Consider the following 144,179-nt stretch of genomic DNA (forward strand, 5'->3'; position numbering starts at 1 on the left):
GTTCAACTAACGGAGTTGAAGCTTTGTTTAGATTCAGAGAGTTTGAATCATGTTTCTCCTTGGAGGTGCTTTCGGATATTCCCGTGTGAATGGCAGTAAACGCTGTATTGAGAAATATCTGCCTCTGAAAGAAAAACGGAGCTATCTAACAGAGTGGTCTTCAACGTGTGCATTCGACTTACGGAGTTGAACTAATGTGTGTTTGCAGTAGTTTCTAGACGCTTTCTGTGAAGAAGCAGAAAACGCGTTTTTACAGCCAAATCCAAGTATTTCAGAAATAGCGGTAAATCTCCCTCTAAAACACCAAACAAACGTATCTTCCAAACTGCTTTGCTGTGTGTTGGTTCAACTAACGGAGTTGAGCTTTGTTTAGATTCAGAGAGTTTGAAACACGTTTCTCCTTAGAGCTGCTTTTGGACATTCCCGAGTGAATGTCAGTAAACGCTGTATTGAGAAATATCTGCTTCTGAAACGAAAACGGAGCTACCTAACAGAGTGGTCTTCAACGTGTGCATTCAACTTATGGAGTTAAACTAATGTGTGTTTGCAGTAGTTTCTAGACGCTTTCTGTGAAGAAGCAGAAAACGCGTTTTTACAGCCAAATCCAAGTATTTCAGCAATAGCGGTAAGTCTCCGTATAAAACACCAAACAGACGTATCTTCCAAACTGCTCTGCTGTGTGTTGGTTCAACTAACGGAGTTGAAGCTTTGTTTAGATTCAGAGAGTTTGAAGCACGTTTCTCCTTGGAGCTGCTTTTGGATATTCCCGAGAGAATGGCAGTAAACGCTGTATTGAGAAATATCTGCTTCTGAAACGAAAACGGAGCTACCTAACAGAGTGGTCTTCAACGTGTGCATTCAACTTACGTAGTTGAACTAATGTGTGTTTGCAGTAGTTTCTAGACGCTTTCTGTGAAGAAGCAGAAAACGCGTTTTTACAGCCAAATCCAAGTATTTCAGCAATAGCGGTAAATCTCCGGCTAAAACACCAAACAAACGTATCTTCCAAACTGCTCTGCTGTGTGTTGGTTCAACTAACGGAGTTGAAGTTTTGTTTAGATTCAGAGAGTTTGAAGCACGTTTCTCCTTGTAGCTGCTTTTGGATATTCCCGAGCGAATGGCAGTAAACGCTGTATTGAGAAATATCTGCTTCTGAAACGAAAACGGAGCTACCTAACAGAGTGGTCTTCAACGTGTGCATTCAAATTACAGAGTTAAACTAATGTGTGTTTGCAGTAGTTTCTAGACGCTTTCTGTGAAGAAGCAGAAAACGCGTTTTTACAGCCAAATCCAAGTATTTCAGCAATAACGGTAAATCTCCGTCTAAAACACCAAACAAACGTATCTTCCAAACTGCTCTACTGTGTGTTGGTTATACTAACGGAGTTGAAGCTTCGTTTAGATTCCGAGAGTTTGAAGCACGTTTCTTCTTTGAGCTGCTTCTGGACATTTCCGAGTGAATATCAGTAAACGCTGTACTGAGAAATATCTGCTTCTGAAACGAAACGGAGCTACCTAACAGAGTGGTCTTCAACATGTGCATTCAACTTACGGAGTTAAACTAATGTGTGTTTGCAGTACTTTCTAGACGCTTTCTGTGAAGAAGCAGAAAACGCGTTTACAGCCAAATCCAAGTATTTCAGCAATAGCGGTAAATCTCCGTCTAAAACACCAATCAAAAGTATCTTCCAAACTGCTCTGCTGTGTGTTGGTTCAACTAACGTAGTTGAAGCTTTGTTTAGATTCAGAGAGGTTGAAACACGTTTCTCCTTGGAGCTGCTTTTGGACATTACCGAGTGAATGGCAGTAAACGCTGTATTGAGAAATATCTGCTTCTGAAACCAAAACGGAGCTACCTAACAGAGTGGTCTTCAACGTGTGCATTCAACTTATGGAGTTAAACTAATGTGTGTTTGCAGTAGTTTCTAAACGCTTTCTGTGAAGAAGCAGAAAACGCGTTTTTACAGCCAAATCCAAGTATTTCAGCAATAGCGGTAAATCTTTGTCTAACACACCAAACGAACGTATCTTCCAAACTTCTCTGCTGTGTGTTGGTTCAACTAACGGAGTTGAAGCTTTGTTAAGATTCAGAGAGTTTGAAACATGTTTCTCCTTGGAGCTGCTTTTGGACATTACCGAGTGAATGGCAGTAAACGCTGTATTGAGAAATATCTGCTTCTGAAACCAAAACGGAGCTACCTTACAGAGTGGTCTTCAACGTGTGCATTCAACTTACGGAGTTAAACTAATGTGTGTTTCCAGTAGTTTCTAGACGCTTTCTGTGAAGAAGCAGAAAACGCGTTTGTACAGCCAAATCCAAGTGTTTCAGCAATAGCGGTAAATCTCCGTCTAAAACACAAAACAAACGTATCTTCCAAACTGTTGTGCTGTGTGTTGGTTCAACTAACGGAGTTGAAGCTTTGTTTAGATTCAGAGAGTTTTCAGCACGTTTCTCCTCGGAGCTGCTTTTGGATATTCCCGAGTGAATGGCATTAAACGCTGTATGGAGAAATATCTGCTTTTGAAACGAAAACGGAGCTACCTAACAGAGTGGTCTTCAACGTGTGCATTAAACTTACAGAGTTAAACTAATGTGTGTTTGCAGTAGTTTCTAGACGCTTTCTGTGAAGAAGCAGAAAACGCGTTTTTACAGCCAAATCCAAGTATTTCAGCAATAGCGGTAAATCTCCGTCTAAAACACCAAACAAACGTATCTTCCAAACTGCTCTGCTGTGTGTTGGTTAAACTAACGGAGTTGAAGCTTTGTTTAGATTCAGAGAGTTTGAAGCACGTTTCTCCTTGGAGGTGCTTTTGGATATTCCCGAGCGAATGGCAGTAAACGCTGTATTGAGAAATATCTGCTTCTGAAACGAAAACGGAGCTACCTAACAGAGTGGTCTTCAATGTGTCCATTCAACTTACAGAGTTAAACTAATGTGTGTTTGCAGTAGTTTCTAGACGCTTTCTGTGAAGAAGCAGAAAACGCGTTTTTACAGCCAAATCCAAGTATTTCAGCAATAGCGGTAAATCTCCGTCTAAAACACCAAACAAACGTATCTTCAAAACTGCTCTGCTGTGTGTTGGTTCAACTAACGGAGTTGAAGCTTTGTTTAGATTCCGAGAGTTTGAAGCACGTTTCTCCTTGGAGCTGCTTTCAAATATTCCCGAGTGAATGGCAGTAAACGCTGTATTGAGAAATATCTGCCTCTGAAACCAAAACGGAGCTACCTAACAGAGTGGTCTTCAACGTGTGCATTCAACTTACGGAGTTAAACTAATGTGTGTTTGCAGTAGTTTCTAGACGCTTTCTGTGAAGAAGCAGAAAACGCGTTTTTACAGCCAAATCCAAGTATTTCAGAAATAGCGGTAAATCTCCGTATAAAACACCAAACAAACTTATCTTCCAAACTGGTCTGCTGTGTGTAGGTTCAACTAACGGAGTTGAAGCTTTGTTTAGATTCAGAGAGTTTGAAACACGTTTCTCCTTAGAGCTGCTTTTGGACATTCCCGAGTGAATGGCAGTAAACGCTGTATTGAGAAATATCTGCTTCTGAAACCAAAACCGAGCTACCTAACAGAGTCGTCTTCAACGGGTGCATTCAACTTATGGAGTTAAACTAATGTGTGTTTGCAGTAGTTTCTAGACGCTTTCTGTGAAGAAGCAGAAAACGCGATTTTACAGCCAAATCCAAGTATTTCAGCAATAGCGGTAAATCTCCGTCTAAAACACCAAACAAACGTATCTTCCAAACTGGTCTGCTGTGTGTTGGTTCAGCTAACAAAGTTGAAGTTTTGTTTAGATTCAGAGAGTTTGAAGCACCTTTCTTCTTGGAGCTGCTTTTGGATATTCCCGAGCGAATGGCAGTAAACGCTGTATTGAGAAATATCTGCTTCTGAAACGAAAACGGAGCTACCTAACAGAGTGGTGTTCAACGTGTGCATTAAACTTACAGAGTTAAACTAATGTGTGTTTGCAGTAGTTTCTAGACGCTTTCTGTGATAAGCAGAAAACGCGTTTTTACAGCCAAATCCAAGTATTTCAGCAATAGCGGTAAATCTCCGTCTAAAACACCAAACAAACGTATCTTCCAAACTGCTCTGCTGTGTGTTGGTTCAACTAACGGAGTTGAAGCTTTGTTTAGATTCAGAGAGTTTGAAGCACGTTTCTCCTTGGAGCTGCTTTTGGATATTCCCGAGTGAATGACAGTAAACGCTGTATTGAGAAATATCTGCTTCTGAAACGAAAACGGAACTACCTAACAGAGTGGTCTTCAACGTGTGCATTCAACTTACAGAGTTAAACTAATGTGTGTTTGCAGTAGTTTCTAGACGCTTTCTGTGAAGAAGCAGAAAACGCGTTTTTACAGCCAAATCCAAGTATGTCAGCAATAGCGGTAAATCTCCGTATAAAACACCAAACAGACGTATCTTCCAAACTGCTCTGCTGTGTGTTGGTTCAACTTACGGAGTTGAAGCTTTGTTTAGATTCAGAGAGTTTGAAGCACGTTTCTCCTTGGAGCTGCTTTTGGATATTCCCGAGCGAATGGCAGTAAACGCTGTATTGAGAAATATCTGCTTCTGAAACGAAAACGGAGCTACCTAACAGAGTGGTCTTCAACGTGTGCATTCAACTTACGTAGTTAAACTAATGTGTGTTTGCAGTAGTTTCTAGACGCTTTCTGTGAAGAAGCAGAATACGCGTTTGTACAGCCAAATCCAAGTATTTCAGCAATAGCGGTAAATCTCCGTATAAAACACCAAACAAACGTATCTTCCAAACTGCTTTGCTGTGTGTTCGTTCAACTAACGGAGCTGAAGCTTTGTTTAGATTCAGAGAGTTTGAAGCACGTTTCTCCTTAAAGCTGCTTTTGGATATTCCCGAGTGAATGGCAGTAAACGCTGTATTGAGAAATATCTGCTTCTGAAACGAAAACGGAGCTACCTAACAGAGTGGTCTTCAACGTGTGCATTCAAATTACAGAGTTAAACTAATGTGTGTTTGCAGTAGTTTCTAGACGCTTTCTGTGAAGAAGCAGAAAACGCGTTTTTACAGCCAAATACAAGTATTTCAGAAATAGCGGTAAATCTCCGTATAAAACACCAAACAAACGTATCTTCCAAACTGGACTGCTGTGTGTTGGTTCAACTAACGGAGTTGAAGCTTTGTTTAGATTCAGAGAGTTTGAAGCACCTTTCTCCTTGGAGCTGCTTTTGGATATTCCCGAGCGAATGGCAGTAAACGCTGTATTGAGAAATATCTGCTTCTGAAACGAAAACAAAGCTACCTAACGAAGTGGTGTTCAACGTGTGCATTAAACTTACAGAGTTAAACTAATGTGTGTTTGCAATAGTTTCTAGACGCTTTTCGTGAAGAAGCAGAAAACGCGTTTTTACAGCCAAATCCAAGTATTTCAGCAATAGCGGTAAATCTCCGTCTAAAACACCAAACAAACGTATCTTCCAAACTGTTGTGCTGTGTGTTGGTTCAACTAACGGAGTTGAAGCTTTGTTTAGATTCAGAGAGTTTGAAGCACGTTTCTCCTTGGAGCTGCTTTTGGATATATCCGAGTGAATGGCAGTAAACGCTGTATTGAGAAATATCTGCTTCTGAAACGAAAACGGAGCTACCTAACAGAGTGGTCTTCAACGTGTGCATTCAACTTACGGAGTTAAACTAATGTGTGTTTGCAGTAGTTTCTAGACGCTTTCTGTGAAGAAGCAGAAAACGCGTTTTTACAGCCAAATCCAAGTATTTCAGCAATAGCGGTAAATCTCCGTCTAAAACACCAAACAAACGTATCTTCCAAACTGCTCTGCTGTGTGTTGGTTCAACTAACGGAGTTGAAGCTTTGTTTAGATTCAGAGAGTTTGAAGCACGTTTCTCCTTGTAGCTGCTTTTGGATATTACCGAGAGAATGGCAGTAAACGCTGTATTGAGAAATATCTGCTTCTGAAACGAAAACGGAGCTACCTAACAGAGTGGTCTTCAACGTGTGCATTCCAATTACAGAGTTAAACTAATGTGTGTTTGCAGTAGTTTCTAGACGCTTTCTGTGAAGAAGCAGAAAACGCGTTTTTACAGCAAAATCCAAGTATTTCAGCAATAGCGGTAAATCTCCGTCTAAAACACAAAACAAACGTATCTTCTAAACTGGTCTGCTGTGTGTTGGTTCAACTAACGGAGTTGAAGCTTTGTTTAGATTCAGAGAGTTTGAAGCACCTTTCTCCTTGGAGCTGCTTTTGGATATTCCCGAGCGAATGGCAGTAAACGCTGTATTGAGAAATATCTGCTTCTGAAACGAAAACGGAGCTACCTAACAGAGTGGTGTTCAACGTGTGCATTAAACTTACAGAGTTAAACTAATGTGTGTTTGCAGTAGTTTCTAGACGCTTTCTGTGAAGAAGCAGAAAACGCGTTTTTACAGCCAAATCCAAGTATTTCAGCAGTAGCGGTAAATCTCCGTCTAAAACACCAAACAAACGTATCTTCCAAACTGCTCTGCTGTGTGTTGGTTCAACTAACGGAGTTGAAGCTTTGTTTAGATTCAGAGAGTTTGAAGCACGTTTCTCCTTGGAGGTGCTTTTGGATATTCCCGAGCGAATGGCAGTAAACGCTGTATTGAGAAATATCAGCTTCTTAAACGAAAACGGAGCTACCTAACAGAGTGGTCTTCAACGTGTCCATTCAACTTACAGAGTTAAACTAAGGTGTGTTTGCAGTAGTTTCTAGACGCTTTCTGTGAAGAAGCAGAAAACGCGTTTTTACAGCCAAATCCAAGTATTTCAGCAATAGCGGCAAATCTCCGTCTAAAACACCAAAAAAACGTATCTTCCAAACTGCTCTGCTGTTTGTTGGTTCAACTAACGGAGTTGAAGCTTTGCTTAGATTCAGAGAGTTTGAAACACCTTTCTTCTTGGAGCTGATTTTGGACATTCCCGAGTTAATGACAGTAAACGCTGTATTGAGAAATATCTGCTTCTGAAACCAAAACGGAGCTACCTAACAGAGTGGTCTTCAACGTGTGCATTCAACTTACGGAGTTAAACTAATGTGTGTTTGCAGTAGTTTCTAGACGCTTTCTGTGAAGAAGCAGAAAACGCGTTTTTACAGCTAAATCCAAGTATTTCAGCAATAGCAGTAAATTTCCGTCTAAAACACCAAACAAACGTATCTTCCAAACTGTTGTGCTGTGTATCTGTTCAACTAACGGAGTTGAAGTTTGTTTAGATTCCGAGAGTTTGAAGCACGTTTCTCCTTGGAGCTGCTTTTGGATATTCCCGAGTGAATGGCTGTAAACGCTGTATTGAGAAATATCTGCCTCTGAAACGAAAACGGAGCTACCTAACAGAGTGGTCTTCAACGTGTGCATTCAACTTACGGAGTTAAACTAATGTGTGTTTGCAGTAGTTTCTAGACGCTTTCTGTGAAGAAGCAGAAAACGCGTTTGTACAGCCAAATTCAAGTATTTCAGCAATAGCGGTAAATCTCCGTCTAAAACACCAAACAAACGTATCTTCCAAACTGTTGTGCTGTGTGTTGGTTCAACTAACGGAGTTGAAACTTTGTTTAGATACAGAGAGTTTGACGCACGTTTCTCCTTGGAGCTGCTTTTGGATATTCCCGAGTGAATGGCATTAAACGCTGTATGGAGAAATATCTGCTTCTGAAACGAAAACGGAGCTACCTAACAGAGTGGTCTCCAACGTGTGCATTCAACTTACAGAGTTAAACTAATGTGTGTTTGCAGTAGTTTCTAGACGCTTTCTGTGAAGAAGCAGAAAACGCGTTCTTACAGCCAAATCCAAGTATTTCAGCAATAGCAGTAAATCTCCGTCTAAAACACCAAACAAACGTATCTTCCAAACTGTTGTGCTGTGTGTTTGTTCAACTAACGGAGTTGAAGTTTTTTTAGATTCCGAGAGTTGAAGCACGTTTCTCCTTGGAGCTGCTTTTGGATATTCCCGAGTGAATGGCAGTAAACGGTGTATTGAGAAATATCTGCCTCTGAAACGAAAACGGAGCTACCTAACAGAGTGGTCTTCAACGTGTGAATTCAACTTACGGAGTTAAACTAATGTGTGTTTGCAGTAGTTTCTAGACGCTTTCTGTGAATAAGCAGAAAACGCGTTTGTACAGCCAAACCCAAGTATTTCAGCAATAGCGGAAAATCTCCGTCTAACACACCAAACAAACGTATCTTCCAAACTGCTCTGCTGTGTGTTGGTTCAACTAACGGAGTAGAAGCTTTGTTTAGATTCAGAGAGTTTGAAACACGTTTCTTCTTGGAGCTGCTTTTTGACATTACCGAGTGAATGGCAGTAAACGCTGTATTGAGAAATATCTGCTTCTGAAATAAAAACGGAGCTACCTTACAGAGTGGTCTTCAACGTGTGCATTCAACTTACGGAGTTAAACTAATGTGTGTTTGCAGTAGTTTCTAGACACTTTCTGTGAAGAAGCAGAAAACGCGTTTGTACACCCAAATCCAAGTATTTCAGCAATAGCGGTAAATCTCCGTCTAAAACACCAAACAAACGTATCTTCCAAACTGTTGTGCTGTGTGTTGGTTCAACTAACGGAGTTGAAGCTTTGTTTAGATTCAGAGAGTTTGACGCACGATTCTCCTTTGAGCTGCTTTTGGATATTCCCGAGTGAATGGCATTAAACGCTGTATGGAGAAATATCTGCTTCTGAAACGAAAACGGAGCTACCTAACAGAGTGGTCTTCATCGTGTGCATTCAACTTACAGAGTTAAACTAATGTGTGTTTGCAGTAGTTTCTAGACGCTTTCTGTGAAGAAGCAGAAAACGCGTTTTTACAGCCAAATCCAAGTATTTCAGCAATAGCGGTAAATCTCCGTCTAAAACACCAAACAAACGTATCATCCAAACTGCTCTGCTGTGTGTTGGTTCAACTAACGGAGTTGAAGCTTTGTTTAGATTCAGAGAGTTTGAAGCACGTTTCTCCTTGGAGGTGCTTTTGGATATTCCCGAGGAAATGGCAGTAAACGCTGTATTGAGAAATATCTGCTTCTGAAACGAAAACGGAGCTACCTAACAGAGTGGTCTTCAACGTGTGCATTCAACTTACAGAGTTAAACTAATGTGTGTTTGCAGTAGCTTCTAGACGCTTTCTGTGAAGAAGCAGAAAACGCGTTTTTACAGCCAAATCCAAGTATTTCAGCAATAGCGGTAAATCTCCGTCTAAAACACCAAACAAACGTATCTTCCAAACTGCTCTGCTGTGTGTTGGTTCAGCTAACGGAGTTGAAGCTTTGTTTAGATTCCGAGAGTTTGAAGCACGTTTCTCCTTGGAGCTGCTTTTGGATATTCCCGAGCGAATGGCAGTAAACGCTGTATTGAGAAATATCTGCTTCTGAAACGAAAACGGAGCTACCTAACAGAGTGGTCTTCAACGTGTGCATTCAACTTACAGAGTTAAACTAATGTGTGTTTGCAGTAGTTTCTAGACGCTTTCTGTGAAGAAGCAGAAAACGCGTTCTTACAGCCAAATCCAAGTATTTCAGCAATAGCAGTAAATCTCCGTCTAAAACACCAAACAAACGTATCTTCCAAACTGTTGTGCTGTGTGTTTGTTCAACTAACGGAGTTGAAGTTTTTTTAGATTCCGAGAGTTGAAGCACGTTTCTCCTTGGAGCTGCTTTTGGATATTCCCGAGTGAATGGCAGTAAACGGTGTATTGAGAAATATCTGCCTCTGAAACGAAAACGGAGCTACCTAACAGAGTGGTCTTCAACGTGTGAATTCAACTTACGGAGTTAAACTAATGTGTGTTTGCAGTAGTTTCTAGACGCTTTCTGTGAATAAGCAGAAAACGCGTTTGTACAGCCAAACCCAAGTATTTCAGCAATAGCGGAAAATCTCCGTCTAACACACCAAACAAACGTATCTTCCAAACTGCTCTGCTGTGTGTTGGTTCAACTAACGGAGTAGAAGCTTTGTTTAGATTCAGAGAGTTTGAAACACGTTTCTTCTTGGAGCTGCTTTTTGACATTACCGAGTGAATGGCAGTAAACGCTGTATTGAGAAATATCTGCTTCTGAAATAAAAACGGAGCTACCTTACAGAGTGGTCTTCAACGTGTGCATTCAACTTACGGAGTTAAACTAATGTGTGTTTGCAGTAGTTTCTAGACGCTTTCTGTGAAGAAGCAGAAAACGCGTTTGTACACCCAAATCCAAGTATTTCAGCAATAGCGGTAAATCTCCGTCTAAAACACCAAACAAACGTATCTTCCAAACTGTTGTGCTGTGTGTTGGTTCAACTAACGGAGTTGAAGCTTTGTTTAGATTCAGAGAGTTTGACGCACGATTCTCCTTGGAGCTGCTTTTGGATATTCCCGAGTGAATGGCATTAAACGCTGTATGGAGAAATATCTGCTTCTGAAACGAAAACGGAGCTACCTAACAGAGTGGTCTTCATCGTGTGCATTCAACTTACAAAGTTAAACTAATGTGTGTTTGCAGTAGTTTCTAGACGCTTTCTGTGAAGAAGCAGAAAACGCGTTTTTACAGCCAAATCCAAGTATTTCAGCAATAGCGGTAAATCTCCGTCTAAAACACCAAACAAACGTATCATCCAAACTGCTCTGCTGTGTGTTGGTTCAACTAACGGAGTTGAAGCTTTGTTTAGATTCAGAGAGTTTGAAGCACGTTTCTCCTTGGAGGTGCTTTTGGATATTCCCGAGGAAATGGCAGTAAACGCTGTATTGAGAAATATCTGCTTCTGAAACGAAAACGGAGCTACCTAACAGAGTGGTCTTCAACGTGTGCATTCAACTTACAGAGTTAAACTAATGTGTGTTTGCAGTAGCTTCTAGACGCTTTCTGTGAAGAAGCAGAAAACGCGTTTTTACAGCCAAATCCAAGTATTTCAGCAATAGCGGTAAATCTCCGTCTAAAACACCAAACAAACGTATCTTCCAAACTGCTCTGCTGTGTGTTGGTTCAGCGAACGGAGTTGAAGCTTTGTTTAGATTCCGAGAGTTTGAAGCACGTTTCTCCTTGGAGCTGCTTTTGGATATTCCCGAGCGAATGGCAGTAAACGCTGTATTGAGAAATATCTGCTTCTGAAACGAAAACGGAGCTACCTAACAGAGTGGTCTTCAACGTGTGCATTCAACTTACAGAGTTAAACTAATGTGTGTTTGCAGTAGTTTCTAGACGCTTTCTGTGAAGAAGCAGAAAACGCGTTTTTACAGCCAAATCCAAGTATTTCAGCAATAGCGGTAAATCTCCGTCTAAAAAACCAAACAAACGTATCTTCCAAACTGGTCTGCTGTGTGTTGGTTCAACTAACGGAGTTGAAGCTTTGTTTATATTCAGAGAATTTGAAGCACCTTTCTCCTTGGAGCTGCTTTTGGATATTCCCGAGCGAATGGCAGTAAACGCTGTATTGAGAAATATCTGCTTCTGAAACGAAAACGGAGCTACCTAACAGAGTGGTCTTCAACGTGTCCATTAAACTTACAGAGTTAAACTAATGTGGGTTTGCAGTAGTTTCTAGACGCTTTCTGTGAAGAAGCAGAAAACGCGTTTTTACAGCCAAATCCAAGTATTTCAGCAATAGCGGTAAATCTTTGTCTAAAACACTAAACAAACGTATCTTCCAAACTGGTCTGCTGTGTGTTGGTTCAACTAACGGAGTTGAAGCTTTGTTTAGATTCAGAGAGTTTGAAGCACGTTTCTCCTTGGAGCTGCTTTTGCATATTCCCGAGTGAATGGCAGTAAACGCTGTATTGAGAAATATCTGCTTCTGAAATGAAAACGGAGCTACCTAACAGAGTGGTCTTCAACGTGTGCATTCAACTTACAGAGTTAAACTAATGTGTGTTTGCTGTAGTTTCTAGACGCTTTCTGTGAAGAAGCAGAAAACGCGTTTTTAAAGCCAAATCCAAGTATTTCAGAAATAGCGGTAAATCTCCGTCTAAAACACCAAACAAACATATCTTCCAAACTGCTCTGCTGTGTGTTGGTTCAACTAACGGAGTTGAAGCTTTGTTTAGATTCAGAGAGTTTGAAGCACCTTTCTCCTTGGAGCTGCTTTTGGATATTCCCGAGCGAATGGCAGTAAACGCTGTATTGAGAAATATCTGCTTCTGAAACGAAAACGAAGCTACCTAACAGAGTGGTCTTCAACGTGTGCATTCAACTTACAGAGTTAAACTAATGTGTGTTTGCAGTAGTTTCTAGACGCTTTCTGTGAAGAAGCAGAAAACGCGTTTTTACAGGCAAATCCAAGTATTTCAGCAATAGCGATAAATCTCCGTCGAAAACACCAAACAAACGTATTTTCCAAACTGCTCTGCTGTGTGTTGGTTCAACTAACGGAGTTGAAGCTTTGTTTAAATTCAGAGAGTTTGAAGCACGTTTCTCCTTGGACCTGCTTTTGGATATTCCCGAGTGAATGGCAGTAAACGCTGTATGGAGAAATATCTGCTTCTGAAACACAAACGGAGCTACCGAACAGAGTGGTTTTCAACGTGTGCATTCAACTTACAGAGTTAAACTAATGTGTGTTTGCAGTAGTTTCTAGACGCTTTCTGTGAAGAAGCAGAAAACGCGTTTTTACAGCCAAATCCAAGTATTTCAGCAATAACGGTAAATCTCCGTCTAAAACACCAAACAAACATATCTTTTAAACTGCTCTGCTGTGTGTTGGTTCAACTAACGAAGTTGAAGCTTCGTTTAGATTCCGAGAGTTCGAAGCACGTTTCTCCTTGGAGCTGCTTCTGGACATTCCCGAGCGAATGGCAGTAAACGCTGTATTGAGAAATATCTGCTTCTGAAACGAAAACGGAGCTACCTAACAGAGTGGTCTTCAACGTGTGCATTCAACTTACAAAGTTAAACTAATGTGTGTTTGCAGTACTTTCTAGAGGCTTTCTGTGACGAAGCAGAAAACGCGTTTTACAGCCAAATCCAAGTATTTCAGCAATAGCGGTACATCTCCGTCTAAAACACCAAACAAACGTATATTCCAAACTGCTCTGCTGTGTGTTGGTTCAACTAACGTAGTTGAAGCTTTGTTTAGATTCAGAGAGTTTGAAACACGTTTCTCCTTGGAGCTGCTTTTGGACATTACCGAGTGAATGGCAGTAAACGCTGTATTGAGAAATATCTGCTTCTGAAATCAAAACGGAGCTACCTTACAGAGTGGTCTTCAACGTGTGCATTCAACTTACGGAGTTAAACTAATGTGTGTTTGCAGTAGTTTCTAGACGCTTTCTGTGAAGAAGCAGAAAACGCGTTTGTACAGCCAAATTCAAGTATTTCAGCAATAGCGGTAAATCTCCGTCTAAAACACCAAACAAACGTATCTTCCAAACTGTTGTGCTGTGTGTTGGTTCAACTAACGGAGTTGAAGCTTTGTTTAGATACAGAGAGTTTGACGCACGTTTCTCCTTGGAGCTGCTTTTGGATATTCCCGAGTGAATGGCATTAAACGCTGTATGGAGAAATATCTGCTTCTGAAACAAAAACGGAGCTACCTAACAAAGTGGTCTCCAACGTGTGCATTCAACTTACAGAGTTAAACTAATGTGTGTTTGCAGTAGTTTCTAGACGCTTTCTGTGAAGAAGCAGAAAACGGGTTCTTACAGCCAAATCCAAGTATTTCAGCAATAGCGGTAAATCTCCGTCTAAAACACCAAACAAACCTATCTTCCAAACTGCTCTGCTGTGTGTTGGTTCAACTAACGGAGTTGAAGCTTTGTTTAGATTCAGAGAGTTTGAAGCACCTTTCTCCTTGGAGCTGCTTTTGGATATTCCGGAGCGAATGGCAGAAAACGCTGTATTGAGAAATATCTGCTTCTGAAACGAAAACGGAGCTACCTAACAGAGTGGTCTTCAACGTGTGCATTAAACTTATAGAGTTAAACTAATGTGTGTTTGCAGTAGTTTCTAGACGCTTTCTGTGAAGAAGCAGAAAACGCGTTTTTACAGTCAAATCCAAGTATTTCAGCAATAGCGGTAAATCTCCGTCTAAAACACTAAACAAACGTATCTTCCAAACTGGTCTGCTGTGTGTTGGTTCAACTAACGGAGTTGAAGCTTTGTTTAGATTCAGAGAGTTTGAAGCACGTTTCTCCTTGGAGCTGCTTTTGGATATTCCCGAGTCAATGGCAGTAAACGCTGTATTGAGAAATATCTGCTTCTGAAACGAAAACGGAGCTACCTAACAGAGTGGTCTTCAACGTGTGCATTCAACTTACAGAGTTAAACTAATGTGTGTTTGCAGTAGTTTCTAGACGCTTTCTGTGAAGAAGCAGAAAACGCGTTTTTACAGCCAAATCCAAGTATTTCAGCAATAGCGGTAAATCTCCGTCTAAAACACCAAACAAACGAATCTTCCAAACTGCTCTGCTGTGTGTTGGTTCAACTAACGGAGTTGAAGCTTTGTTTAGATTCAGAGAGTTTGAAGCACGTTTCTTCTTGGAGCTGCTTTTGGATATTCCCGAGCGAATGGCAGTAAATGCTGTATTGGGAAATATCTGCTTCTGAAACGAAAAAGGAGCTACCTAACAGAGTGGTCTTCAACGTGTGCATTCAACTTACAGAGTTAAACTAATGTGTGTTTGCAGTAGTTTCTAGACGCTTTCTGTGAAGAAGCAGAAAACGCGTTTTTACAGCCAAATCCAAGTATTTAAGCAATAGCGGTAAATCTCCCTCTAAAACACCAAAAAAACGTATATTCCAAACTGCTCTGCTGTGGGTTGGTTCAACTAACGGAGTTGAAGCTTTGCTTATATTCAGAGAGTTTGAAACACCTTTCTTTTTGGAGCTGATTTTGGACATTCCCGAGTGAATGACAGTAAACGCTGTATTGAGAAATATCTGCTCCTGAAACCAAAACGGAGCTACCTAACAGAGTGGTCTTCAACGTGTGCATTCAACTTACGGAGTTAAACTAATGTGTGTTTGCAGTAGTTTCTAGACGCTTTCTGTGAAGAAGCAGAAAACGCGTGTTTACAGCCAAATCCAAGTATTTCAGCAATAGCAGTAAATCTCCGTCTAAAACACCAAACAAACTTACCTTCCAAACTGTTGTGCTGTGTGTTTCTTCAACTAACGGAGTTGAAGTTTGTTTAGATTCCGAGAGTTTGAAGTACGTTTCTCCTTGGAGCTGCTTTTGGATATTCCCGAGTGAATGGCAGTAAACGCTGTATTGAGAAATATCTGCCTCTGAAACGAAAACGGAGCTACCTAACAGAGTGGTCTTCAACGTGTGCATTCAACTTACGGAGTTAAACTAATGTGTGTTTGCAGTAGTTTCTAGACGCTTTCTGTGAAGAAGCAGAAAACGCGTTTTTACAGCCAAATTCAAGTATTTCAGCAACAGCGGTAAATCTCCGTCTAAAACACCAAACAAACGTATCTTCCAAACTGGTCTGCTGTTTGTTGGTTCAACTAACGGAGTTGAAGCTTTGTTTAGATTCAGAGAGTTTGAAGCACCTTTCTCCTTGGAGCTGCTTTTGGATATTCCCGAGCGAATGGCAGTAAACGCTGTATTGAGAAATATCTGCTTCTGAAACAAAAACGGAGCTAACTAACAGAGTGGTCTTCAACGTGTGCATTTAACTTACAGAGTTAAACTAATGTGTGTTTGCAGTAGTTTCTAGACGCTTTCTGTGAAGAAGCAGAAAACGCGTTTTTACAGCCAAATCCAAGTATTTCAGCAATAGCGGTAAATCTCCGTATAAAACACCAAACAAACGTATGTTGCAAACTGGTCTGCTGTGTGTTGGTTCAACTAACGGAGTTGAAGCTTTGTTTAGATTCAGAGAGTTTAAAGCACCTTTCTCCTTGGAGCTGCTTTTGGATATTCCCGAGCGAATGGCAGTAAACGCTGTATTGAGAAATATCTGCTTCTGAAACGAAAACAAAGCTACCTAACAGAGTGGTGTTCAACGTGTGCATTAAACTTACAGAGTTAAACTAATGTGTGTTTGCAGTAGTTTCTAGACGCTTTTCGTGAAGAAGCAGAAAACGCGTTTTTACAGCCAAATTTAAGTATTTCAGCAATAGCGGTAAATCTCCGTCTAAAACACCAAACAAACGTATCTTCCAAACTGCTCTGCTGTGTGTTGGTTCAACTAACGGAGTTGAAGCTTTGTTTAGATTCAGAGAGTTTGAAGCACGTTTCTACTTGGAGCTGCTTTTGGATATTCCCAAGTGAATGGCAGTAAACGCTGTATTGAGAAATATCTGCTTCTGCAACGAAAACGGAGCTACCTAACAGAGTAGTCTTCAACGTTTGCATTCAACGTACAGAGTTAAACTAATGTGTGTTTGCAGTAGTTTCTAGACGCTTTCTGTGAAGAAGCAGAAAACGCGTTTTTACAGCCAAATCCAAGTATTTCAGCAATAGCGGTAAATCTCCGTCTAAAACACCAAACAAACGTATCTTCCAAACTGCTCTGCTGTGTGTTGGTTCAACTAACGGAGTTGAAGCTTTGTTTAGATTCAGAGAGTTTGAAGCACGTTTCTCCTTGGAGCTGCTTTTGGATATTCCCGAGTGAATGGCAGTAAACGCTGTATTGAGAAATATCTGCTTCTTAATCGAAAACGGAGCTACCTAACAGAGTGGTCTTCAACGTGTGCATTCAACTTACAGAGTTAAACTAATGTGTGTTTGCAGTAGTTGCTAGACGCTTTCTGTGAAGGAGCAGAAAACGCGTTTTTACAGCCAAATCCAAGTATTTCAGCAATAGCGGTAAATCTCCGTCTAAAACACCAAACAAACGTATATTCCAAACTGCTCTGCTGTGTGTTCTTTCAACTAACGGAGTTGAAGTTTTGTTTAGATTCAGAGAGTTTGAAGCACGTTTCTCCTTGGAGCTGCTTTTGGATATTCCCGAGTGAATGGCAGTAAACGCTGTATTGAGAAATATCTGCTTCTGCAACGAAAACGGAGCTACCTAACAGAGTAGTCTTCAACGTGTGCATTCAACGTACAGAGTTAAACTAATGTGTGTTTGCAGTAGTTTCTAGACGCTTTCTGTGAAGAAGCAGAAAACGCGTTTTTACAGCCAAATCCAAGTATTTCAGCAATAGCGGTAAATCTCCGTCTAAAACACCAAACAAACGTATCTTCCAAACTGCTCTGCTGTGTGTTGTTTCAACTAACGGAGTTGAAGCTTTGTTTAGATTCAGAGAGTTTGAAGCACGTTTCTCCTTGGAGCTGCTTTTGGATATTCCCGAGTGAATGGCAGTAAACGCTGTATTGAGAAATATCTGCTTCTTAATCGAAAACGGAGCTACCTAACAGAGTGGTCTTCAACGTGTGCATTCAACTTACAGAGTTAAACTAATGTGTGTTTGCAGTAGTTTCTAGACGCTTTCTGTGAAGAAGCAGAAAACGCGTTTTTACAGCCAAATCCAAGTATTTCAGAAATAGCGGTAAATCTCCCTCTAAAACACCAAACAAAGGTATCTTCCAAACTGCTCTGCTGTGTGTTGGTTCAACTAACGGAGTTGAAGCTTTGTTTAGATTCAGAGAGTTTGAAACACGTTTCTCCTTAGAGCTGCTTTCGGACATTCCCGAGTGAATGGCAGTAAACGCTGTATTGAGAAATATCTGCTTCTGAAACCAAAACGGAGCTACCTAACAGAGTGGTCTTCAACGTGTGCATTCAACTTACGGAGTTAAACTAATGTGTGTTTGCAGTAGTTTCTAGACGCTTTCTGTGAAGAAGCAGAAAACGCGTTTTTACAGCCAAATCCAAGTATTTCAGCAATAGCGGTAAATCTCCGTCTAAAACACCAAACAAACGTATCTTCCAAACTGCTCTGCTGTGTGTTGGTTCAACTAACGGAGTTGAAGCTTCGTTTAGATTCCGAGAGTTTGAAGCACGTTTATCCTTGGAGCTGCTTTTGGATATTCCCGAGTGAATGGCAGTAAACGCTGTATGAAGAAATATCTGCTTCTGAAACACAAACGGAGCTACCGAACAGAGTGGTTTTCAACGTGTGCATTCAACTTTCAGAGTTAAACTAATGTGTGTTTGCAGTAGTTTCTAGACGCTTTCTGTGAAGAAGCAGAAAACGCGTTTTTACAGCCAAATCCAAGTATTTCAGCAATAACGGTAAATCTCCGTCTAAAACACCAAACAAACATATCTTTTAAACTGCTCTGCTCTGGGTTGGTTCAACTAACGAAGTTGAAGCTTCGTTTAGATTCCGAGAGTTTGAAGCACGTTTCTCCTTGGAGCTGCTTCTGGACATTCCCGAGTGAATGGCAGTAAACGCTGTATTGAGAAATATCTGCTTCTGAAACCAAAACGGAGCTACCTTACAGAGTGGTCTTCAACGTGTGCATTCAACTTACGGAGTTAAACTAATGTGTGTTTGCAGTAGTTTCTAGACGCTTTCTGTGAAGAAGCAGAAAACGCGTTTGTACAGCCAAAATCAAGTATTTCAGCAATAGCGGTAAATCTCCGTCTAAAACACCAAACAAACGTATCTTCCAAACTGTTGTGCTGTGTGTTGGTTCAACTAACGGAGTTGAAGCTTTGTTTAGATACAGAGAGTTTGACGCACGTTTCTCCTTGGAGCTGCTTTTGGATATTCCCGAGTGAATGGCATTAAACGCTGTATGGAGAAATATCTGCTTCTGAAACGAAAACGGAGCTACCTAAAAGAGTGGTCTCCAACGTGTGCATTCAACTTACAGAGTTAAACTAATGTGTGTTTGCAGTAGTTTCTAGACGCTTTCTGTGAAGAAGCAGAAAACGCGTTTTTACAGCCAAATCCAAGTATTTCAGCAATAGCAGTAAATCTCCGTCTAAAACACCAAACAAACGTATCTTCCAAACTGTTGTGCTGTGTGTTTGTTCAACTAACGGAGTTGAAGTTTGTTTAGATTCCGAGAGTTGAAGCAAGTTTCTCCTTGGAGCTGCTTTTGGATATTTTCGAGTGAATGGCAGTAAACGCTGTATTGAGAAATATCTGCCTCTGAAACGAAAACGGAGCTACCTAACAGAGTGGTCTTCAACGTGTGCATTCAACTTACGGAGTTAAACTAATGTGTGTTTGCAGTAGTTTCTAGACGCTTTCTGTGAGTAAGCAGAAAACGCGTTTGTACAGCCAAACCCAAGTATTTCAGCAATAGCGGAAAATCTCCGTCTAACACACCAAACAAACGTATCTTCCAAACTGCTCTGCTGTGTGTTGGTTCAACTAACGGAGTAGAAGCTTTGTTTAGATTCAGAGAGTTTGAAACACGTTTCTTCTTGGAGCTGCTTTTTGACATTACCGAGTGAATGGCAGTAAACGCTGTATTGAGAAATATCTGCTTCTGAAATCAAAACGGAGCTACCTTACAGAGTGGTCTTCAACGTGTGCATTCAACTTACGGAGTTAAACTAATGTGTGTTTGCAGTAGTTTCTAGACGCTTTCTGTGAAGAAGCAGAAAACGCGTTTGTACACCCAAATCCAAGTATTTCAGCAATAGCGGTAAATCTCCGTCTAAAACACCAAACAAACGTATCTTCCAAACTGTTGTGCTGTGTGTTGGTTCAACTAACGGAGTTGAAGCTTTGTTTAAATTCAGAGAGTTTGACGCACGATTCTCATTGGAGCTGCTTTTGGATATTCCCGAGTGAATGGCACTAAACGCTGTATGGAGAAATATCTGCTTCTGAAACGAAAACGGAGCTACCTAACAGAGTGGTCTTCAACGTGTGCATTCAACTTACAGAGTTAAACTAATGTGTGTTTGCAGTAGTTTCTAGACGCTTTCTGTGAAGAAGCAGAAAACGCGTTTTTACAGCCAAATCCAAGTATTTCAGCAATAGCGGTAAATCTCCGTCTAAAACACCAAACAAACGTATCATCCAAACTGCTCTGGTGTGTGTTGGTTCAACTAACGGAGTTGAAGCTTTGTTTAGATTCAGAGAGTTTGAAGCACGTTTCTCCTTGGAGGTGCTTTTGGATATTCCCGAGGAAATGGCAGTAAACGCTGTATTGAGAAATATCTGCTTCTGAAACGAAAACGGAGCTACCTAACAGAGTGGTCTTCAACGTGTGCATTCAACTTACAGAGTTAAACTAATGTGTGTTTGCAGTAGCTTCTAGACGCTTTCTGTGAAGAAGCAGAAAACGCGTTTTTACAGCCAAATCCTAGTATTTCAGCAATAGCGGTAAATCTCCGTCTAAAACACCAAACAAACGTATCTTCCAAACTGCTCTGCTGTGTGTTGGTTCAGCTAACGGAGTTGAAGCTTTGTTTAGATTCCGAGAGTTTGAAGCACGTTTCTCCTTGGAGCTGCTTTTGGATATTCCCGAGCGAATGGCAGTAAACGCTGTATTGAGAAATATCTGCTTCTGAAACGAAAACGGAGCTACCTAACAGAGTGGTCTTCAACGTGTGCATTCAACTTACAGAGTTAAACTAATGTGTGTTTGCAGTAGTTTCTAGACGCTTTCTGTGAAGAAGCAGAAAACGCGTTTTTACAGCCAAATCCAAGTATTTCAGCAATAGCGGTAAATCTCCGTCTAAAACACCAAACAAACGTATCTTCCTAACTGGTCTGCTGTGTGTTGGTTCAACTAACGGAGTTGAAGCTTTGTTTAGATTCAGAGAGTTTGAAGCACCTTTCTCCTTGGAGCTGCTTTTGGATATTCCCGAGCGAATGGCAGTAAACGCTGTATTGAGAAATATCTGCTTCTGAAACGAAAACGGAGCTACCTAACAGAGTGGTCTTCAACGTGTCCATTAAACTTACAGAGTAAAACTAATGTGGGTTTGCAGTAGTTTCAAGACGCTTTCTGTGAAGAAGCAGAAAACGCGTTTTTACAGCCAAATCCAAGTATTTCAGCAATAGCGGTAAATCTTTGTCTAAAACACTAAACAAACGTATCTTCCAAACTGGTCTGCTGTGTGTTGGTTCAACTAACGGAGTTGAAGCTTTGTTTAGATTCAGAGAGTTTGAAGCACGTTTCTCCTTGGAGCTGCTTTTGCATATTCCCGAGTGAATGGCAGTAAACGCTGTATTGAGAAATATCTGCTTCTGAAACGAAAACGGAGCTACCTAACAGAGTGGTCTTCAACGTGTGCATTCAACTTACAGAGTTAAACTAATGTGTGTTTGCTGTAGTTTCTAGACGCTTTCTGTGAAGAAGCAGAAAACGCGTTTTTAAAGCCAAATCCAAGTATTTCAGCAATAGCGGTAAATCTCCGTCTAAAACACCAAACAAACATATCTTCCAAACTGCTCTGCTGTGTGTTGGTTCAACTAACGGAGTTGAAGCTTTGTTTAGATTCCGAGAGTTCGAAGCACGTTTCTCCTTGGAGCTGCTTCTGGACATTCCCGAGCGAATGGCAGTAAACGCTGTATTGAGAAATATCTGCTTCTGAAACGAAAACGGAGCTACCTAACAGAGTGGTCTTCAACGTGTGCATTCAACTTACAAAGTTAAACTAATGTGTGTTTGCAGTACTTTCTAGAGGCTTTCTGTGACGAAGCAGAAAACGCGTTTTACAGCCAAATCCAAGTATTTCAGCAATAGCGGTAAATCTCCGTCTAAAACACCAAACAAACGTATCTTCCAAACTGCTCTGCTGTGGGTTGGTTCAACTAACGGAGTTGAAGCTTTGCTTATATTCAGAGAGTTTGAAACACCTTTCTTTTTGGAGCTGATTTTGGACATTCCCGAGTGAATGACAGTAAACGCTGTATTGAGAAATATATGCTCCTGAAACCAAAACGGAGCTACCTAACAGAGTGGTCTTCAACGTGTGCATTCAACTTACGGAGTTAAACTAATGTGTGTTTGCAGTAGTTTCTAGACGCTTTCTGTGAAGAAGCAGAAAACGCGTGTTTACAGCCAAATCCAAGTATTTCAGCAATAGCAGTAAATCTCCGTCTAAAACACCAAACAAACTTACCTTCCAAACTGTTGTGCTGTGTGTTTCTTCAACTAACGGAGTTGAAGTTTGTTTAGATTCCGAGAGTTTGAAGTACGTTTCTCCTTGGAGCTGCTTTTGGATATTCCCGAGTGAATGGCAGTAAACGCTGTATTGAGAAATATCTGCCTCTGAAACGAAAACGGAGCTACCTAACAGAGTGGTCTTCAACGTGTGCATTCAACTTACGGAGTTAAACTAATGTGTGTTTGCAGTAGTTTCTAGACGCTTTCTGTGAAGAAGCAGAAAACGCGTTTTTACAGCCAAATTCAAGTATTTCAGCAATAGCGGTAAATCTCCGTCTAAAACACCAAACAAACGTATCTTCCAAACTGGTCTGCTGTTTGTTGGTTCAACTAACGGAGTTGAAGCTTTGTTTAGATTCAGAGAGTTTGAAGCACCTTTCTCCTTGGAGCTGCTTTTGGATATTCCCGAGCGAATGGCAGTAAACGCTGTATTGAGAAATATCTGCTTCTGAAACAAAAACGGAGCTAACACACAGAGTGGTCTTCAACGTGTGCATTTAACTTACAGAGTTAAACTAATGTGTGTTTGCAGTAGTTTCTAGACGCTTTCTGTGAAGAAGCAGAAAACGCGTTTTTACAGCCAAATCCAAGTATTTCAGCAATAGCGGTAAATCTCCGTATAAAACACCAAACAAACGTATGTTCCAAACTGGTCTGCTGTGTGTTGGTTCAACTAACGGAGTTGAAGCTTTGTTTAGATTCAGAGAGTTTGAAGCACCTTTCTCCTTGGAGCTGCTTTTGGATATTCCCGAGCGAATGGCAGTAAACGCTGTATTGAGAAATACCTGCTTCTGAAACAAAAACAAAGCTACCTAACAGAGTGGTGTTCAACGTGTGCATTAAACTTACAGAGTTAAACTAATGTGTGTTTGCAGTAGTTTCTAGACGCTTTTCGTGAAGAAGCAGAAAACGCGTTTTTACAGCCAAATTTAAGTATTTCAGCAATAGCGGTAAATCTCCGTCTAAAACACCAAACAAACGTATCTTCCAAACTGCTCTGCTGTGTGTTGATTCAACTAACGGAGTTGAAGCTTTGTTTAGATTCAGAGAGTTTGAAGCACGTTTCTACTTGGAGCTGCTTTTGGATATTCCCGAGTGAATGGCAGTAAACGCTGTATTGAGAAATATCTACTTCTGCAACGAAAACGGAGCTACCTAACAGAGTAGTCTTCAACGTTTGCATTCAACGTACAGAGTTAAACTAATGTGTGTTTGCAGTAGTTTCTAGACGCTTTCTGTGAAGAAGCAGAAAACGCGTTTTTACAGCCAAATCCAAGTATTTCAGCAATAGCGGTAAATCTCCGTCTAAAACACCAAACAAACGTATATTCCAAACTGCTCTGCTGTGTGTTCTTTCAACTAACGGAGTTGAAGTTTTGTTTAGATTCAGAGAGTTTGAAGCACGTTTCTCCTTGGAGCTGCTTTTGGATATTCCCGAGTGAATGGCAGTAAACGCTGTATTGAGAATTATCTGCTTCTGCAACGAAAACGGAGCTACCTAACAGAGTAGTCTTCAACGTGTGCATTCAACGTACAGAGTTAAACTAATGTGTGTTTGCAGTAGTTTCTAGACGCTTTCTGTGAAGAAGCAGAAAACGCGTTTTTACAGCCAAATCCAAGTATTTCAGCAATAGCGGTAAATCTCCGTCTAAAACACCAAACAAACGTATCTTCCAAACTGCTCTGCTGTGTGTTGTTTCAACTAACGGAGTTGAAGCTTTGTTTAGATTCAGAGAGTTTGAAGCACGTTTCTCCTTGGAGCTGCTTTTGGATATTCCCGAGTGAATGGCAGTAAACGCTGTATTGAGAAATATCTGCTTCTTAATCGAAAACGGAGCTACCTAACAGAGTGGTCTTCAACGTGTGCATTCAACTTACAGAGTTAAACTAATGTGTGTTTGCAGTAGTTTCTAGACGCTTTCTGTGAAGAAGCAGAAAACGCGTTTTTACAGCCAAATCCAAGTATTTCAGAAATAGCGGTAAATCTCCCTCTAAAACACCAAACAAACGTATCTTCCAAACTGCTCTGCTGTGTGTTGGTTCAACTAACGGAGTTGAAGCTTTGTTTAGATTCAGAGAGTTTGAAACACGTTTCTCCTTAGAGCTGCTTTCGGACATTCCCGAGTGAATGGCAGTAAACGCTCTATTGAGAAATATCTGCTTCTGAAACCAAAACGGAGCTACCTAACAGAGTGGTCTTCAACGTGTGCATTTAACTTATGGAGTTAAACTAATGTGTGTTTGCAGTAGTTTCTAGACGCTTTCTGTGAAGAAGCAGAAAACGCGTTTTTACAGCCAAATCCAAGTATTTCAGCAATAGCGGTAAATCTCCGTCTAAAACACCAAACAAACGTATCTTCCAAACTGCTCTGCTGTGTGTTGGTTCAACTAACGGAGTTGAAGCTTCGTTTAGATTCCGAGAGTTTGAAGCACGTTTATCCTTGGAGCTGCTTTTGGATATTCCCGAGTGAATGGCAGTACACGCTGTATTGAGAAATATCTGCTTCTGAAACGAAAACGGAGCTACCTAACAGAGTGGTCTTCAACGTGTCCATTCAACTTACGGAGGTAAACTAATGTGTGTTTGCAGTAGTTTCTAGACGCTTTCTGTGAAGAAGCAGAAAACGCGTTTTTACAGCCAAATCCAAGTATTTCAGCAATAGCGGTAAATCTCCGTCTAAAACACCAAACAAACCTATCTTCCAAACTGCTCTGCTGTGTGTTGGTTCAACTAACAAAGTTGAAGTTTTATTCAGATTCAGAGAGTTTGAAGCACGTTTCTCCTAGGAGCTGCTTTTGGATATTCCCGAGTGAATGGCAGTAAACGCTGTATGGAGAAATATCTGCTTCTGAAACGAAAACGGAGCTACCTAACAGAGTGGTCTTCAACGTGTGCATTCAACTTACAGAGTTAAACTAACGTGTGTTTGCAGTAGTTTCTAGACGCTTTCTGTGAAGAAGCAGAAAACGCGTTTTTACAGCCAAATCCAAGTACTTCAGCAATAACGGTAAATCTCCGTCTAAAACACCAAACAAACGTATCTTCCAAACTGCTGTGCTGTGTGTTGGTTCAACTAACGGAGTTGAAGCTTCGTTTAGATTCCGAGAGTTTGAAGCACGTTACTTCTTGGAGCTGCTTCTGGACATTCCCGAGTGAATATCAGTAAACGCTGTACTGAGAAATATCTGCTTCTGAAACGAAACGGAGCTACCTAACAGAGTGGTCTTCAACATGTGCATTCAACTTACGGAGTTAAACTAATGTGTGTTTGCAGTACTTTCTAGACGCTTTCTGTGAAGAAGCAGAAAACGGTTTACAGCCAAATCCAAGTATTTCAGCAATAGCGGTAAATCTCCGTCTAAAACACCAATCAAACGTATCTTCCAAACTGCTCTGCTGTGTGTTGGTTCAACTAACGTAGTTGAAGCTTTGTTTAGATTCAGAGAGGTTGAAACACGTTTCTCCTTGGAGCTGCTTTTGGACATTACCGAGTGAATGGCAGTAAACGCTGTATTGAGAAATATCTGCTTCTGAAACCAAAACGGAGCTACCTAACAGAGTGGTCTTCAACGTGTGCATTAAACTTATGGAGTTAAACTAATGTGTGTTTGCAGTAGTTTCTAAACGCTTTCTGTGAAGAAGCAGAAAACGCGTTTTTACAGCCAAATCCAAGTATTTCAGCAATAGCGGTAAATCTCCGTCTAACACACCAAACGAACGTATCTTCCGAACTTCTCTGCTGTGTGTTGGTTCAACTAACGGAGTTGAAGCTTTGTTAAGATTCAGAGAGTTTGAAACACGTTTCTCCTTGGAGCTGCTTTTGGACATTACCGAGTGAATGGCAGTAAACGCTGTATTGAGAAATATCTGCTTCTGAAACCAAAACGGAGCTACCTTACAGAGTGGTCTTCAACGTGTGCATTCAACTTACGGAGTTAAACTAATGTGTGTTTGCAGTAGTTTCTAGACGCTTTCTGTGAAGAAGCAGAAAACGCGTTTGTACAGCCAAATCCAAGTATTTCAGCAATAGCGGTAAATCTCCATCTAAAACACAAAACAATCGTATCTTCCAAACTGTTGTGCTGTGTGTTGGTTCAACTAAAGGAGTTGAAGCTTTGTTTAGATTCAGAGAGTTTGAAGCACGTTTATCCTTGGAGCTGCTTTTGGATATTCCCGAGTGAATGGCATTAAACGCTGTATGGAGAAATATCTGCTTCTGAAACGAAAACGGAGCTACCTAACAGAGTGGTCTTCAACGTGTGCATTCAACTTACAGAGTTAAACAAATGTATGTTTGCAGTAGTTTCTAGACGCTTTCTGTGAAGAAGCAGAAAACGCGTTTTTACAGCAAATCCAAGTATTTCAGCAATAGCGGTAAATCTCCGTCTAAAACACCAAACAAACGTATCTTCCAAACTGCTCTGCTGTGTGTTGGTTCAACTAACGGAGTTGAAGCTTTGTTTAGATTCAGAGAGTTTGAAGCACGTTTCTCCTTGGAGGTGCTTTTGGATATTCCCGAGCGAATGGCAGTAAACGCTGTATTGAGAAATATCTGCTTCTGAAACGAAAACAAAGCTACCTAACAGAGTGGTCTTCAACGTGTCCATTCAACTTACAGAGTTAAACTAATGTGTGTTTGCAGTAGTTTCTAGACGCTTTCTGTGAAGAAGCAGAAAACGCGTTTTTACAGCCAAATCCAAGTATTTCAGCAATAGCGGTAAATCTCCCTCTAAAACACCAAACAAACGTATCTTCCAAACTGCTCTGCTGTGTGTTGGTTCAACTAACGGAGTTGAAGCTTTGTTTAGATTCCGAGAGTTTGAAGCACGTTTCTCCTTGGAGCTGCTTTCGGATATTCCCGAGTGAATGGCAGTAAACGCTGTATTGAGAAATATCTGCCTCTGAAACAAAAACGGAGCTACCTAACAGAGTGGTCTTCAACGTGTGCATTCAACTTAGGGAGTTAAACTAATGTGTGTTCGCAGTAGTTTCTAGACGCTTTCTGTGAAGAAGCAGAAAACGCGTTTTTACAGCCAAATCCAAGTATTTCAGAAATAGCGGTAAATCTCCGTCTAAAACACCAAACAAACGTATCTTCCAAACTGCTCTGCTGTGTGTTGGTTCAACTAACGGAGTTGAAGCTTTGTTTAGATTCAGAGAGTTTGAAACACGTTTCTCCTTAGAGCTGCTTTTGGACATTCCCGAGTGAATGGCAGTAAACGCTTTATTGAGAAATATCTGCTTCTGAAACCAAAACGGAGCTACTTAACAGAGTGGTCTTCAACGTGTGCATTCAACTTATGGAGTTAAACTAATGTGTGTTTGCAGTAGTTTCTAGACGCTTTCTGTGAAGAAGCAGAAAACGCGTATTTACAGCCAAATCCAAGTATTTCAGCAATAGCGGTAAATCTCCGTCTAAAACACCAAACAAACGTATCTTCCAAACTGCTCTGTTGTGTGTTGGTTCAACTAACGGAGTTGAAGCTTTGTTTAGATTCAGAGAGTTTGAAGCACGTTTCTCCTTGGAGCTGCTTTTGGATATTCCCGAGTGAATGACAGTAAACGCTGTATTGAGAAATATCTGCATCTGAAACGAAAACGGAACTACCTAACAGAGTGGTCTTCAACGTGTGCATTCAACTTACAGAGTTAAACTAATGTGTGTTTGCAGTAGTTTCTAGACGCTTTCTGTGAAGAGGCAGAAAACGCGTTTTTACAGCCAAATCCAAGTATTTCAGCAATAGCGGTAAATCTCCGTATAAAACAGCAAACAGACGTATCTTCCAAACTGCTCTGCTGTGTGTTGGTTCAACTAACGGAGTTGAAGCTTTGTTTAGATTCAGAGAGTTTGAAGAACGTTTCTCCTTGGAGCTGCTTTTGGATATTCCCGAGAGAATGGCAGTAAACGCTGTATTGAGAAATATCTGCTTCTGAAACGAAAACGGAGCTACCTAACAGAGTGGTCTTCAACGTGTGCATTCAACTTACGTAGTTAAACTAATGTGTGTTTGCAGTAGTTTCTAGACGCTTTCTGTGAAGAAGCAGAAAACGCGTTTTTACAGCCAAATCCAAGTATTTCAGCAATAGCGATATATCTCCGTATAAAACACCAAACAAACGTATCTTCCAAACTGCTCTGCTGTGTGTTCGTTCAACTAACGGAGCTGAAGCTTTGTTTAGATTCAGAGAGTTTGAAGCACGTTTCTCCTTAAAGCTGCTTTTGGATATTCCCGAGTGAATGGCAGTAAACGCTGTATTGAGAAATATCTGCTTCTGAAACGAAAACGGAGCTACCTAACAGAGTGGTCTTCAACGTGTGCATTCAACTTACAGAGTTAAACTAATGTGTGTTTGCAGTAGTTTCTAGACGCTTTCTGTGAAGAAGCAGAAAAGGCGTTTTTACAGCCAAATCCAAGTATTTCAGCAATAGGGGTAAATCTCCGTCTAAAACACCAAACAAACGTATCTTCCAAACTGCTCTGCTGTGTGTTGGTTCAACTAACGGAGTTGAAGCTTTGTTTAGATTCAGAGAGTTTGAAACACCTTTTTTCTAGGACCTGCTTTTGGACATTCCCGAGTGAATGGAAGTAAACGCTGTATTGAGAAATATCTGCTTCTGAAACCAAAACGGAGCTACCTAAAAGAGTGGTCTTCAACGTGTGCATTCATCTTACGGAGTTAAACAAATGTGTGTTTCCAGTAGTTTCTAGACGCTTTCTGTGAAGAAGCAGAAAACGCGTTTTTACAGCCAAATCCAAGTATTTCAGCAATAGCGGTAAATCTCCGTCTAAAACACCAAACAAACGTATCTTCCAAACTGCTCTGCTGTGTGTTGGTTCAACTAACGGAGTTGAAGATTTGTTTAGATTCAGAGAGTTTGAAACACGTTTCTCCTTGGAGCTGCTTTTGGACATTACCGAGTGAATAACAGTAAACACTGTATTGAGAAATATCTGCTTCTGAAACCAAAACGGAGCTACCTAACAGAGTTGTCTTCAACGTGTGCATTCAACTTACGGAGTTAAACTAATGTGTGTTTGTAGTAGTTTCAAGACGCTTTCTGTGAAGAAGCACAAAACGCGTTTCTACAGCCAAATCCAAGTATTTCAGCAATAGCGGTAAATCTCCTTCTAAAACACCATACAAACGTATCTTCCAAACTGCTCTGCTGTGGGTTGGTTCAACTGACGGAGTTGAAGCTTTGTTTAGATTCAGAGAGTTTGAAACACCTTTTTTTTAGGAGCTGCTTTTGGACATTCCCGAGTGAATGGCAGTAAACACTGTATTGAGAAATATCTGCTTCTGAAACCAACACGGAGCTACCTAACAGAGTGGTCTTCAACGTGTGCATTCAACTTACGTAGTTAAACTAATGTGTGTTTGTAGTAGTTTCTAGACGCTTTCTGTGAAGAAGCAGAAAACGCGTTTGTACAGCCAAATCCAAGTATTTCAGCAATAGCGGTAAATCTCCGTCTAAAACACCAAACAAACGTATCTTCCAAACTGCTCTGCTGTGTGTTGGTTCAACTAACGGAGTTGAAGCTTTGTTTAGGTTCAGAGAGTTTAAAACACGTTTCTCCCTGGAGCTGCTTTTAAATATTCCCGAGTGAATGGCAGTAAACGCTGTACTGAGAAATATCTGCTTCTGAAACCAAAACGGAGCTACCTAACAGAGTGGTCTTAAACGTGTGCATTCAACTTACGGAGGTAAATTAATGTGCGTTTGCAGTAGTTTCTAGCCGCTTTCTGTGAAGAAGCAGAAAACGCGTTTTTACAGCCAAATCAAATTATTTCAGCAATAGCGGTAAATCTCCGTCTAAAACACCAAACAAACGTATCTTCCAAACTGCTCTGCTGTGTGTTGGTTCAACTAACGGAGTTGAAGCTTCGTTTAGATTCCGAGAGTTTGAAGCACGTTTATCCTTGGAGCTGCTTTTGGATATTCCCGAGTGAATGGCAGTACACGCTGTATTGAGAAATATCTGCTTCTGAAACGAAAACGGAGCTACCTAACAGAGTGGTCTTCAACGTGTCCATTCAACTTACGGAGGTAAACTAATGTGTGTTTGCAGTAGTTTCTAGACGCTTTCTGTGAAGAAGCAGAAAACGCGTTTTTACAGCCAAATCCAAGTATTTCAGCAATAGCGGTAAATCTCCGTCTAAAACACCAAACAAACCTATCTTCCAAACTGCTCTGCTGTGTGTTGTTTCAACAAACGGAGTTGAAGCTTAGTTTAGATTCAGAGAGTTTGAAACACGTTTCTACTTAGAGCTGCTTTTGGACATTCCCGAGTGAATGGCAGTAAACGCTGTATTGAGAAATATCTGCTTCTGAAACCAAAACGGAGCTACCTAACAGAGTGGTCTTCAACGTGTGCATTCAACATATGGAGTTAAACTATTGTGTGTTTGCAGTAGTTTCTAGACGCTTTCTGTGAAGAAGCAGAAAACGCGTTTCTACAGCCAAATCCAAGTATTTCAGCAATAGCAGTAAATCTCCGTCTAAAACACCAAACAAACGTATCTTCCAAACTGCTCTGCTGTGTGTTGGTTCAACTAACAAAGTTGAAGTTTTGTTGAGATTCAGAGAGTTTGAAGCACGTTTCTCCTTGGAGCTGCTTTTGGATATTCCCGAGTGAATGGCAGTAAACGCTGTATGGAGAAATATCTGCTTCTGAAACGAAAACGGAGCTACCTAACAGAGTGGTCTTCAACGTGTGCATTCAACTTACAGAGTTAAACTAACGTGTGTTTGCAGTAGTTTCTAGACGCTTTCTGTGAAGAAGCAGAAAACGCGTTTTTAAAGCCAAATCCAAGTATTTCAGCAATAACGGTAAATCTTTGTCTAAAACACCAAACAAACGTATCTTCCAAACTGCTCTGCTGTGTGTTGGTTCAACTAACGGAGTTGAAGCTTCGATTAGATTCCGAGAGTTTGAAGCACGTTTCTTCTTGGAGCTGCTTCTGGACATTCCCGAGTGAATATCAGTAAACGCTGTACTGAGAAATATCTGCTTCTGAAACGAAACGGAGCTACCTAACAGAGTGGTCTTCAACATGTGCATTCAACTTACGGAGTTAAACTAATGTGTGTTTGCAGTACTTTCTAGACGCTTTCTGTGAAGAAGCAGAAAACGGTTTACAGCCAAATCCAAGTATTTGAGCAATAGCGGTAAATCTCCGTCTAAAACACCAATCAAACGTATCTTCCAAACTGCTCTGCTGTGTGTTGGTTCAACTAACGTAGTTGAAGCTTTGTTTAGATTCAGAGAGGTTGAAACACGTTTCTCCTTGGAGCTGCTTTTGGACATTACCGAGTGAATGGCAGTAAACGCTGTATTGAGAAATATCTGCTTCTGAAACCAAAACGGAGCTACCTAACAGAGTGGTCTTCAACGTGTGCATTAAACTTATGGAGTTAAACTAATGTGTGTTTGCAGTAGTTTCTAAACGCTTTCTGTGAAGAAGCAGAAAACGCGTTTTTACAGCCAAATCAAAGTATTTCAGCAATAGCGGTAAATCTCCGTCTAACACACCAAACGAACGTATCTTCCAAACTTCTCTGCTGTGTGTTGGTTCAACTAACGGAGTTGAAGCTTTGTTAAGATTCAGAGAGTTTGAAACACGTTTCTCCTTGGAGCTGCTTTTGGAGATTACCGAGTGAATGGCAGTAAACGCTGTATTGAGAAATATCTGCTTCTGAAACCAAAACGGAGCTACCTTACAGAGTAGTCTTCAACGTGTGCATTCAACTTACGGAGTTAAACTAATGTGTGTTTGCAGTAGTTTCTAGACGCTTTCTGTGAAGAAGCAGAAAACGCGTTTGTACAGCCAAATCCAAGTATTTCAGCAATAGCGGTAAATCTCCGTCTAAAACACCAAACAAACGTATCTTCCAAACTGCTCTGCTGTGTGTTGGTTCAACTAACGGAGTTGAAGCTTTGTTTAGATTCCGAGAGTTTGAAGCACGTTTCTCCTTGGAGCTGCTTTCGGATATTCCCGAGTGAATGGCAGTAAACGCTGTATTGAGAAATATCTGCCTCTGAAACAAAAACAAAGCTACCTAACAGAGTGGTCTTCAACGTGTGCATTCAACTTAGGGAGTTAAACTAATGTGTGTTCGCAGTAGTTTCTAGACGCTTTCGGTGAAGAAGCAGAAAACCCGTTTTTACAGCCAAATCCAAGTATTTCAGAAATAGCGGTAAATCTCCGTCTAAAACACCAAACAAACGTATCTTCCAAACTGCTCTGCTGTGTGTTGGTTCAACTAAGGGAGTTGAAGCTTTGTTTAGATTCAGAGAGTTTGAAACACGTTTCTCCTTAGAGCTGCTTTTGGACATTCCCGAGTGAATGGCAGTAAACGCTGTATTGAGAAATATCTGCTTCTGAAACCAAAACGGAGCTACCTAACAGAGTGGTCTTCAACGTGTGCATTCAACTTATGGAGTTAAACTAATGTGTGTTTGCAGTAGTTTCTAGACGCTTTCTGTGAAGAAGCAGAAAACGCGTATTTACAGCCAAATCCAAGTATTTCAGCAATAGCGGTAAATCTCCGTCTAAAACACCAAACAAACGTATCTTCCAAACTGCTCTGTTGTGTGTTGGTTCAACTAACGGGGTTGAAGCTTTGTTTAGATTCAGAGAGTTTGAAGCACGTTTCTCCTTGGAGCTGCTTTTGGATATTCCCGAGTGAATGACAGTAAACGCTGTATTGAGAAATATCTGCATCTGAAACGAAAACGGAACTACCTAACAGAGTGGTCTTCAACGTGTGCATTCAACTTACAGAGTTAAACTAATGTGTGTTTGCAGTAGTTTCTAGACGCTTTCTGTGAAGAGGCAGAAAACGCGTTTTTACAGCCAAATCCAAGTATTTCAGCAATAGCGGTAAATCTCCGTATAAAACAGCAAACAGACGTATCTTCCAAACTGCTCTCCTGTGTGTTGGTTCAACTAACGGAGTTGAAGCTTTGTTTAGATTCAGAGAGTTTGAAGAACGTTTCTCCTTGGAGCTGCTTTTGGATATTCCCGAGAGAATGGCAGTAAACGCTGTATTGAGAAATATCTGCTTCTGAAACGAAAACGGAGCTACCTAACAGAGTGGTCTTCAACGTGTGCATTCAACTTACGTAGTTAAACTAATGTGTGTTTGCAGTAGTTTCTAGACGCTTTCTGTGAAGAAGCAGAAAACGCGTTTTTACAGCGAAATCCAAGTATTTCAGCAATAGCAATAAATCTCTGTATAAAACACCAAACAAACGTATCTTCCAAACTGCTCTGCTGTGTGTTCGTTCAACTAACGGAGCTGAAGCTTTGTTTAGATTCAGAGAGTTTAAAGCACGTTTCTCCTTAAAGCTGCTTTTGGATATTCCCGAGTGAATGGCAGTAAACGCTGTATTGAGAAATATCTGCTTCTGAAACGAAAACGGAGCTACCTAACAGAGTGGTCTTCAACGTGTGCATTCAACTTACAGAGTTAAACTAATGTGTGTTTGCAGTAGTTTCTAGACGCTTTCTGTGAAGAAGCAGAAAACGCGTTTTTACAGCCAAATCCAAGTATTTCAGCAATAGCGGTAAATCTCCGTCTAAAACACCAAACAAACGTATCTTCCAAACTGCTCTGCTGTGTGTTGGTTCAACTAACGGAGTTGAAGCTTTGTTTAGATTCAGAGAGTTTGAAGCACGTTTCTCCTTGTAGCTGCATTTGGATATTCCCGAGCGAATGGCAGTAAACGCTGTATTGAGAAATATCTGCTTCTGAAACGAAAACGGAGCTACCTAACAGAGTGGTCTTCAACGTGTGCATTCAAATTACAGAGTTAAACTAATCTGTGTTTGCAGTAGTTTCTAGACGCTTTCTGTGAAGAAGCAGAAAACGCGTTTTTACAGCCAAATCCAAGTATTTCAGCAATAGCGGTAAATCTCCGTCTAAAACACCAAACAAACGTATCTTCCAAACTGCTCTGCTGTGTGTTGGTTCAACTAACGGAGTTGAAGCTTCGTTTAGATTCCGAGAGTTTGAAGCACGTTTCTTTTTGGAGCTGCTTCTGGACATTCTCGAGTGAATGGCAGTAAACGCTGTATAGAGAAATATCTGCTTCTGAAATGAAAACGGAGCTACCTAACAGAGTTGTCTTCAACGTGTGCATTCAACTTACGGAGTTAAACTAATATGTGTTTGTAGTAGTTTCAAGACGCTTTCTGTGAAGAAGCAGAAAACGCGTTTCTACAGCCAAATCCAAGTATTTCAGCAATAGCGGTAAATCTCCGTCTAAAACACCAAACAAACGTATCTTCCAAACTGCTCTGCTGTGTGTTGGTTCAACTAACGGAGTTGAAGCTTTGTTTAGATTCAGAGAGTTTGAAGCACGTTTCTCCTTAAAGCTGCTTTTGGATATTCCCGAGCGAATGGCAGTAAACGCTGTATGGAGAAATATCTGCTTCTGAAACGAAAACGGAGCTACCTAACAGAGTGGTCTTCAACGTGTGCATTTAACTTAAAGAGTTAAACTAATGTGTGTTTGCAGTAGTTTCTAGACGCTTTCTGTGAAGAAGCAGAAAAGGCGTTTTTACAGCCAAATCCAAATATTTCAGCAATAGCGGTAAATCTCCGTCTAAAACACCATACAAACGTATCTTCCAAACTGCTCTGCTGTGGGTTGGTTCAACTGACGGAGTTGAAGCTTTGTTTAGATTCAGAGAGTTTGAAACACTTTTTTTTAGGAGCTGATTTTGGACATTCCCGAGTGAATGGCAGTAAACACTGTATTGAGAAATATCTGCTTCTGAAACCAACACGGAGCTACCTAACAGAGTGGTCTTCAACGTGTGCATTCAACTTACGGAGTTAAACTAATGTGTGTTTGTAGTAGTTTCTAGACGCTTTCTGTGAAGAAGCAGAAAACGCGTTTGTACAGCCAAATCCAAGTTTTTCAGCAATAGCGGTAAATCTCCGTCTAAAACACCAAACAAACGTATCTTCCAAACTGCTCTCCTGTGTGTTGGTTCAACTAACGGAGTTGAAGATTTGTTTCGATTCCGAGAGTTTGAAGCACGTTTCTCCTTGGAGCTGCTTTTGGATATTCCCGAGTGAATGGCAGTAAACGCTGTATTGAGAAATATCTGCTTCTGAAACAAAAACGGAGTTACCTAAAAGAGTGGTCTTCAACGTGTGCATTCAACTTACAGAGTTAAACAAATGTGTGTTTGCAGTAGTTTTCAGACGCTTTCTGTGAAGAAGCAGAAAACGCGTTTTTACAGCCAAATCCAAGTATTTCAGATATACCGGTAAATCCCCGTCTAAAACACCAAGCAAACGTATCTTCCAAACTGCTCTGTTGTGTGTTGGTTCAACTAACAAAGTTGAAGCTTTGTTTTACATTCAGAGAGTTTGAAGCAGGTTTCTCCTTGGAGCTGGTTTTGGATATTCCGGAGTGAATGGCAATAAACGCTGTATTGAGAAATATCTGTTTCTGAAACGAAAACGTAGCTACCTAACAGAGTGGTTTTCAACGTGTGCATTCAACTTACAGAGTTAAACTAATGTGTGTTTGCAGTAGTTTCTGGACGCTTTCTGTGAAGAAGCAGAAAACGCGTTTTTACAGTTAAATCCAAGTATTTCAGCAATAGCGGTAAATCTCCGTCTAAAACACCAAACAAACGTATCTTCCAAACTGCTCTGCTGTGTGTTGGTTCAACTAACGGAGTTGAAGCTTTGTTAACATTCAGAGAGTTTGAACCACGTTTCTCCTTGGAGCTGCTTTTGGATATTCCCGAGTGAATGGGAGTAAGCGCTGTATTGAGAAATATCTGCTTCTGAAACGAAAACGGAGCTACCTAACAGAGTGGTCTTCAACGTGTGCATTCAACTTACGGAGTTAAACTAATGTGTGTTTGCAGTAGTTTCTAGACGCTTTCTGTGAAGAAGCAGAAAACGCGTTTTTACAGCCAAATCCAAGTATTTCAGCAATAGCGGTAAATCTCCGTCTAAAACACCAAACAAACGTATCTTTTAAACTTCTCTGCTGTGTGTTGGTTCAACTAACGGAGTTCAAGCTTTATTTAGATTCAGAGAGTTTGAAACACGTTTCTCCTTGGAGCTGCTTTTCGACATTCCTGAGTGAATGGCAGTAAACGCTTTATTGAGAAATATCTGCTTCTGTAACGAAAACGGAGCTACCTAACAGAGTGGTCTTCAACGTGTGCATTAAACTTACAGAGTTAAACTAATGTGTGTTTGCAGTAGTTTCTAGACGCTTTCTGTGAAGAAGCAGAAAACGTGTTTTTACAGCCAAATCCAATTATTTCAGCAATAGCGTTAAATCTCCGTCTAAAACACCAAACAAACGTATCTTCCAAACTGCTCTGCTGTGTGTTGGTTCAACTAACGGAGTTGAAGCTTTGTTTAGATTCAGAGAGTTTGAAGCACGTGTCTTGTTGGAGCTGCTTTTGGATATTCCCGAGTGAATGGCAGTAAACGCTGTATTGAGAAATATCTGCTTCTGAAACGAAAACGGAGCTACCTAACAGAGTGGTCTTCAACGTGTGCATTCAACTTACGGAGTTAAACTAATGTGTGTTTGCAGTAGTTTCTAGACGCTTTCTGTGAAGAAGCAGAAAACCCGTTTTTACAGCCAAATCCAAATATTTCAGCAATAGCGGTAAATCTCCGTCTAAAACACCAAACAAACGTATCTTCCAAACTGCTCTGCTGTGTGTTGGTTCAACTAACGGAGTTGAAGCTTTGTTTAGGTTCAGAGAGTTTAAAACACGTTTCTCCCTGGAGCTGCTTTTGGATATTCCCGAGTGAATGGCAGTAAACGCTGTACTGAGAAATATCTGCTTCTGAAACGAAAACGGAGCTACCTAACAGAGTGGTTTTCAACGTGTGCATTCAACTTACAGAGTTAAACTAATGTGTGTTTGCAGTAGTTTCTGGACGCTTTCTGTGAAGAAGTAGAAAACGCGTTTTTACAGCCAAATCCAAGTATTTCAGCAATAGCGGTAAATCTCCGTCTAAAACACCAAACAAACGTATCTTCCAAACTGCTCTGCTGTGTGTTGGTTCAACTAACGGAGTTGAAGCTTTGTTTAGATTCAGAGAGTTTGAAGCACTTTTCTCCTTGGAGCTGCTTTTAGATATTCCCGAATGAATGCCTGTAAACGCTGTATTGAGAAATATCTGCTTCTGAAACGAAAACGGAGCTACCTAACAGAGTGGTCTTCAACGTGTGCATTCAACTTAGGGAGTTAAACTAATGAGTTTGCAGTAGTTTCTAGACGCTTTCTGTGAAGAAGCAGAAAACGCGTTGTTACAGGCAAATGCAAGTACTTCAGCAATAGCGGTAAATCTCCGGCTAAAACACCAAACAAACGTATCTTCCAAACTGCTTTGCAGTGTGTTGGTTTAACTAACGGAGTTGAAGCTTTGTTTAGATTCAGAGAGTTTGAAACACCTTTCTCCTTGGAGCTGCTTTTGGACATTCCCGAGTGAATGGCAGTAAACGCTGTATTGAGAAATATCTGCTTCTGAAACCAAAACGGAGCTACCTAACAGAGTGGTCTTATACGTGTGCATTCAACTTACGGAGGTAAATTAATGTGCGTTTGCAGTAGTTTCTAGCCGCTTTCTGTGAAGAAGCAGAAAACGCGTTCTTACATCCAAATCAAATTATTTCAGCAATAGCGGTAAATCTCCGTCTAAAACACCAAACAAACGTATCTTCCAAACTGCTCTGCTGTGTGTTGGTTCAACTAACGGACTTGAAGCTTTGTTTAGATTCAGAGAGTTTGAAGCACGTTTCTCCTTGGAGCTGCTTTTGGATATTCACGAGTGAATGGCAGTAAACGCTGTATTGAGAAATATCTGCTTCTGAAACGAAAACGGAGCTACCTAACAGAGTGGTCTTCAACGTGTGCATTCAACTTACGGAGTTAAACTGATGTGCGTTTGCAGTAGTTTCTAGACGCTTTCTGTGAAGAAGCAGAAAACGCGTTTTTACAGCCAAATCCAAGTATTTCAGCAATAGCGGTAAATCTCCGTCTAAAACACCAAACAAACGTATCCTCCAAACTGCTCTGCTGTGGGTTGGTTCAACAAACGGAGTTGAAGCTTTGTTTAGATTCATAGAGTGTAAAACACGTTTCTTCCTGGAGCTTCTTTTGGATATACCCGAGTGAATGGCAGTAAACGCTGTATTGAGAAATATCTGCTTCTGAAATGAAAATGGTGCTACCTAACAGAGTGGTCTTCAACGTGTGCATTCAACTTACAGAGTTAAACTGATGTGTGTTTGCAGCAGTTTCTAGACGCTTTCTGTGAAGAAGCAGAAAACGAGTTTTTACAGCCAAATCCAAGTATTTCAGCAATAGCTGTAAATCTCCGTCTAAAACACCAAACAAACGTATCTTTCAAACTGCTCTGCTGTGTGTTGGTTCAACTAACGGAGTTGAAGTTTTGTTTAGATTCAGAGAGTTTGAAACACGTTTCTCCTTGGAGCTGCTTTTGGATATTCCCGAGTGAAGGGCAGTAAACGCTGTATTGAGAAATATCTGCTTCTGAAACGAAAACGGAGCTAACTAAAAGAGTGGTCTTCAACGTGTGCATTCAACTTACAGAGTTAAACTAATGTGTGTTTGCAGTAGTTTCTAGACGCTTACTGTGAAGAAGCAGAAAACGCGTTTTTACAGCCAAATCCAATTATTTCAGCAATAGCGGTAAATCTCCGTCTAAAACACCAAACAAACGTATCTTCCAAACTGCTCTGCTGTGTGTTGGTTCAACTAAGAAAGTTGAAGCTTTGTTTAGATTCAGAGAGTTTAAAACACGTTTCTCCCTGGAGCTGCTTTTGTATATTCCCGAGTGAATGGCAGTAAACGCTGTATTGAGAAATATCTGCTTCTGAAATGAAAACGGAGCTACCTAACAGAGTGGTTTTCAACGTGTTCATTCAACTTACAGAGTTAAACTAATGTGTGTTTGCAGTAGTTTCCAGACGCTTTCTGTGAAGAAGCAGAAAACGCGTTTTTACAGCCAAATCCAAGTATTTCAGCAATAGCGGTAAATCTCCGTCTAAAACACTAAACAAACGTATCTTCCAAACTGCTCTGCTGTGTGTTGGTTCAACTAACGGAGTTGAAGCTTTGTTTAGATTCAGAGAGTTTGGAGCACGTTTCTCCTTGGAGCTGCTTTTGGATATTCCCGAGTGAATGGCAGTAAACGCTGTATTAAGAAATATCTGATTCTGAAACGAAAACGGAGCTACCTTACAGAGTGGTCTTCAACGTGTGCATTCAACTTACGGAGTTAAACTAATGTGTGCTTGCAGTAGTTTCTAGACGCTTTCTGTGAAGAAGCAGAAAACGCGTATTTACAGCCAAATCCAAGTATTTCAGCAATAGCGGGAAATCTCCGTCTAAAACACCAAACAAACGTATCTTCCAAACTGCTCTGCTGTGTGTTGGTTCAACTAACGGAGTTGAAGCTTTCTTTAAATTCAGAGAGTGTAAAACACTTTTCTCCCTGATGCTGCTTTTGGATATTCCCGAGTGAATGGCAGTAAACGATGTATTGATAAATATCTGCTTTTGAAACGAAAACGGAGCTACCTAACAGAGTGGTCTTCAACGTGCGCATTCAACTTACAGAGTTAAACTAATGTGTGTTTGCAGTAGTTTCTAGACGCTTTCTGTGAAAAAGCAGAAAACGCGATTTTACAGCCAGATCCAAGTATTTCAGCAATACCGGTAAATCTCCGTCTAAAACACCAAACAAAGGTATCTTCCAAACTGGTCTGCTGTGTGTTGGTTCAACTAACCGAGTTGAAGATTTGTTTAGATTCAGAGAGTTTGAAGCACGTTTCTCCTTGGAGCTGCTTTTGGATATTCTCGAGGGAATGGCAGTAAACGCTGTACTGAGAAATATCTGCTTCTGAAACGAAAACGGAGCTACCTAACAGAGTGGTCTTCAACGTGTGCATTCAACTTACGGAGTTAAACTGATGTGCGTTTGCAGTAGTTTCTAGACGCTTTCTGTGAAGAAGCAGAAAACGCGTTTTTACAGCCATATCCAAGTATTTAAACAATAGCGGTAAATCTCCGTCTAAAACACCAAACAAACGTATCTTCCAAACTGCTCTGCTGTGTGTTGGTTCAACTAACAAAGTTGAAGCTTTGTTTAGATTCAGAGAATTTGAAGCAGGTTTCTCCTTGGAGCTGGTCTTGGATATTCCGGAGTGAATGGCAGTAAACGCTGTATTGAGAAATATCTGCTTCTGAAACGAAAACGGAGCTACCTAACAGAGTGGTCTTCAAAGTTTGAATTTAACTTACAGAGTTAAACTAAAGTGTGTTTGCAGTAGTTTCTAGACGCTTTCTGTGAAGAAGCAGAAAACGCGTTTTTACAGCCAAATCCAAGTATTTCAGCAATACCGGTAAATCCCCGTCTAAAACACCAATGAAACGTATCTTCCAAACTGCTCTGCTGTGTGTTGGTTCAACTAACAAAGTTGAAGCTTTGTTTAGATTCAGAGAGTTTGAAGCAGGTGTCTAATTGGAGCTGGTCTTGGATATTCCGGAGTGAATGGCAGTAAACGCTGTATTGAGAAATATCTGTTTCTCAAACGAAAACGGAGCTACCAAACAGAGAGGTCTTCAAAGTGTGCATTCAACTTACAGACTTAAACTAATGTGTGTTTGCAGTAGTTACTTGACGCTTTCTGTGAAGAAGCAGAAAACGCGATTTTACAGCCAAATCCAAGTATTTCAGCAATAGCGGTAAATCTACGTCTAAAACACCAAACAAACGTATCTTCCAAATTGCTCTGCTGTGTGTTGGTTCAACTAACGGAGTTGAAGCTTTGTTTAGATTCAGAGAGTGTAAATCACATTTCTCCCTGGAGCTGCTTTCGGATATTCCCGAGTGAATGGCTGTAAAGGCTGTATTGAGAAATATCTGCTTTTGAAACGAAAACGGAGCTACCTAACAGAGTGGTCTTCAACGTGTGCATTCAACTTATGGAGTTAAACTAATGTGTGTTTGCAGTAGTTTCTAGACGCTTTCTGTGAAGAAGCAGAAAACGCGGTTTTACAGCCAAATCCAAGTATTTCAGCAATAGCGGTAAATCTTCGTGAAAAACACCAAACAAACGTATCTTCCAAACTTCTCTGCTGTGTGTTGGTTCACCTAACGGAGTTGAAGCTTTGTTTAGATTCAGATAGTTTGAAGCACGTTTCTCCTTGGAGCTGCTTTTGGATATTCCCGAGCGAATGGCAGTAAACGCTGTATGGAGAAATATCTGCTTCTGAAACGAAAACGGAGCTACCTAACAGAGTGGTCTTCAACGTGTGCATTCAACTTACAGAGTTAAACTAATGTGTGTTTGCAGTAGTTTCTAGACGCTTTCTGTGAAGAAGCAGAAAACGCGTTTTTACAGCCAAATCCAAGTATTTCAGCAATAGCGGTAAATCTCCGTCTAAAACACCAAACAAACTTATCTTCCAAACTGCTCTGCTGTGGGCTGGTTCAACTAACGGAGTTGAAGCTTTGTTTAGATTCAGAGAGTTTGAAACACCTTTTTTCTTGGAGCTGCTTTTGGACATTCCCGAGTAAATGGCAGTAAACGCTGTATTGAGAAATATCTGCTTCTGAAACGAAAACGGAGCTACCTAACAGAGTGGTCTTCAACGTGTGCATTCAACTTACAGAGTTAAACTAACGTGTGTTTGCAGTAGTTTCTAGACGCTTTCTGTGAAGAAGCAGAAAACGAGTTTTTACAGCCAAATCCAAGTATTTCAGCAATAGCGGTAAATCTCCGTCTAAAACACCAAACAAACGTATCTTCCAAACTGCTCTGCTGTGTGTTGGTTCAACTAACGGAGTTGAAGCTTTGTTTAGATTCAGAGAGTTTGAAACACCTTTCTCCTTGGAGCTGCTTTTGGATATTCCCGAGTGAATGGCAGTAAACGCTGTATTGAGAAATATCTGCTTCTGAAACGAAAACGGAGCTACCTAACAGAGTGGTCTTCAACGTGTGCATTCAACTTACAGAGTTACACTGATGTGCGTTTGCAGTAGTTTCTAGACGCTTTCTGTGGAAAAGCAGAAAACGCGTTTTTACAGCCAAATCCAAGTATTTCAACAATAGCGGTAAATCTCCGTCTAAAACACCAAACAAACGTATCCTCCAAACTGCTCTGCTGTGTATTGGTTCAACTAACGGAGTTGAAGCTTTGTTTAGATTCAGAGAGTGTAAAACACGTTTCTCCCTGGAGCTTCTTTTGGATATTCCCGAGTGAATGGCAGTAAACGCTGTATTGAGAAATATCTGCTTCTGAAACGAAAACGGAGCTACCTAACAGAGTGGTCTTTAACGTGTGCATTCAACTTACGGAGTTAAACTAATGTGTGTTTGCAGTAGTTTCTAGACGCTTACTGTGAAGAAGCAGAAAACGCCTTTTTACAGCCAAATCCAATTATTTCAGCAATAGCGGTAAATCTCCGTCTAAAACACCAAACAAACGTATCTTCCAAACTGCTCTGCTGTGTGTTGGTTCAACTAACGGAGTTGAAGCTTTGTTTAGATTCAGAGAGTTTAAAACACGTTTCTACCTGGATCTGCTTTTGTATATTCCCGAGTGAATGGCATTAAACGCTGTATTGAGAAATATCTGCTTCTGAAACGAAAACGGAGCTACCTAACAGAGTGGTTTTCAACGTGTGCATTCAACTTACAGAGTTAAACTAATGTGTGTTTGCAGTACTTTCTGGACGCTTTCTGTGAAGAAGCAGAAAACGCGTTTTTACAGCCAAATCAAATTATTTCAGCAATAGCGGTAAATCTCCGTCTAAAACACCAAACAAACGTATCTTCCAAACTGCTCTGCTGTGTGTTGGTTCAACTAACGGACTTGAAGCTTTGTTTAGATTCAGAGAGTTTGAAGCACGTTTCTCCTTGGAGCTGCTTTTGGATATTCCCGAGTGAATGGCAGTAAACGGTGTATTGAGAAATATCTGCTTCTGAAACGAAAACGGAGCTACCTAACAGAGTGGTCTTCAACGTGTGCATTCAACTTACGGAGTTAAACTGATGTGCGTTTGCAGTAGTTTCTAGACGCTTTCTGTGAAGAAGCAGAAAACGCGTTTTTACAGCCAAATCCAAGTATTTCAGCAATAGCGGTAAATCTCCGTCTAAAACACCAAACGAACGTATCCTCCAAACTGCTCTGCTGTGTGTTGGTTCAACTAACGGAGTTGAAGCTTTGTTTAGATTCAGAGAGTGTAAAACACGTTTCTTCCTGGAGCTTCTTTTGGATATTCCCGAGTGAATGGCAGTAAACGCTGTATTGAGAAATATCTGCTTCTGAAACGAAAACGGAGCTACCTAACAGAGTGGTCTTCAACGTGTGCATTCAACTTACAGAGTTAAACTAATGTGTGTTTGCAGTAGTTTCTAGACGCTTTCTGTGAAGAAGCAGAAAACGAGATTTTACAGCCAAATCCAAGTATTTCAGCAATAGCGGTAAATCTCCGTCTAAAACAACAAACAAACGTATCTTCCAAACTGCTGTGCTGTGTGTTGGTTCAACTAACGGAGTTGAAGTTTTGTTTAGATTCAGAGAGTCTGAAGCACGTTTCTCCTTGGAGCTGCTTTTGGATATTCCCGAGTGAAAGGCAGTAAACGCTGTATTGAGAAATATCTGCTTCTGAAACGAAAACGGAGCTAACTAAAAGAGTGGTCTTCAACGTGTGCATTCAACTTACGGAGTTAAACTAATGTGTGTTTGCCGTAGTTTCTAGACGCTTTCTGTGAAGAATCAGAAAACGCGTTTTTACAGCCAAATCCAAGTATTTCAGCAATAGCGGGAAATCTCCGTCTAAAACACCAAACAAACGTATCTTCCAAACTGCTCTGCTGTGTGATGGTTCAATTAACGGAGTTGAAGCTTTGTTTAGATTCAGAGAGTTTGAAACACCTTTCTCCTTGGAGCTTCTTTTGGACATTCCCGAGTGAATGCAGTAATCGCTGTATTGAGACATATCTGCTTCTGAAACGAAAACGGAGCTACCTAACAGAGTGGTCTTCAACGTGTGCATTCAACTTACAAAGTTAAACTAATGTGTGTTTGCAGTAGTTTCTAGACGCTTTCTGTGAAGAAGCAGAAAACACGTATTTACAGCCAAATCCAAGTATTTCAGCAATAGCGGGAAATCTCCGTCTAAAACACGAAACAAACTTATTTTCCAAACTGCTCTGCAGTGTGTTGGTTCAACTAACGGAGTTGAAGCTTTGTTTAGATTCAGAGAGTTTGAAACACGTTTCTTCTTGGAGCTTCTTTTGGACATTCCCGAGTGAATGGCAGTAAACGCTGTATTGAGAAATATCTGCTTCTGAAACCAAAACGGAGCTACCTAACAGAGTGGTGTTCAACGTGTGCATTCAACTTACGGAGGTAAATTAATGTGCGTTTGCAGTAGTTTCTAGACGCTTTCTGTGAAGAAGCAGAAAAGCCGTTTTTACAGCCAAATCCAAGTATTTCAGCAATAGCGGTAAATCTCCGTCTAAAACACCAAACAAACGTATCTTCCAAACTGCTCTGCTGTGTGTTGGTTCAACTAACGAAGTTGAATCTTTGTTTAGATTCAGAGAGTTTGAAGCACGTTTCTCCTTGGACCTGCTTTTGGATATTCCCGAGTGAATGGCAGTAAACGCTGTATTGAGAAATATCTGCTTCTGAAACGAAAACGGAGCTACCTAACAGAGTGGTCTTCAACGTGTGCATTCAGCTTACACAGTTAAACTAATGTGTGTTTGCAGTAGTTTCTAGACGCTTTCTGTGAACAAGCAGAAAACGCGTTTTTACAGCCAAATCAAAGTATTTCAGCAATAGCGGTAAATCTCCGTCTAAAACACAAAACAAACGTATCTTCCAAACTGCTCTGCTGTGTGTTGGTTAAACTAACGCAGTTTAAGCTTTGTTTAGATTCAGAGAGTTTGAAACACGTTTCTCCTTGGAGCTGCTTTTGGACATTCCTGAGTGAATGGCAGTAAACGCTGTATTGAGAAATATCTGCTTCTGAAACGAAAACGGAGCTACCTAACAGAGTGGTCTTCAACGTCTGCATTCATCTTACAGAGGTAAACTAATGTGTGTTTCCAGTAGTTTCTAGACGCTTTCTGTGAAGAAGCAGAATACGCGTTTTTACAGCCAAATCCAAGTATTTCAGCAATAGCGGTAAATCTCCGTCTGAAACACGAAACAAACGTATCTTCCAAACTGCTCTGCTGTGTGTTGGTTCAACTAACGGAATTTAAGCTTTGTTTAGATTCAGAGAGTTTGAAACACGTTTCTCCTTGGAGCTGCTTATGGACATTCCTGAGTGAATGGCAGTAAACGCTCTATTGAAAAATATCTGCTTCTGAAACAAAAACGGAGCTACCTAACAGAGTGGTCTTCAACGTGTGCATTCAACTTACAGAGTTAAACTAATGTGTGTTTGCAGTAGTTTCTAGACGCTTTCTGTGAAGAAGCAGAAAAGGCGTTTTTACAGCCAAATCCAAGTATTTCAGCAATAGCGGTAAATCTCCGTCTAAAACGCCAAACAAACGTATCTTCCAAACTGCTCTGCTGTGTGTTGGTTCAACTAACGGAGTTGAAGCTTTGTTTAGATTCAGCGAGTTTGAAACACCTTTCTCCTTGGAGCTGCTTTTGGAGATTTTCGAGTGAATGGCAGTAGACGCTGTATTGAGAAATATCTGCTTCTGAAACCAAAACGGAGCTACCTAGCAGAGTGGTTTTCAACGTGTGCATTCAACTTACGGAGGTAGATTAATGTGCGTTTGCAGTAGTTTCTAGACGCTTTCTGTGAAAAAGCAGAAAACGCGTTTTTACAGCCAAATCCAAGTATTTCAGCAATAGCGGTAAATCTCCATCTGAAACACCAAACAGACGTATCTTTCAAACTGCTCTGCTGTGTGTTGGTTCAATTAACGGAGTTGAAGCTTTGTTTAGATTCAGAGAGTTTGAAACACCTTTCTCCTTGTAGCTGCTTTTGGACATTCCCGAGTGAATGGCAGTAAACGCTGTATTGAGAAATATCTGCTTCTGAAACGAAAACGGAGCTACCTAACAGAGTGGTCTTCAACGTGTGCATTCAACTTACGGAGTTAAACTAATGTGTGTTTGCAGTACTTTCTAGACGCTTTCTGTGAAGAGTCAGAAAACGCGATTTTACAGCCAAATCCAAGTATTTCAGCAATAGCGGTAAATCTCCGTCTAAAACACCAAACAAATGTATCTTCCAAACTGCTCTGCTGTGGGTTGGTTCAACTAACGGAGTTGCAGCTTTGTTTAGATTGAGAGAGTTTGAAGCACGTTTCTCCTTGGAGCTGCTTTTGGATATTCCCGTGTGAATGGCAGTAAAAACTAAATTGAGAAATATCTGCTTCTTAAACGAAAACGGAGCTACCTAACAGAGTGGTCTACAACGTGTGCATTCAACTTACAGAGTTAAACTAATGTGTGTTTGCAGTAGTTTCTAGACGCTTTCTGTGAAGAATCAGAAAACGCGTTTTTACAGCCAAATCCAAGTATTTAAGCAATAGCGGTAAATCTCCGTCTAAAACACGAAACAAACGTATCTTCCAAACTGCTCTGCTGTGTGTTGGTTCAAGTAACGGAGTTGAAGCTTTGTTTAGATCCAGAGTTTGAAGCACGTTTCTCCTTGAAGCTGCTTCTGGATATTACCGAGTGAATGGCAGTAAACGCTGTATGGAGAAATATCTGCTTCTGAAACGAAAACGGAGCTACCTAACAGAGTGGTCTTCAACGTGTGCATTCAACTTACAGAGTTAAACTAATGTGTGTTTCCAGTAGTTTCTAGACGCTTTCTGTGAAGAAGCAGAAAACGCGTTTTTACAGCCAAATCCAAGTATTTAAGCAATACCGGTAAATCTCCGTCTAAAACACCAAACAAACGTATCTTCCAAACTGCTCTGCTGTGGGTTGGTTCAACTAACGGAGTTGAAGCTTTGTTTAGATTCAGAGAGTTTGAAGCACGTTTCTCCTTGGAGCTGCTTTTGGATATTCCCGAGTGAAGGGCAGTAAACGCTGTATTGAGAAATATCTGCTTCTGAAACCAAAACGGAGCTACCTAACAGAGTGGTCTTCAACGTGTGCATTCAACTTACAGAGTTAAACTAATGTGTGTTTGCAGTAGTTTCTAAACGCTTTCTGTGAAGAAGCAGAAAACGCGTTTTTACAGCCAAATCCAAGTATTTCAGCAATAGCGGTAAATCTCCGTCTAAAACACCAAACAAACGTAACTTCCAAACTGCTCTGCTGTGTGTTGGTTCAACTAACGGAGTTGAAGCTTTGTTTAGATTCAGAGAATTTGAAGCACGTTTGTCCTTGGAGCTCCTTTTTGATATTTCCGAGTGAATGGCAGTAAACACTGTATTGAGAAATATCTGCTTCTGGAAGCAAAACGGAACTACCTAACAGAGTGGTCTTCAACGTGTGCATTCAACTTACAGAGTTAAACTAATGCGTGTTTGCAGTAGTTTCTAAACGCTTTCTGTGAAGAAGTAGAACACGCGTTGTTACAGCCAAATCCAAGTATTTCAGAAATAGCGGTAAATCTCCGTCTGAAACACCAAACAAACGTATCTTCCAAACTGCTCTGCTGTGTGTTGGTTCAACTAACGGAGTTGAAGCTTTGTTTGGATTCAGAGAGTTTGAAGCACGTTTCTCCTTGGAGCTGCTTTTGGATATTCCCGAGTGAATGGCAGTAAACGCTGTATTGAGAAATATCTGCTTCTGAAACGAAAACGGAGCTACCTGACAGAGTGGTCTTCAACGTGTGCATTCAACTTACGGAGATATACTAATGTGTGTTTGCAGTAGTTTCGAGACGCTCTCTGTGAAGAAGCAGAAAACGCGTTTTTACAGCCAAATCCAAGTATTTCAGCAATAGCGGTAAATCTCCGTCTAAAACACCAAACAAACGTATCTTCCAAACTGCTCTGCTGTGTGTTGGTTTAACTAACGGAGTTGAAGCTTTGTTTAGAGTCAGAGAGTTTGAAACACCTTTCTCCTTGGAGCTGCTTTTGGACATTCCCGAGTGAATGGCAGTAAACGCTGTATTGAGAAATATCTGCTTCTGAAACGAAAACGGAGCTACCTAACAGGGTGGTCTTCAACGTGTGCATTCAACTTACGGAGTTAAACTAATGTGTGTTTGCAGTAGTTTCTAGACGCTTTCTGTGAAGAAGCAGAAAACGCGTATTTACAGCCAAATCCAAGTATTTCAGCAATAGCGGTAAATCTCCGTCTAAAACACCAAACAAACGTATCTTCCAAACTGCTCTGCTGTGTGTTGGTTCAACTAACGGAGTTGAAGGTTTGTTTAGATTCAGAGAGTGTAAAACACGTTTCTCCCTGATGCTGCTATTGGATATTCCCGAGTGAATGGCAGTAAACGATGTATTGAGAAATATATGCTTCTGAAACGAAAACGGAGCTACCTAACAGAGTGGTCTTCAACGTGCGCATTCAACTTACAGAGTTAAACTAATGTGTGTTTGCAGTAGTTTCTAGACGCTTTCTGTGAAGAAGCAGAAAACGCGTTTTTAAAGCCAAATCCAAGTATTTCAGCAATAGCGGTAAATCTCCGTCTAAAACACAAAACAAACGTATCTTCCAAACTGGTCTGCTGTGTGTTGGTTCAACTAACCGAGTTGAAGATTTGTTTAGATTCAGAGAGTTTGAAGCACGTTTCTCCTTGGAGCTGCTTTTTGATATTCCCAAGTGAATGGCAGTAAACGCTGTATTGAGAAATATCTGCTTCTGAAACGAAAACGGAGCTACCTAACAGAGTGGTCTTCAACGTGTGCATTCAACTTACGGAGTTAAACTGATGTGTGTTTGCAGTAGTTTCTAGACGCTTTCTTTGAAAAAGCATAAAACGCGTTATTACAGCCAAATCAAAGTATTTCAGCAATAGCGGTAAATCTCCGTCTAAAACACCAAACAAACGTATCTTCCAAACTGCTCTGCTGTGTGTTGGTTCAACTAACGGAGTTGAAGCTTTGTTTATATTCAGAGAGTTTGAAGCACGTTTCTCCTTGGAGTTGCTTTTGGATATTCCCGAGTTAATGGCAGTACACGCTGTATTGAGAAATATCTGCTTCTGAAACCAAAACGGAGCTACCTAACAGATTGGTCTTCAACGTGTGCATTCAGCTTACGGAGTTAAACTAATGTGTGTTTGCAGTGGTTTCTAGACGCTTTCTGTGAAGAAGCAGAAAACGCGTTGTTACAGCCAAATCCAAGTATTTCAGTAATAGCGGTAAATCTTTGTCTAAAACACCAAACAAACGTATCTTCCAAACTGCTCTGCTGTGTGTTGGTTCAACTAACGGAGTTGAAGCTTTGTTTAGATTCAGAGAGTTTGAAGCACGTTTCTCTTTGGAGCTGCTTTTGGATATTCCCGAGTGAATGGCAGTAAACGCTGTATGTAGAAATATCTGCTTCTGAAACGAAAACGGAGCTACCTAACAGAGTGGTCTTCAACGTGTGCATTCAACTTACAGAGTTAAACTAATGTGTGTTTGCAGTAGTTTCTAGACGCTTTCTGTGAAGAAGCAGAAAACGCGTTTTTACAGCCAAATCCAAGTATTTCAGCAATAGCGGTAAATCTCCGTCTAAAACACCAAACAAACGTATCTTCCAAACTGCTCTGCTGTGTGTTCGTTCAACTAACGGAGTTGAAGCTTTGTTTAGATTCAGAGAGTTTGAAGCACGTTTCTCCTTGGAGCTGCTTTTGGATATTCCCGAGTGAATGGCAGTAAACGCTGTATTGAGAAATATCTGCCTCTGAAATGAAAACGGAGCTACCTAACAGAGTGGTCTTCAACGTGTTCATTCAACTTACAAAGTTAAAATAATGTGTTTTTGCAGTAGTTTCTAGACGCTTTCTGTGAAGAAGCAGAAAACGCGTTTTTACAGCCAAATCCAAGTATTTCAGCAATAGCGGTAAATCTCCGTCTAAAACAAACAAACGTATCCTCCAAACTGCTCTGCTGTGTGTTGGTTCAACTAACGGAGCTGAAGCTTTGTTTAGATTCATAGAGTTTGAAGCACGTTCCTCCTTCGAGCTGCTTTTGGATATTCCCGAGTGAATGGCAGTAAACGCTGTATTGAGAAATATCTGCTTCTGAAACGAAAACGGAGCTACCTAACAGAGTGGTCTTCAACGTGTGCATTCAACTTACGGAGTTATACTAATGTGTGTTTGCAGTAGTTTCTAGGCGCTTTCTGTGAAGAAGCAGAAAACGCGTTTTTACAGCCAAATCCAATTATTTCAGCAATAGCGGTAAATCTCCGTCTAAAACACCAAACAAACGTATCTTCCAAACTGCTCTGCTGTGTGTTGGTTCAACTAACGGAGTTGAAGCTTTGTTTAGATTCAGAGAGTTTAAAACACGTTTCTCCCTGGAGCTGCTTTTGTATATTCCCGAGTGAATGGCTGTAAACGCTGAATGGAGAAATATCTGCTTCTGAAACGAAAACGGAGCTACCTAACAGAGTGGTCTTCAACGTGTGCATTGAACTTACGGAGTTAAACTAATGTGTGTTTGCAGTAGTTTCTAGACGCTTTCTGTGAAGAAGCAGAAAACGCGTTTTTACATCCAAATCCAAGTATTTCTGCAATAGCGGTAAATCTCCGTCTAAAACACCAAACAAACGTATCTTCCAAACTGCTCTTCTGTGTGTTGGTTCAACTAACGGAGTTGAAGCTTTGTTTAGATTAAGGGTGTTTGAAACACCTTTCTCCTTTGAGCTCCCTTTGGACATTCCCGAGTGAATGGCAGTAAACGCTGTATGGAGAAATATCTGCTTCTGAAACCAAAACGGAGCTACCTAACAGAGTGGTCTTCAACGTGTGCATTTAACTTACGGAGGTAAACTGATGTGCGTTTGCAGTAGTTTCTAGACGCTTTCTGTGAAGAAGCAGAAAACGCGTTTTCACAACCAAATCCAAGTATTTCAACAATAGCGGTAAATCTCCGTTTAAAACACCAAACAAACGTATCTTCCAAACTGCTCTGCTGTGTGTTGGTTCAACTAACGGAGTTGAAGCTTTGTTTAGATTCAGAGCGTTTGAAGCACGTTTCTCCTTGGAGCTGCTTTTGGATATTCCCGAGTGAATTGCAGTAAACGCTGTATTGAGAAATATCTGCTTCTGAAACGAAAGCGGAGCTGCCTAACAGAGTGGTCTTCAATGTGTGCATTCAACTTACAGAGTTAAACTAATGTGTGTTTGCAGTAGTTTCTAGACGCTTTCTGTGAAGAAGCAGAAAACGCGTTTTTACATCCAAATCCAAGTATTTCAGCAATAGCGGTAATTCTCCGTCTAAAACACCAAACAAACGTATCTTCCAAACTGCTCTGCTGTGTGTGGGTTCAACTAACGGAGTTGAAGCTTTGTTTAGATTCAGCGAGTTTGAAACACCTTTCTCCTTGGAGCTGCTTTTGGACATTCCCGAGTGAATGGCAGTAGGCACTGTATTGAAAAATATCTGCTTCTGAAACCAAAACGGAGCTACCTACCAGAGTGGTCTTCAACGTGTTCATTCAACTTACGGAGTTAAACTGATGTGCGTTTGCAGTAGTTTCTAGACGCTTTCTGTGAAGAAGCAGAAAACGCGTTTTTACAACCAAATCCAAGTATTTCAGCAAGAGCGGTAAATCTCCGTCTAAAACACCAAACAAACGTATCTTCCAAACTGCTCTGCTGTGTGTTGGTTCAACTAACGGAGTTGAAGCTTTGTTTAGATTCAGAGAGTTTGAAGCACGTTTCTCCTTGGAGCTGCTTTTGGATATTCCCGAGTGAATGGCAGTAAACGCTGTATTGAGAAATATTTGCTTCTGAATCGAAAACGAAGCTGCCTAACAGAGTGGTCTTCAACGTGTGCATTCAACTTACAGAGTTAAACTAATGTGTGTTTGCAGTAGTTTCTAGACGCTTTCTGTGAAGAAGCAGAAAACGCGTTTTTACAGCCAAATCCAAGTATTTCAGCAATAGCGGTAAATCTCCGTCTAAAACGCCAAACAAACGTATCTTCCAAACTGCTCTGCTGTGTGTTGGTTCAACTAACGGAGTTGAAGCTTTGTTTAGATTCAGCGAGTTTGAAACACCTTTCTCCTTGGAGCTGCTTTTGGACATTTTCGAGTGAATGGCAATAGACGCTGTATTGAGAAATATCTGCTTCTGAAACCAAAACGGAGCTACCTAACAGAGTGGTTTTCAACTTGTGCATTCAACTTACGGAGGTAGATTAATGTGCGTTTGCAGTAGTTTCTAGACGCTTTCTGTGAAAAAGCAGAAAACGCGTTTTTACAGCCAAATCCAAGTATTTCAGCAATAGCGGTAAATCTCCGTCTGAAACACCAAACAGACGTATCTTTCAAACTGCTCTGCTGTGTGTTGGTTCAATTAACTGAGTTGAAGCTTTGTTTAGATTCAGAGAGTTTGAAACACCTTTCTCCTTGGAGCTGCTTTTGGACATTCCCGAGTGAATGGCAGTAAACGCTGTATTGAGAAATATCTGCTTCTGAAACGAAAACGGAGCTACCTAACAGAGTGGTCTTCAACGTGTGCATTCAACTTACGGAGTTAAACTAATGTGTGTTTGCAGTACTTTCTAGACGCTTTCTGTGAAGAGTCAGAAAACGCGATTTTACAGCCAAATCCAAGTATTTCAGCAATAGCGGTAAATCTCCGTCTAAAACACCAAACAAACGTATCTTCCAAACTGCTCTGCTGTGGGTTGGTTCAACTAACGGAGTTGCAGCTTTGTTTAGATTCAGAGAGTTTGAAGCACGTTTCTCCTTGGAGCTGCTTTTGGATATTCCCGTGTGAATGGCAGTAAAAACTAAATTGAGAAATATCTGCTTCTTAAACGAAAACGGAGCTACCTAACAGAGTGGTCTACAACGTGTGCATTCAACTTACAGAGTTAAACTAATGTGTGTTTGCAGTAGTTTCTAGACGCTTTCTGTGAAGAATCAGAAAACGCGTTTTTACAGCCAAATCCAAGTATTTAAGCAATAGCGGTAAATCTCCGTCTAAAACACGAAACAAACGTATCTTCCAAAGTGCTCTGCTGTGTGTTGGTTCAAGTAACGGAGTTGAAGCTTTGTTTAGATCCAGAGTTTGAAGCACGTTTCTCCTTGAAGCTGCTTCTGGATATTACCGAGTGAATGGCAGTAAACGCTGTATGGAGAAATATCTGCTTCTGAAACGAAAACGGAGCTACCTAACAGAGTGGTCTTCAACGTGTGCATTCAACTTACAGAGTTAAACTAATGTGTGTTTCCAGTAGTTTCTAGACGCTTTCTGTGAAGAAGCAGAAAACGCGTTTTTACAGCCAAATCCAAGTATTTCAGCAATACCGGTAAATCTCCGTCTAAAACACCAAACAAACGTATCTTCCAAACTGCTCTGCTGTGGGTTGGTTCAACTAACGGAGTTGAAGCTTTGTTTAGATTCAGAGAGTTTGAAGCACGTTTCTCCTTGGAGCTGCTTTTGGATATTCCCGAGTGAAGGGCAGTAAACGCTGTATTGAGAAATATCTGCTTCTGAAACCAAAACGGAGCTACCTAACAGAGTGGTCTTCAACGTGTGCATTCAACTTACAGAGTTAAACTAATGTGTGTTTGCAGTAGTTTCTAAACGCTTTCTGTGAAGAAGCAGAAAACGCGTTTTTACAGCCAAATCCAAGTATTTCAGCAATAGCGGTAAATCTCCGTCTAAAACACCAAACAAACGTAACTTCCAAACTGCTCTGCTGTGTGTTGGTTCAACTAACGGAGTTGAAGCTTTGTTTAGATTCAGAGAATTTGAAGCACGTTTGTCCTTGGAGCTCCTTTTTGATATTCCCGAGTGAATGGCAGTAAACGCTGTATTGAGAAATATCTGCTTCTGGAAGCAAAACGGAACTACCTAACAGAGTGGTCTTCAACGTGTGCATTCAACTTACAGAGTTAAACTAATGCGTGTTTGCAGTAGTTTCTAAACGCTTTCTGTGAAGAAGTAGAACACGCGTTGTTACAGCCAAATCCAAGTATTTCAGAAATAGCGGTAAATCTCCGTCTGAAACACCAAACAAACGTATCTTCCAAACTGCTCTGCTGTGTGTTGGTTCAACTAACGTAGTTGAATATTTGTTTAGATTCAGAGAGTTTGAAGCACGTTTCTCCTTGGAGCTGCTGTTGGATATTCCCGACTGAAAGGCAGTAAACGCTGTATTGAGAAATATCTGCTCCTGAAACCAAAACGGCGCTACCTAACACAGTGGTCTTCAACGTGAGCATTCAACGTAGAGTGTTAAACTAATGTGTGTTTGCAGTAGTTTCTAGACGCTTTCTGTGAGGAAGCAGAAAACGCGATTTTACAGTTAAATCCAAGTATTTCAGAAATAGCGGTAAATCTTTGTCTAAAACACCAAACAAACGTATCATCCATACTGCTCTGCTGTGCGTTGGTTCAACTAACGGAGTTGAATCTTTCTTTAGATTCAGAGAATTTGAAGCACATTCCTCCTTGGAGCTGGTTTTGGATATTCTCGAATGAATGGTAGAAAACGCTGTATTGAGAAACATCTGCTTCTGGAATTAAAACGGACCTATCTAATACAGTGGTCTTCAACGTGAGCATTCAACTTACAGAGTTCAACTAATGTGTGTTTGCAGTAGTTTCTAGACGCTTTCTGTGAAGAAGTAGAAAACGCGTTTTTACAGCCAAATCCAAGTATTTCAGCAATGGCGGTAAATCTCCATCTAAAACACCAAACAAACGTATCTTCCAAACTGCTCTGCTGTGTGTTGGTTCAACTAACGGAGTTGAAGCTTTGTTTAGATTCAGAGAGTTTGAAGCACGTTTCTCCTTGGAGCTGCTTTTGGATATTCCCGAGTGAATGCAGTAAACGCTGTATTGAGAAATATCGGCTTCTGAAATGAAAACGGAGCTACCTAACAGAGTGGTCTTCAACGTGTGCATTCAACTTACAGAGTTAATCTAATATTTGTTTGCAGTAGTTTCTAGACGCCTTCTGTGAAATAGCAGAAATCGCGTTTTTACCGCGAAATCCAAGTATTTCAGAAATAGCGGGAAATCTCCGTCTGAAACACAAAACAAACGTAACTTCCAAACTGCTCTGCTGTGTGTTGGTTCAACTAACGGAGTTGAAGCTTTGTTTAGATTTAGAGAGTTTGAAGCACGTTTGTCCTTGGAGCTCCTCTTTGATATTCCCGAGTGAATGGCAGTAAACGCTGTATTGAGAAATATCTGCTTCTGGAAGCAAAACGGAACTACCTAACAGAGTGGTCTTCAACGTGTGCATTCAACTTACACAGTTAAACTAATGCGTGTTTGCAGTAGTTTCTAAAGGCTTTCTGTGAAGAAGCAGAACACGCGTTGTTACAGCCAAATCCAAGTATTTCAGAAATAGCGGTAAATCTTGGTCCGAAACACCAAACAAACGTGTCTTCCATACTGCTCTGCTGTGTGTTGATTCAACTAACGGAGTTGAATCTTTGTTTAGATTCAGAGAATTTGAAGCACGTTTCTCCTTGGATCTCCTTTTGGATATTCCCGAGTGAATGGCAGTGAACACTGTATTGAGATATATCTGCTTCTGAATCCAAAACGGACCTACCTAACAGAGTGATCTTCGACGTGTGCATTCCACTTACAGAGTTAAACTAATGTGTGGTTGCAGTAGTTTCTAGACGCTTTCTGAGAAAAAGTCGAAAACGCGTATTTACAGACAAATCCACGTATTTCAGAAATAGCTGTAAATCTCCGTCTACAACAGCAAACAAACGTATGTTCCAAACTGCTCTGCTTTGTGTTGGTTCAACTAACAAAGTTGAATCTTTGTTTAGATTCAGAGATTTTGAAGCAAGTTTCTTTTTGCAGCTGCTTTTGGATATTCCGGAGTGAATGGAAGTAAACGCTGTATTGAGAAATATCTGCTTCTGAACCAAAATGGAGCTACCTAACAGAGTGGTCTTCAACGGGTGCATTCCACTTACAGAGTTAAACTAATGTGTGTTTGCAGTAGTTTCTAGACCCCTTCTCTGAAGAAACAAGAAACGCGTGGTTACAGCAAAATACCAATATTTCAGAAATAGTGGTAAATTTCCGTCTAAAACACCAAACAAACGTATCTTCGAAACTGCTCTGCTGTGTGTTGGTTCACCTAACGGAGTTGAATCTTTATGTATCTTAAGAGAGTTTGAAGCACGTTTCTCCTCGGAGCTGCCTTTAGATATTCCCGAGTGAATTGCATTAAGCGCTGTATTGAGAAATATCTGCTTCTGAAACCAAAACGGAGCTACCTCACAGAGTGGTCTTCAACATGTGCATTCAACTTACAGAGTTAAACAAATGTGTGTTTGCGGTAGTTTTTACACACTTTCTGTAGAGAAGCAGAAAACGCGTTTTTACCGCACAATCTCAGTATTTCAGAAATAGTGGTAACTCTTTATATAAAACACCAAATAAACTTAACTTATAACCTGCTGTGCTGTGTGTTCGTTCAACTAAAGGAGTTGTATCTTTGTTTAGATTCAGAGAGTTTGAACCACGTTTCTCCTAGGAGCTGTTTTTCGATATTTCTGAGTGAATGTCTGTAAACGCTGTGTAGAGAAATATCTGCTTCTGAGTCCAAAACGGAGCTACCAAACAGAGTGTTGTTCAACGTGTGCACTCAACGTATTGAGTTAAACTAATGTGTGTTTGCAGGAGTTTCTACACGCTTTCTGTGAAGAAGTAGAGAATGCGTTTTTACAGCCAAATCCAAGTATTTCAGAAATAGCGGTAAATCTTCTTCTAAAACCCCAAACAAACGTATCTTCCAAGCTGCTCTGCTCTGTGTTCGTTCAACGAAAGGAGTTGAATCTTTGTTTTGATTCAGAGAGTTTGAAACACGTTTCTCCTTGGAGCTGCTTTTGGATATTCCCGAGTGAATGGCATTTACCGCTGTATTGATAAATATCTGCTACTTAAAACAAAACGGAGCTACCTAACAGAGTGGTCTTCAACGTGTGCATTCAACTTACAGTGGTAAACTAATGTGTGTTTGCAGTTGATTCTACATTCTGTCGGTGAAGGAGCAGATAACGCGTTTTTACAGCCAAATCCAAGTATTTCAGAAATAGCGGACAATCTCTCTGTAAAACAGAAAAGAAACGTATCTTCCAAGCTGCTCTGCTGTGTGTTCGTTTACCTAAAGGAGTTGAATCTGTTTTCAGATTCAGGGAGTTTGAAGCACGTTTCTCCTAGGAGCTGCTTTTGTATATTCAAGAGTGAATGGCAGTAAATGCTGTATTGAGAAATATCTGCTTCTGAAACCAAATCGGACCTACCTAACAGAGATGTGTTCAACGTGTGCATTCAACTTATAGAGTTAAACTAATGTGTGTCTGCAGTAGTTTCTACACCCTTTCTGTGTAGAAGCAGAAAACGCATTTTTAGAGCCAAATCCAAGTATTTCAGAAATAGCGGTAAATCTCCGTCTAAAAGAGAAAACATAAGTTTTTTTCAAACTGCTGTTCTGTGTGTTCGTTAAACTAAAGCAGTTGAATCTTGGTTTAGATTCAGAGTTAGAAGTACTTTTTTTAAAATGCTGCTTTTGGATATTCCCGAGTGCATGGCAGTAAACGCAGTATTGAGAAATATCTGCTTCTGAAACCAAAACGGAGCTACCTAACAGTGTGGTCTTCAAGGTGTGCATTAAACTTATAAACTAATGTGTGTTTGAAGTCGTTTCTACACGTTTACTGTGAAGAAGCAGAAATCGCATTTTTCAGCCAAATCCAAGTGTTTCAGAAGTAGCGGTAAATCTCCGTCCAAAACACAAAACAAAGGTATCTTTTAAACTGGTCTGCTGTGTATTCGTTCAACTAAATGAGTTGAATCTGTTTTTAGATTCAGAGAGTTTCAAGCACGTTTCTCCTAGAAGCTTGTTTTGGATATTCTTGAGTGAATGGTAGTAAATGCTGTATTGAGAAATATCTGCTTCTGAAACCAAAATGGAGCTACTTAACAATGTGGTCTTCCACGTGTGCATTCAACTTACAGAGTTAAACTAATTTGTGTTTGCAGTAGTTTCTACAGGCTTTTGTGAAGAAGCAGAAAACGCATTTTTATAGCCAAATCGAAGTATTTCAGAAATAGCTGTAAATCTCCGTCTAAAACACCAAACAAACGTATCTTCCAAACTGGTCTGCTGTGTGTTCGTTCAACAAAAGGAATTGAATCTTTGTTTAGATTCAGAGAGTTTGAAGCACGTTTGTCTTAGTAGTTGCTTTTGGATATTCCTGTGCGTATGGCAGTAAACGCTGTATTGAGAAATACTTGTTTCTGAAACCAAAACGGAGCTACCTAACAGTTCATATCCAGATAATTACAGGCAATGCAATCCCAGGTATGAAATTTTCAGGATATTCCAATCAAGGCAATTCCAGGCAATTTCAGGAAATGCAATTGCAGTCAAGGAAATTCCCGGCAATATCAGGGAAGGCAATTCTAGAGGAGGCAACTCGAGGAAATTTCTGGAAATAGATCTAGAATCAAGAACATTTCATAAAATAACAAGCAAGAATAGATTAGGCAGGGAAATTTCAGGCAACTTCAGCCATGGCAATTCGATTCGATTCGACTGCAGGCAATTCCACGCGAGGAAATTTAAGGCAAACCTTTTTACCGCCATTTTAATCAAGGCAATATTAAACAAGGAATCGTTAGGAAATACAAGGAAATGCGATTCCAGTCAATTCCAGGAAAGGCAATTCTATGCAACGAATCTGCAGAAAATTATAGGCATGGCAATTCCATATACGGCAACTCGAGGAAATTTTTGGAAATGGAACTAGAATCAAGAACATTTCATAAGATAACAAGCAAGAATATATTAGGCAGGGCAAATCAAGGCAAAACCAGCCAAGGCATTTCGAGCCAACAAAACTTCAATTAATTCCAAGCGAGGAAATTTCAGGCAAGGCTTTTCAAGGCCATTTTAATCAAGGCAATTTTATAAAAGAAGACTCTAGGGATTACAACGCAAGGCGACTCAAGGCAAGGCTATTTCAGGCAATTAGAGGAAAGGCAATTCCAAGCAAGGCAATTCCTGAATGTTACAGGCAAGGCAATAACACGCAAGGCAATTTCCAACAATTACAAGAAAGACAATTTTTGGCAGGGCAAATCCAGGAAGCTTCAGGCAAGGTAATTCCAGCAATCCTGGCAAAAATGTTACGAGCAATTTCAGAGGACACCATTCCTGGCTAGGTCATTCCACACATGTCCAAATATAAAAATTAGTGGAAAGTCCACAGCAGGCAATTCCAGGCAAAGCAAATCCAGGAAACACAATGTGAGGGAAAGCAATTTCAGGCAATTACAGTAAATGAAATTCCAAAAAAAATTTTTACGCAATTTCAGGAAAGGCAATTACAGGCAACGCAACTACAGGCAATTTCAGGCAGGGAAATTCGAGTCGAAAAACGTCTAAAAAATTCCAGGTAAGGAAACTCCAGGCAGGGCGATTCCAGGCAACTCCATCCAAGGCAACTTCAGGCAATTCCAATCAAGGCGATTTCAGGCAAGGCTTTTACAGGCAATTTCAATCAAGGCATTATAAACAAGGAAACCAGATATTCCCAGGCAGGGCGATCCCAGGAAAGGCAATTCAAGGCAATTTGAGACAAGGCAATTCCAGAAGAGGCTATTTCATGGAATGTCAGGCAGGCACATCCAGGCAATGCAACTTTAGACATTTCCAGGCAAGGCAATCCCAGGCAAGGCATACCCAGGCAAAACAATTCTAGACAAGGTAACTTAAGGATATTCCAGGCAAAACAATTCAAGTCAAAGCAACTCCACACAATTACAGGCAATGCAATCACAGGTAAGAAATTCTCAGGCAATTCAAACAAGGCAGTTCCAGGCAATTACAGGACAAGCCATTGCAGTCAAGGAAATTCCAGGCAATATCAGGCAATGCAATTCCAGATAAGGCAACTCGGGTAAATTTCTGGAAATGGAACTAGAATCATGAACATTTCATAAAATAACAAGCAGAAAAAGATTAGGCAGGGAAATTTCAGGCAACTCCAGCCATGGCAATTCGACCCGAGACGACTTCAGGCAATTGCAAACAAGGAAAATTCAGGCAAGGCTTTTCAAGGCCGTTTTAATCAAGGCAATTTTAACCAAAAAACTTTAGGAAGTACAAGGCAAGGCTATTCCAGTCAAGGCAATTTCAGGCAACTCCAGGAAAGGCAAGTTAAAACATTTCCAGGCAAGGCATTACCGGGCAAATCATATCCAGGCAAAACAAATCAAGGCAATGCGAATCCAGGATACTCCAGGCAAGGCAATTCAAGTTAAAGGAACTTTACATAATTACAGGCAATGCAATCACAGGTAAGAAATTTTCAGGCAATTCCAAACAAGGCAATTCTAGGCAATTTAAGGAAAGGCAATTCTATGCAAGGCAATTCCAGAAAATTATAGGCAAGGCAATTACAGGCAAGAAATTTTCAAACATTTCCAGGCAAGCCAATTCCTGGCAAGGCGAATCCAGGCAAGTTCAGCCATAGCAGTTTCAGGCAAGGTAATTCCAGCAATCCTGGCAAGGAAGATACGAGCTATTCCAGAGGACACCATTCCTGGCTAGGTCATTCCACACATGTCCAAATATAAAAATTTCTGGAAAGTCAACAGCAGGCAACTCCAGGCAAAGCAAACCCAGGAAACACAATGTGAGGGAAAACAATTCCAGGCAATTACAGAAAATGAAATCCCGAAAAAAAATTATTACGCAATTTCAGGAAAGGCAATTACAGACAATACAACTACAGGCAATTCCAGGCAGGGATATTCGAGGCGAAAATCGTCTAGAAAATTCCAGGTAAGGAAACTCCAGGCAGGGCAATTTTAGGCAATTCCAGCCAAGGCAACTTCAGGCAATTCTGATCAAAGTGATTTCAGGCAAGGCTTTTCCAGGCAATTTCAATCAAGGCATTTTAAAAAAGGAATCAAGATAATGCCAGGCAGGGCGATCCCACGAAAGGAAATTCAAGGCAATTTCAGACAAGGCAATTCCAGAAGAGGCTATTTCATGGAATATCAGGCAGGCATATCCCGGCAATGCAACTTTAGGCATTTCCAGGCAAGGCAATTCCAGGCAAGGCATATCCAGGCAATACAATTCCAGGCAAGGCAACTCCAGGATACTCCAGGCAAGGCAATTCAAGTCAAAGCATCTCCAAATGATTACAGGTAATGCAATCCCAGGTAAGAAATTTTCAGGCAATTCCAGGCAATTCCAGTAAAAGCCATTGCAGTCAAGGAAATTCCACGCAATATCATGCAAGGCAATTCCAGATAAGGACCCTCGAGGAATTTTCTGGAAATGGAACTAGAATCAAGAACATTTCATAAAATAACAAGCAAGGAAATATTAGGCACGAAAATTTCATGCAACTCCAGCCATGGCAATTCCAGCCAATATGACTTCAGGCAATTCCAAGTGAGGAAATTTCAGGCAAGGCTTTTCAATGCTATTTTAATCAAGGAAATTTTATTCAAGGAAACTTTAGGAAATAAAAGGCAAGGCGATTTCAGGTAAGGCCATTTCAGGCAATTCCAGGAAAGGCACTTTTATGCAAGGCAACTCCAGAAAATTATAGGCAAGGTAATTCCAGGCAAGGCAATTTCAAATATTTCCAGGCAAGGCAATTCCTGGCAAGGCGAATCCAGGCAACTTCAGCCATGGCATTTTCAGGCAAATTCCAGGCATTTCTAAGCAAGGCAGTTCCAGGAATGGTAATTCCAGGCAATTCCAGGAAAGGCAATTTCAGGCAAGGGAATTTCACGCGATTACATGCAATGCAATTACAAAAACAGGTATTTTAGGCGATCAAAGGCAAAGCAATTCCAGACATGGCAATTGCAGGCAATTTCAGCCAAGGCAATTCCAGAATATTTCATGCAATTCAGGGAAAGAGATTTGGTATGAGAAAATTCCAGCCAATCGCAGGCAAAAAATTTTAGGCAAGGCATTTCCAAGCAACTTCAGCAAAGGCAATTCCAGCCAATTCGCGGCATGAATAATCCAGGCAAGAACGTTACGGGCAATTCCATGAAACACAATTCCTGGCTAGGTCATTCCACATATGTCCAAATTAAAAAATTTCTTGAAAGTCAACAGCAGGAAATTCCAGGCTAGGCAAATCCAGGAAACACAATGTTAGGCAAAACAATTTCGGGCAATTACAGGATATGAAATTCCAAGAAAAAAAATCATTAGACAGTTTGAGGAATGGCAATTACAGACAACGAAACTACAGGCAACACCAGGCAAGGAAATGCGAGTCAAAAACCTTCGCGGAAATTCCAGGTAAGAAAACTCCAGGCAGGGCTATTTTAGGCAACTCCAGCCATGGCAACTTCAGGCAATTCCAATCAAGGCAATTTTAAACAAAGAAACCAGATAATTCCAGGCAGGGCAATCCCAGACAAGGCAATTCAAGGCAATCTCAAACAAGGCAATTCCAGAAGAGGCTATTTCATGGAATGTCAGGCAGTAAAATTCAGGCAATGCAACCTTAGGCATTTCCAGGCGAGGGATTTCATGGCAAAGCAACTCCACACAATTACAGGCAATGCAATCCCAAATAAGGAAATTTCAGGCAATTCCAAACACGGCAATTCCAGAAAAGGCCATTGTAGTCAAGGAAATTCCACGCAACATCAGGCAAGGCAATTCCAAATAAGGCAACCGCAGGAAATTCCTGGAAACGGTACTAGAATCAAGAACATTTCAGGGAATAACAGGCAAGAAAAGCTTAGGCAGGGCAAATCCAGGCAAAACCAACCAAGGCAATTCGAGCCAACAGAACTTCAGGCAATTCCAAGCGAGGAAATTTCAGACAAGGCTTTTCAAGGCCATTTTAATCAAGGCAATCTTAACAAGAAGACTCTAGAAAATTAAAGGAAAGGCGAATTCAAGCAAGGCTATTTCAGGCAATTGGAAAAAAGGCAATTCCAAGCACGGAACTCCTGAAAATAATAGCCAAAACAATACCACGCAAAGCAATTTCAAACTATTCCAGGAAAGACAATTCCTGGCAAGGCAAATCCAGGCAACTTCTGGAAAGGCAGTTTGAGGCAAGGTAATAAGTTACAAGCTATTCCAGAGGACACCATTCCTGGCTAGTCATACCACACATGTAAAAATATAAAAATTTCTGGAAAGTCATCAGCAGGCAATTCCAGGCGAAGCAAACCCAGGAAATACAATGTGAGGGAAAACAATTCCAGGTAATTACAGAAGATAAAATTCAAAAAAATAATTATTACGCAATTTCAGGAAAGGCAATTACAGACAATGCAACTACAGGCAATTCCAGGCAGGGAAATTCGAGTCGAAAAACTTCTAGGAAATTCCAGGTAAGGAAACTCCAGGCAGGGCAATTTTAGGCAATTCCAGCCAAGGCAACTTCAGGCAATTCCGATCACGGCGATTTCAGGCAAGGCTTTTACAGGCAATTTCAATCAAGTCATTTTAAACAAGAAAACAAGATAATGCCAGGCAGGGCGATCCCAGGAAAGGCAACTCAAGGCAATTTCAGACAAGGCAATTCCAGAAGAGGCTATTTCATGTAATGTCAGGCAGGCATATCCAGGCAATGCAACTTTAGACATTTCCAGGCAAGGCAATTCCAGGCAAGGCATATCCAGGCAATACAATTCCTGGCAAGACAACTCCAGGATACTCCAGGCAAGGCAATTCAAGTCAAGCAACTCCACATGATTACAGGCAATGCAATCCCAGGTAAGAAATCTTCAGGCAATTCCAATCAAGGCAATTCCAGTAAAAGCCATTGCAGTCAAGGAAATTCCAGGCAATATCAGGCAAGGCAATTCCAGATAAGGCAACTCGAGGAATTTTCTGGAAATGGAACTAGAATCAAGAACATTTCATAAAATAACAAGCAAGAAAAGATTAATCACGGAAATTTCATGCAACTTCAGCCATGGCAATTCGAGCCGATATGACTTCAGGCAATAACAAACGAGGAAATTTCAGGCAAGGCTTTTCAAGGCGATTTATATCAAGGCAATTTTAAACGAGGAAACTTTAGGAAATAAAAGGCAAGGCGATTCCAGGCAAGGCCATTCCAGGCAATTCCAGGAAAGCCACTTCTATGCAAGGCAACCCCAGAAAATGAGAGGCAAGGTAATTCCAGGCAAGGCAATTCCAAATATTTCCAGGCAAGACAATTCCTGGCAAGGCAAATCCAGGCAACTTCAGCCATGGAAGTTTAAGGCAAATTCCAGGCATTTCTAAACAAGGCAGTTCCAGGTATGGCAATTCCAGGCAATTCCAGGAAAGGCAATTTCAGGCAAGGGAATTTCAGGCAATTACATGTAATGGAATTACAAAAACGGGTATTTTAGGAAATCAAAGGCAAAGCAATTCCAGACATGGCAATTGCAGGCAATTTCAGCCAAGGCATTTCCAGAATATTCCAGGCAATTCAGGCAAAGAGATTCGATATAAAATAATTCTAGCCAATGGCAGGCAAAAAATTTTAGGCAAGGCATTTCCAAGCAACTTCAGCCAAGGCAATTCCAGCCATTTCGCAGCATGAATAATCCAGGCAGGAACGTTACGGGCAATTCCAGGAAACACAATTCCAGGCTGGGTCATTCCACACATGTCCAAATTAAAAAATTTCTTGAAAGTCAAGAGCAGAAAATTCCAGGCTAGGCAAATCCAGGAAACATAATGTTAGGTAAAACAATTTCTGGCAATTACAGGAAATGAAATTCCAAAAAAAATCATTAGGCTATTTCAGGAAAGGCAATTACAGACAACGAAACTAAAGGCAATGCCACGCAAGGAAATTCGAGTCGAAAGACGTCTAAAATATTCCAGGTAAGGAAGCTCCAGGCACGGCGATTCCAGGCAACTCCATCCAAGGCAACTTCAGGCAATTCCAATCAAGGAGATTTCAGGCAAGGCTTTTCCAGGAAATTTAAATCAAGGCAATTTTAAACAAGGAAACCAGATAACTCCAGGCAGGGCAATCCCAGGCAAGGCAATTTAAGGCAATCTCAGACAAGGCAATTTCAGAAGAGGGTATTTCATGGAATGTAAGGCAGGAAAATCCAGGCAATGCAACCTTAGGCATTTCCAGGCAAGGCAATGCAAGGCAAAGCAACTCCACCCAATTACAGGCAATGCAATCCCAAATAAGGAAATTTCAGGCAATTCCAAACACGGCAATTCCAGGCAATTCCAGGAAAGGCCATTGTCGTCAAGGAAATTCCAGGCAAGATCAGGCAAGACAATTTCAAACAAGGCAACTCCAGGAAATTCCTGGACACGGAACTAGGATCAAGAATATTTCAGGGAATAACAGGCAAGAAAAATTTAGGCAGCGAAAATCTAGGCAACTCCAGCAAAGGCAATTCGAGCCAACAAAATTTCAGGCAATGCCAAGAGAGAAAATTTCAGGCAAGGCTTTTCAAGGCCATTTCAATCAAGGCAATCTTAGGAACAAGGCTCTAGTAAATACATGGCAAGGCGACTCCAGGCAAGGCTATTTCAGGCAACTGGAGAAAAGGCAATTCTAAGGAAGGCAACTTCTGAAAATTATAGACAAGGCAATACCACGCAAGGCAATTTCAAACAATTCCAGGCAAGACAATTCCTGGCAAGGCAAATCCGGGCAACTTCAGGCAAGGCAGTTTCAGGCAAGGTAATTCCAGCAATACTGGCAAGGCAGTTACCAGCAATTCCAGAGGACACCATTCCTGGCTAGGTCATTCCACACATGTCCAAATACAAAAATTTCTGTAAAGTCAACAGCAGGCAATTCCAGGAGGAGCAAACCCAGGAAACACAATGTGAGGGAAAACAATTCCAGGCAATTACAGAAAATGAAATTCCAAAAAAAATTGTTACACAATTTCAGGAAAGGCAATTACAGACAATGCAACTACAGGCAATTCCAGGCAGGGAAATTCGAGTCGAAAAACTTCTAGTTAATTCCAGGAAAGGAAACTCCAGGCAGGGCAATTTTAGGCAATTCCAGCCAAGGCATCTTCAGCCAATTCCAATCAAGGCGATTTCAGGCAAGGCTTTTCCAGGCAATTTCAATCAAGGCATTTTAAACAAGGAAACAAGGTAATGCCAGGCAGGGCGATCCTAGAAAAGGCAATTCAAGGCAATTTCAGAAAAGGCAATTCCAGAAGAGGCTATTTCATGGAATGTCAGGCAGGCATATCCAGGCAATGCAACTTTAGACATTTCCAGGCAAGCCAATTCCAGGCAAGGCATGTCGAGGCAAAACAATTCCAGTGAAGGCAACTCCAGGATACTCCAGGCAAGGCAATTCAAGTCAAAGCAACTCCACATGATTACAGCCAATGCAATCCCAGGTAAGAAATTTTCAGGCAATTCCAAACATGGCAATTCCAGGAAAAGCCATTGCAGTCAAGGAAATTCCAGGCAATATCAGGCAAGGCAATTCCAGATAAGGCAACTCGAGAAATTTTCTGGAAATGGAACTAGAATAAAGAACATTTCATAAAATAACCAGCAAGAAAAGATTAGGCATGGAAATTTCATGCAACTCCAGCCATGGCAATTCGAGCCTATACGACTTCAGGCAATTCCAAGGGAGGAAATTTCAGGCAAGGCGTTTCAATGCCATTTAAATCAAGGCAATTTTAAACAAGGAAACTTTAAAAAATACAAGGCAAGGCGATTCCAGGCAAGGCGATTCCAGGCAAGGCAATTTCAGGCAATTCCAGGAAAGGCAATTTCAAACATTTCCATGCAAGACAATTCCTGGCAAGGCGAATCCAGGCATCTTTAGCCATGGCAGTTTCAGGCAAATTCCAGGCATTTCTAAGCAAGGCAGTACCAGGTATGGCAATTCCAGAAAAGGCAATTTCAGGCAACAAATTTCAGGCAATTACGTGCAATGCAATTACAAAAACGGTTATTTTAGGCAATCAAAGGCAAAGCAATTCCAGACATGGCAATTGCAGGCAATTTCAGCCAAGGCAATTCCAGAATTTTCCAGGAAATTCAGGCAAAGAGATTAGATATAAGAAAATTCCAGCCAATGGCAGGCAAAAATTTTAGGCAAGGCATTTCCAAGCAACTTGAGCCAAGGCAATTCCAGCCAATTCCCAGCATGAATAATCCAGGCAAGAACGTTACGGGCAATTCCAGGAAAAACAATTCCTGGCTAGGTCATTCCACACATGTCCAAATTAAAAAATTTCTTGAAAGTCAACAGCAGGAAATTCCAGGCTAGGCAAATCCAGGAAACACAATGTTAGGCAAAACAATTTCGGGCAATTACAGGATATGAAATTCCAAGAAAAAAATCATTAGGCAATTTCAGGAAAGGCAATTACATACAACGAATCTCCAGGCAACTCCAGGCAAGGAAATTCGAGTCGAAAACCTTCACGGAAATTCCATGTAAGAAAACTCCAGGCAGGGCTATTTTAGGCAACTCCAGCCATGGCAACTTCAGGCAATTCCAATCAAGGCGATTTCAGGCAAGGCTTTTACAGGCAATTTCAATCAAGGCATTTTAAACAAGGAAACAAGATAATGCCAGGCAGGGTGATTCCAGGAAAGGCGATTCAAGGCAATATCAGACAAGGCAATTCCAGAAGAGGCTATTTCATGGAATGTCATGCAGGCATATCCAGGCAATGCAACTCTAGGCATTTCCAGGCAAGGCAATTCCAGGCAAGGCATATCCAGGCAGAACAATTCCAGGCAAGGCAACTCCAGGATACTCCAGGCAAGGCAAATCAAGTCAAAGCAACTCCACATGATTACAGGCAATGCAATCCCAGGTAAGATATATTCAGGCAATTTCAAACAAGGCAATTCCAGGAAAAGCCATTGCAGTCAAGGAAATTCCAGGCGATATCAGGCAAGGCAGTTTCAGATAAGGCAACTCGAGGAATTTTCTGAAAGTGGAACTGGAATCAAGAATATTCCATAAGATAACCAGCAAGAAAAGATTAGGCACGGAAATTTCATGCAACTCCAGCCATGGCAATTCGAGCCGATATGACTTCAGGCAATTCCAAGTGAGGAAATTTCAGGCAAGGCGTTTAAATGCCATTTTAAGCAAGGCAATTTTAAACAAGAAAACTTTAGGAAATATAAGGCAAGGCGATTCCAGGCAAGGCAATTTCAGGCAATTCCAGGAAAGGCAATTCTATTCAAGGCAACTCCAGAAAAGTATAGGCAAGGCAATTCCAGGCAAGGCAATTTCAACTATTTCCAGGCAAGACAATTCCTGGCAGGACGAATCCAACAACTTCAGCCATGGCAGTTTCAGGCAAATACCAGGCATTCCTAAGCAAGGCAGTTCCAGGTATGGCAATTCCAGGCAATTCCAGGAAAGGCAATTTCAGGCAAGGGAATTTCAGGCCATTACATGCAATGCAATTACAAAAACGGGTATTTTAGGCAATCAAAGGCAAAGCAATTCGAGACATGGCAATTGCAGGCAATTTCAGCCAAGGCAATTCCAGAATATTCCAGGCAATTCAGGCAAAGAGATTCGATGTAAGAAAATTCCAGCCAATTGCAGGCAAAATATTTTAGGCAAGGCATTTCCAAGCAACTTCAGCCAAGGCAATTCCAGCCAATTCGCGGCATGAATAATCAAGGCAAGAACGTTATGGGCAATTCCAGGAAACACAATTCCTGGCCAGGTCATTCCACACATGTGCAAATTAAAAACTTTCTTGAAAGTCAACAGCAGGATATTCCAGACTAGGCAAATCCAGGAAACACAATGTTAGGCAAAACAATTTCGGGCAATTACAGGAAATAAAATTCCAAGAAAAAAATTATTAGGCAATTTCAGGAAAGGCAATTACAGACAACGAAACTCCAGGCAACTCCAGGCAAGGAAATTCGAGTCGAAAACCTTCACGGAAATTCCATGTAAGAAAACTCCAGGCAGGGCTATTTTAGGCAACTCCAGCCATGGCAACTTCAGGCAGTTCCAATCAAGGCAATTTCAGGCAAGGCTTTTCCAGGCAATTTAAATCAAGGCAATTTTAAACAAGGAAACCAGATAACTCCAGGCAGGGCAAACCCAGGCAAGGCAATTCAAGGCAATCTCAGACAAGACAATTCCAGAAGAGGCTATTTCATGGAATGTCAGGCAGGAAAATCCAGGCAATGCAACTTTAGGCATTTCCAGGCAAGGCAATTCAAGGCAAAGCAACTCCACACAATTACAGGCAATGCATTCCCAATTAAGGTAATTCCAGGCAATTCCAGGAAAGGCCTCTGTAGTCCAGGAAATTCCAGGCACTATGAGGCAAGGCGATTTCAAATAATGCAACTCCAGGAAATTCCTGGAAACGGAACTAGCATCAAGAACATTTCAGGGAATAACAGGCAAGAAAAGTTTAGGCAGGGCAAATCCAGGTAACTCCAGCCAACGCAATTCGAGCCAACAAAACTTCAGGCAATCCCAACGAGGAAATTACAGGCAAGGCTTCTCAAGGCCATTTTAGTCAAGGCAATCTTAACAAGAAGACTCTAGGAAATACAAGGCAAGGCGACTCCAGGCAAGGCTATTTCAGGCAATTGGAGAAAAGGCAATTCTAAGGAAGGCAACTCCTGAAAATTATAGGCAAGGCAATACCACTCAAGGCAATTTCAAACAATTCCAGGCAAGACAATTCCTGGCAAGGCAAATCCGGGCAACTTCAGGCAAGGCAGTTTCAGGCAAGGTAATTCCAGCAATTTTGGAAAAAATGTTACGAACATTTCCAGAGGATACCATTCCTGGCTAGGTCATTCCACACATGTCCAAATATAAAAATTTCTGGAAAGTCAATAGAAGGCAATTCCAGGCGAAGCAAACCCAGGAAACACAATGTGAGGGAAAACAATTCCAGGCAATTACAGAAAATGAAATTCCAAAAAAAAATTATTACGCAATTTCGGGAAAGGCAATTAGAGACAATGCAACTACAGGCAATTCCAGGCAGGGAAATTCGAGTCAAAAAACTTCTAAAAAATTCCAGGTAAGGAAATTCCAGGCAGGGCAATTTTAGGGAATTCCAGCCAAGTCAACTTCAGGCAATTCCGATCAAGGGGATTTCAGGCAAGGCTTTTCCAGGCAATTTCAATCAAGGCATTTTAAACAAAAAACAAGATAATGCCAGGCAGGGCGATCCCAGGAAAGGCAACTTAAGGCAATTTCAGACAAGGCAATTCCAGAAGTGGCTATTTTATGGAATGTCAGGCAGGCATATCCAGGCAATGCAACCTTAGGCATTTCCAGGCAAGGCAATTCCAGGCAAGGCAATTCCAGGCAAGGCATATCCAGGCAAAACAATTCCAGGAAAGGCAACTCCAGGATGCTCCAGGCGAGGCAATCCAGTCAAAGCAACTCCACATAATTACAGGCAATGCAATCCCAGGTAAGAAATTTTCAGGCAATTCCAAATAAAACAATTCCAGGCAATTTCAGGAAAAGCCATTGCAGTCAAGAAAATTCCAGGCAATATCAGGGAAGGCAATTCCACATAAGGCAACTCGAGGAATTTTCTGGAAATGGAACTAGAATCAAGAACATTTCATAAAATAACAAGCAAGAAAAGATTAGGCACGGAAATTTCATGCAACACCAGCCATGGCAATTCGAGCCGATATGACTTCAGGCAATTCCAAGCGAGGAAATTTCAGGCAAGGCTTTTCAAGGCCATTTTAATCAAGGCAATTTTAAAGAAGGAAACTTTAGGAAATACAAGGCACGGCGATTCTAGGCAAGGCAATTTCAGGCAATTCCAGGAAAAGCAATTCTATGCAAGGCAACTCCAGAAAATTATAGGCAAGGCAATTCCAGGCAAGGCGATTTCAAACATTTCCAGGCAAGACAATTCCTGGGAAGGCGAATCCAGGCAACGTCAGCCATGGCAGTTTCAGGCAAATTCCAGGCATTTCTAAGCAAGGCAGTTCCAGTTATGGCAATTCCAGGCAATTCCAGGAAAGGCAATTTCAGGCAAGGGAATTTCAGGCAATTACTTGCAATGCAATTACAAAAACGGGTATTTCAGGCAATCGAAGGCAAAGCAATTCCAGACATGGCAATTGCAGGCAATTTCAGCCAAGGCAACTCCAGAGTATTCCAGGCAATTCAGACAAAGAGATTCAATATAAAAATTCCAGCCAATTGCAGGCAAAAAAATTTTAGGCAAGGCATTTCCAAGCAACTTCAGCCAAGGCAATTCCAGCCAATTCCCGGCATGAATAATTTAGGCAAGAACGTTACGGGCAATTCCAGGAAACACAATTCCTGGCTAGGTCATTCCACACATATCCAAATTAAAATTTCTTGAAATTCCACAGCAGGAAAATCCAGGCTAGGCAAATCCAGGAAACACAATGTTAGGCAAAACAATTTCGGGCAATGACAGCAAATGAAATTCCAAGTAAAATATCATTAGGTAATTTCAGAAAAGGCAATTACAGACAACGAAAATACAGGCAACTCCAGGCAAGGAAATTCGAGTCGAAAACCTTCACGGAAATTCCAGATAAGAAATCTCCAGGCAGGGCTATTTTAGGCAATTCCAGCCAAGGCAACTTCAGGCAATTATAATCAAGGCAATTTCAGGCAAGGCTTTTCCAGGCAATTTCAATCAAGGCAATTTTAAACAAGGAAACCAGATAACTCCAGGCAGGGCAATCCCAGGCCAGGCAATTCAAGGCAATTTCAGACAAGGCAATTCCAGAAGAGGCTATTTCATGGAATGTCAGGCAGGCATATCCAGGCAATGCTACTTTAGGCATTTTCAGGTAAGGTAATTCCAGGCATGGCATATCCAGGCAAAACAATACCAGGCAAGGCAACTCCAGGATACTCCAGGCCAGGAAATTCAAGTCAAAGCAACTCCACATGATTACAGGCAATGCAATCCCAAGTAAGAAATTTTCAGGCAATTCCTAACAAGGCAATTCCAGGAAAAGCCATTGCAGTCAAGGAAATTCCAGGCAATATCAGGCAAGGCAATTCCTGATAAGGCAACTCGAGGAAAATTCTGGAAATGGAACTAGAATCAAGAACATTTCATAAAATAACAAGCAAGAAATAATTATGCACAGAAAATTCAGGCAACTCCAGCCATGGCAATTCGAACTGATACGACTTAAGGCAATTCCAAACGAGAAATTTTAGGAAAGGCTTTTCAAGGCCATTTTAATCAAGGCAATTTTAAGCAAGGAAACTTTAGGAAGTACAAGAAACGGCGATTCCAGGAAAGGCAATTTCAGGCAATTCCAGGAAAGGTAATTCTATGCAAGGCAACTCCACAAAAATATAGGCAAGGCAATTCCAGGCTAGGCAATTTCAAACGTTTTCAGGGAAGACAATTTCTTGCAAGACGAATCCAGGCAACTTCAGGCATGTCAGTTTCAGGCAAATTCCAGGCATTTCTAAGCAAGGCAGTTCCAGGTATGGCCATTCCAGGCAATTCCAGGAAAGGCAATTTCAGGCAAAAAACTTTCAGGCAATTACATGCAATGAAATTACAAAAACGGGTATTTTAGGCAATCAAAGGCAAAGCAATTCGAGACATGGCAATTGCAGGCAATTTCAGCCAAGGCAATTCCAGAATATTCCAGGCAATTCAGGCAAAGAGATTCGATATAAGAAAATTCCAGCCAATCGCAGGCAAAAAATTTTAGGCAAGGCATTTCCAAGCAACTTCAGCCAAGGCAATTCCAGCCAATTCGCAGCATGAATAAGACAGGCAAGAAAGTTACGGGCAATTCCAGGAAACACAATTGCTGGCTAGGTCATTCCACACATGTCCAAATTAAAAAATTTCTTGAAAGTCAACATCAGGAAATTCCAGGCTAGGCAAATCCAGGAAACACAATGTTAGGCAAAACAATTTTGGGCAATTACATGAAATGTAATTCCAAGAAAAAAAATTATTAGGCAATTTCAGGAAAGGTAGTTACAGACAACGAAACTACAGGCAATTCCAGGCATGGAAATTCGAGTCGAAAACCTTCAAGAAAATTCCAGGTAAGAAAACTCCAGGCAGGTCAATTCCAGGCAACTCCATCCAAGGCAATTTGAGGCAATACAACTTCACCGAATTCCAAGCGAGGAAATTTCTGGCAAGGCTTTTCAAGACCACCATAATCAAGGCAATTTTCAACAAGAAAACTTGAGGAAATACAAGGCAAGGTGATTCCAAAAAAGGCAATTTCAGGCAATTCCAGGAAAGGCAATTCCAGGCAAGGCAACTCCAGAAATTTATAGGCAAGGCATTTACAGGCAAGGCAATTTCAAACAATTTTAGGGAAGACAATTTCTGGCAAGGTAAATCTAGGCAACTTCAGGCAAGGCAGTTTCAGGCAAGAAATTTCAGCAATTTCTAGAAAAGGCACTTTCAGGTAGTGGAATTCCAGGCAATTTCAGGAAAGGCCATTCAAGCAAGGTAATTATATAGAAGGCAATTCCAGGAGAGGCAATTCCAGGCAATACCAGGCAAAACAATATCAGGTAGGAAATTTCCAGGCATCTTGAGGCAAGTTAATTTTAAGCAAGGCAATTTCATACCTTTGAAGTCAAAATAATTTTAGGAAAGGCAATTCCAGTCAACTCCATGACAGGCAATTTTATGTAAGGCAAATTCTGGCAAGGCAAATCCAAGGAATTCCAGGAAAAGTAGATTTAGACAAGGCATTTTCAGGCATTTCTATGCAAAACACTTCCACGTATGGCAATTTCAGGCAATTCCAAAGAAGGCAATTTTAGCAAGGCTATTATAAAAAAGCAATTCCGGGAAAGGCAATTTCAGGCAATTACATGCAATGCAATTCCAAATATAGGTATTTTAGGCAATCCAAGGCAAACAATTCCAGGCATGGAAATTGCAAACAATTCCAGACAAGGCAATTTCAAGACATTCCAGGCAAGGAAATTTCAGGCTATTCCAGGCAAAGAGATTCAATATAAGGAAATTCCAGACAATTCCATGCAAAAAATTTTAGGCAAGGCATTTCCATGCAACTCCAGCCAAGGCAATTCCAGCCAGTTTGAGGCAAGACAATCCAGGCAAGGAAGTTACACGCAATTCCAGGAAACACAATTTCTGGCTAGGTCATTCCACACATGTCCAAATTAAAAAATTTCTGGAAAGTCTACAGAAGGAAATTCCAGGCAAGGCACATCCAGAAAACACAATGTTAGGCAAAACAATTCCAGGCAATTACAGAAAATGAAATTCCAAGAATAAATTATTAGGCAATTTCAGGGAAGGCAATTACACACAATGCAACTACAGTTAATTCCAGGCAAGAAAATTCGAGTCGAATAACTTGCAGTAAATTCCAGGTAAAAAACCTTCAGGTAGAACAATTTCAGGCAACTTCAGCCAAGGCAACTTCAGGCAATTCCAAACAAGGCAATTTCAGGCAATTCCAGGAAAGGCCATTGCAGTCCAGGAAATTCCAGGCAATATCAGGCAAGGCAATTCCAAATAAGGCAACTCCTGGAAACTCCTGGAAATGGAACTAGAATCAAGAATATTTCAAGGAATAACATTCAAGAAAAGTTTACTCATACCAGTTCCAGAAAACTCAAGCCAAGGCAATTTGAGTTAATACAACTTCAGGCAATTCCAAGAAAGAATATTTCAGGCAAGGCTTTTCAAGGCCATTTTAATCAAGGCAACGTTAAATAAGGAAACTTTCGAAAATAGAAGGCAAGGAAATTCCAGGCAAGGCAATTTCAGGCAATTCCAGGCAAGGCAACTCCAGAGAATTATAGGCAAGGCAATTCCAGGCAAGGCAATTTCAAACAAATCCAGGCAAGACAATTTCTGGCAAAAAAAAAATCCAGACAACTTCACGCAAGGCAGTTTCAGGCAAGGCAATTCCAGCAATTTCTAGGCACGGTACTTTCAGGTAGAGCAATTCCACGCAATTCCAGGAAAGGCCATTCCAGCAAGGCAATTATATATAAGGCAATTCCAGGCAAGGCAATTCCAGGCAGTACCAAACAAAACAATTTCAGGTAAGAAAATTCCAGGTAACTCGAGGCAAGGTAATATTAGGCAAGGCAATTCCATGCAATTCAAGTTAAAATAATTTTAGGTAAGGCAATTCCAGTCAACTCCAGGACGGGTAATTTCATGCAACGCAAATCCTGTCAAGGCAACTCCAGAAAATTATAGGCAAGGCAATTCCAGGCAAGGCAATTTCAAAGAACTGCAGGCAAGAAATATCATGGCAAGGCAAATTCAGGCATCTTCAGGCAAGGCAGTTTAAAACAAGGGAATTCCAGCAATTTCTAAGCAAGGCACTTTCAGGTAGAGCAATTCCAGGCAATTCCAGCAAGGTAATTATATAGAAGGCAATTTCAGGCAAGGCAATTCCGGGCAATAGCAGGCAAAACAATTTCAGGTAACAAAATTCCAGGCAACACGAGGCAAGGTAATTTTAGGCAAGGCAATTCCATGCAATTCAAGTCAAGATAATTTTAGATAAGGCAATGCCACTAAACTCCAGGACAGGCAAATTTATGCAAGGCAATTTTTGGCAAGGCAAATCCAGGGAATTCAGGGAAAAGCAGATTTAGTCAAGGCATTTCCAGGCATTTCTAAGCAAGGCAGTACCAGGTATGGCAATTCCAGGAAAGGAAATTTCAGCAAGGCAATTATAAAGAAGGCAATTCCACCCAAGGCAATTTCAGGCAATTACATACAATGCAATCCAGGACCTGATATTTTAGGCAATCTAAGGCAAAGCAATTCCAGCCAAGGCAATTTCAAGATATTCCAGGCAATTTCAGGAAAAGTGATTTGATATAAGGAAATTCCAGACAATTCCAGGCAAGAAATTTTAGGCAAGGCATTTCCAAGCAAATCCAGTGAAGGCAATTCCAGCCAGTTCGAGGCAAGACAATTCCCGGCAAGGAAGTTCCAGGCAATTCCAGAGAACACAATTTCTGGCTAAATCATTCCACGCATGTACAAATAGAAAAATTTCTGGAACGTCAACCGCAGGGAATTCCAGGCAAGAAAAATCCAGCAAACACAATGTGAGGCAAAACAATTCCAGACAATTACAGAGAATAAAATCCCAAAAAAAATTATTAGGCAATTTAAGGAAAGGCAATTACAGACAACAAAACTAAAAGCCATTCCGGGCAAGAAAATTTGAGTCAAAATACTTCCAGGAAATTCCAGGTAAAAAAATTCCAGGCCGGGCAATTCCAGGCAACTCCCGCCAAGGTAACATCAGGCAATTTCCATCAAGACAATTCCAGGCAACGCTTTTCCAGGCAATTTCAATCAAGGCAATTTGAAACAAGGAAACCAGATGACTCTAGGCAGGGCAACCCCAGGCAAGGCAATTCAAGGCAATTTCAGACAATGCAATTCCAAAAGAGGCTATTTCATGGAATGTCAGGCAGGCAAATTTTGGCAATGCAACTTTAGGCATTTCCAGGCAAGGCAATTCCAGACAATGCATATCCAGGCAAAACAATTCCAGGCAAGGCAATTCCAGGATACTCCAGGCAACTCAATTCAAGGCCAAGCAACTCAACACAATTACAGGCAATGCAATCCCAGGTAAGAAAATTTCAGGCAATTCCAAACAAGGCAATTCCAGGCAATTCCAGAAAAGGCCATTGCAGTCAAGGAAATTCAAGGCAACATCAGGAAAGGCAATTCCAGATAAGGCAACTACAGGAAATTTCTAGAAATGGAACTAGAATCAAGAACATTTCAGGGAATAACAGGCAGGAAAAGTTTCGGCAGGGTAATTCCAGGCAACTCCAGCCAAAACAATTCGAGCCAATACTACTTCAGGCAATTCCAAGCGAGAAAATTTCAGGCCAGGCTATTCAAGGTCATTTTAATCGAGGCAATGTTAAACAAGGAAACTTTAGGAAATACAAGGCAAGGCGATTGTAGGCAAGGAAATTCCAGGCAATGCATCTTTAGGCAATTCCAGGGAAGGCCATTTCAAGCATGAAATTATAAACAATTCTAGTCAAGAAATTCCAAAAAATGCATCTCCACTTTATTCCAGGAAATGCAATTTCGTGAACAAATTTCCAGGCAAGTCTATTATAGGCAAGGTAATTCCAGTTATCTCTGTACAACTCATGGAAAAACAGTTACATTCAAGACAATTCCAGGAAATTTCCAGCAATTAAAATTCAGGCAACGCTTTTGAACTGAAAACAAGGCAGGCAAGGCAATATTAGGCGAGTCAATTTCAGGGAAGGCAATTCCATGAAAGGCAATTTCAGTCAATTGCATTAAAAAAATTCCTGGAAAGGCAACTGCAGGCAAGGCAATTCTTGACAAAACAAGTTTTAGCTAGGAAATTCCAGGCAATTTCAGGAAAGGCAACCTTTGGCAAGGCAATTCCAGGATAGGACATACCAGGCAAATCCAAGATGAGTAATTTTATTCCAGGCAATTTCCGGCAATGGAATTACAGCAAGGCAAATCTAGGCAAGGCAATTCCAGGCCACACACTTCCAAGCTAACCAATTTCAGAGAAGGCAAAAATAGGTAAGGCCATTCAAGGCAAGAAAATTTCAGGCAATTCTAGGCAAGGCAACATCAGAAAATTAAGGCAAGGCAATTTCAAAAAATTCCAGGAAAGACAATTTCTGACAAGGCAAATCCAGGCAACTTCAGGCAAGGCAGATTCAGGCAAGGCAATTCCAGCAATTTCTAGGCAAGGCACGTTCAGGTAGAGCAACTCCACGCAATATCACGCAAGGCAATTCCAGATAAGTCAGCTCCAGGAAATTCCTGGAAATGAGACTAGAATCAAGAACATTTCAGGGAATAACAGGCAGGAAAGTTTAGGCAGGGCAATTCCAAGCAACACCAGCCAAACCAATTCGAGCCAATACAACTTCAGGCAATTCCAAGCGAGGAAATTTCAGGCAAGGCATTTAAAGGCCATTTTAATCAAGGAAACTCTAGGAAATACAAGGCAAGGCGATTCTAGGCAAGGCAATTTCAGGCAATTCCAGGCAAAGCACCTCCAGAAAATTATACATAAGGCAATTCCAGGCAAGGCGATTTCAATCAATTTCAGGCAAGAGAATTCCTGGGAAAGCAAATCCAGGCAAATTCAGGCAAGGCAATTCCACCAATTTCTAGGCAAAGCATTTTCAGGTAGAGCAATTCCATGCAATTCCAGGAAACACCATTCCAGCAAGGCAATCATATAGAAAGCATTTCCAGGCAAGGCAATTCCGGGCAATACCAGGCAAAACAATTTCAGGTATAATAATTCCAGGCAATTCGAGGCAAGGTAATTTTAGGCAAGGCAATTCCATGCAATTCAAGTCAAAATAATTTTACGAAAGGCAATGCCAGTCAACTCCAGGACAGGAAATTTCATACAACGCAATCCCTGGCAAGGAAAATTCAGGAAATTCCACGAAAAGCAGATTTAGACAATGCATTCCAGGAAACACAATGTTAACCAAAACAATTTCAGGCAAATACAAAAAATGAAATTCCAAAAGAAAATGTTTTAGGCAATTTCAGAAAAGGCAATTACAGACAACACAACTACAGGCAATTCCAGGCAACAAAATTCGAGTCGAAAAACTTCCAGGAAATTCCAGGTAAGAAAACTCCAGGCAGGGCAATTCCAGGCAACTCCAGCCAAGCGAACTTCAAGGCAATTCCAATCAAGCAATTTCAAGCAAGGCTTTTCCAGGCAATTTCATTGAAGGCAATTTTAAACAAGAAAACAACAAAATTCCAGGCAGGGCGATTCCAGGCAAGGCAATTCAAGGCAATTTCAGACAATGTAATTCCAGAGAAGGCTATTTTAAGGAATGTCAGGCAGGCAAATCCAGGCAATGCAAGTTTAGGCATTTCCAGGCAAGGCAATTCCAGGCAACACATATCCAGTTAAAACAATTCCAGACAAGGCAATTCCAAAACACTCCAGGCAAGGCAATTCAAGGCAAAGCAACCACCACAATTACAGGCAATGCAATCCCAGGTAAGGAAACTTCAGGCAATTCCATACACGAAAATTTCAGGCAATTCCAGGAAAGGCCATGGCAGTAGAGAAAATTTCAGGCAATATCAGGCAAGGCAATTTTAATCAACGCAATCTTAAACAAAAAAAGTTTAGGAAATAAAAGGCAAGGCGATTCCAAGCAAAAAAGTTTCAGGCAATTCCAGGCAAGGCAATTTTAGGCAAGGCAACTCCAGAAAATTATAGGCAAGGCAATTCCAGGCAAGGCAATTTCAAACAATTTCAGGCAAGACAATTCCTGGCAAGACAAATCCAGGCAACTTCAGGCAAAACAGTTTCAGGCAAGGCAATTCCAGCAACTTCTAGGCAAAGCACTTTAAGTTAGAGCAATTCCAGGCAATCCCAGGAAACGCCATTCTTGCAAGGCAATTATATAGAAGGCAATTCCAGGCAAGGCAATTCCGGGCAATGCCAGGCAAAACCATTTCAGGTAAAAAAAATTCCAGGAAACTCGAGGCAAGTTTATTTTAGGCAAGGCAATTCCATGCAATTCAAGTCAAAATAATTTTAAGTAAGGCAATTACAGTGAACTCCAGGAGAGGCAATTTCATTCAAGGCAATTTCAGGCAAGGCAAAGCCAGGAAATTCCAGGAAAAGCAGATGTAGACAAGGCATTTCCAGGCATTTCTAAGCAAGGCATTTCCAGGTATGGCCATTCCAGGCAATTCCATAGAAGGCAATTTCAGCAAGGCAATTATAAAGAAGGTAATTCCTGGCACGGCAATTTCAGGCAATTACATGCAATGCAATTCCAGAAATGCGTATTTTATGCAATCATAGGCAAAGCAATTCCAGAAATGGCAATTGCAGCCGAGGCAATTCCAGGATATTCCAGGCAAGGCAATTCAAGGCAAAGCAACCCCACACAATTACAGGCAATGCAATTGCAGGTAAGCAAATTTCAGGCAATTCCAGGAAAGACCCTTGCAGTCAAAGAAATTCAAGGCAATATCAGGCAAGGCAATCCCAGATAAGGCAACTCCAAAAAATTCCTGGAAATGGAACTAGAATCAAGAACATTCAGGAAATAACAGGCAAAAAATGCTTAGGCAGCGCAATTCCAGGCAACTCCAGCCAAGGCAATTCGAGCATATGAAACTTCAGGCAATTCCTAGCGAAAAAATTTCAGGCAAGGCTTTTCAAGGCCATTTTAATCAAGGCAATTTTAAACAAGAAAACTTTAGGAAATACAAGGCACGACGATTCTAGGCAAGGCAATTTTAGGCAATTCCAGGCAAGGCAATTCCAGGCAAGGCAACTCCAGAAAATTATAGGCAAGGCAATTTCAGACAAGGCAATTTCAAACAATTCCAGGCAAGACAATTCCTGGCAAGGTAAATCCAGGCCACTTCAGGCAGGGCAGTTTCAAGCAAGGCAATTTCAGCAATTTCTAGGCAAGGCACTTTCAGGTAAAGCAATTTCAGGCAATTCCAGGAAAGACCATTCCAGCAAGGCAATTATATAGAAGTCAATTCCAAGCAAGGCATTTCCGGGCAATACCAGGCAAAACAATTTCACATATGAAAATCCCAGGCAAGTCGAAACAAGGTAATTATAGGCAAGGCAATTCAATGTAACTCAAGTTAAAATAATTTTAGTTAAGGCAATTCCAGTCAAGTCCAGGACAGGCAATTTCATGAAAGGTAGTTCCTTGCAAGGCAAATCTTCAAAATTCCAAAAAAATAAGATGTAGACAAGGCGATTCCAGGCATTTCTAAGCAAGGCACTTCAAGGTGTGGCAATTCCTGGCAACTCCAGGATGGCAATTTCAGCAAGAAAATTATAAAGAAGCCAATTCCAGGCAAGGTAATTTTAGACAATTACATGCAATGCAATTCCAGGAACAGGTATTTTAGGGAATCCAAGGCAAAGCAATTTTAGACATGGCAATTGCAGGCGATTCCACACAACGCAATTACAGGTTATTTCAGGCAAGGCAATTTCAGGCAATTCCAGGCAAAGTGGATCAATATAAAAAATTCCAGACAATTCCAGACAAGAAATTTTAGTCAAGGCATTTCCAAGCAACTCCAGCCAAGGCAATTCCAGCCAGTTCGAGGCAAGACAATTCCAGGCAAGAAAGTTACGGGCAATTTCAGAGAACATAATTCCTGGCTAGGTCATTCCACGCATGTCCAAATATAAAAATTTCTGTAAAGTCAACAGAAGGCAATTCCAGGGGAGCAAATCCAGGAAACACAATGTGAGGCATAACAATTCCAGGCAAATGCAGGAAATAAAAATCCAAAAAAAAAATTATTAGGCAATTTTAGGAAAGGCAGTTACAGACAATGCAACTACAGGTAATTCAAGGCTAGGAAATTCAAGTCGAAAAACTTCCAGGAAATTCCAGGTAAAAAAACTTTACACAGGGCAATTCCAGGCAACTCCAGCCAAGGCAACTTCAGGCAATTCCAATCAAGGCAATTTCAGACAAGGCTTTCCCAGGCAATTTCAATCAAGGCAATTTTAAACAAGGAAACAAGAAAATTCCAGGCAGGGCGATCCCATGCAAGGCAATTCAAGGCAATTTCAGACAAGGCAATTCAAGAAGAGGCTATTTCATGGAATGTCAGGAAGGCAAATCCAGGCAATGCAACTTTAGGCATTTACAGGCAAGGCAATTCCAGGCAAAACATATCCAGGCAAAACCATTCCAGGCAAGGCAATTCCAGAATACTCCGGGCAAGGCAATTCAAGGCAAAGCAACTCCACACAATTACAGAAAATGTAATTCCAGGTAAGGAAATTACAGGCAATTCCAAACAAGGCAATTCCAGACAATCCCAGGAAAGGCCATTGCAGTAAAGGAAATTCCAGGCAATATCAGGCAAGGCAATTCCAGGTGAGGCAACTTCAGGAAATTTTTGGAAATGGAACTATAATCAAGAACATTTCAGTGAATAACAGGCAAGAAAAGTTTAGGCAGCGCAACTCCAGGCAACTCCAGCCAAGGCAATTCGAGCCAATAAAACTTCAGGCAATTTCAAGGGAGGAAATTTCAGGCAAGGCGTTTCAAGGATATTTTAATCAAGGCAATTTTAAACAAGGAAACTTTCGGAAATACAAGGCATGGCGATTGTAGGCAAGGCAATTCCATGTAAGGCAACTGCAGGCAATGGATCTATAGGCAATTCCAGGGAAGGCCATTTCAAGCAATGAAATTGAAAACATTTCTAGGCAACGAAATTCCAAAAAAGGCGTCTCCACCTTATTTCAGAAAATGCATTTTCATGAACAAATTTCCAGGTAAGGCTATTATAGGCAAGGTAATTCCAGGCATCTCTGTGCAACTCCTGGCAAGGCAATTACATGCAAGACAATTCCAGGCGATTTCCAGAATTTCAAATCCAGGCAACGCATTTTAACAGAAAAGAAGCCAGGCAAGGCAATTTCAGGCGAGTCAATTTCAGGGAAGGCAATTCTATGAAAGGCAATTTCAGTCAATTGCAGAAAAAGAAAATTCCTGAAAAGACAACTGCAGGCAAGGCAATTCTTGACAAAACAAGTTTCAGCTAGGCAATTCCAGGCAATTTCAAGAAAGGCAACCTTGGCAAGGCAATTCCAGGAAAGGACATAGAAGGCAAATCCTAGATGAGTAATTCTAGTCCATGCAATTTCCGGAAATGAAATTTCAGCATGGCAAGTCTAGGCAAGGCAATTCCAGGCCATACACTTTCAAGCTACACAATTTCAGAAAAGGCAAAAATAGTTAAGGCCATTCCAGGCCAGGCAATTTCAGGTAATTCCAGGCAAGGCAATTCCAGGCCAGGCAACTCCAGAAAATTAAGGCAAGGCGATTTCAAACAATTCCAGGCAATAGAATTCCTGGCAAGGTAAACACAGGCATCTTCAGGCAAGGCAGTTTCAGCCAAGGCAATTCCAGCAACTTCTAGGCAAGGCACTTTCAGGAAGAGAAATTCCAGGATATTCAAGGAAAGGCCATTCCAGCAAGACCATTATATAGAAGGCAATTCCAGGCAAGGCAATTCCGGGCAATACCAGGAAAAACAATTTCAGGAAAAAAAATTCCAGGCAACTCGAGGAAAGGTAATTTTAGGCAAGAAAATTTCATGCAATTCAAGTGAAAATAATTTTAGGTAAGGCATTTCCAGTCAACTCCAGGACAGGCAATTTCATGCAAGGCAATACCTGGCAAGGCAAATCCAGGCAATTCCAGGAAAAGCAGATTTAAACTAGGCATTTCCACGCATTTCTAAACAAGGCACTTCCAGGTATGGCAATACCAGGCAATTCCAGGAAAGGCAATTTCAGCTAGGCATTAATAAAGAAGGCAATTTCAGGCAAGGCAATTTTAGGAAATTACATGCAACGCAATTCCAAAAACGGGTATTTTCGGCAATCCAAAACAAAGCAATTCCAGACATGGCAATTGCAAAAAATTCCGGTGAACGCAATTAAAGGATATTCCAGGCATGGCAATTTCAGGCAATTCCAGGCAACGAGATTCGATATAAGGAAATTCCAGAAAATTCCAGGCAAGAATTTTAGGCAAGGCATTTCCAAGCATCTTCACCCAAGGCAATTCCAGCCAGTTCGAGGCAAGACAATTCCAGGCTAAAAAGTTACGGGCAATTTCAAAGAAAACAATTGTTGGCTAGGTCATTCCACGCATGTCCAAGTTAAAAAATTTCTGGAAAGTCATCAGTAGGCAATTCCAGGAAAAAAAAATCCAGAAAACACAATGTTAGGCAAAACAATTCCAGGCAATTACAGGAAATGAAATTCAAAAAAAATAATTATTAGGCAATTTCAGGAAAGACAATTACAGACAATGCAACTACTGGCAATTCCAGGCCAAAAAATTCGAGTCGAAAAACTTCCAGGAAATTTCAGGTAAAAAAACTACAGACAGGGATATTTCAGGCAACTTTAGCCAAGGCAACTTCAGGCAATTCCAATCAAGGCAATTTCAGGCAAGGCTTTTCCAGGCAATTTCAATCAAGGCAATTTTAAACAAGGAAACAAGAAACTGTCAGGCAGGGCGATCCCAGGCAAGGCAATTCAAGCAATTTCAGAGAAGGCAATTTCAGAAGAGGCTATTTCATGGAACGTCAGACAGGTAAATCCAGGCAATGCAACTTTAGGCATTTACAGGCAAGGCAGATCCAGACAAGGCATATCCAGGCAAATAATTCCAGGAAAGGCAATTCCAGGATACTCCAGGCTAGGCAATTCAAGGCAAAGCAACCCCACACAATTACAGGCAATGCAATCCCAGGTAAGAAAATTTTAGAGAATTCCAAACACGGCAATTCGAGGCAATTCCAGGAAAGGCAATTGTAGTCAAGGAAATTCCAGGCAATATCAGGCAAGGCAATTTCAGATAAGGCAACTCCAGGAAATTCCTGGAAATGGAACTAGAATCAAGAACATTTCAGGGAATAACAGGCAAGAAAAGTTTAGGCAGGGCAATTCCAGGCAACTCCAGCCAAGGCAATTCGAACCAATACAACATCAGGCAATTTCAAGCGAGGAAATTTCAGGCAAGGCTTTTCAAGGCCATTTTAATGAAGGCAATTTTAAACAAGGAAACTCTAGGAAATACAAGGCAAGGTGACTCCAGGCAAGGTTATTTCAGGCAATTGGAGGAAAGGCAATTCCAGGCTAGGCAACTCCTGAAAATTATAGGAAATGCAATACCACGCAAGGCAATTTCAGACAGTTCCTGGCAAGGCAAATCCAGGCAACTTCAGGCAAGACAGTTTCAGGCAAGGCAATTCCAGCAATTTCTATGCAAGGCACTTTCAGGTAGAGCAATTCCAGGCAATTCCAGGAAAGGCCATTCCAGCAAAGCAATTATATAGAAGGCAATTCCAGGCAAGGGAATTCCGGACAATACCAGGCTAAACAATTGCAAGTAGAAAATTCCAGGCAACTCGAGGCAAGGTGATTTTAGGCAAAGCAATTCCATGCAATTCAAGTCAAAATAATTTTAGGTAACGCAATTCCTGTCCACTCCAGGACAGGCAATTTCATGCAAGGCAATTCCTCGCAAGGGAAATCCAGAGAATTCCAGGAAAAGTAGATTTAGACAAGGTATTTTCAGACATTTCTAATAAAGGCACTTCCACGTTTGGCAATTGCAGGCAATTCCAGGAAAGGCAATTTTAGCAAGGCAATTATCAAGAAGGCAAATCCAGGAAAGGCAACTTCAGTCAACTACATGCAATGCAATTCCAGGAACAGGTATTTTAGGCAATCCAAGGCAAAGCAATTACAGACATGAGAATTGCAAACAATTCCAGACAAGGCAATTGTAGGATATTTCAGGCAAGGCAATTTCAGGAAATTCCAGACAAAGATATTCGATATAAGGAAATTCCAGACAATTTCAGGCAAGAAATGTTAGGCGAGGCATTTCCAAGCAACTCCAGCCAAAAAAATTCCAGCCAGTTCGAGGCAAGACAATTCCAGGCAAGGAAGCTATGGGCAATTCCAGAGAACACAATTCGTGGCTAAGTCATTCCATGCATGTCCAAATTAAATAATTTCTGGAAAGTCAACTGCAGGCAATTCCAAAAAAGGCAAATCCACGCAACACAATTTTAGGCAATACAATTCTAGGTAATTATAAGAAATGAAATTCCAACACAAAATTATTAGGCAATTTCAGGAAAGGCAATTACAAACAATGTAACTACAGGCAATTCCAGGCAAAAAAATTCGAGTCGAAAAGCTTCCAGAAAATTTTAGGTAAAGAATGTCCAGGGAGGGCAATTCCAGGCAACTCCAGCCTAGGCAAATTTTGGCAATTCTAATCAAGGCAATTTAATGCAATTCCAGGAAAGGCCATTTCAGTCAAGGAAATTCCGAGCAACTCTAGTCAAGACAACTTCAGGCAATTCCAATCAAGGCAATTTCAGGCAAGGCTTTTCCATGCAATTTCAATCAAGGCAATTTGAAACAAGGAAACAAGAAAATTCCAGGCAGGGCGATCCCAGGCAGGCAATTCAAGGCAATTTCTGACAAGGCAATTTCAGAAGAGGCTATTTCATGGAATTTCAGGCAATGCAACTTTAGGCATTTCCAGGCAAGGCAATTCCAGGCAAGGCATATCCAATCGAAACAATTCCAGGCAAGGCAATTCCAGGATACTCCAAGGAAATCAATTCAAGACAAAGCAACTCCACACAATTGCAGGCAATGCAATCCCAGGTAAGGAAATTTCAGGCAATTCCAGGAAAGGCCATTGTAGTCAAGAAAATTCCAGGCAATATCAGGCAAGGAAATTCCAGATGAGGCAACTCCAGGAAATTCCTGGAAATGGAACTGAAATCAAGAACATTTCAGGGAATAACAGGCAAGAAAAGTTTAGGCAGGGCAATTCCAGGCAACTAGATCCAAGGCATTTCGAGCCCACACATCTTCAGGCAATTCCAAGTGAACAAACTTCAGGCAAGGCTTTTCAAGGCCATTTTAATCAAGGCAATTTTGAAGAAGGAAACTATAGGAAATACAAGGCAAAGCGATTCCAGGAAAGGCAATTTCAGGGAATTCCACAGAAGCCATTCCAGGCAAAACAACTCCAGAAAATTATAGGCAAGGCAATTCCAGGCTATGCAACTTCAAACAATTTCAGGCGAGACAATTCCTGGCAAGGCATATCCAGGCAACTTCAGGCAAGGCAGTTTCAGGCAAGGCAATTCCAGCAATTTCTAGGCAAGACACCTTCACGTAAAGCAATTCCAGGCAATCCCAAAAAAGGCAATTCCAGCAAGGCAGTTGTATAGAAGGCAATTCCAGGCAAGGCAATGCCGGGCAATACCAGGCAAAACAATTTCAGGTAAAAAAATTTCTGGAAACTCAAGTCAACTTAATTTTAGGCAAGGCAATTTCATGCAATTTAAGTCAAAATAATTTTAGGTAAGGCAATTCCAGTCAACTCCAGGACAGGCAATTTCATGCAAGGCAATTCATGCAAGGCAAATCCAGGGAATTCCAGGAAAAACAGATTTGGACAAGGCATTTCCAGGCATTTCTAAGCAAGGCACTTCAAAGTATGGCAGTTCCAGGCAATTCCAGGGAAGGCAATTTCTGCAAGGCAATTATAAAGAATGCAATTCCAGGCAAGGCAATTTCAGGCAACTACATGCAATGCAATTACAGGATCGGGTATTTTAGGCAATCCAAGGCAAAGCAATTCCATACATGGCAATTGCAGGCAATTCACACCAAGACAATTCCAAGATATTCCAGGCAAGGCAATTTCAGGAAATTCCAGGCAAAAAGATTCGATATAAGATAATTCCAGACAATTCCAGGCAAGAAATTTTTGGCAATCAATTTCCAAGCAACTCCAGTTAAGGCGATTCCAGCCAGTTCAAGGCATAAAAGAATCAGGCAAGGAAGGTACGGGCAATTCCAGGAAACAAAATTTCTCACTAAATCATTCCACGCATGTCCAAATAAAAAATTTCTGGAAATTCAACCGCAGGCATTTCCAGGAAAAGCAAATCCAGGAAACACAATGTTAGGATAAACACTTCCAGGCAATTACAGGAAATGAAATTCAAAAAAAATTATTAGGCAATTTGAGGAAAGACAATTACAGACAAAGCAACGACATGCAATTCCAGGCAAGGAAACTCGAGTCAAAAAACTTCCAGGAAATTCCAGGTAACAAAACACCAGGCAGGGCAATTCGAGGCAACTCCTGCCAATGCAATTTCAGGCAATTCCAATAAAGGCAATTTCAGGCAAGGCTTTTCCAGGCAATTTCAATCAAGGCAATTTTAAACAAAAAAAAAACAAGAAAATTCCAGGCAGGGAGATCCCAGGCAAGGCAATTCAAGGCAATTTCAGACAAGAAAATTCCAGAAGAGGCCATTTCATGGAATGTCAGGCAGGCAAATCCAGGCAATGCAACTTTAGGCATTGCCAGGCAAGGCAATTCCAGGCCAGGCATATCCAGGCAAAACAATTCCAGGCAAGGCAACTCCAGGATAGTCCAGGCAAGGCAATTCAAGTCAGAGCAACTCCACACAATTCCAGGCAATGCAATCCCAGGTAAGAAAATTTCAGGCAATTTCAAACAAGGCAATTGCAGGCAATTGCAGGAAAGGCCATTGCAGTCAAGAAAATTCCAGGCAACATCAGGCAAGGCAATTCCAGAAAAGGCAACTCAAGAAAATTCCTGGAAATGGAACTAGAATCAAGAACTTTTAAGAGAATAACAGCCTTCAAAAGTTTAGGCAGGGCAATTCCAGGCAACTCCAGCCAAGACAATTTGAGCCAATACAACTTCAGGCAATTCCAAGCAAGGAAATTTCAGGCAAGGCTCTTCAAGGCCTTTTTAATCAAGGCAATTTTAAACAAGAAAACTTTAGGAAATACAAGGCAAGGCGATTCCAGGCAAGGCAATTCCAGGCAATGCATCTTTAGGCATTTTCAGGGAAGGCCAATTCAAGCAATGAAATTAAAAACAATTCCAGGCTAGGAAATTTCAAATAAGACATCTCCACATTATTCCAGGAAATGCAATTTCCTGAACAAATGTCCAGGCAAGGCTCTTATAGGCAAGTTAATTCCAGGTATCTCTGTGCAACTCTTGGCAAGGCAATTACATGCAAGACAATTCCAGGTGATTTCCAGAAATTCAAATCCTAGCAACGCATTATAAAAAAAAGGAAGGCAGGCAAGACAATTTCAGGCAAGTCAATTTCAAGAAAGGCAGTTCAATGAAAGGCAGTTTCAGTCACTTGCAGAAAAAAGTATTTCTGGTAAGGCAACTGCAGGCAAGGCAATTCTTGAGAAAAAAAGTTTTAGCTAGGCAATTCCAAGCAATTTCAGGAAAGGCAATCGTTGGTAAGGCAATTTCAGGAAAGGACATATCAGGCAAATCCAAGACGAATAATTTTAGTCCAGGCAATTCCAGGCAATGGAATATCAGCAAGGCAAGTCTAGGCAAAACAATTCCAGGCCACACACTTCCAAACAAAGCAATTTCAGAAAAGGAAAGGATAGATAAGGCCATTCCAGGCAAGGCAATTTCAGGCAGTTCCAGGCAAGGCAATTCCAAACAAGGCAATTCCAGAATACTCCAGGCAAAACAATTCAAGACAAAGCAACTCCACACAGTTACAGGCAATGCAATCCCAGGTGAAATAATTTCAGGCAATTCCAAACAAGGCAATTTCAGGCAATTCTAGGAAAAATAATTGAAGTAAACAAAATTCCAGGCAATATCAGGCAAGGCAATTCCAGATAAGGCAACTCCAGGAAATTCCTGGAAATAGAATGAGAATGAAGAACATTTCAGGAAATCACAGGCAAAGAAAGTCTAGCCAGGGCCATTCCAGGCAACTCCAGCCAAAGCAATTTGAGCCAATACAACTTCAGGCAAATCCAAGCGAGGAAATTTCAGGAAAGGCAATTCGAGGCTATTTTAATCAAGGAAATATTAATAAAGGAAACTCTAGAAGATACTAGGCAATTCGACTCCAGGCCAGGCAATTTCAGGCAAGGCAATTTCAGGCGAGGCGACTCCAGAAAATTATAGGCAAGGCAATTCCAGGCAAGGCAATTTCAAACAATTCCAGTCAAGACAATTTTTGGTAAGGCAAGTGCAGGCAATTTAGGCAAGGTTGTTTCAGGCAAAACAATTCCAGCAATTTCTAGGCAAGGCACTTTCAAGTAGAGCAATTTCAGTGCATTCAAGAAAGGCAATTCCAGCAAGGCATTATATAAAGCAATTCCAGGGAAGGCATTTTCGGGCAATTCCAGGCAAAACAATTTCATGTAACAAAATTCCAGGCATCTTGAGGCAAGGTAATTTTAGGCAAGGCAATTCCTTGCAATTCAAGTCAAAATAATTTCAGGTAAGGCAATTCCAGTAACTCCAGGATAGGCAATTTTATGCAAGGTGATTACTGACAAGGGAAATCCAAAAAATTCCAGGTAAAGCAGATTTAGACAAGGCATTTGCAGGCATTTCTAAGCAAGGCACTTCCAGGTATAGCAATTCCAGGCAATTCCAGGAAAGGCAGATTCAGCAAGGCAATTATAAAAAAGGCAATTCCAGGCAAGGCAATTTCAGGCAACTACATGCAATGCAATTCCTGGAACGGGTATTTTAGGCAATTCAAGGCAAAGCAATTCCAGACATGGCAACGGCAGGCAATTCCAGCCCATGCAATTCCAGGATATTCCAGGGAAGGCGATTTCAGGCAATTCCAGGCAAGGAGATTCGATATAAGAAAATTCCAGACAATTCCAGGCATGAAATGTTAGGCAAGGCATTGGCAAGCAACTCCAGCCAAGGCAATTCCAGTCAGTTCGAGGAAAGACAATTCCAGGCAAGGAAGTCACGGGCAATTCCAGAGAACACAATTGTTGGCTAGGTCATTCCACACATGTGCAAATATAAAAATTTCTGGAAAGTCAACAGCAGACAATTCCAGGCAAGGTAAATCCAGAAAACACAATGTTAGGCAAAACAATTCCAGGCAATTACAGAAAATGAAATTTCAAACTAAAAATTTTTAGGCAATTTCAGAAAAAACAATTACAGACAAGTCAACTACAGGCAATTCCATGCAAGAAAAATCGAGTCAAAAAACTTCCAAAAAATTCCAGGTAAGGAAACTCCAGGCAGGGCAATTCCAGGCAACTCGAGCCAAGGCAATTTCAGACAACTCCAATCAAGGCAATTTCAGGCAAGGCTTTTCCAGGCAATATCAATCAAGGCAATTTGAAACAAGAAAACTCCATGCAGGGCGATCACAAGCAGGGCAATTCAACTCAATGTCAGACAAGGTAATTCCAGAAGAGGCTATTTCATGGAATGTCAGGCAGGCACATCCAGGCAATGCAACTTTAGGCATCTCCAGGCAAGGCAATTCCAAGCAAGGCATAACCACGCAAACCAATTTCAGGCAATGCAATTCCAGGATACTCCAGGCAAGGCAATTCAAGACAAAGGAACTCCACACAATTACAGGCAATGCAATCCCAGGTAAGGAAATTTCAGGCAATTCCAAACAAGGCAATATCAGGCAATTCCAGGTAAGGCCATTGCAGTCAAGGAAATTCCAGGCAATAGCAGGCAAGGCAAATCCAGATAAGGCAACTTCAAGAAATTCCTGGAAATGAAACTAGAATCAAGAACATTTCAGGAAATAACAGGCAGAAGAACTTTATGCAGAGCAATTCCAGGCAACTCCAGACAAGGTAATTCAAGCCAATACAAATTCAGGCAATTCCAAGCTAGGAAATTTCAGGCAAAACTTTTCAAGGCCATTTTTATCAAGGCAATTTTAAACAAAGACCCTTTATGAAGAACAAGGCAAGGCGACTCCAGGCAAGGCAATTTCAGGCAAGGCAAGTCCAGGAAAGGCAACTCCAGAAAATTATAGGCAAGGCAATACAGGCAAGGCAATTTCAAACAATACCAGGCAAGACAATTCCTGGCAAGGCAAATCCAGGAAACCTCAGGCAAGGCAGTTTCAGGCAAGGCAATTCCAGCAATTTCTAGGCAAGGCACTTTCAGGTAGAGCAATTCCAGGCAATTCCAGCATGGCACTTAAATAGAAGGCAATTTCAGGCAAGGCAATTCCGGGCAATAACAGGCAAAACAGTTTCAGGTAAAAAAATTCCAGGCAACTCAAGGCAAGTTAATTTTAGGCAAGGCAATTCCATGCAATTCAAGTCAAAGTAATTTTAGGTAAGGCAATTCCTGTCAACTCCAGGACAGGCAATTTCATGCAAGGCAATTCCTGGTAAGGCAAATCCAGGGAATTCCAGGAAAAGCAGATTTAGACAAGGCATTTCCAGGCATTTCTAAGCAAGGCACTTCCAGGTATGGCAATTCCAGGCCATTCCAGGACAGGCAATATCAGCAAGACGATTATACAGAAGGCAATTTCAGGCAATTACATGCAATGCAATTCCAGGAATGGATATTTTAGTCAAACAAACGCAAGGCAATTCCAAACATAATAATTGCTGGCCGATCCAGCCAAGGCAATTCCAGGATATTCCAGGCAAGGCAATTTCAAGCAATTTAAGGCAAAGAGATTATATAAGAGAATTCCAGACAATTTTAGGAGAGAAATTTTAGGCAAAGCATTTCCAAGCAACTCCAGCCAAGGTAATTCCAGCCAGTTCGAGGCAAGACCATTCCAGGAAAGAAAGTTACGAGAAATTCCAGAGAACACACTTCCTGGCTAGGTCATTCCACGCATGTCCAAATAAAAAAAATTCTGGAAAGTCAAGAGCAGGCAATTCAAGGCAAGGCAAAATCAGGAAACACAATGTTAGGCAAAACAATTCCGGGCAATTACAGAAAATGAAATTCAAAAACAAATTATTAGGCAATTTCAACAGAAGAAATTGCAGACAGCGCAAATACAGGCAATTCCCAGCAAAAAAGTTCGAGTTGAAAAACTTCCAGGAAATTCCAGGTAAGGAAACTCCAGGCAGGGCAATTCCAGGCAACTCCAGCCAAGGCAATTTCAGGCAATTGCAATCAAGGCAATTTCAGGCAATGCTTTTCCAGGCAATTTCAATCAAGGCAATTTTAAACAAGGAAACAAGAAAATTCCAGGCAAGGTGATCCCAGGCAAGGCAATTTCAGGCAATGCTTTTCCAGGCAATTTCAATCAAGGCAATTTTGAACCCTGATTTGAAACAAGATAATTCCAGGCAGGGCGATCCCAGGCAATTCAAGGCAATTTCAGACAAGGCAATTCCAGAAAAGGCTTTTTCTTGGAATGTCAGGCAGGCAAATCCAGGCAATGCAACTTCAGGCATTTTTTGGCAAGGCAATTCCAGGCAAGGCATATCCAGGCAAAACAATACCAGGCAAGGCAATTCCAGGATACACCAGGCAAGGAAATTCAAGGCAAAGCAACTCCACACAATTACAGGCAATGCAATCCCAGGTAAGGAAATTTCAGGTAATTCTAAACAAGGCAGTTGCAGGTAATTTCTGGAAAGGCCATTGCAGTCAAAGAAATTCCAGGCAATATCAGGAAAGGCTACTCCAGATAAGGTCCCTCAAAAAATTTTTAGAAATGGAACGAGAATCAAGAACATTTCAAGGAATAACAGGCAAGACAAGTTTAGGCAGGGTCATTCAATGCAATTTCAGTCAAGGCAACTCGAGCCAATACAACTTCAGGCAACTCCAAGCGAGGAAATCTCAGGAAAGGTTTTTCAAGACCATTTTAATCGAGGCAATTTTAAACAAGAAAACTTTAGGAAAAACAAGGCAAGGCGATTCCACGTATGGCAATTTAAGGCAATTCCAGGCAAGGCAACTTTAGAAAATTATAGGCAATGCAATTCCAGGCAAGGCAATTTCAAACAATTACAGGCAATTCAATTCCTGGCAAGGCAAATCCAGAAAACGTCAGGCAAAACAGTTTCAGGTAGAGCAATTCCCGGCAATTCCAGGAAAGGCAATTCCAGCAAGGCATTTATACAGAAGGTAATTTCAGGCAACGCAATTCTGGGCAATACCAGGGAAAACAATTTCAGGTTAAGAAATTCCAGGCAACTCGAGGCCAGGTAATTTTAGGCAAGGCAATTCCATGCACGTCAAATCAGAATAATTTTAGGTAAAGCAATTCCAGTCAACTCCAGGACAGGCAATTTCATGCAAGGCAATTCCTGGCAAGGCAAATCCAGGCAATTCCAGGAAAAGCAGATTTAGACAAGGCATTTCCATGCATTTCTAAGCAAGGCACTTCCAAGTATGGCAATTCCAGGCAATTCCATGAAAGGCAATTTCAGCAAGGCAATTATAAAGAAGGCAATTCCAGGCAAGGCAATTTCAGGCAATTATATGCAATGCAATGCCAGGAACGGGTATTTTAGGCAATCCAAAATAAAGCAATTCCAGACATTGCCATTTCAGACAATTTCAGCCAAGGCAATTCCAGGATATTCCAGGCAAAACAATTTCAGGCAATTCCAGGCAAAGAGATTCAATATAAGAAAATTCCAGACAATTGCAGGCAAGAAATCATAGAAAAGGCATTTCCAAGCAAATCCACCCAAGACAATCCCAGCCAGTTCGAGGCAGGACAATTCCAGGCAAAAAAGTTACGGGCAATTCCAGAGAACACAATTCCTGGCTAGGTCATTTCACGGATGTCCAAATAAAAAAGTTTCTGTAAAGTCAAGAGCAGGCATTTGCAGTCAAGGCAAATCCAGTAAACACAACGTTAGGCAAAACAATTGCAGGCAATTACAGGAAATGGAATTCAAAAAAAAAATTATTAGGCAATTTCAGGAAAGGCAATTACAGACAACGAAACTAAAGGCAATTCCAGGCAAGGAAATTCGAGTCGAAAACCTTCAAGGAAATTCCAGGTAAGAAAACTCCAAGCAGGGCTATTTAAGCAACTCCAGCCATGGCAACTTCAGGCAATTCCAATCAAGGCAATTTCAGGCAAGGCTTTTCCAGGCAATTTCAATCAAGGCAATTAAAAAAAAAAAAACAAGAAAATTCCAGGCAGGGCGATCCCAGGCAAGGCAATTCAAGGCAATTTTAGACAAGGCAAATCCAGAAGAGGCTATTTCATGGAATGTCAGGCCCGCAAATCCAGGCAATGCAATTCTAGGCATTTCCAGGCAATGCAATTCCAGGCAAGGCATATCCAGGCAAAACAATTTCAGGCAAGGCAATTCCAGGATACTCCAGGCATGGCAATTCAAGGCAAAGCAAATTCACACAATTACAGGCAATGCAATTTCAGGAAAGGAAATTTCAGGCTATTCCAAAAAGGCAATTCCAGGCAATTCCAAAAAAGGCAATTCCAGGCAATGCATCTTAGGCAATTCCAGAGAAGGCCATTTTAAGCAATGAAATTAAAAACAATTCCAGGCAATGAAATTCCATATAAGGCATCTCCACATTATTCCAGGAAATGCAATTTCAGAAACAAATTTCCTGACAAGGCTATTATAGGCAAGGAAATTCCAGGTATCTTTGTGCACCTCCTGGAAAGGCAACATGCAAGACAATTTAGGCAATGTCTAGGAGTTCAAATCCAGGCAACACATTTTAATAGAAAGGAAGGCAGGCAAGGCAATTTCAGGCGAGTCAATTTTTGAAAAGGCAATTCCATGATAGGCAATTTCTGTCAATTGCAGAAAATAAAATTCCTGGCAAGGCAACTGCAGGCAAGGAGATTCTTGAAAAAACAAGTTTTAGCTAGGCTATTCCAGGCTATTTCAGCAAAGGAAATCTTTGGCAAGGCGATTCCAGGAAAGGACATACCAGGCAAATCCAAGACGTGTAAGTTTAGTTTAGGCAATTTCAGGCAATGGAATTTTAGCAAGGCAAGTCTATGCAAGGCAATTCCAGGCCAAACACTTCCAAGCAAAGCAATTTCAGAAAAGGCAACGATATGTAAGGCCATTCCAGGCAAGGCAATTTCAGTCAATTCCAGGCAAGGCAATTTCAAACAATTACAGGCAAGACAATTCCTGGCAAGGCAAATCCAGGCAACTTCAGGCAAGACAGTTTCAGGCAAGGCAATTCCAGCAATTTCTATTCAAGGCACAATCAGGTAGAGCAATTCCAGGCAATTCCAGGAAAGGCCATTCCAGCAAGGCAATTATATAGAAGGCAATTTCAGGCAAGGCAATTCCCGGCAAAACCAGGCAAAGCAATTTCACGTAAGAAAATCTTAGGCAAGTAGAGGCAAGGTAATTTTAGGCAAGGCAATTTCATGCAATTCAAGTCAAAATAATTTTAGGTAAGGCAATTTCAGTCAACTCCAGGACAGGCAATTTTATTCAAAGCAATTTCTGGCAAGGCAAACCCAAGAATTCCAAAAATAGACGATTTTGACAAGGCATTTCCAGGCATTTCTAAGCAAGGCACTTCCAAATATAGCAATTCCAGGCAATTCCAGAAAGGCCAATTTAAGCAAGGCAATTATAAAGAAGGCAATTCCAGGCAAGTCAATTTTAGGCAATTACATGCAATGCAATTCCAGAAACGAATATTTAACGCAATCCAAGGCAAAGCAATTCCAGACATGGCAATTGAAGGCAATTCCAGTAAAGGCAATTCCAGGCAATTCCTGGAAATGTAATTGCAGTCAAGGAAATTCCAGGCAATATCAGGCAAGGCAATTCCAGATAAGGCAGCTCCAGGAAATTTCTGGAAATGAAACTAGAATCAAGTATATTTCAGGGAATAACAGGCAAGGAAAGTTTAGGCAGGGCAATTACAGAAAACTCCAGCCAAGGAAATTTGAACCAATACAACTTCAAGCAATTCCAAGCGAGGAAATTTCAGGCAAGACATTTCAGGGCCATTCTAATCAAGGCCATTGTAAACAAGGAAACTCTAGAAAATAGAAGGGAAGCCGATTGCAGGCAAGGCAATTTTAGGCAACTCCCGGCTAGGCGATTCCAGGCAAGGCAACTCCAGTAAATTATAGGCAAGGCAATTCCAGGCAATTTCAAACAATGCCAGGCAAGACAATTCCTGGCAATGTAAACTTAGGCAACTTCAGGCAAGGCAGTTTCAGGCAAGGCAATTCCAGCAATTTCTAGGCAAGGCAGTTTCAGGTAAAGCAATTCCAGGCAATTCCAGAAAAGGCAATTCCAGCAAAGCAATTATATAGAAGGCAATTCCAGGCAAGGCAATTCTGGGCAATACCAGAAAAAACAATTTCAGGTAAGAAAATTCCAGGCAACTCGAGGCCAAGTAATTTCAGGCAAGGCAATTCCATGCAATTCAAATCAGAATAATTTTAGGTAAAGCAATTCCAGTCAATTCCAGGACAGGCAATTTCATGCAAGGCAATCCCTGGCAAGGCAAATCCAGGGAATTGCACGAAAAGCAGATTTAGACAAAGCATTTCCAGGCATATCTAAGCAAGGCACTTCCAGCTATGGCAATTCCAGGCAATTCCAGAAAAGGCAATTTCAGCAAGGCAATTATAAAGAAGGCAATTCCAGGCAAGGCAATTTCAGACAATTACAAGCAATGTGATTTGAGAAACGGGTATTTTTGGCAATCCAAGGTAAAGCAATTCCAGACATTGCCGTTTCAGGCAATTTCAGCCAAGGCAATTCCAGGATATTCTAGGAAAGGCAATTTCAGGCAATTCCAGGCAAAAAGATTCGATATAAGAAAATTCCAGACGATTCCAGGCAAGAAATTTTAGGCAAGGCATTTCCAAGCATCTCCAGCCAAGGCAATTCCAGCCAGTTTGAGGCAAGATAATTCCAGGCAAGGAAGTAATGGGCAATTCCAGAGAACAAATTCCTGGCTAGGTCATTCCACGCATGTAAAAATATAAAAATTTCTGGAAAGTCAACAGCAGGCAATTCCAGGCGAGGCAAATCCAGAAAACACAATGTTAGGCAAAACAATTCCAGGCAATTACAGAAAATTAAATTCCTAAAAAAAATTATTAGGCAATTTCAGGAAAGGCAATTACAGACAACGCAACTACAGGCTATTCCAGGCAAGGAAATTCGAGTCAAAAAGCTTCCAGAAAATTCCAGGTAAGGAAACTCCAGGCAGGGCAATTCCAGGCAACTCCAGCCAAGGCAACTTCAGGCAATTCCAATCAAGGCAATTTCAGGCAAGGCTTCTCCAGGCAATTTCAATGAAGGGAATTTTGAACAAGGATACAAGAAAATTCCAGGCAGAATAATCTCAGGCAAGACAATTCAAGGCAATTTCAGACAAGGCAATTCCAGGAGAGGGTATTTCATGGAATGTCACACAGGCAAATCCAGACAATGCAACTTTAGGCATTTCCAGACAATTCAGTTCCAGGCAAGGCATATCCAGTCGAAACAATTCCAGGCGAGGCAATTCCAGAATACTCCAGGCAAGACAATTCAAGGCAAACCAACTCCACACAATTACAGGCAATGCAATCCCAGGTAAGAAAATTTCAGGCAATTACAAACAAGGCAACTCCAGGCAATTTCAGGAAAGGCCATTGCAGTCAAGGAAATTCCAGGCAATATCAGGCAAGGCAATTCCTGATAAGGCAACTCCAGGAAATTCCTGGAAATGGAACTAGAATCAAGAACATTTCAGGGAATAACAGGCAAGAAAAGTTTAGGCAGGGCAATTGCAGACAACTCCCGCCAAGGCAATTCGAGCCAATACAACTTCAGGCAATTCCAAGTGAGGACATTTCAGGCAAGGCTTTTCAAGGCCATTTCAATCAAGGCGATTTTAAACAAGGAAACTTGAGGAAAAATAAAGCAAGGCGATTTTAGGCAAGGCAATTTCAGGCAATTCCAGGCAAGGCAATTCCAGGCAATGCATCTTTAGGCAATTCCAGGGAAGACCATTTCGAGCAATGAAATTAAAAGCAGTTACAGGCAATGAAATTCCACGAAAGGCATTTCCACATTATTCCAGGAAATGCAATTTCATAAACAAATTTTCAGGCAAGGTAATTCCAGGTATCTCTGTGCAACTCCTGGCAAGGCAATTACATGCAAGAAAATTCCAGGCGTTTTCAGCAACTCAAATCCAGGCAACACATTTTAAAAGAGAGGAAGGCAGACAAGGCAATTTAAGACAAGTGAATTTCAGTAAAAGCTATTCCATGAAAGGTAATTTCAGTCAATTGCAGAAAAGAAAATTTCTGGCAAGGCAACTGCAGGCAAGGCAATTCTTGACAAAACAAGTTTTAGCTAGGCAATTCCAGGCATTTTCACGGAAGGCAATTTCAGGCAATTCCAATCAAGGCAATTTCAGGCAAGGCTTTTCCAGGCAATTTCAATCAGGGCAATTTTAAACAAACAAACAAAAAAACAAAACAAGAAAACTTCAGGCAGGGTGATCTCAAGCAAGGCAATTCAACTTAATTTCAGACAAAGCAATTCCGGAAGAGGCTATTTCATGGAATGTCAGGCTGGCAAATCCAGGCAATGCAACTTTAGGCATTTCCAGGCAAGGCAATTCCAGGCAAGGCATATCCAGTTGAAACAATTCCAGGCAAGGCAATTCCAGGATACCCCAGGCAAGGCAATTCAAGAAATGCCACTCCACACAATTACAGGCAATGCAATCCCAGGTAATGAAATTTCAGGCAATTCCAAACAAGGCAATGCCAGGCAATTTCAGGAAACGCCATTGCAGTCAAGGATATTCCAGGCAATCCCAGATAAGGTAACTTCCGGAAATTTTTGGAAATGGAACTAGAATCGAGGATATTTCAGAAAATAACAGGCAAGGAAAGTTTAGGCATTGCAATTCCACGCACCTCCAGCCAAGGCAATTCGAGCCAATACAACTTCAGGGAATTCCAAGCAAAGAAATTTCAGGCAAGACTTTTCAAGGCCATTTTAATCAAGAAAGTTTTAAACAAGAAAACTTTAGAAAATAAAAGGCAAAGCGATTCTAAGAAAGTCAATTTCAGGCAATTCCAGGCAAGGCAATTCCAGGCAAGGCAACTCCTGAAAATTATTGGCAAGGCAATTCCAGGAATGGCAATTTTAAATAATTCCAGGCAAGAAAATTCTTGGCAAGGCAAATCCAGGCAAATTCAGGCATGGCAGTTTCAGAAAAGGCAATTCCAGCACTTTCTAGGCAAAACACTTTCAGGTAGAGCAATTCCTGACAATTCCATGAAAGGCAATTTGAGCAAGGCAATTATATAGAAAACAATTCTAGGCAAAACAATTCCGGGCAATACCAGGCAAAACAATTTTAGGTAAGAAAATTTCAGGCAACTCGTTACAAGGTAATTTTAGGCAAGGCAATTCCATGCAATTCAAGTCAAAATAGTTTTAGGTAAGGCAATGCCAGTCAAAGCCAAGATAGGCAATTTCATGCAAGGCAATGTTTGACAAGGAAAATTCAGGGAATTCCAGGAATAGCAGATTTAAACAAGGTATTTCCAGGCATTTCTAAGCAAGGCACTTCCAGGTATGGCAATTCCACGCAATTCCAGGAAAGGCAATGTCAGCAAGGCAATTATAAAGAAGGAAATTCCAGGCAGGCAATTTCAGGCAAATAAATGCAATGCAATTCCAGGAACAAGTCTTTTTTTTTGTTAATTTTTTATTGGATTTTAGGTTTTGGGGTACATGAGCAGAGCATGTAAGACAGTTGCGTAGGAACACACATGGCAGTGTACTTTTCTTTCCTTCTCCCTTTCACCCACATTTGGCATCTCTCCCCAGGCTATCCCTCCCCACCTCTCCCTCCCACTGGCCCTCCCCTTTTTCCCCCAATAGACCCCAGTGTTTAGTACTCCCCTTTCTGTGTCCATGTGTTCTCATTTTTCATCACCCACCTATGAGTGAGAATATGCGGTGTTTCATTTTCTGTTCTTGTGTCAGTTTGCTGAGGATGACGTTCTCCAGATTCATCCATGTCCCCACAAACGACACAAACTCATCATTTCTGATTGCTGCATAATATTCCATGGTGTATATGTGCCACATCTAGAGGAAAGTATATAGCAATAAGTGCCCATATGAGGAGAATGGAGAGATCCAAAATTGACACCCTATCATCAAAATTGAAAGAGCTAGAGGAGCAAGATCAAAAAAACTCAAAACCCAGCAGAAGACAAGAAATAACTAAGATCAGAGCTGAACTGAAGGAGATTGAGATACGAAAAACCCTTCAAAAAATCAATAAATCCAAGAGCTGGTTTTTTGAAAAGATCAACAAAATAGACAGACCTCTAACCAGATTGATTAAAAATAAAAGAGAGAACAACCAAATAGATGCAATAAAAAATGATAAAGGGGAAATCACCACAGATTCCACAGAAATTCAAACCATCATCAGAGAATATTACAAACAACTCTATGCGCATAAACTAGTAAACCTGGAAGAAATGGAACAAGTCTTTTAGGCAATCCAAAGCAAAGCAATTCCAGACATGGCAATCGCAGGCAATTCCAGCCAAGGTAATTCCAGGATATTCCAGGCAAGGCAATTTCAGGCAATTCCAGGCAAGGGATTCGATATAACAAAATTCCAAACAATTCCAGGCAAGAAATTTTAGGCAAGGCATTTCCAAGCATCTCCAGCCAATGCAATTTCATTCAGTTCGAGGCAAGACAATTCCAGGCTAGAAAGTTACAGGCAATTTCTTAGAACACAATATCTGGCTAGGTCATTCCACGAATGTCCAAATAAAAAAATTTCTGGAAAGTCAACAGCAGGCAATTCCAGGCAAAGCTATTCCAGGAAAAACAACGTTAGGCAAAAAAATTCCAGGCAATTACAGAAAATGAAATTCCAAAAAAAAAATTTTAGGCAATTTCAGGAAAGGCAATTACAGATGATGCAACTACAGGCAATTTCAGGCAAGGAAATTCGTGTCGAAAACTTCCAGGAAATTACAGGTAAAAATAACTCGAGGCAGGGCAATTCCAGGCAACTCCAGCCAAAGCAACTTTGGCAATTCCAATCAAGGCATTTTCAGGAAAGGCTTTTCTAGGCTATTTTAATCAAGGCAATTTAAAACACCAAAACAAAGAAATATCAGGCACAGCGCTCCTAGGCAAGGCAATTCAAGGCAATTTCAGACAAGGCAATTTCAGAAGAAAATATTTCATGGAATATCAGGCAGGCAAATCCAGGCAATGCAACTTTAGGCATTTCCAGGCAAGGCAATTCAAGGCAAGGCATATTTAGGCAAAACAATTCCAGGCAAGGCAATTCCAAGATATTCCATGCAAGACAATTCAAGTCAAACCAACTCCACACAATTACAAGCAACGCAATTCCAGGAAAGGAAATTTCAGGCAATTCCAAACAAGGCAATTCCAGGAAAGGCCATTGCAGTCAAGGAAATTCCACGCAATATCAGGCAAGGCTATTCCAGATAAGGCAACTCCAGAAAATGCCTGGAAATGGAACTAGAATCAAGAACATTTGAGAAAATAACAGGCAAGAAAAGTTTAGGCAGGGCAATTCCAGGCATCTCCAGCCGAGGCAATTCAGGCCAAAACAATTTTAGGCAATTCCACCCGAGAAAATTTTAGGCAGAAGTTTTCAAGGCCATTTTAATCAAGGCAATTTTAAACAAGAAATCTCTAGGAAATAGAAGGCAAGGCGATTCAAGGAAAGACAATTTTTGGCAATTCCAGGCAAGTCAATTCAAGGCAAGGCAATTCCAGAAAATTATGGACAAGGCAATTCCAGGCAAGGCAATTTCAAACAATTCCAGGCTAGACAATTCCTGGCAAGATTAATCCAGGCAACTCCAGGCAAGGCAGTTTCAGGCAAGGCAATTCCAGCAATTTCTAGGCAAGGCACATTCAGGTAGAGCAAATCCAGGCAATTCCAGGAGAGGCCTTTATAGCAAGGCAATTATATAGAAGGCAATTTCAGGCAAGGCAATTCCAGGCAATACAAGGCAAAACTATATCAGGTATAAAAATTCCAGGCAACTCGAGCAAGGTAATTTTAGGCAAGTCAACTCCGTGCAATTCAAGTCAAAATAATTTTAGGTAAGGCAATTCCAGTCAACTCCAGGACAGGCAATTTCATGCAAGGCAATTCCTGGCAAGGCAAATCCAGGAAATTCCATGAAAAGCAGATTTAGACCAGGCATTTCCAGGTATTTCTAAGCAAGGCACTTCCAGGTATGGCAATTCCAGGCAATTCCAGGAAAGGAAATTTCAGCAAGGCAATCATTAAAAAGGCTATATCAGGCAAGGATATTTCAGGCAATTACATGCAATGCAATTCCAGGAATGGGTATTTTAGGCAATCCAATAGAAAGCAATTCCAGACATGGCAATTGCAGGCAATTCAAGACAAGGCAATTCCAGGATATTTCAGGCAAGGCAATTTCAGGCAATTCCCAGCAAAGAGATTCGATATAAGGAAATTCCAGACAATTCCAGGCAAGAAATTTTAGGCAAGGCATTTCCAAGCAACTCCAGCCAAGGATATTCCAGCCAGTTCGAGGCAAGACAATTCCAGTCAAGGAAGTTACGGGCAATTCCAGAGAACACAATTCCTGGCTAGGTCATTCCACGCATGTCCAAATAAAAAAAATTTCTGGAAAGTCAACAGCAGGCATTTCCAGGCAAGGCAAATCCAGGAAACACCATGTTAGGCCAAAGAATTCCAGGCATTTACAGAAAATGAAATTTAAAAAAAAATATTAAGCAATTTTAGAAAAGGCAATTACAGACAACGCAAGTACAGGCAATTCCAGGTAAATAAATTCGAGTTGAAAAACTTTTCAAAAATGTAAGGTAAGAAAACTCCAGGCAGAACAATCCCAGGCAATTCCAGCTAAGGCAAATTCAGGCAATTCTTATCAAGGCAATTCCAGGCAAGGCTTTTCAAGGCATTTTAAATCAAGGTAATGTTAAACAAGGAAACAAACAAATTCCGGGCAGGGCAATCCCAGGCAACACAATTCAAGGCAATTTCAGACAAGGAAATTCCAGAAGAGGCTATTTCATGGAATGTTAGGCAGGCAAATCCAGGCAATTCGACTTTAGCCATTTCCAGGCAAGGCAATTCCAGGCAAGGCATATCCAGGCAAAAGAGTTCCAGGCAAGGAAATTCCAGGATACTCCATGCAAGGCAATTCAAGGCAAACCCACTCCACACAATTACAGGCAATGCAATCCCAGGTAAGGAAATTTCAGGCAATTTCAAACAACGCAATTCCAGGAAAGGCCTTTGCAGTCAAGGAAATTTCAGGCAATGTCAGGCAAGGCAATTCCAGATAAGGCAACTCCAGAAAATTTCTGAAAATAGAACTAGAATCAAGAACATTTCAAAGAATAACAGGCATGAAAAATTAAGGCAAGGCAATTCCAGGCAACCCCAGCCAAGGCAATTCGAGCCAATACAAATTAAGGCAATTCCAAGCGAGGAAATTTCAGGCAAGGCTTTTCAAGGTCATTTTAATCAAGGCAATTTTAAACAAGGAAACTTTAGAAAATACAAGGCAGGAATATTGCAGGCAAAACAATTTCAGGCTATTCCAGGCAAGGCAATTCCAGGCAAGGCAACTCCAGAGAATTATAGGCAAAGCAATTCCAGGCGAGGCAATTTGAAACAATTCCAGGCAAGACAATTCCTGGCAAGGCAAATCCAGGCAACTTCAGGCAAGGCAGTTTCATGCAAGGCAATTCCAGCAATTTCTCAGAAAGGCACTTATAGGTAGAGCAATTCCAGGCAATTCCAGGAAAAGCCATTCCAGCAAGGCAATTATATAGAAGGCAATTTTAGGCAAGGTAATTCCAAGCAATACCAGGCAAAACAATTTCAGGTAAGAAAATTCCAGGCAACTCAAGGCAAGGTAATTTTAGGCTAGGCAATTCCATGCAATTCAAGTAAAATAATTTTCGGTAAGGGAATTCCAGTCAACTCCAGGACAGGCAATTTCATGCAAGGCAAATCCTGGCAAGGCAAATACATGGAATTCCAGGAAGAGCAGATTTAGACAAGGCATTTCCAGGCCTTTCTAAGCAAGGCACTTCCAGGTATGGCATTTCCAGGCAATTCCAGGAAAGGCAACTTCAGCAAAGCAATTATAAATAAGGCAATTCCAGGCAAGGCAATTTCAGGCAATTGCATATAATGCAATTCCAGGAACAGGTATTTTAGAAAATCCAAGGTAAAGCAATTCCAGACATGGCAATTTCAGCCAAGGCAATTCCAGGATATTCCAGGCAAGGCAATTTTAGGCAATTCCAGACAAAGAGATTCGATATAAGAAAATTCCATACAATTCCACTTAGGAAATATTAGGCAAGGCATTTCCAAGCAACTCGCACCAAGGAAATTCCAGCCAGTTCGAGGGAAAACAATTCCAGGCAATAAATTTACGGGCAATTCCAGACTACACAATTTCTGGCTATGTCATTCCACGCATGTCCAAATAAAAAAATTTCTGGAATGTCAACAGCGGGCAATTCCAGGCAAGGCAAATCCAGGAAACACAATGTTAGGCAAAACAATTTCAGGCAATTACAAAAAAAGAAATTCCAAACAAAAATTATTAGGCAATTTCAGAAAAGGCAATTACCGACAAGGAAACTACAGGCAATTCCAGGCGAGGAAATTCGAGTCGAAAAACTTCCAAGAAATTCCAGGTAAGGAAACTCCAGGCAGGGCAATTCCAGGCAACTCCAGCCAAGGCAACTTCAGGCAATATTAATCAAGGCAATTTCAGGCAAGGCTTCTCCAGGCAATTTCAAGCAAGGAAATTTCCAACAAGGCTTTTTAAGACCATTTTAAACGAGGCATTTTTAAACAAATAGACTCTAGGAAATACAAAACAAGGTGACTGCAGGCAACGCGATTTCATGCAATTCCAGACAAGGCAATTCAAGGCAAGGCAATTTCAAACAATTCCAGGCAAGACACTTCCTGGCAAGGTAAATCCAGGCAACTTCAGGCAAGGCAGTTTCAGTCAAGGCAATTACAGCAATTTCTAGGCAAGGCACTTTCAGTTAGAGCAATTCCAGGCAATTCCAGTAAAGGCCATTCTTGCAAGGCAATTATATAGAAGGCAATTCCATGCAAATCCATTCAGGGCAATACCAGGCAAAACAATTTCAGGTAAGAAAATTCCAGGCAATTTGAGGCAAGGTAACTTTAGGAAAGGCAATTCCATGCAATTTGAGTCAAAATAATTTTTAAAAAGGAAATGCCAGTCAACTTCAGGACAGGCAACTTCATGCAAGGCAATTTCTGGCAAGGCAAATTCAGGGAAGTCCAGGAAAAGCAGATTTAGACAAGGCATTTCCAGGCATTTCTAATCAAGGCACTTCCAGGTATGGCAATTCCAGCCAATTCCAGGAGAGGCAATTTCAGCAAGGCAATTATAAAGAAGGCAATTCCAGGCAAGTCAATTTCAGGCAATTACATGCAATGTATTTCCAGGAACGGGTATTATAGGCAATCCAAGGCAAAGCAATTCCAGACATGGCAATTGCAGGCAATTCCAGGATATTTCAAAAAAGGCAATTTCAGGCAAAGAGATTCGATATAAGAAAATTCCAGATAATTCCAGGCTAGAAATTTAGGCAAGGCATTTCCAAGCAACTCCAGCCAAGGCAATTCCAGCCAGTTTGAGGCAAGACAATTCCAGGCAAGGAAGACGGGCAATTCCAGAGAACACAATTCCTGGCTAGGTCATTCCACGTATGTCCAAATAAAAGTATTTGTGGAAAGTCAACAGCAGGCAATTCAAGGCAAGGCAAATCCAGGAACACAATATGAGGCAAAACAATACCCAGCAATTACAGAAAGTGAAATTCCAAAAAAATTATTAGACAATTTCAGGAAAGGCAATTACAGACAATGAACTACAGGTAACTGCAGGCAAGGAAATTCGAGTCAAAAAACTTCCAGGAAATTTCAGGTAAGGAAACTCCAGGCAGGGCAATTCCAGGCAACTCCAGCCAAGGGAACTTCAGGCAATTCCAAACAAGGCAATTTCAGGCAAGGCTTTTCCAGGCATTTTCAATCAAGGCAATTTGAAACAAACAAAAAAAAAAAACAAGAAAATTCCAGGCAGGGCGATCCCAGGAAAGGCAATTCAAGACAATTTCAGACAAGGCAATTCCAGAAGAGGCTATTTCATGGAATGTCAGGCAGGCAATCCAGGCAATGCAACTTTAGGCATTTACAAGCAAGGCAATTCCAGGCAACGCAATTCCGGGCAATACCAGGCAAAACAATTCCAGGTAAGAAAATTCCAGGCAACTCGAGGAAAGGTAATTTTAGGTAAGACAATTCCATGCAATTCATGTCAAAATAATTTCAGGTAAGGCAATTTCTGTCAACTCGAGGACAGGCAATTTCATGCAAGGCAATTCCTGGCAAGGCAAATCCAGGGAATTCCAGGAAAAGCAGATTTAGACAAGGCATTTCCAGGCATTTCTAAGCAAGGCACTTCCAGGTATGGCAATTCCAGGAAAGGAACGTCAGCAAGGCAATTATAAAGAAGGCAATTTTAGGCAAGGCAATTTCAGGCAATTACATGCAATGCAATTTCAGGAACGGGTATTTTAGGCATTTCAAGGCAAAGCAATTCCAGACATGGCAATTGCAGGCAATTCCAGCCAAGGCAATTCCAGGATATTCCAGGCAAGGCAAATTCGGGAAATTCCAGGCAAAAAGATTCGATATGAGAAAATTCCAGACAATTTCAGGCAAGAAATTTTAGGCAAGGCATTTCCAAGCAACTCCAGCAAAGGCAATTCCAGCCTGTTCGAGACAAGACAATTCCCGGAAAGAAAGTTACGATCAATTCCAGAGAACAAAGTTTCTGGCTAGGTCATTCCACGCATGTCCAAATAAAATAGTTTCTGGAAAGTGAACAGCAGACAATTCCATGCAAGGCAAATACAGTAAACACAATGTTAGGCCAAACAATTCCAGGCAATTACAGGAAATAAAATTCCAAAAGGAAATTATTTTGCAATTCCAAAAAAGGCAATTACAGACAATGCAACTACAGGCAATTCCAGGCAAGGAAATTTGAGTCAAAAACTTCCAGGGAATTCCAGGTTAGGAAACTCCAGGCAGGGCAATTCCAGGCCACTCCAGCCAAGGCAAGTTCAGGCAATTCCAATCAAAGCAATTTCAGGCAAGGCTTTTCCAGGAAATTTTAATTAAGGTTATTTTACACAAGGAGACAAGAAAATTCCAGGCAGGGTGATCCCAGGCAAGGCAATTCAAGGCAATTTCAGACAAGGCAATTCCAGAAGAGGCCATTTCATGGAATGTCAGGCAGGCTAATCAAGGCAATGCAACTTTAGGCATTTCCTGGCAAGGCAATTCATGGCAAGGCAAAACAATTCCAGGCAAGGCAATTCCAGGATACTTCATGCAAGGCAATTCAGGGAAAAGCAACTCCACACAGTTAGAGGCAAAGCAATCCCAGGGAATGAAATTTCAGGCAATTCCAAACAAGGCAATTCCAGGCAATTCTAGGAAAGGCCATTGCAGTCAAGGAAATTCCAGGCAATATTAGGCAAGGCAATTTCAGATAAGGCAACTCCAGGGGATTCCTGAAAACGGAACTTAAATCGAGAACATTTCAGAAAATAACAGGCAAGAAAATTTAGACAGGGCAATTCCAGGCAACTCCAGCCAAGGCAATTCGAGCCAATACAACTTCAGGCAATTCCAAGCGAGAAAATTTCAGGAAAAACTGTTGAAGGCCATTTTAATCAAGGCAATTTTGAACAAGGAAACTCTAGGAAATACAAGGCAAGGCGATTGCAGGCAAGGCAATTTCAGGCAATTCCAGGCAAGGCAACTCCAGAAAATTATAGGCAAGGCGATTGCACGCAAGGCAATTTCATACAATTCCAGGCAAGACGATTCCTGGCAAGGCAAATCCAGGCATTTTCAGGCAAGGCAGTTTCAGGCAAGGCAATTTCAGCAATTTCTCCCCAAGGAACTTTCAGGTAGAGCAATTCCAGGAAATTCCAGGAAAAGCCATTCCAGCGAGGCAATTATATAGAAGGCAATTCCAGGCAAGGCAATTCCGGGCAGTACCAGGCAAAACAATTTCAGGTAACAAAATTTCAGTAAACTCGAGGCAAGGTAATTTTCGGCAAGGCAATTCCATGCAATTCAAGTCAAAATAATTTTAGGTAAGGCAATTCCAGTCAACTCCAGGACAGGCAATTTCATTCAAGGAAATTCCTGGCAAGGCAAATTCAGGCAACTTCAGGCAAGGCAGTTTCAGGCAAGGTAATTCAAGCAATTTGTAGGCAAGGCACTTTCAGGTAGAGCAATTTCAGGCAATTCCAGAAAAGGCCATTCCAGCAAGGCAAATATAAAGAAGGCAATTCCAGGCAAGGCAATTTGAGGCAATTACATGCAACGCAATTCCAGAAACGGGTATTTTAGGCAATCCCGTTTTAGGCAAAGCCATTCCAGACATGGCAATTGCAAGCAATTCCAGCCAAGGCGATTCCAGGATATTTCAGGCAAGGCAATTTCAGGGAATTCCAGGCAAAGAGATTTGATATAAGGAAATTCCAGGCAATTCTGGGCAAAAAATTTTAGGCAAAGAATTTCCAAGCAACTCCAGCCAAGACAATTCCAGCCAGTTCGAGGCAAGATAATACCAGCCAATGAAGTTACAGGCAATTCCAGAAAACAAAATTCCTGGCTAGGTCATTCCACGCATGTCCAAATAAAACAATTTCTGGAAAATCATCAGCAGACAATTCCAGGCAAGGAAAATCCAGGAAACACAATGTTGGCAAAACAATTACTGGCAATGAAAGAAAACAAACTTCCAAAAAATGATCAATAGGCAATTTCAGGAAAAGCAATTACAGACAACGCAACTACCAGCAAATCCAGGCTAGGAAATTTAAGTTGAAAACCTTCCAGCAAATTCCTGGTAGGGAAACTCCAGGCAGGGCAATTTCAGGCAACTCCAGCAAAGGCAACTTCAGGCAATTCCAATCACGGCAATTTTAGGCAAGGCTTTTTCAGGCAATTTCAATCAAGGCAATTTTAAACAAGGAAACGAAAAAATTACAGGCAGGGCGATCCCAGGCAAGCAATTCAAGGCAATTTCAGACAAGGCAATTACAGAAGAGGCTATTTCATGGAATGTCCGGCAGGAAAATTCATGAAATGCAACTTTATGCATTTCCAGGAAAGGCAATTCCAGGCAATGCAATTCCAGGCAAGGCATATCCAGGCAAAAAATTCCAGGCAAGGCAATTCTAGGATACTCCAGTCAAGGCAATTCAAGGCAAAGCAACCCCACACAATTCCAGGCAATCCAATCCCAGGTAAGGAAATTTCAGGTAATTTCAAACAAGGCAATTCCAGGCAATTTCAGGAAAGGCCATTGCAGTCAAGGAAATTCCAGGCAATATCAGGCAAGGCAATTCCAAATAAGGCAACTCCAGGAAATTCCTGGAAATGGAACTAGAATCAAGAGCATTTCAGAGAATAAAAGACAGGAAAAGTTTAGGCAGGGCAATACCAGGCAACTCCAGCCAAGGCAATTCGAACCAATACAACTTCAGGCAACTCCAAGCGAAGAAAATTCAGGCAAGGCTTTTCAAGGCCATTTTTATCAAGGCAATTTTAAACAAGAAAACTCTAGGAAATACAAAACAAGGCGACTTCAGGCAATGCAATTCCATGCAAGACATATCCAGGCAAAACAACTCCAGGCAAGGCAATTACAAAATACTCCAGGCAAAACAATTCAAGGCAAAGCAACTCCACATAATTACAGGCCATGCAATCCCAGGTAATAAAATTTCAGGCAATTCCAACAAGGCAATTCTAGGCAATTCCAGGAAAAACCATTGCAGTCAAGGAAATTCCAGGCAATATCAGCCAAGGCAGTTCCAGATGAGGCAACTCCAGGAAATTCCTGGAAATGGAACTAGAAACAAGAACATTTCAGGAAATAACAGGCAAGATAAGTTTAGGCCGGGAAACTCCAGGCAACTCCAGCCAAGGCAATTCAAGCCAATACAAGTTCAGGCAATTCCAAGTGAGGAAACTTCATGCAAAGCTTTTCGAAACCATTTTAATCAAGGCAATGTTTAACACGGAAACTCTAGAATATACAAGGCAAGGCAATTCCAGGCAAGGCAATTCCAGGCAAGGCATATACATGCTACACAATTTTTGGCAAGCCAATTCCAGGATACTTTAGGCAAGGCTATTCATGGCAAAGCAACTCCACACAATTACAGGCAATGCAATCCCTGGAAAGGAAATTTCAGGAAATTCCAAACAAGGAAATTCCAGGCAATTCCAAGAAAGGCCATTGCAGTCAAGAATATTTTAGGCAATATCAGGCAAGGCAATTCCAGATAAGGCAACCCCAGAAAATTCCTGGAAATGGAACTAGAGTCAAGAACATTTCAGAGAAAAACAGGCAAGAAAATTTAGGCAGGGCAATTTCAGGCAACTCCAGCCAAGGCAATTCGAGCCAATATAACTTCAGTCAATTCCAAGCAAGGAAACTTCAGAGAAGGTTTTTCAAGGCCATAATAATCAAGGCAATTTTAAACAAGGAAACTTTATGAAATACAAGGCAAGGCGATTCCAGGCTGGGCAATTCCAGGCAAGGCATATCCAGGCAAAGCAATTCCAGGAAAGGCAAATTCAGAATACTCTAGGCAAGGCAATTTAAGGCAAAGCAACTCCACACAATTACAGGCAATGCAATCCCAGGTAAAAAAATTTCATGCATTTCCAAACAAGGCAATTCCAGGCATTTCTAAAAAAGGCCATTGCAGTCAAGAAAATTCCACACAATATCAGCCAAGGCAATTCCAGATAAGGCAACTTGAGGAAATTCCTAGAAATGGAACTAGTTCAAGAACATTTCAGGGAATAACAGGCAAAAAAAGTTTAGGTAGGGCAATTCCAGGCAACTCCAGCCAAGGCAATTCGAGCCAATACAACTTCAGGCAATCTCAAGCGAGAAAATTTCAGGCAAGGCTTTCCCAGGCCATTTTAATCAAGGCAATTTTAAACAAGAAAACTCTAGGAAATAAAGGGCAAAGCGATTCCAGGCAAGGCAATTCCAGGCAAGGCATATCCAGGCAAAAGAATTCTAGGCAAGGCAATTCCAGGATAATCCATGGACTGCAATTGAAGGCAAAGCAGCTCCACACAATTACAGGCAATACAATGCCAGGTAGGAAAATTTCAGGCAATTCTAAGCAAGGCAATTCCAGGCAATTCCAGGAAAGGCCATTGCAGTCAAGGAAATTTCAGGCAACTCCAGCCAAGGCAATTTCAGATAAGGACACTCCAGGAACTTCCTGTTATTGAAACTAGAATCAAAAATATTTCAGTGCATAACAGGAAAGAGAAGGTTAGGCAGGGTAATTCCAGGCAAATCCAGCCAAGGCAATTCGGGCCAATACAACTTCAGGCAACTCCAAGCGAAAAAATTTCAGGCAAGGCGTTTCAAGGCCATTTTAATCAAGGCAATTTTAAAAAAGGAAACTTGAGGAAATACAAGGCAAGACGACTGTATGCAAGGGAATTTCAGGCAATACCATGCAAGGCACTTCCAGGCAATGCATCTTTAGGCAATTCCAAGGAAGGCCATTTCAAGCAATGAAATTAAAAACAATTCTAGGCAATGAAATTCCAAAATAGGCGTCTCCACTTTATTCCAGTAAATGCAATTTCGTGAGCAAATTTCCAGGCAAGGCTATTATAGGCAAGGTAATTCCAGGTATCTCTGAGCAACTCCTGGCACGGCAATTATATGCAAAACAACTCCAGGCGATTTCCAGCAATTCAAATACAGGCAACGCATTTTAACAGAAAAGAAGCCAGGTAAGGCAAATTCAGGCGAGTCAATAGGAGAAAAGGCAATTCTATGAAAGGCAATTTCAGTCAATTGCAGAAAAAAAAATTCCTGAAAAGGCAACTGCAGGCAAGGCAATTCTTGACAAAACAAGTTTGAGCTAGGCAATTCCAGGCAATTTTAAGAAAGGCAACCTTGGCAAGGCAATTCCAGGAAAGGACATAGCAGGCAAATTCAAGATGAGTAATTCTAGTCCAGGCAATTCCAGAAAATGGAATTTCAGCAAGGCAAGTCTAGGCAAGGCAATTCCAGGCCACACACTTTCAAGCAAAGCAATTTCAGGAAAGGCAAAAATAGTTAAGGCCATTCCAGGCAAGGCAATTTCAGGCAATTCCAGGCAAGGCAATTCCAGGCAAGGCAACTCCAGAGAATTAAGGCAAAATGATTTCAAACAATTCCAGGCAAGACAATTCCTGGCAAGGCTAATCCAGACAACTTCAGGCAAGGCAGTTTCAGACAAGGCAATTTCAGCAATTTCAAGGCAAGGCACTTTCAGGTAGAGCAATTCCAGGAAAGGCCATTCCAGCAAGGCAATTATATAGAAGGAAATTCCAGGCAAGGCAATTCTGGGCAATACCAGAAAAAACAATTTCAAGTAAGAAAATTCTATGCAACTCGAGGCAAGGTAATTTTAGGCAAGGCAATTCCAGGATACTCCAGGCAAGGCAATTTCAGGCAATTCCAAGCGAGGAAATTTATGGCAAGGCGTTTCAAGGCCATTTTAATCAAGGCAATTTTAAACAAGGAAACTTGAGGAAATACAAGGCAAGGCAATTGTAGGCAAGGCAATTTTAGCAATTCCATGAAAGGCAATTCCAGGCAATCCATCTTTAGGCAATTCCAGGGAACGCCATTTTAAGCAATGAAATTAAAAACAATTCTAGGCAATGAGATTCCAAAAAAGGCATCTCCACTTTATTCCAGGAAATGCAATATCGGGAACAAATTTCCAGGCAAGGCTATTATAGGCAAGGTAATTCCAGGTATCGCTGTGCAACTCTTGCCAAGGCAATTACATGCAAGATAATTCCAGACGATTTCCAGCAATTCAAATCCAGGCAACGCATTTTAACAGAAAAGAAGCCAAACAAGGCAATTTCAGGCGAGTCAATTTCAGGGAAGGCAATTCTATGAAAGGCAATTTCAGTCAATTGCAGAAAAAAAAAACTCCTGAATAGAAAACTGCAGGCAAGGCAATTCTTGACAAAACGAGTTTCAGCTAGGAAATTCCAGGCAATTTCAAAAAAGGCAATCTTGGCAAGTCAATTCCAGGAAAGGACATAACAGGCAAATCCAAGATGAGTAATTGTAGTCCAGACAAATCCAGGAAATGGAATTTCAGCAAGGCAAGTCTAAGCACGGCAATTCCAGGCCACACACTTCCAGGTTAAGCAATTTCAGAAAAGGCAAAAACAGTTAAGGACATTCCAGGCAAGGCAATTCCAGGCAAGGCAATTCCAGGCAAGGAAACACCAGAAAATTAAGGCAAGGCGATTTCAAACAATTCCAGGCAAGACAATTCCTGGCAAGGCAAATCCAGGCAGCTTCAGGCAAGGCAGTTTCAGGCAAGGCAATTCCAGATGAGGCTATTTCATGGAATGTCAGGCAGGCAAATCCAGGCAATTCAACTTTAGGCATCTCCAGGCAAGGCAATTCCAGGCAAGGCATATCCAGGCAAAACAATTCCAGGCAAGGCATATCCTGGCAAAACAATTCGAGGCAAGGCAATTCCAGGATACTCCAGGCAAAGCAATTCAAGGCAAAGTAACTCCACACAATTACAGGCAATGCAATTCCAGGTAAAGAAATTTCAGGCAATTCCAAATAAGGCAATTTTAGGCAATTCCAGGAAAGACCATTGCAGTCAAGAACTTCCAGGCAATATCAGTCAAGGCAATTCCAGATAAAGCATCTCCAAAAACTGCTGGAAATAAAACTAGAATCAAGAACATTTCAAGGAATAACAAACATGAAAAGTTTAAGCAGGGCAATTCCAGGCAATTCCAGCCAAGGCAATTTGAGCCAATACAACTTCAATCAATTCCAAGTGAGGAAATTTCAGGCACGGCTTTTCAAGGCCATTTAAACCAAAGCAATTTAAATCAAAGAAACCTTAGGCAAGGCATTTCCAGGCATTTCAAAGCAAGACACTTCCAGGTATGGCAATTCCAGGCAATTCCAGGAAAGGCAATTTCAGCAAGGCAATTATAAAGAAGGCAATTCCAGGCAAGGCAACTTCAGGCAATTACATGCAATGCAATTTGAGGAACGGGTATTTTAGGCAATCCAAGGCAAAGCAATTCCAGCCAAGGCAATTCCAGAATATTCTAGGCAATTCCAGGCAAAGAGATTCGATGTAGAGAAATTCCAGACAATTCCAGGCAAGAAATTTTAGGCAAGGCATTTCTAAGCAACTCCAGCCAAGGCAATCCCAGCCAGTTCGAGGCAAGACACTTCCAGGCAAGGAAGTTACGGGCAATGCCAGAGAACACAATTTCTGGCTAGGTCATTCCACGCATGTCCAAATAAAATAATTTCTGGAAAGCCAACCTCAGGCAATTCCAGGCAAGGCAAATTCAAGAAACACAATGTTAACCAAAACAATTCCAGGCAATTACAGAAAATGAAATTCCAAAACAAAATAATTTGGCAATTTCAGGAAAGCCAATTACAGACAATGCAACTACAGGCAATTCCAGGCAAGGAAATTCGAGTCGAAAACCTTTCAGGAAATTCCAGGTATGGAAACTCCAGGCAGGGCAATTCCAGCCAAGGTAACTTCAGGGAATTCCAATCAAGGCAATTTCAGGCAAGGCTTCTCCAGGCAATTTCAATCAAGAAAATTTAAGCAAGAAAACAAGAAAATTCCAGGCAGGGCGATTCCAGGCAAGGCAATTCAATTCAATTTCAGACAAAGCAATTCCAGAACAGGCTATTTTATGGAATGTCAGGCAGGCAAATCCAGGAAATGCAACTTTAGGCATTTCCAGGCAAGGCTATTTCAGGCATGGCACATCCAGGCAAAACAAATACAGGCAATGCAATTCCAGGATACTCCAGGCAAGGCAATTCATGGCAAAGCAACTCCACACAATTGCAGGCAATGCAATGCCAGGTAAGGAAATTCCAGGCAATTTGAAACAAGGCAATTCCAGGCAATTCCAGAAAAGGCCATTGCAGTCAAGGAAATTCCAGGCAATATCAGGAAAGGCAATTCCAGATTAGGAATTTTCAGTAAATTTCTGAAAATGGAACTAAAATCAAGAATATTTCAGGAAATAACAGGCAAGAAAAGTTTAGGCAGGGCAATTCCATGCAGTTACAGCCTAGACAATTCGAGTCAATATAACTTCAGGCAATTGCAAGCGAGGAAATTTCAGGCAAGGCTCTTCAAGGCCATTTTAATCAAGGCAATTTTAAACAAAAAATCTCTAGGAAATACAAGTCAAGTCGATTCCAGGCAAGGCAATTTTAGAGATGCAAGTCAAGGCAATTCCAGTCAAGGCAACTCTAGAAAATTATAGGCAAGGTAATACCAGGAAGGCAATTTCAAACAAATCCAGGCAAGGCAATTCCTGGCAAGGCAAATCTAGGCAACTTCAGGCAAGGCAGTTTCAAGCAAGGTAATTCCAGCAATTTCTAGGAAATGCACTTTCAGGTAGACCAATTCCAGGCAATTACAGGAAAGGCAATTACAGCAAGGCAACTATATAGAAGGCAATTCCAGGCAAGGCAATTCCGGGCAATAGCTGGCAAAACAATTTCAGGTAAGAACATTCCAGGCAACTGGAGGCAAGGTAATATTAGGCAAGGAAATTCCATGCAATTAAAGTCAAAATAATTTTACATAAGGCAATGCCAGTCAAATCCAGGACAGGCAATTTCGTGCAAGGCAATTTTTGGTAAGGCAAATCCAGGGAATTCCAGGAAAAGCATATTTAGACAAGGCATTTCCAGGCATTTCTAAGCAAGGTGCTTCCAGATATGGCAATTCCAGACAATTCCAGAAAAAACAATTTTAGCAAGGCAATTATAAAGAAGGCAATTCCAGGCAAGGCAATGTTAGGCAACTACATGCAATGCCATTCCAGGAATGAGTATTTTAGACAATCCAGGGCAAAGCAATTCCAGACATGGAAATTGCAGGCAATTCCAGGCAAGGCAATTCCAGAATATTCCAGGCAATGAAATTTTAGGCAATTCCAAACAAGGCAATTCCAGGATATTCCACGAAAGTTCGTTGCAGTCAATGAAATTCCAGGCAATATCAGGCAAGGCAATTACAGATAATGCAACTCCAGGAAATTCCTGGAAATGGAACTAAAATCAAGAATATTTCAGAGAATATTAGGCAATAAAATTTCAGGCACGGCAATTGCATGCAACTCAAGTCAAGGCAATTCGAGCCAATACAACTTCAGGCAATTTTAAGCGACGAAATTTCTGGCAAGGCTATTCAAGGCCATTTTAATCAAGGTAATTTTACTACAAAAAACTTTAGAAAATAAAAGGCAAGGCGATTCTAGGCAAGGCAATTTCAGGCAATTCCAAGCAAGGCAATTCCAGGCAAGGCAACTCCAGAAAATTATAGGCAAGGCAATTCCAGTCAAGGCAATTGCAAACAATTCCAGGCAAGACAATTCCTGGCAAGGCAAATCCAGGCAACTTCAGGCAAGGCAGTTTCAGACAAGGCAATTCCAGCCATTTCTAAGCAAGGCACTTTCATGTAGAGCAATTTCAGGAAAGGCAATTCCAGCAAGGCAATGATATAGAAGGCAATTCCAGGCAAGGCAATCCCAGACAATACCTGGCTAAACAATTTGAGGTAAGAAATTTCCAGGCAACTCGAGGCAAGTTAATTTTAGGCAAGGCAATTCCATACATTTCAAGTCGAAATAATTTTACGAAAGGCAATTTCAGTCAACTCCAGGACAGGCTATTTTATGCAAGGCAATTCCTGGCAAGGCAAATCCAGGGAATTCCAGGAAAAGTAGATTTAGACAAGGCATTTCCAGGCATTTCTAAGCAAGGCACTTCCAGGTATGGCAATTTCAGGCTATTCCAGGAAAGGCAATTTCAGCAAGGCAATTATAAAGAAGGTAATTCCAGGCAAGGCAATTTCAGGCAATTACATGCAATGCAATTCCAGGAACTGGTATTTTAGGCAATCCAAGGCAAAGCAATTCCAAACATGAAAATCGCAGTCAATTCCAGACAAGGCAATCCCAAGATATTCCAGGCAAGGCAATTTCAGGCAAGTCCAGGCAAAGAGATTCAATATAAGAAAATTTCAGAGAATTCCAGGCAAAAAACTTTAGGCAAGGCATTTCCAAGCAACTTCACCCAAAACAATTTCAGCCAGTTCGAGGCAAGACAATTACAGGCAAGGAAGTTACGGGCGAATCCAGAGAACACAATACATGGCTAGGTCATTCCACGCATGTCCAAATTAAAAAAATTCTGGAAAGTCAACAGCAGGCAATTCCAGGCAAGGCAAATGCACACAACACAATGTTAGGCAATACAATTCCAGGTAATGATAGAAAATGACATTCCTAAGATAAATTATTAGGCAATTTCAGGAAAGGCAATTACAGAAAACGCAACTACAGGCAATTCCAGGCAAGGAAATTCGAGTTGAAAAGCTTCCAGAAAATTCCAGGTAAGGAATCTACAGGCAGGGCAATTCTAGGCATCTCCAGCCAAGGTAACTTTTGGCAATTCCAATCAAGGCAATTTCTTGCAATTCCAGGGAAGGCCATTTCAGCCAAGAAAATTCCAGGCAAATCCACTCAAGGCAACTTCAGGCAATTCCAATCAAGGCAATTTCAGGCAAGGCTTTTCCAGGCAATTTCAATCAAGGCAATTTCAAACAAGGAAACCAGATAACTCCAGGCAGGGCAATCCCAGGCAAGGCAATTGAAGGCAATTTCAGACAAGGCAATTCCAGAAGAGGCTATTTCATGGAATAACAGGCAGGCAAATCCAGGCAATGCAACTTTAGGCATTTCCAGGCAAGGCAATTTCAGGCAAGGCATATCGAGGCAATACAATTCCAGGCAAGGCAATTCCAGGATACTCCAGGCAAGGCAATTCAAGGCAAAGCAACTCCACACAATTACAGGCAATGCAATCCCAGGTAAGAAAATTTCAGGCAATTCCAGACAAGACAATTCCAGGGAATTACAGGAAAGGCCATTGAAGTCATGAAAATTCCAGGCAACTCCAGCCAAGGCAATTCCAGATAAGGCACCTCCAGGAAATTCCTGGAAAGGGAACTTGATCAAGAACATTTCAGGGAATAACAGGCAAGATAAGTTTAGGCAGGGGAATTCCAGGCATCTCCAGCCAAGGAAATTCAAGCCAATACAATTTCAGGCAATCCCAAGCAAGAGAATTTTAGGCAAGTCTTTTCAAGGCCATTTTAATCAAGGCAATTTTCAACAAGGAAACTCTAGGAAATACAAGGCAAGGCAATTCCAGGCAAGGCAATTCCAGGCAAGGCATATCCAGGCAAATCAATTCCAGGCAAGGCAATTCCAGGATACTCCAGGTAAGGCAATTCAAGGCAAAGCAACGCCACACAATTACAGGCAATGCAATCCCAGGTAAGGAAATTTCAGGCAATTCCAAACAAGGCAATTTTAGGCAATTCCAGGAAAAACCATTGCAGTCAAGAAAATTCCAGGCAATATCAGAAAAGGCAATTCCAAATGAGGCAACTCCAGGGAATTCCTGGAAATGAAACTAGAATCTAGAACATTTCAGGGAATAACAGGCATGAAAAGTTTAAACAGGGCTATTCCAGACAACTCCAGCCAAGGCAATTTGAGCCAATACACCTTCAGGCAATTCCAAGTGAGAAAATTTCAGGGAAGGCTTTTCAACCCATTTTAATCAAGGGAATTTTCAACAAGGAAACTCTGGGAAATACAAGGCAAGGCGATTTCAGGCAAGGCAATTCCAGGCAAGGCAACTCCAGTAAATTAGATGCAAAACAATTCCAGGCTAGGCAATTTCAAACAATTTCAGGCACGGCAATTCCTGGCAAGAAAAATCCAGGCAACATCAGGCAAGGCAGTTTCAGGTAAGGCAATTCCAGCAATTTCTAGGCAAGGCACTTTCAGTGAGAGGAATTCCAGGCAATTCCAGGAAAGGCCATTCCAACATGGCAATTAAGAAAAGGCAATTCCAGGCAAGGCAATTCTGGGCATTACCAGGCTAAACAATTTCAAGTAAGTATATTCCAGGCAACTCGAGGCAAGGTAATTTTAGGCAAGGCAATTGTTTGCAATTCAAGTCAAAATAATTTTAGGTAAGGCAATTCCAGTCAGCTTCACGACAGGCAATGTCATGCAAAGCAATTCCTGGCAAGGGAAATTTAGGGAATTCCAGGAATAGCAGATTTAGACAAAACACTCCAAGGCATTTCTAAGCAAGGCACTTCCAGGTATGGTAATTCCAGGCAATTTCAGGAAAGGCAATTCCAGCAAGTTAATTCCTAGCAAGGCAATTTCAGGCAATTACATGCCATGCAATTCCAAAGACGGGTATTTTATGCAATCAAAGGCAAAGCAGTTCCAGACATGGCAATTGCAGGGAATTCCAGACAAGGCAATCCCAGGATATTCCAGGCAATTGCAGGCAAAAAGATTTGATATAAATAAATTCCAGACAATTTCAGGCAAGAAAATTTTAGGCAAGGCATTTCCAAGCAACTCCAGCCAAGGCAATTCCAGCCAGTCAGAGGCAAGACAATTCCTGGCTAGGTCATTCCACGCATAAATATAAAAACTTCTCGAAAGTCAACAGCAGGCAATTCCAGGCAAGGCAAATCCAGGAAACACAATGTTAGGCAAAACAATTCCAGGCAATTACAGGAAATATAATTCCAAATAAAAATTATTAGGAAATTACAGGAAAGGCAAATACAGACAACGCAACTACAGGCAATTTCAGGCAAGGAAATTCGAGTGGAAAAACTTCCAGGAAATTCCAGGTAAGGAAAGTCCAGGCAGGGCAATTCCAGGCAACTCCAGCCAAGGCAACTCCAGGCAATTCCAGTCAAGGCAATTTCAGGCAAGGCTTTTATAGGCAATTTCAATCAAGGCTATTTTAAACAAGGAAACAAGAAAATTCCCTGCAGGGCGATCCCAGGCAAGGCAATTTAAGTCAATTTCAGACAAGGCAATTCCAGAAAAGGGTATTTCATGGAATGTCAGGCAGGCATATCCATGCAATTCCAGGAAAGACCATTGCAGTCAAGAACATTCCAGGCAATATCAGTCAAGGCAATTCCAGATAAGGCAACTTCAGAAAATTCCTGGAAATGGAACTAGAATCAAGAACATTTCAGGGAATAAGATACAAGAAAAGTTTAGGCAGGGAAATTCCAGGCAACTCCAGCCAAGGCAATTCGAGCCTATACAACTTCAGGCAAATCCAAGCGAGGAAATTTTAGGCAAAACTTTTCAAGGTCATTTTAATCAAGGCAATTTTAAACAAAAAAACTCTAGGACATACAAGGCAACGCGATTTCAGGCAAGACAATTTCCGGCAATACCAGGCAAGTCAATTCCAGGCAAGGCAACTCCATAAAATTATAGGCAAAACCATTCCAGGCAAGGCAATTTAAAACAATTCCAGGCAAGACAATTCCTGGCAAGGAAAAATCCAGGCAACTTCAGGCAAGGCAATTCCAGCAATTTCTAGGCAATGCACTTTCAGGTAGAGCAATTCCAGGAAATTCCAGGAAAAACCATTCGTGCAAGGCAATTATATAGAAGGCAATTCCAGGCAAGGCATTTCCGGGCAATACCAGGCAGAGCAATTTCAGGTAAGAAAATTCCAGGCAACTCGAGGCAAGGTAATTTTAGGCAAGGCAATTCCATGTAATTCAATCAAAATAATTTTAGGTAAGGCAATTCCAGTCAACTCCAAGACAGGCAATATCATGCAAGAAAATTCCTGGCAAGGCAAATCCAGGGAATTCCAGGAAATGCAGATTTAGACAAGGCATTTCCAGACATTTCTAAGCAAGGCAATTCCAGGTATGGCAATTCAAGGCAATTCGAGGAAAGGCAATTTCAGCAAGGCAATTATAAAGAAGGCAATTCCAGGAAAGTCTATTCGAGGCAACTCATCTTAGGCAATTCCAAAGAAGGCCATTTTTAGCAGTGAAATTAAAAACAATTCCAGGCAATGGAATTCCAAAAAAGGCGTCTCCATATTATTCCAGGAAATGCAAATTCGTGAACAAAGTTCCAGGCAAGGTAATTCCAGGTATCTCTGTACAACTCCTAAAAAGGAAATTACATGCAAGACAATTTCAGGAGATTAATAGCAGTTTAAATCCAGGCAACGCATTTTAAAAGAAAAAAAGGCAGGCAAGGCAATTTCAGGCGAGTCGATTTTTGAAAAGGCAATTCCATGAAAGGCAATTTCAGTCAATTGCAGAAAAGAAAATTCTTGGCAAGGCAACTGCAGGCAAAAAGATTCTTGACAAAACAAGTTTTAGCTAGGCAATTCCATAGTATTTCAGCAAAGGAAATCTTTGGCAAGCGATTCCAGGAAAGGACATACCAGGCAAATCCAAGACGAGTAATTTTATTCCAGGCAATTTCAGGCAATGAAATTTCAGCAAGGCAAGTCTAGGCAAGGCAATTCCAGGCCAAACACTTCCAAGCAAAGCAATTTCAGAAAAGAAAAGGATATGTAAGGCCATTCCAAAAAAGGCAATTCCAGGAAAGGCAACTAAAGAAAAGAATATGCAAGGCAATTCCAGGCACGGCAATTCCAAACAATTTCAGGAAAGAAAATTTTTGGAAAGGCAAATCCAGGCAACTTCAGGCAAGTCAGTTTCAGGCATGGCAATTACAGCAATTTGTAGGCAAGGCATTGTCATGTAGAGCAATTCCAGGCAATTCCAGCAAGGCAATTCCGGTCGAAACCAGGCAAAGCAATTTCAGGTAAGAAAATTTTAGGACACTAGAGGCAAGGTAATTTTAGGCAAGGCAATTCCATGCAATTCAAATCAAATTAATTTTAGTTAAGGCAATGCTAGTCAACTCCAGGACAGGTAATTTTATGCAAGGCAATTCCTGGCAAGGCAAATCCAATGAATTCCAGAAAATGCAGATTTAGACAAGACATTTCCAGGCATTGCTAAGCAAGGCACTTCCAGGTATGGCAATTCCTGGCAATTCCAAAAGACGCAATTTCAGCAAGGCAATTATAAGGAAGTCAATTCCAGGCAAGGCAATTTCAGGTAAGAAAATTTTAGGAACTAGAGGCAAGGTAATTTTAGGCAAGGCAATTCCATGCAATTCAAGTCAAATTAATTTTAGTTAAGGCAATGCTAGTCAACTCCAGGACAGGTAATTTCATGCAAGGCAATTCCTGGCAAGGCAAATCCAAGAAATTCCAGAAAATGCAGATTTAGACAAGACATTTCCAGGCATTGCTAAGCAAGGCACTTCCAGGTATGGCAATTCCTGGCAATTCCAAAAGACGCAATTTCAGCAAGGCAATTATAAAGAAGTCAATTCCAGGCAAGGCAATTTCAGGCAATTACCTGCAATGCAATTCCAGGAACGGGTATTTGAGGCAATCCAAGGTAATGCAATTCCAGACATTGCCATTTCAGGCAATTTCAGAAAAGGCAATTCCAGGATATTCCAGGCAAAGCAATTTGAGGCAATTCCAGGCAAAGAGATTCTATATAAGGAAACTCCAGACAATTCCAGGCAAGAAATATTAGGCAAGGCATTTCCAAGCAACTTCAGCCAAGGCAATTCCAGCTAGTTCGAGGCAAGACAATTCCAGGCAAGGAAGTTACGGGCGATTCCAGAGAAGACAATTCCTGGCTAGGTCATTCCACGCATGTCCAAATATAAAAATTTCTGGAAAGTCAAGAGCAGGCAATTCCAGGATAGGCAAATCCAGGAAACACAATGATAGGCAAAACAATTCCAGGCAATTACAGAAAATGAAATTTCAAAAACACATTATTAGGCAATTTTATGAAAGGCAATTACAGACAATGCAACTACAGGCAATTCAAGGCAAAAAAATTTGAGTCTAAAATATTCCAGGAAATTCCAGGTAAGGAAACTCCAGGTAGGGCAATTCCAGGCTACTCAAACCAAGGCAACTTCAGGCAATTGCAATCAAGGCAATTTCAGGCAAGGCTTTTTCAGGCAAATTCAATCAAGGCAATTTTAAACAAGGAAACAAGAAAATTCCAGGCAAGGCGATCCCAGACAAGGCAATTCAAGGCAATTTCAGACAAGGCAATTCAGGAAGAGGCTATTTCATAAAATGTCAGGCAGGCAAATCCAGGCAATGCACCTTCATGTATTTCCAGGCAAGGCATATCCAGGCAAAGCAATTCCAGGCCAGGCAATTCCAAGATACTCCAAGCAAGGCAATTCAAGGCAAAGCAGCTCCACAAATTACAGCGAATGCAATCCCAGGTAAGGAAATTTCAGGCAATTTTAAACAACGCAATTCCAGGCAAATCTAGGAAGGGCCATTGCAGTCAAGAAAATTCCAGGCAATATCAGGCAAGGCAATTCCAGATAAGGCAACTCCAAAAAATTCCTGGGAATGGAACTAGAATCAAGAACATTTCAGAAAATAACAAGCAAGAAAAGTTTAGGCAGGGCAATTTCAGGCAACGTTAGCCATGGCAATTTCAGCTAGTTCGAGGCAAGACAATTGCTGGCTAGGAAGTTACGGGCAGTTCCAAAAAACAGAATTCCTTGCTAGGTCATTTTATGCATGTCCAAATAAAATACTTTCTGGAAAGTCAACAGAAGGCAATTCCAGGCAAGGCAAATTCAGGAAACACAATGTTAGGCAAAACAATTCTAGGCAATTACAAAAAATAAAATTTCAAAAAAAAATTATTAGGCAATTATAGGAAAGATAATTACAGAAAACGGAACTACAGGCAATTCCAGGCAAGGAAATTCGAGTCGAAAATCTTCCAAAAAATTCCAGGTAAGGAAACTCCAGGCAGGGCAATTCCAGGCAACTTCAGTCAAGGAAACCACAGGCAATTCCAATCAAGGCAATTTCAGGCAAGGCTCTTCCAGGAAATTTCAATCAAGGCAATTTTAAACAAGGAAACAAGAAAAGTCCAGGCAGGTCTATCCCAAGAAAGGCAATTAGAGGCAATTTCAAACAAGGCAATTCCAGAAGAGGCTATTTCATGGAATGTCAGGCTGGCAAGTTCAGGCAATGCAACTTTAGGCATTTCCTGGCAAGGCAATTCCAGGCAAGGCATATCCAGGAAAAACAATTCCAGGCAAGGCAATTCCAGGATACTCCAGTAAAGGCAATTCAAGGCAAAGCAACTCCACACAATTACAAGCAATGCAATCCCAGGTAAGGAAATTTCATGCAATTCGAAACAAGGCAATTCCAGGCAATTCCAGAAAAGACCATTGCAGTCAAGGAAATTCCAGGCAATATCAGGCAAGACAATTGCAGATAAGGCAATTCCAGGAAATTCTGGAAATGGAACTAGAATCAAGAACATTTCAGGGAATAACATACAGAAAAAGTTAAGGCAGCTCAATTCCGGGCAATCCCAGCCAAGGCAATTTGAGCCAATACAACTTCAAAAAATTTCAAGCAAAAAAATTTCAGGCAAGGTTCTTCAAGGCCATTTTAATCAAGGCAATTTTGAACAAAAAATCTTTATGAAATACAAGGCTAGGCGATTCCAGGCATGGCAACTTCAGGCAAGGCAGCACCAGAAAATTATAGGCAAGGCAATTTCAAACAATTCCAGGCAAGTCAATTCCTGGCAAGGCAAATCCAGGCAATTTCAGGCAAGGCAGTTTCAGGCAAGGCAATTCCATCAATTTCTAGGCAAGGCACCTTTAGGTAGAGTAATTTTAGGCTATTCCACCAAAGGCCATTCTAGCAAGGCAATTATACAGAAGGCAATTCGAGGTGAGGCAATTCCAGGCTATACCAGGAAAATCAATTTCAGGAAAAAAATTCCACACAACTTCGGGCAAGGTAATTTTAGGCAAGGCAATTCCTTGCAATTCAAGTCAAAATAATTTTAGGTAAGGCAATTCCAGTCATCTCCAGAAAAGGCAATTTCATGCAAGGCAATTCCTGGCAAGGCAAATCCAGGGAATTCCAGGAAAGCAGATTTAGACAAGGCATTTCAAGGCATTTCTAAGCAAGGCACTTCCAAATATGGCAATTCCAGGCAATTCCAGGGTAGGCAATTTAAGCAAGGCAATTAAAAATTTCGCAATTCCAGCCAAGGCAATTTCAGGCAATTACATGCAATGCATTTCCAGGAACGGGTATTTTAGGCAATCCAAGGCCAATCAATTCCAGACACGGCAATTTCAGGCAATTCCAGCCAAGGCAATTCCAGAATATTCCAGGCAAGGCGATTTCAGGCAATTCCAGGCAAAGAGATTCGATATAAGGAAATTCCAGACAATTCCAGGCAAGAAATTTTAGGCAAGGCATTTCCAAGCAACTCCAGCCAACGCAATTTCAGCCAGTTCTAGTCCAGACCATTCCAGACAAGGAAGTTATGGGCAATTCCAGAAAACAAAATTCCTGGCTAGGTCATTCCATGCATGTCCAAATATAAAAATTTTTGGAAAGTCCACAGCAGGCAATTCCTGGCAAAACAAATCTAGGAAACACAATGTTAGGCAAAATAATACCAGGCAATGACAGCAATTGTAATTCCAAAAACAAATTATTAGGTAATTTCAGGAAAGGCAATTACAGACAACGCAACTACAGGCAATTCCAGGCAAGGAAATTCGAGTCGAAAAACTTCCAGGAAATTCCAGGTAAGGAAACTCCAGGCAGGGCAATTCCAGGCCACTCCAGACAAGGCAACTTCAGGCAATTCCAATCATGGCAATTTCAGGCAAGACTTTTCCTGGCAATTACAACCAACGCAATTTTAAACAAGGAAACAAGAAAATTCCGGGCAAAGCGATCCCGCAAAACAATTCAAGGCAATTTCAGACAAGGCAATTCCAGAAGAGGCTATTTCATATAATGTCAAGCAGGCAAATCCAGGCAATGTAACTTTAGGCATTTCCAGGCAAGGCAATTTCAGCCAAGGCATATCCAGGCGAAACAATTCCAGGCCAGGCAATTCCAGGATACTCCAGGCTAGGCAATTCCAGGCAAAGCAACTCCACACAATTACAGGCAATGCAATCCCAGGTAAGAAAATTTCAGGCAATTCCAAACATGGCAATTCCAGGAAATGCCACTGCAGTCAGGGAAATTCCGGGCAATGTCAGGCAAGGCAATTCCAGATAAGGCAACTCCAGGAAATTCCTGGAAATGGAACTAGAATCAAGAACATTTCAAGGAATAACAGGCAAGAAAAATTTAGGCAGGCAATTCGAGCCAATACAACTTCAGGCAATTCCAAGCAAGGAAATTTCAGGCAAGGCTTCTCAAGACCATTTTAACCAAGGCAATTTTAAACAATAAAACTTTAGGAAATACAGGCAAGGCGATTCTAGGCAAGGCAATTTCAGGCAATTCCAGGAAAGGCAATTCCAGGCAATGCATCTTAGGCAATTCCAGAGAAGGCCATTTCAAGCAATGAAATTAAAAACAATTCCAGGCAATGAAATTTCAAAAAAGGCATCTCCACATTATTCCAGGAAATGCAATTTCGTGAACAAATTTTTAGGCAAGGCTATTATAGGCAAGGTAATTCCAGGTATCTCTGTGCAACTCCTAAAAAGGCAATTATATGCAAGAGAGTTTCAGGCGATTTCCAGCAGTTCAAATCCAGGCAACACATTTTAAAAGAAAGGAAGAAAGGCAAGGCAATTTCAGGCGAGTCAAAGTTTGAAAAGGCAATTCCATGAAAGGCAATTTCAGTCAATTGCAGAAAAGAAAATTCCTGGCAAGGCAGCTGCAGGCAAAAAGATTCTTGACAAAACAAGTATTAGGTAGGCAATTCCAGGCTATTTTAGCAACGGAAAATTTTGGCAAGGCGATTCAAAGAAAGGACATACCAGGCAAATCCAAGACGAGTAATTTTAGTCCAGGCAATTTCAGGCAATGGAATTTAAGCAAGGCAAGTCTAGGCAAGGCAATTCCAGGCCAAACACTTCCATGCAAAGCAATTTCACAAAAGGCAAAAATAGTTAAGGCCATTCCAGGCAAGGCAATTTCAGGCAATTCCAGGCAAGGCAATTTCAAACAATTCCAGGCAAGACAATTCCTGGCAAGGCAAATCCAGGCAACTTCAGGCAAGTCAATTTCAGGCACGGCAATTCCAGCAATTTTTAGGCAAGGCAATTTCAGGTAGAGCAATTAGAAACAATTCCAGGAAAGGCCATTCCAGAAAGGCAATTAAGGCGAGGCAATTCCGGGCAAAACCAGGCAAAGCACTATTAGGTAAGAAAATTTTAGGCAACAAGAGGCAAGGTAATTTTAGGCAAGGCAATTTCATGCAACTCAAGTCAAAATAATTTTAGTAAATAAAAAGCCAGTCAAATCCAGAACAGACAATTTCATGCAAAGCAATTCCTGACAAGGCAAATCCAGGGAATTCCAGGAAGAGCAGATTTAGACAAGGCATTTCAAGGCATTTCTAAGCAAGGCACTTCCAGGTATGGCAATTCCAGGAGAGGCAATTTCAGCAAGGCAATTATAAAGAAAACAATTCCAGGCAAGGCAATTTCAGGCAATTACGTGCAATGCAATTCCAAAAACGGGTATTTTAGGCAATCCAAGGCCAAGCAATTCCAGACATGGCAATTGCAGGCATTTCCAGCCAAGGCAATTTCAGGATATTCCAGGTAAGGCAATATCAGGCAATTCCAGGCAAAGAGTTTCGAAATAAAAAAATTCCAGACAACTTCAGGCAAGAAATTGTAGGCAAGGGATTTCCAAGGAACTCCAGCCAAGGCAATTCCAGCCAGTTCGAAGCAAGACAATGCCAGGCAAAAAAGTCACGGGCAATTCCAGAGAACACAATTGTTGGCTAGGTCATTCCACACATGTCCAAATATAAACATTACTAAAAAATCAACAGCGGACAATTCCAGGCAAGGCAAATCCAGAAAACACAATGTTAGGCAAAACAATTTCAGGCAATTACAGAAAATGAAATTTCAAACCAAAAATTTATAGGCAATTTTAGGAAAGGCAATTACAGACAACGCAACTACAGGCAATTCCAGGCAAAATATTTCGAGTCAAAAAATTTTCAGGAAATTCCAGGTAAGGAAACTGCAGGCAGGGCAATTCCAGGCAACTCCAGCCAAGGCAACGTCAGGCAATTCCAATCAAGGCAATTTCAGTCAAGCCTTTTCCAGGCAATTTCAATCAAGGCAATTTTAAACAAGAAAACAAGAAAATTCCAGGCAGGGCAATCCTAGGCAAGGCAATTCAAGGCAATTTCAGACAAGACAATTCCAGAAGAGGCTATTTCATGGAATAACAGGCAGGCAAATCCAGGCAATGCAACTTTAGGCATTTCCAGGCAAGGCATATCCTGGCAAAACAATTTCAGGCAAAACAATTCCAGAATAATCCAGGTAATGCAAATCAAGGCAAAGCAACTCCACACAAATACAGGCAATGCAATTCCAGGTCAGGAAATTTCAGGCAATTCCAAACAAGGCAATTTTAGGCAATTCCAGGAAAGGCCATTGCAGTCAAGGAAATTCCAGGCAATATCAGGCAAGGCAATTCCCGATAAGGCAACTTCAGGAAATTCCTCGAAATGAAACTAGAATCAAAAACATTTTAGAAAATAACAGGCAAGAAAAGTTTAGGCAGGGAAATTCCAGGCAACTCTAGCCAAGGCAATTCGAGCCAATACCACTTCAGGCAATTCCAAGCGAGAAAATTTCAGGCAAGGCTTTCCAAGGCCATTTTGATCAAGGCAATTTTGAACGAGGAAACTTTAGGAAATACAAGGCAAAGCAATAGCAGACAAGGCAATTTCAGACAATTCCAGGCAAGGCAATTAGAGGCAATGCATCATAGGCAATTCCGGGGAAGGGCATTTCATGCAATGAAATTAAAAACAATTTCAGGCAATGAAATCCAAAAAAAGCATCTCCACATTATTTCAGGAAATGCAATTTCGTGAACAAATCTTCAGGCAAGGCTATTATACACAAGGTAATTCCAGGTATTTCTGTGCAACTCCTTGCAAGGCAATTACAAGCCAGCCAATTCCAGGTGATTTCCAGGAATTCAAATCCAGGCAATGCATTTTATAAGAAAGGAAGGCAGGCAAGGCAATTTCCAGCGAGTCAATTCCAGGGAAGGCAATTCCATGAAAGGCAATTTTAGTCAATTGCAGAAAAGAAAATTCCTGGCAAGGCAAGTTTAGACAAGGAGATTCTTGACAAAACAAGTTTTAGCTAGGCAATTCCAGGCTATTTCAGGAAAGGCAATCTTTGGCAAGGCAATTCCAAAAAAGGACATACCAGGCAAGTCCAAGACGAGTAATTTTTTTCCAGGCAATTTCAGGCAATGGAGTTTCAGCAAGGCAAGTCTAGCCTAGGCAATTCCAGGCCACACACTTCCAAGCAAAGCAATTTTAGAAAAGATAAGTATAGGTAAGGCCATTCCAGGAAAGGCAATTTCAGGCAATTCCAGGCAAGGCATATCCAGGCAAAACAATTCCAGGCAAGGCAATTTCAGGATACTTCTGGCGAGGCAATTCAAGGCAAAGCAACTCCACACAATTACAGGCAATGCAATCCCAGATAAAAAAATTTCAGGCAATTCCAGGCAATTTGAGGAAAGGCCATTGCAGTCAAGGAAATTCCAGGCAATATTAGGCAAGGCAATTCCAGATAAGGCAACTCCAGGAAGTTCCTGGAAATGGAACAAGAATCAAGAACATTTCAGGGAATAACAAGTAAGAAATGTTTAGGCAGAAAAATTCCAGGCAACTCCAGTCAAGGGAATTCGAGCCAATACAACCTCAGGCAACTCCAAGTGAGCAAATTTCAGGCAAGGATTTCAAGGCCATTTTAATCAAGGCAATTTTAAACAAGAAAACTCTAGAAAAGACAAGGCAAGGCAATTCCAGGCAAGGCAATTTCAGGCAATTTCAGGCAAGGCAATTCCATGCAAGGCATCTTTAGAAAATTATAGGCAAGGCAATTTCCAACAACCCCAGGCCTGAAAATTGTTGGCAAGGCAAATCGAGGCAAATTCAGGCAAGGCAGTTTCAGGCAAGGCAATTCCAGCAATTCCTAGGCAAGTCACTTTCAGCTAAAGCAATTTCAGGCAATTCCAGGAAAGGCCATTCCAGCAAGGCAGTTATATAGAAGGGAGTTCCAGACAAGGCAATTCCGGGCAATACCAGGCATAAAAATTTCAGGTAAGAAAATTCCAGGCAACTCGAGGCAAGGTAATTTTAGGCAAGGCAATTCCATGCAATTCAAGTAAAAATAATTTTAGGTAAGGCAAGGCCAGTCAACTCCAGGACAGGCAATTTCATGCAAGGCAATTCCTGAATAAACAAATCCAGGGAATTCCAGGAAAAGCAGATTTAGACAAGGCATTTTCAGGCATTTCTAAGCAAGGCACTTCCAGGTATAACAATTCCAGGCAATTTCAGGAAAGGAAATTTCAGCGAGGCAATTACAAAGAAGGCAATATCAGGAAAGGCAATTCTAGGCAATGCATTTTAGGCAATTCCAGAAAAGGCCATTTTAAGCAATGAAATTAGAAACAATTCCAGGCATGAAATTTTAGGCAAGGCATTTCCAAGCAACTCCAGCCAAGGCAATTCCAGCAAGTTCGAAGAAAGACAATTTCAGGCAAGGAAGTTACACAAGAACACAGTTCTTGGCTAGGTTATTCCACTCGTGTCCAAATAAAATAATTTCTGGAAAGTCAACAGCAGGTAATTGCAGGTAAGGTAAATCGAGAAAACACCATGTTAGGCAAAACAATTCCAGGCAATTACAAGAAATGAAATTAAAAAACACATTATTAGGCAATTTCATGAAAGGCAATTACAGACAACGCAACTACAGGCAATTCCAGGCAGGGAAATTCGAGTCTAAAATCTTCCAGGAAATTCCAGGTAAGGAAACTCCAGGCAGGGCAATTTCAGGCTACTCAAACCACGCCAACTTTAGGCAATTCCAATCAAGGCTATTTCAGGCAAGGCTTTTCCAAGCAATTTCAATCAAGGCAATTTTAAACAAGGAAACAAGAAAATTCCAGGCAAGGCGAGACCAGGCAAGGCAATTCAAGGCAATTTCAGACAAGGCAATTCCAGAAGAGGCTATTTCATGGAATGTCAAGGCAATTTCAGACAAGACAATTCCAGAAGAGTCTATTTCATGGAATGCCAGGCAGGTAAATCAAGGCAATGTAACTTCATGTATATCCAGACAAGGCAATTCCAGGCAAGGCATATCTAGGCAAAACAATTCCAGGCCAGGCAATTCCAAGATACTCCAGGCAAGGCAATTCAAGGCAAAGCAACTCCACAAATTACAGGGAATGCAATCCCAGGTAAGGAAATTTCAGGCAATTTTAAACAATGCAATTCCAGGCAAATCTAGGAAAGGCCATTGCAGTCAAGAAAATTCCAGGCAATATCAGGCAAGGCAATTCCAGATAAGGCAACTTCAGGAAATTCCTGGAAATGGAACTAGAAGCAAGAACATTTCAGGGAATAACAGGCAAGAAAAGTTTAGGCAGGGCACTTCCAGGCAACGTTATCCATGGCAATTTCAGCCAGTTCGAGGCAAGACAATTTCTGGCAAGGAAGTTATGGGCAGTTCCAGAGAACACAATACCTGGCTAGGTCATTCCACGCACGTCCAAATAAAATGCTTTCTGGAAAGTCAACAGCAGGCAATTCCAGGCAAGGTAAATTCAGGAAACACAATGATAGGGAAAACAATTCCAGGCAATTACAGGAAATAAAATTTCAAAAAAAATTATTAGGCAATTTCAGGAAAGATAATTACAGACAACGGAACTACAGGCAATTCCAGGGAAAAAAATTCGAGTCGAATAACTTTATTAAATTCCAGGTAAGGAAACTCCAGGCAGGGTAATTTCAGGCAACTCCAGTCAAGGCAACCTCAGGCAATTCCAATCAAGGCAATTTCAGGCAAGGCTTTTTTAGGCAATTGCAATCAAGGCAACTTTAAACAAGAAAACAAGAAAACTCCAGGCAGAGAGATCCCAAGAAAGACAATTCGAGGCAATTTCAAACAAGGCAATTCCAGAAGAGGCTACTTCATGGAATGTCAGGCTGGCAAGTTCAGGCAATGTAACTTTAGGTTTTTCCAGGCAAGGCAGTTTCAGGCAACACATATCCAGACAAAACAATTCCAGGAAATGCAATTCCAGGATACTCCAGACAAGGCAATTAAAGGCAAAGGAACTCCACACAATTACAGGCAATGCAATCCCAGGTAAGAAAATTTCAGGCAATTCCAAACAAGGCAATTTCAGGGAATTCCAGGAAAGGCCATTGCAGTCAAGGATATTCAAGGCAATATCAGGCAAGGCAATTCCAGATAAGGCAATTCCTGGAAATTCCTGAAAATGGAACTAGAATCAAAAAATTTTCAGAAAATAAGAGGCAAAAAAATGTTTAGGCAGGGCAATTCCAGGCAACACCTGCCAAGGCAGTTTGAGCCAATACAACTTCAAGCAATTCCAAGCGAAAAAATTTCAGGCAAGGCTTTTCAAGGCCAATTTAATCAAGGCAACATTAAACAAGGAAACTTTAGGAAATACAATGCAAGGCGATTCTAAGCAAGGCAATGTCAGGCAATTCCAGGCAAGACAACTCCACAAAATTATAGGCAAGACAATTTCAGGCAAAGCAATTTCAAACAATTCCAGGCAAGACAATTTCTGGCAAGGTAAATCCAGGCAACTTCAGGCAAGGCAGTTTCAGGCAAGGGAATTTCAGCAATTTCAAGGCACGGCACTTTCAGGTAGAGCAATTTCAGGCAATTCCAGGAAAGGCCATTCCAGCAGGCCAATTATATAGTAGGCAATTCCAGGCAAGGCAATTCCGGTCAATACCAGGCTAAAAATTTCAGGTAAGAAAATTCCAGGCACCACGAGGCAAGGTAATTTTAGGCAAGGCAATTCCATGCAATTCATGTCAAAATAAGTTTAGGTAAGGCAATGCCTGTCAACTAGAACATAGGCGATTTCATGCAAGGCAATTCCTGGCAAGGCAAATCCAGGGAATTCCAAAAAAAGCAGATTTATCCAAGGCATTTTGAAAAAATTCTAATTAAGGCACTTCCAGGTATGGCAATTCCATGCAATTCCAGTAAAGGCAATTTCAGCAACGCAAATGTAAAGAAGGCAATTCCAGGCAAGGCTATTTCAGGCAATTACATGCAATGCAATTCCAGGAACGGGTATTTTAGGCAATCCAAGGCAAAGCAATTCCAGACATGGAAATTGCAGGCAATTCCAGCAAAGGCAATTCCGGGATATTCCTGGCAAGGCAATTTCAGGAAATTCCAGGCAAAGAGATTTGATATAGGAAAATTCGAGACAATTTCATGCTTGGAATTTTAGGCAAGGCATTTCCAAGCAACTCCAGCCAAGGCAATTGCAGCCAGTTCGAGGCAAGACAATTCCAGACAAGGAAGTAACAGGCAACTCCAGAGAACACAATTTTTGGCTCGGTCATTCCACGCATGTCCAAATATATAAATTTCTGGAAAGTCAAAAGAACACAATTCCCAGCAAAACAAATCCAGGAAACACAATGTTAGGCAAAACAATTTTAGGCAAATGCAGGAAATGAAATTTCAAATTAAAATTTTTGGGCAATTTCAGGAAAGGCAATTACAGACAATGCAACTACAGGCAATTCCACGCTAGGAATTTCGAGTCAAAATATTTTCAGGAATTCCAGGTAAGGAAATTGCAGGCAGGGCAATTCCATGCAACTCCAGCCAAGGCAACTTCACGCAATTCCAATCGAGGTAATTTCAGGCAAGGCTTTTCCAGACAATTTCAATCAAGGCAATTTTGAACAAAGAAACAAGAAAAATCCAGGCAGTGCGATTCCAGGCAAGGCAATTCAAGGCAATTTCAGAAAAGGCAATTCGAGAAGAGGCTATTTTATGGAATGTCAGGCAGGCAAATCCAGGCAATGCAACTTTAGGCATTTCGAGGCAAGGCAATTTCAGGCATGGCATATACAGGCAAAACCATTCCAGGCAAGGCAATTCCAGGAAACTCTAGGCAAGGGAATTCAAGGCAAAGAAACTCCACACTATTAAAGGCAATGCAATCTAAGGTAGGGATATTTCAGGCAATTCCAAACAAGGCAATTCCAGGCAATTTCAAGAAAGGCCATTGCAGTCAAGGAAATTCCCGGCAATATCAGGCAAGGCAATTCGAGATAAGGCAACGCCAGGAAATTCCTGGAAATGAAACTAGAATCAAGAACATTTCAGTGAATATCAGGCAAGAGAATTTCGGCAGGGTAATTCCAGGCAACTCAAGCCAAGGCAATTCGAGCCAATACAACTTCAGAAAATTCCAAGCGAGGAAATTTCAGGCAAGGCTTTTCAAGGCCATTTTAATCAAGGCAATATTAAACAAGGAAACTCAAGGAAATACAAGGCAAGGCGATTTCAGCCAAGGCAATTCCAGATAAGGCATATCCAGGCAAAACATTTCCAGGCTAGGCAACTCCAGGATACTCCAGGCAAGGGTATTCAAGGCAAAGCAACTCCACACAAATACAGGAAATGCAATCCCCGGTAAGGAAATTTCAGGCAATTCCAAACAAGGCAATTTCAGGCAATTACAGGAAAGACCATTGCAGTCATGGAAATTCCAGGCAATATCAGCCAAGGCAATTCCAGATAAAGAAACTTCAGTATATTTTTGAAAATGGAACTAGAATCAAGAACATTTCAGGAAATAACCGGCAAGAATAGTTTAGGCAGTGCAATTCCAGGCAATTCCAGCCAAGGAAATTTGAGCCAAAACAACTTCAGGAAATTCCAAGAAAAAAAATTTTAGGCAAGGCTTTTCAAGGCCATTTTGATCAAGGCCATTTTATACAATAAATCTGTAGGAAATACAAGGCAAGACCATTCCAGGCATTGCAATTTCAGGCAATTCCAGGCAAGGCAACTCCAGAAAATCATAAGCCATGCAATTTCAAACAATTCCAGGCAAGACAATTCCTGGCAAAAATAATCCAGGCAACTTCAGGCAAGGCAGTTTCAGACAAGGCAATTCCATAAATTTCTAGACAAGGCACTTTCAGGAAGAGCAATTCCATGCTATTCCAGAAAAGGCCATTCCAGCAAGGCAATTATATAGAAGGCAATTCCAGGCAAGAAAATTCCAGGCAATACCAGGCAAAACAATTTCAGGTAAGAAAATTCCAGGCAACTCGAGGCAAGGTAATTTTAGGCAAGGCAATTCCATGCAATTCAAGTCAAAATAATATTAATTAAGGCAATTCCAGTCAACTCCATGACAGGCAATTTCATGCAAGGCAATTCCTGGCAAGGCAAATCAAGGGAATTTCAGGTAAAGCAGATTAAGACAAGACATTTCCAGGCATTTATAATGAAGGCACTTCCAGGTATGGCAATTCCAGGCAATTCCACAAAGGGAAATTTCAGCAAGGCAATTATAAATTAGGCAATTAGAGACAAGGCAATTTCAGGCAATCACATGCGATGCAATTCCAGGAACAGGTATTTTAGGCAATCCAAGGCAATACAATTCCAGACATGGAAATTGCAGGCAATTCCAGCCAAGGCAATTCCAGGATATTCCAGGTAAGGCAATTTTAGGCAATTCCAGGCAAATATATTTCATATAAGGAAATTCCAGACAATTCCAGGTAAGAAATTTTAGGCAAGGCATTTCCAAGCAACTTCAGCCAAGGCAATTCCAATCAGTTCGAGGCAAGACAATTCCAGGCAAGAAAGTTACGGGAAATTCCAGAGAACACAATTTCTGGCTAGGTCATTCCATCCATGTCCAAATAAAAAAATTTCCAAAAAGTCAACAGCAGGCAATTCCAGGCAAGGCAAATCCAGGAAACACAATGTTAGGCAAAATAATTCCAGGCAATTACAGAAAATGAAATTCCAAAAAAATATTATTAGGCAATTTCAGGAAAGACAATTACAGAAAATGCAACTACAGGGAATTCCAGGCAAGGCAATTAGAGTCGAAAAACTTCCAGGAAATTCCAGGTAAGGAAACTCCAGGCAGGGCAATTCCAGGCACCTCCAGCCAAGGCAACTCCAGGCAATTCCAAACAAGGCAATTTCAGGCAAGGCTTTTTTAGGCAATTTCAATCAAGGTAATTTTAAACAAGAAAACAAGAAAATTCCAGGCAGCGCGATCCCAGGCAAGGCAATTCAAGGCAATTTCAGACAAGGCAATTCCAGAAGAGGCTACTTCATGCAATGTCAGGCAGGCAAATGAACGCAATACAAATTTAGGCATTTCCAGGCAAGGCATATCCAGGCAAACAATTCCAGGCAAGGCAATTCCAGGATACTCCAGGCAAGGCAATTCAAGGCAAAGCAACTCCACACAATTACAGGCAATGCAATCCCAGGTAAGGGAATTTCAGGCAATTCCAAACAAGGCAATTCAAGGCAATTCCAGGAAAGACCATTGCAGTCAAAAAAATTTCAGGCAATATCAGGCAAGGCAATCCCAGATAAGGCAAATCCAGGAAATTTCTGGAAATGGAACTAGAATCAAGAACATTTTAAAGAATAACAGGAAAGAAAAGTTTAGGCACGGCAATTCCAAGCAACTCCAGCCAAGGCAATTCGAACCAATACAACTTCAGGCAATTCCAAGCGAGTAAATTTCAGGCAAGGCTTTTCAAGGGTATTTTAATCAAGGCAACGTTAAACAAGAAAACGTTAGGAAATACAAGGCAAGGCGATTCCAGGCAAAGCAATTCCAGGCAAGGCAACTCCACAAAATTATAGGCAAGCCAATTCCAGGCAAGGCAATTCTTGGCAAGAGAAATCCAGGCACCTTCAGGCAAGGCAGTTTTAGGCAAGCTAATTCCAGCAATTTCAAGGCAAGGTACTTTCAGGTAGAGCAATTCCAGGTAATTTAAGGAAAGGCAATTTCAGCAAGGCAATTCCGGGCAATACCAGGCCAACCAATTTCAGGTAATAAAATTCCAGGCAACTCGAGGCGAGGTAATTTCAGGCAAGGCAATTTCATGCAATTCAAGTCAAAATAATTTTAGGGAAGGCAATGCCAGTCAACCTCAAAAGAGGCAATTTCATGCAAGGCAAATTTTGGCAAGGCTAATTCAGGGAATTCCAGGAAAAGCAGATTTCGACAAGGCATTGTCAGGCATTTCTAAGCAAGGCACTCTTAGGTATGGCAATTCCAGGCAATTCCAGGAGAGGCAATTTCAGCAAGGGAATGAAGAACGCAATTCCAGACAAGGCAATTTCAAAAAATTACATGTAATGCAATACCAGGAACGGGTATTTTATACAATCCAATACAAAGCTATTCCAGACATGGCAATTGCAGGAAATTTCAGCCAAGGAAATTCCAGGATATTCCAGGCAAGGCAATTTCAGGCAATTCCAGGCAAAGAGGCTCAATATAAAAAATTCCAGATAATTTCAGGCATGAAATTTTAGGCAAGGCATTTCCAAGCAACTCCAGCCAAGGCAATTCCAGCCAGTTCGAGGAAAGACAAATTCTGGCAAGGAAGTTACGGGCAATTCCAGAGAAAACAATTCTTGGCTAGGTCATTCCACTCATGTCCAAATAAAATAATTTCTGGAAAGTCAACAGCAGGCAATTCCAGGCAAGGCAAATCCAGAAAACACAATGTTAGGCAAAAACAATTCCAGGTAATTAAAGATAATGAAATTTCAAAAACACATTATTAGGCTATTTCATAAAAGGCAATTACAGACAACGCAACTACAGGCAATTCAAGGCAAAAAAATTCGAGTCTAAAATCTTCCAGGAAATTCCAGGTAAGAAAACTCCAGGCAGGGCAATTCCAGGCTACTCAAACCAATGCAACTTCAGGCAATTCCAATCAACGCAATTTCTGGCAAGGCTTCTTCAGGCAATTTCAATCAAGGCAATTTTAAACAAGGAAACAAGAAAATTCCAGGCAAGGCGAAACCAGGCAAGGCAATTCAAGACAATTTCAGACAGGGCAATTCCAGAAGAGGCTATTTCATGGAATGTCAGGCAGGCAAATCCAGGCAATGCAACTTCATGTATTTCGAGACAAGGCAATTCCAGACAAGGCATATCCAGGCAAAACAACTTCAGGCCAGGCAATTCCAAGATACTCCAGGCAAGGCAATTCAAGGCAAAGCAACTCCACAAATTACAGGGAATGCAATCCCAGGTAAGGAAATTTAAGGCAATTTTAAACAACGCAATTCCAGGCAAATCTAGGAAAGGCCATTGCAGTCAAGAAAATTCCAGGCAATATCAGGCAAGGCAATTTTAGATAAGGCAACTCCAGGAAATTCCTGGAAATGGAACTAGAATCAAGAACATTTCAGGGAATAACAGGCAAGAAAAGTTTAGACAGGGCAATTCCAGGCAACGTTAGCCATGGCAATTTCAGCCAGTTCGAGGCAAGACAATTCCTGGCAAGGAAGTTTCAAGCAGTTCCAGAGAACGCAATTGCTGCCTAGGTCATTCCACGCATTTCCAAATGGAATACTTTCTGGAAAGTCAACAGCAGGCAATTCCAGGCAAGACAAATCCAGGGAACACAATGTTAGGCAAAACAATTCCAGGCAATTACAGGAAATGATATTGCAAAAAAATTATTAGGCAATTCCAGAAAAGGTAATTACAGACAACGGAACTACAGGGAATTATTGGTAAAAAAATTCGAGTCAAAAACTTCCAGGAAATTCCAGGTAAGCAAACTCCAGGCAGGGCAATTCCAGGCAACTCCAGTCAAGGCAACCTCAGGCCATTCCAATCAAGGCAATTTCAGGCAAGGCTCTTCCAGGCAATTTCAATCAAGGAAATTTTAAACAAGGAAACAAAAAAACGTCAGGCAGTGCAATCCCAAGAAAGGCAATTCGAGGCAATTTCAAACAAAGTAATTCCAGAAGAGGCTATTTTATGGAATGTCAGGCTGCCAAGTTCAGGCAATGCAACTGTAGGCTTTTCCAGGCAAGGCAATTCCAGGCAAGGCATATCCAGGCGAAACAATTTCAGGCAAGGCAATTCCAGGATACTCCAGCCAAGACAATTCAAGGCAAAGTAACTCCACACAATTACAGGCAATGCAATCCCAGGTAAGGAAACTACGGGCAATTCCAAACAAGGCAATTCAAGGCAATTTCAGGAAATCCCATTGCAGTCATGGAAATTCCAGGCAATATCAGGCAAGGCAATTCCAGATAAGGTAACTCCAGGAAATTCCTGGAAACGGAACTAGAATCAAGAATATTTCAGTGAATAACAGGCAAGAAAAGTTTAGGCAGGGCAATTTCAGGCAACTTTAGCCATGGCAATTGCAGCCAGTTCTAGGCAAGGCAATTCCTGGCAAGGAAGTTACGGGCAGTTCCAGAGAACACAATTACTGGCTAGGTCATTCCACGAGTGTCCAAATAAAATACTTTCTGGAACGTCAAGAGCAGGCAATTCCAGGCAAGGCAAATCCAGGAAACACAATGTTAGGGAATACAATTCCAGGCAATTACAGGATATAAAATTCCAAAAATAAATTATTAGGCAATTTCAGAAAAGGCAATTACAGACATCGCAACTACAGGCAATACCAGGCAACAAAATTCGAGTCAAAAAACTTCCAGGAAATTCCAGGTGAGGAAACTCCAGGCAGGGCAATTCCAGGCAACTCCAGCCAAGGCAACTTCAGGCAATTCCAATTAAGGCAATTTCAGGCAAGGCTCTTCCAGGAAACTTTAATCAAGACAATTTTAAACAAGGAAACAATAAAATTCCAGGCAGGGCGATCCCAGGCAAGGCAATTCAAGGCAATGTCAGACAAGCCAATTCCAGAAGAGGCTATTTTATGGAATGTCAGGCAGGCAAATCCTGGCAATGCAACTTTAGGCATTTTTGGGCAATGCAATTCCAGGCAAGGCATATCCAAGCAAAACAATTACAGGCAAGGCAATTCCAAGAAATCCAGGCAAGGCAATATAAGGCAAAGCAACTCCACACAATTATAGGCAATACAAACCCAGGTAAGAAAATTTTAGGCAATTTCAATCAAGGCAATTTCTGGCAATTTCAGGAAAGCCCATTGCAGTCAAGGAAATTTCAGCCAATATCAGGCATGGCAGTTTCAGATAAGGCAACTTCAGGACATTCCTGGAAATGGAACTAGAATCAAGAACATTTCAGGGAATTACAGACAGAAAAAGTGAAGGCAGCGCAATTCCAGGCAATCCCAGCCAAGACAATGTGAGGCAATAACACTTCAGGATATTCCAAGCGAAAAAATTTCACGCAAGGTTCTTCAAGGCCATTTTGATCAAGGCAATGTTGAACAAGGAATCTCTACGAAATACAATGGAAGGCGATTCCAGGCATTGCAATTTCAGGCAATTCCAGGCAAGGCCATTCCATGCAAGGCAATTTCAAACAATTCCCGGCAAGACAATTTCTGGCACGGCAAATCCAGGCAACTTCAGGCAAGGCAGTTTCAGGCAAGGCAATTCCAGAAAATTCTAGGCAAGGTACTTTCAGGTAGAGTAATTCCAGGCTATTCCAGTAAAGGCCATTCTAGCAACGCAATTATACAGAAGGCAATTTTAGGTAAGGCAATTCCAGACTATACCAGGCAAAACAATTCCAGGTATAAAACTTCCAGGCAACTTGGGGCAAGGTAATTTTAGGCAAGGCAATTCCATGCAATTTAAGTCAAAATAATTTTAGGTAAGGCAATTCCACTCAACTCCAGGACAGTCAATTTCATGCAAGGCAATTCCTGGCAAGGCAAATCCAGGGATTCCAGGAAAGCAGATTGAGACAAGGCATTTCAGGCAATTCTAAGCAAGGCACTTTCAGGTATGGCAATTTCAGGAAAGGCAATTTCAGCAAGGCAATTAAAATGTTGGCAATTCCAGGCAAGGCAATTCAGGCAATTACATGCAATGCATTTCCAGGAATGGGTATTTTAGGCAATTCAAGGCAAAGCAATTCCAGACATGGCAATTGCAGTCAATTCCAGCCAAGGCAATTCCAGAATACTACAGGCAAGGCAATTTCAGGCAATTCCAGGCAAAGAGATTAGATATAAGGAAATTCCAGATAATTCCAAGCAAGAAATTTTAGGCAAGGCATTTCCAAGCAACTCCAGCCAAGGCAATTTCAGCCAGTTCGAGGCAGGACAATGTCAGGCAAGAAAGTTTCGTGCAATTCCAGAGAACACAATTCCTGGCTAGGTCATTCCACGCATGTCCAAATATAAAAAATTCTGAAAACTCAATAGCAGGCAATTCCAGGCAAAGCAAATCCTGGAAACACAATGTTAAACAAAATAATTTCAGGCAATTACAGAAATTGTAATTCCAAAGACAAATTATTAGGCAATTTCAGGAAAGGCAATTACAGACAACGCAACTACAGGGAATTCCAGGCAAGAAAATTCGAGTCGAAAATCTTCCAGGAAATTCCAGGTAAGGAAACTCCAGGCAGGGCAATTCCAGGCAACTTTAGATAAGGAAACTTAAGGCAATTCCAATCAAGGTAATTTCAGGCAAGGCTTTTCCAGGCAATTTAAAACAATGAAACAAAAAAATTCCAGGCAGGGCAGTCCCAGGCTAAACAATTTAAGGCAATTTCAGACAAGGAAATTACAGAAGAGGATATTTCATGGAATGTCAGGCAGGCACATCCAGGCAATGCAACTTTAGGTATTTCCAGGCAGGGAAATTCCAGGAAAGGCATATCCAGGCAAAACAACTCCAGGCAAGGCAATTCCAGGATACTCCAGGCAAGGCAATTCCAGGCAAAGCAACTTCACACAATTACAGGCAATGCAATCGCAGGTAAGGAAATTTCAGGCAATTCGAAACAAGGCAATTCCAGGTAATTCCAGGAAATGCCACTGCAGTCAGGGAAATTCCAGGCAATATTAGCCAAGGCAATTTCAGATAAGGCAACACCAGGAAATTCCTGGAAATGGAACTGGAATCAAGTACATTGCAAGGAATAACAGGCAAGAAAACTTTAGGCAGGGCAATTCCAGGCAACTCCAGCCAAGGCAATTCACGCCAATACAACTTCAGGCAATTCCAAGTGAGGAAATTTTAGGCAAGGCTTCTCAAGGCCATTTTAATCAAGGCAATTTTAAACAAGGAAACTTTAGGAAATACAGGCAAGGCGATTCTAGGCAGGGAAATTCCAGGCAACTCCAGCCAAGGCAATTTCAGGCAAGGCATTTCCAGGCAATTTCAATCAAGGCAATTTTAAAGAAGGAAGCAAAAAAATTTCAGGCAGGGCGATCCCAGGCAAGCAATTGAAGGCAATTTCAGACTAAACAATTCCAGAAGAGGCTATTTCATGGAATGTCAGGCGGCCAAATTTAGGCATTTCTACTTAGGCATTTCCAAACAAGGCAATTCCAGGCAAGGCATATTCAGGCAAAACAATTCCAGGCAAGGCATTTCCAGGATACTCCAGGCAAGGCAATTCAAGTCAAAGCACCTCCACACAATTACAGGCAATGCAATCCCAGGTAAGGAAATTTCAGGGAATTCCAAACAAGGCAATTCCAGGCAATTCCAGGAAAGCCCATTCCAGTCATGGAAATTCCAGGCAATATCAGGCAAGGCAATTCCAGATAAGGCAACTCTAGGAAATTCCTGGAAATTGAACTAGAATAAGGAATATTTTAGGGAATAACAGGCAAGAAATGTTTAGACAGGGCAGCTGCAGGCATCTCCAGCCAAGGAAATTTGAGCCAATACAACTTCAGGAAATTCCAAGCGAAAAAATTTCAAGCAAGGCTTTTCAAGGCCATTTTGATCAAGGCAATATTAAACAAGGAATATTCAGGGAACACAAGGCAAGGCGATTCCAGGCATTGCAATTTCAGGCAATTCCAGGCAAGGCAGTCCCAGGCAAGGCAACTCCAGAAAATTATAGGCAAGGCAATTCCAGGCAAGACAATTTCAAACAATTCCAGGAAAGACAATTGCTGGCAAGGCAAATCCAGGCAAATTCGGGCAAGGCAGTCACAGGCAAGGCAATTCCATAAATTTCTAGACAAGGCACTTTCAGGTAGAGCAATTCCAGGCTATTCCAGGAAAGGCCATTCCAGCAAGGCAATTATATAGAAGGCAGTTCCAGGCAAGGCAATTCCAGGGAACACCAGGGAAAACAATTTCAGGTAAGAAAATTCCAGGCAACTCGAGGCAAGGTAATTTTAGGCAGGGCAATTCCATGCAATTCAAGTCAAAATAATTTTAGAAAAGGCAATTCCAGTCAACTTCAGGATAGGCAATATCATGCAAGGCAATCCCTGGCAAGGCAAATCCAGGGAATTCCAGGAAAAGCAGATTTAGACAAAACATTTCCAGGCATTTCTAATGAAGGCCCTTCCAGATATGGAAATTCCAGGAAAGGCAATTTCAGCAAGGCAATTATGAAGTAGGCAATTCCAAGCAAGGCAATTTCAGGCAACTGCATGTAATGCAATTCCAGGAACGGGTATTTAAGGCAATCCAAGGCAAAGCAATTCCAGACATGGCAAT

The sequence above is a fragment of the Callithrix jacchus genome, chromosome 6 (genome assembly GCF_049354715.1).
Source record: "Callithrix jacchus isolate 240 chromosome 6, calJac240_pri, whole genome shotgun sequence".
Classification (NCBI taxonomy): Eukaryota; Metazoa; Chordata; class Mammalia; order Primates; family Cebidae; genus Callithrix; species Callithrix jacchus.